This window comes from Mizuhopecten yessoensis, unplaced genomic scaffold (assembly GCF_002113885.1).
Source record: "Mizuhopecten yessoensis strain PY_sf001 unplaced genomic scaffold, ASM211388v2 scaffold11181, whole genome shotgun sequence".
NCBI lineage: Eukaryota > Metazoa > Mollusca > Bivalvia > Pectinida > Pectinidae > Mizuhopecten > Mizuhopecten yessoensis.
In genome coordinates, this window is record NW_018408920.1 from 727,498 (window position 1) to 849,466 (window position 121,969).

The window sequence follows — 121,969 nt, forward strand, 5'->3', positions numbered from 1 at the left end:
CGGGTATATGCTCATGGGGATCGGGTTTATGCTCATACAACTTATATGTTTGGATAAATAACAACTATATGTACGAACAATGGAACGCTAAATACAAGGGGGGTAACAGACAAAATAGGAACTTTAAAGATAAAGCTTGTAGGAATCAAAATTCAAAATCAGATTAATTGTGTAAGGAACTTACATTATAGCCATCTTGGACTATTACGTTAGAAACGTGTTAGAATATTTACAAAGGGAAGAGAGGGAACCCTTCTAGGGTACTAAAACTAAAACCAAAATCTTTAATATACACAAATCAAGTAACTGATAACGACGAATGGAGGCTCGTGGCAATTGCATTTGCACATGGAAAGTAAACAAAAAACAACACGAGGTACACAAAAGGGGCGCATAGCCCGAATGTGGTCTGAAAACGCCCGTCACCGTCGATGTGTCGGCCCAGCGACGCCGACTCCGACTACGTGATTTTCACGTGACCGAAGGCCTCAAGTTCAGGTTTCCGTCGGATCAGGTGAATTTTAGACGTTTTGTCTTTAATCATCATTTTCCCATTAGTGGTCAGCGTTTGAGATATATGATTCGACTTTACTAAGTTCCTCGCATGAAAAGCCTATTTGCCGCGAAGTTTGGTATGATGTTCGTTCAGAGAGATTCCCTTCAAGCTCTCGTTATTCCTGAGGCCACGACCAAGCTGGATTTTAGTAATTTAAACTTGGCATCAGAAGAACACAACCTGACGATGATTTGGCGGGGTTTCCCTATCCTTGGATCAGGCTTACAGACTCGATGTGATCGTTCCACCGCCTGGGGAGGAAGATCAACACCGCTATCTTAGGCTGCTTGAAATACAATTCATGAGTGTATGTACGGAAAAGGTCGTGAATCGTGTCTTTCCTGCTAGCCAGGGTTGTCACGTGAACACTGACGTATAATATACTGTCCCTGGTTCACGATACATTTCCTATGCGACTACATTATTTCACATTCAAAATTCTGTCGTTTAAAACTTCCAATCTCTTTTACAAATATACAACATCCAAAACTCAGCACCAACGATTGCTTGCTCTGAGAAATTAAAACGTTCTCGAGACTGGTTCAATAATTTCACGTTTTAATATCTTTAACGGTTCCCCGTAGATAACTCCTGGCAACTGGAACACACGGCTTTTGTTAATTCGTGCGCACGGATTGGTAACTCGTGCGCACGGATTAACCATGGGCTCCGTACCTCATAGATAATCATATAGTAAAATATATTTAAATGTGTGTCGTTTAAAGGTACTGCCTATTTCTTATCTGCATATATGTGAACTATATGAGACAGCATGGTTGTTTAATGCACAATGGCTTTCCGTGTTTAATTGTATACTTACGAGATGTCTGTTTTATTTTATTTTGTTTCATTTTAATTTTTGACAAAAAATATAAGCTTGATAATTAATATTTATTTGAAACATGCATAACTTACTTTCTTTTCATGATTAAAAAAAGAGAGTCCGGCAGGGATCGAACTAACGACGACGAGGACATTGACACGTGTTAATAGGTATGTTTCGGTTTACACCACTGCGTTAGATCTTGTATTACGGTAGAATCGTTTTGTCTTATTCAAACTTTTTAATTACAAAATCATGACTGTATTGATTTCTTCATGCCTACCAAATGTACATATAGTTATGGGATAGGGTTCTAAACGGTTTAAAACTTATGACCCAGAAATTAAGTCCCTAGGCTAGGGGTCGGGCCAGACCCAAGGGTCAGTACTATTATCATGATTGTGTTCAATGAAAGTTATGGCTCAGAAATCAAGTCCACAGGGGTGGGGCCAGACCTCAGAGCTATTTATTTTATCATTTTTTTGGAGGGGTCCTTGATATATACAAAATTGAGTCCTCTTTGCCAAAGGATGCTCTACACCAAATCCCTTCATTCATACAGAAGGAGAAGAATTTTAAATATTTTTCCATTCTCCCTAATGGACCCGTCCCTCTGCCCCCAGGGATGCCACACCTTCTGTTAATACAAAACTGAGTTCCCTTTGGCCAAGGATGCTCAGGACCAAATGTGGTTGAAATCGCTTCAATCATACGTAGAATAAGAAGAATTTAAAGGTTTATCTCAATTTCCCCTGTTTGACCCTGTCTCTCTGCCCCCAGGGAGTCACACCCTCCTATGTCTAAACATTTACTTCAGGTTGGTAAGTATGGATTATGAAAAGTTCTTGTTACGCAACCAATAAGTGTTTTTAAGTCAAAAATAAGTTAACTTGAATATGTGCTTCTTGAATTTTCATGTTCAGTATTTATTTAAAACCTAGGTGGTTGAGTCTGTTGGTGGAACATTAGCGGGAATAAGTTCTAACATGCCTAGACAACATCCTAGATACCCCGTGATAGGGGATGAGAATTAATTCTAACAGGCCTAGACAACATCCTCGATACCCCGTGCTAGGGGATGAGAATTAATTCTAACAGGCCTAGACAACATCCCCGATACCCCGTGCTAGGGGATGAGACACGAAGATCAATCCAATAGCTAGCTGCATGCTTTCAATTTTGGTACATTTTTACTGCATGACATATATTTCAGTGGTGCAGAGAGCGTAAGTAAGCATAACCCCTGGAGTATTGACGATCGGTTTACAAGAAATACTAGATAAAATGATGTGAATTTGTAACATTATAAGTGATTGTATATGTATCTATCGCCATACTCTGTATTTCAAAGTGTTTTGGAACACTTTAGACTTGGATCTTGATTCTATTGAACAGTCTCTTTAAGACCACTGACAAGTCCTAAATGGGCGAAGTAACCATTATGGCTTTATGGTGCAGTAATGTCTTTACTTTGTTTGGCTTTCTGCATCCAGAAACAATTTTGTAGCAGTTGCACTTACCCTTCACCAAAGAGTCACCATTAATAATCTAGCACTTACCCTTCACCAAAGGGTTACCATTAATAATCTAGCACTTACCCTTCACTAAAGAGTCACCATTAATAATCTAGCACTTATACCCTTCACCAAAATGTCACCATTAATAATCTAGCACTTACCCTTCACAAAAGGGTCACCATTAATAATCTAGCACTTACCCTTCACTAAAGAGTCACCATTAATAATCTAGCACTTACCCTTCACAAAACGGTCACCATTAATTATCTAGCACTTACCCTTCACCAAAGGGTCACCATTAATAATCTAGCACTTACCCTTCACCAAAGAGTCACCATTAATAATCTAGCACTTACCCTTCATTAAGGGTCACCATTAATAATCTAGTACTTACCCTTCACAAAAGGGTCACTATTAATAATCTAGCACTTCTACCCTTCACCAAAGGGTCACCATTAAGTAGTAATCTAACACTTACCCTTCACCAAAGGGTCACCATTAAATAATAATCTAACACTTACCCTTCACCAAAGGGTTACCATTAATAATCGAGCACTTACCCTTCACCAAAGGGTCACCATTAATTATCTAGCACTTACCCTTCACAAAAGGGTCACCATTAATAATCTAGCACTTACCCTTCACTAAGGGTCACCATTAATAATCTAGCACTTACCCTTCACCAAAGGGTCACCATTAATAATCTAGCACTTACCCTTCACTAAAGAGTCACTTTTAATAATCTAACACTTACCCTTCACCAAAGGGTTACCATTAATAATCTAGCACTTACCCTTCACCAAAGAGTCACCATAAATAATCTAGCACTTACCCTTCACCAAAGTGTCACCATTAATAATCTAACACTTACCCTTCACAAAAGGGTCACCATTAATAATCTAGCACTTACCCTTCACCAAAGGGTCACCATTAATAATCTAGCCCTTACCCTTCACTAAAGAGTCACCATTAATAATCTAGCACTTACCCTTCACCAAACGGTCACCATTAAGTATCTAGCACTTACCCTTCACCAAAGGGTCACCATTAATAATCTAGCACTTACCCTTCACCAAAGGGTCACCATTAATAATCTAACACTTACCCTTCACAAAAGGGTCACCATTAATAATCTAACACTTGCCCTTCACAAAAGGGTCACCATTAATAATCTAGCACTTACCCTTCACTAAAGGGTCACCATTAAGTAGTAATCTAACACTTACCCTTCACCAAAGGGTCACCATTAAATAATAATCTAACACTTACCCTTTCACCAAAGGGTCACCATTAGTTATCTAGCACTTACCCTTCACCAAAGGGTCACCATTAAATAACTAGAATGTCTCCCCTTATTAGCCAATAGAAAAACTCTGGTACATAAAATTAACAAAGGGCCATATCGCTTTATATAGTGGGGCACGAGACCTGTATTTAGAATGTGACACTCCTACTCCCCAAGATACATTAAAACTTTAACAAGTTTGGTCAACGTAGGTGAAACTAGAACACTGTCAGGTCAGTAAGGGCCCCGCCTTGTGGCAATATATCCCCCATAATCATCAAAAAGCAATCTGCCCATATAGCAGAGCTTGACGTTTGACATTTGGACTTCAAAAGAAATTGCAAGCAAGCAAATTATACATTTTACATGTACTATGATGTGAGTCTTGTTTCCTTCCAGTTCCATATTTGCTGGGCTAACAGAAATGTAAATACCGGTGCAATACTCATTTGTTAGCTTTGATTTGTTTTATTTCACCTTAAATACCTCCCCAATCAAGAGCCAGGGTCAAAGTAAGAGATCCACTTTGTCTTTGACCTTTGGACCCAAATGACATTGACCTTTAACCTAGTGACCCTGATCTTTGGTCAGTTGACTCATTCTTCAATTCCGACCAACTTTGCTTCATAATGTCATAACAAAATGTTCATCAGTTAAAAATACAAAACTTGACCTTGACCTTGAACCTTTCGGAACCCGTATCCATGACCTTTGGTAAGTTGACTCTGTGTTAAGTTCTGAACAACTTTGCTTCATAATAACATACAAAAAATGTTCATCAGTAAAAAGATACAATATCTGACCTTGAAATTGACCCAGTGACCTTGACCTTAAGTCAGTTGACTCCTTTGTAAGTTCTGAACAACTTTGCTTCATAATGTCATAACAAAATGTTAATCAGTGAAAATATACAAAATTTGACCTTGACCTTTGACCAAGTGACCTTGACTTTGGTCAAATGACTCCTTGTTTAATTCTGACCAACATTGCTTCAAAGTGTCATAACAAAATATTCATCAGTGAAAAAATACAAACTTTGACCTTGACCTTTGACCTAGTGACCTAAACCTTGGTCAATTAACTCCTTGTTTAATTCTGACCAACTTTGCTTCAAAGTGTCATAACAAAATGTTCCCCAGTGAAAAGATACTGAATTTGATCTTAACCTTTGACCCAGTGACCTTGACCTTAAGTCAGTTGACTCTTTGTTAAATTCCAACCAACTTTGCTTCATGATGTCATAACAAGATGTTCATCAGGGAAAAGAAACAAAATTTGACCTTGACCTTTGACCCAGACCTCTGGTCAGTTGATACCTTGTTTGATTGAACGGACGGACGGATGAATTAGTATAGGGCACCCGCATCTTCGATGTGGGGCCCCAATAACATCGAAGTTATTCTGTGGACAAACTTCGGTATTAAAATTAGACAAAGGGCTATAACTCTGTATATAGAGATGCACGATACCTAATTCCAGTGCACTGCACACCTTCTGTGAGTGATGCAGGTATACTTCAAGTTTGATTAAGATATCTTTAATGGTTTAGAAGTTTTGCCGTGGACAAGCTTCGGTATTAAAAATAAACAAAGGGCCATAACTCTGTATATAGAGATGCACGAGACCTAATTCCAGTGCACTGCACACCTTCTGTGAGTGATGCAGGTATACTTCAAGTTTTATTAAGATATCTTTAATGGTTTAGAAGTTTTGCCGTGGACAAGCTTCGGTATTAAAAATAAACAAAGGGCCATAACTCTGTATATAGTGGGGGCATGAAATCTGATGTTGGTGTGAGAAATTCGGCCTTCCCAAGATATATCAGTATAGTAAGTATGGTCAACGTAGGTGAAATAACATAGAGCTTATGCTCTGGACAAACTTTGGTATCAAAATTAAACAAAGGGCCATAACTCAGTATATAGTGGGGCACGAGACCTAGTTCCATTGCACTGCACACCTTCTGTGGGTGATGCAGGTATACTTCAAGTTTGATTAAGATATCTTTAACGGTTTGAAATTTACGGGCCGGACAAGAATTTACTGAAAATGTGCACTTATTTGACCTCTGACCTTGAGGTGAAGGTCACAGTGACCTAATTCCAGTGCACTGCACACCTCCTGTGGGTGCACGTGATGCATGCGTACCTAAAGTTTCATCAAGATATCTTTAAAGGTTTAAAAGTTATGGCCCGGACAAGTCCGATAAGAAGAAGAAGAAGAAGAAGAAGAAGAAGAAGAAGAAGAAGAAGAAGAAGAAGAAGAAGAAGAAGAAGAAGAAAAAGAAGAAGAAGAAGAAGAAGAACCAGTACTAATACAATATGTCTCCCTTCATTCGAAGGGGAGACATAATAATCTAACACTAAGTTACCCTTCACCAAAGGGTCACCATTAATAATCTAATTAGGAACAATAAACTATCCCGATTGATCCACATGTACAAAAGCCAAGGTATTGGTTATTTTGGTGAATCATGTTGATCACATCTGCGAGTAACTCATACTATCTTAACACGCAAACAACATGATGCATAGTCTAATTGGTGCTATTTCCAATAATCCGACTGACTTTCTGGACAGTTATATCAAATTACCTTACTGGTTGTTTCATAAAGTTGAAAATGAATATAGGCAAAAATCAAGATTTTCCAACAAATGGTGTTCAAATTAGTACCACCACCTAGGCATTCTGCATAATGAAAGGGAAGCAAAGGAAAAACGTGTGAGTTGAAATGGCAAAACAAATCATCAATGATGTGTTTTATTTACTTCAAATCAAAAAATCTTTTTTTAATTCAATTCAATCATGTTTGTTAGAAAAAAAGCATTTATTTTATAGAAATTGGCTCATTTCTTTTAAGAACTTAAAAAGAAATTACTCAATGTGGAAAAGGTTGAAAAAACACTGCAACAGCACATCAAACGATGCTTTTATACAATTAACGACCGTTCAATTATATGAGATCACAATAAAATCAGAATTACGATTGGTCAGTTTGTTGTAAAAAATATTTTATTTTTTCTCCACAAAACCTGAAGTTCCACAGGTACAAAGTGTTCCCCACTGGTTGCAGGAACACTGCTCGAGGTTAATCTTGCAATTGTCAGTTTAAATTTGACATTAGTCTAGCTGTAGGAAATGATAATGATTATACATGTCCATAATTTAAACTGAAAATTCTCTGACAATGATCTATTACTAGTCTTTGCCTGTGACATTGTTCTAGAATCAAGCCAAAAGGTCTAATGGTCGCCCGTTTACATTCCATTTAGAAGTGAAGCAGCCTGTCAGTCTTTTCACACAGCTCCTCCTCCGTTAAAGGAAACCAGCTAAAGCCCATCCAATGGGAGACCTCTTTAGATAGACAGGGCTCACTGTCCAGAATGCCTCCCCCTTCCCTTATTGTGGAGGGAACAGACAGGCACACCCGGTTGTTATATAGTAACTGTCCTTTCTGTACATGCAGGTTCTGCAATTTGTCAGGCTTCATTGCAAGACACCACACAGCCTCACACGGCAAAGGAATGCCAGCCATGAATGTCCGCAGGTTTCTACACTGGCTGGCGAAGTAGTAGTAATCACATGGTAACGATTCCATGTCATCGTAAGGCGGCAGAGTGGGGTGCAGCATTGACAGGTGGGCAAATGTCTGTAAACTATTGGCGTATAACGCTGCTATGTTTCTCAACACATCCCTTGATAATGCATTTGGCACTTTCCTCAATGTGATAGACACTAAAAATGGGTTTGCAGCAAAGTCGTTTAGTCCTATTCTGATCTCATCAAAGATAAGATGCACTTCAAGGTCCCTCCTTCGTTTGATGTCGTACCAGCGTATGGGCGTCTTACCACTTGTCCATCCCTCTGTGTTTTGGTCTCGGACCAGGTACACATGTTTGAGATTCTGTTGGGACAGGTCCTGTAAGATGGCGGTACTAATGCTACTGTGCTCTGCTTTTAGTGTGTGTAGGCTGTTGAAAGGACTTAAGCCTTTGACAGGTCTGTGACAGTAGCTGTGTAGGGTAAACTCCAGCACATTTACCCTCTCACACATGGACACTTCTTGAATTACCTCGAAAAAAATACAATTTTTAGTTTCAATGTTTCTCGGACAGTCGTCCAAGCTACACAGTTCTACATGCCTTAATGATTTTTTACACAGATTTTTTAATGGTAATAAGTAATCTTCCCACTTCCCTTCGAAAGTGCAGAACATGAACTCGTGATAAATCCTGAGTGATTTGAGACTTGGACAACACTGGGACAGTTTATTGAGCAATTGCACACCATGGCTATTTTCTTGAACATCAAACACGGACAGTGCTATTGTAACATGCTGGAAATATTTCCCAAACTCTTCAATACACTTTTGCTGTTGTTTCCCCTCTTCGATGAAGGCACTGTTGAAACCATCTGGCAGCCCGATTGCCCAGTTGTTGAACTCCACAAAGGCCCATGAAAAGGAGGCGTGGAGCTCGTTGTGCCAGCTGGGGATCACTTGTCCTGCTAAGATCCGGTTCTCCCATTCCAGGAAGGACAGGATCCGACATCTAACAACTGCTGGCAGATTCACCAGCTGTTGGTTCCATGTTGCAGTTTTGTACGTATCTGGTGGATGTTCAACCTACAGAAGAGAAACTCAATAAAGATTTGCATGACCTATCACTCCAAAACATCGTAAACATGATTAAATCATAGACAGAAAGGTCAAATCCCATATCTATGTAACATCATGTAACAGTTAACCAATGTCTTATTATGTACACGCTTACTTATTACGATTATGTCAGAAATGCAATATTAATACATGTAATATGAAGTAACATGTATATCCATACATAAATGTAGCTCTATCCCAGGCATAGCATGTACTAATCTTCACTCAGAGAACTAGTTAATAATTGAAACACTGACAGTTTTCAATACTTTACCTCCAAAAGCAAGGCATTTATAGCTAGTATATAAGTTCAAAAAATTAAAAAGTGTATTAATATTTTTTCCGAGTTTTAGAATCAAATGATTAATATGTTATGCATTCAGTCTATTTGTATAAGTCAGAGCTAGTCACTAAATTAGGCTTCAACTTGGGTTGTTTCTGTCATTATGCATGATGATAACAGGGCAAAACGTATCTATTCTTTTAAGGAGTAGATTCCATATTTTTGGTTATTATGAAGAAATAGCTCCAATAGAGCCCGAGTAACTTTACCACAGACGCCAACATCTCTGTTGTATTTACTTATAATCAACAGAAGTTATCACCCCATAACCTGACCAAAGCAGCCATTCCTTACATTTGTATTTTTCCTGTGAATGGTTCTGACTATTTGATAAATTAGTGTGAGTATATTATATATACCTAGCAGATACAAATTTCATTTTCAAAACATTTTAACATCTAATAAGTTCAATAAAAGTAAAAGCCTGAAATTTGCATAAGCCTTGGTTAACTCCGCCCCCATCTACTGTAGATGAGGTCAAACAATTGTGTTACTACATAAAGGAAAAGCCACAGTGCAGTGTGACTGCAGGGATCCTTAAATGTTATGAGCACACCTTTAATAAAACCTGGATAGAATTGTTTTCAAATGTGAGGTAGCACTTAATTGCATTGCGACGTCACAATAAATATTTGAAGTTAGACTGTTATATTTTATGGATTTCATGTCAGTCTAGATCTTTTTGTAATATTAATATTTACAACAAAATTTGGCTTTGTGATAAACTGATGTTTCATAACTGATTTGAGTTTCATGAGATTTATGACTTGTCATGAATTTTTTGTTCATTTTAGTGCACCAGGGGTTCACTAATACAAAAGATATTGAAGTAAATCTTAATGCAGAAGCTATAGACCATAGATTTAAAACAAACTCCATAGGGTTTCGTTAGTTCGTGTCAACATGTCACATATCCTAGACAAATATATATGGCTCATATTAAGAAGCTGGTTAGAAATATTATGTAATATCTGAATACGTTTTTGAAAATAAATAATGAACGAGAAAGGAGTGCCGGTGTCATAAAAGGAACTTACCCTCGCACATCACAGATGCCATTTTAAATTGTTTATTCTGAAAACATGGTATTTTCAGAAATAAATGATTAAACTTTGCAAGTATTGTAACAACCTCATTTTAAAGACCTGGTTAATAAATTAGAAAGGAGTTTGTGTTTTAATGTGTCATGAAAGAAATAACCCTCATTACCGATCTTACATTTGCGACCTTTCAATGTTTGGTGTTTTCAAAACTTCATTATTCAAGTTTACGTTCAATGGAGCACTCCCAAACCGCAAGGAAATCTCATCTAGCTACGGGTTTAATATTACGTTGATTTTCGATGTTTTCTCACGGCATAATTATGTTTTGAAAAGGACAGGATTATTGAATGCAGCGAACCGTATATCCAATATGGCGCAGGTGAAGCGTAACTCGCGATATGACATCCGGTTACCGTGACCAATGGTAAGGTAAAGAGCATTAAGTTAATGCCAATCTCTGTAATATATACTTTTCTGATTCTACATTTCAAACCAACTTTTATCATTTTTGTTCTTCATCTTGGAATATTTGAAATAGCTGGCATTCATGCTGATATCTCAATATGTTAAGGGGTAAGAACAGTATTTTTGCTTCTCAACTGATGAAGCCCTGACAAACATATACGGCGCAGGGTCACTCAGGACATGTATCGCGTCGGGGGACATGAACTCAATTGGCACATTATTCGGCATATCTTTTACTTTTTGCAAATTAACATGCAAACTGACAACTCATCAAAACAATTAACATTTAAAAAAAACATTACATGAACATAAAACAAATATCAATGTCAAAAAATAAGTCAATCAAGTCTAGAGGACAGAGGTTATGTGTTCCTAATCATTAATATTTAAGTGAAATTGGCAATAATTACCACCAAGTTTCACAAGATCAGATATCGTCCATATATAGTTCAATTTCGTATCGGTTGGGGCGATAAAGACTTTTTGGGCGATATAGCTTTGGAAGTGAAACGGATTTTGATGCGAAAACAAAAATGAGCTGAAAATTAGGGCGATGTGGAAAAAAGTTGGGTCGAAATGGTCTGGGACGTAACGGTTTTAGGGCGAAACGTCTCTAATTCACTACGATGTCACCAAATGTAACGATTGTGCTGTCACCCATCCACCGCATCGCTGGAAAAGGTAGCTTTTTAGTAAGGTAGTCTTCCCTTAAATTTTTAGCTGTTGCACTAAAAGTTATAACGAGTTAAGTAACGCCAAAGCACACATTTCTTCATTTTAGTTTGTATCTTCATTTCAAATGAAAAATAACTTCTGGCTGACAAGTACATTGTACTAATATGTGCTATTTACACTTACACGATCACAGTTTTCTTGCATTTTTGTTTCAAAACGCAGCTTTTTCTATAAGGCGGAAACGTCTTTCTGTTGTCTAAAATTAAAAATGGACGCGTATTCCTGATATATTCTGTATTTAGCTAATAACTACAATAATAATACAATAGACGTATCACACATTCCATCGTTTCTATTTTAAAGTTTAATAAATGTTTAGTCCATTAGGTAGGTCTGTATTTTTTTAACAAAAAATAAGTATATATTCCGGAGTATATAGGACCTGTTCGGTTTCTTCTTACATATTGGAGTTGTTTTCGTATTTGAAGGCATCACTGTGAAAAGCATCATGTATCTTACAATCAAAGACAATATTTATCAAATTAAAATGATATCGATTGCAATAAATTATTTTTTTTTTTTTCAGATTGCAAATATCATATTCATTGTCTCAATCCGAAACTAAGAAAATAGCTTAGAATCCAAAATGGCAGCGGTGTTGCAAGGGCAGGTACGTGAAAAAAGTGTTTCATTGATATTGTATATTTGTTTCATAGCTGGTTTACGAATTTCGGTGTTTGATTTAACGTGAAATATATGTTGATTTGGTTTTGAAGACCAACTATATGTTATGACTCCGGAACTGCTGTAGATCATGCATAACACCATAGGAGCCTGAAGTTCTTTCAATAATGAATAATAATAATAATACAAAAAAATACCCCGAATATGCTTAAAAAATCATATTAGGGGAATTTTTTTTGTATTACTATTTTTATTCATTATTGACAGAACTTCAGCCTCCTATGTTGATACTGACCTATCTCAGTATCTGAAATGGCTAAGGCTATATTCGCCCGGCAGCCGGGTACCTAAAAGCATAAAGACTATATTTGCCCGGTAGCCGGGTACACATGTCAAATGACTATTCGCCCGGCAGCCGGGTACACAAAAGCAGAGAGACTATTCGCCCGGAAGCCGTGTAATATAATCTTGTCGGGTCGTACCCAAATTAAATCATTTGTTAAATAAACGTGGCAAGTAGACCCCAAGTAAGCTTTAGTTTGAAAGACGAGTCCGAATCACACAGAATATTTAAAAATCAGATAACCGACTGTGTAGCTATAGACTTGGGCGAGTTGACCAACATTTCCCCGAAGAAAGCAAAACGTACAATGCAAATGTCATACTTTTATTTAACGTTAGGGAATTTTATTGTCGGTGTGCATCATTTACCAGGTCTATCTAATTGTCTTTTAAAGTTCCAGTTGCTTAATTTTAATGTTTTCCAGTTATTTTTCCAGTGTCATAGCTGCGGGGTGAATAGTCTTTCGCGCTCTCGGTACCCGGCAGCCAGGTAAATAGTCTTTCGCGTTTTCGGTACCCGGTAGCCAGGTAAATAGCCACTCCCATCTACAGAAACTGGCATACCTCACAAAAAAATTGTGGAAATCGAAAATGAATTGCAATTGCAATACTTCATAGTGTACTGATTAAGTTTCATAAAAATAGGTAAAAAGTAGGAGTGCTTCGGACAAACTCTTGTGTACACAAGTCGAAGGGGCGTAACAAGCGAAAAATGGTCGAAATTGAAAACAAATGAAACACAAATGAAACACAACTACCTAGTTGTGTATCAGGTCGGTGAAAAGGATAAGTAGGAGTGCTTTTGACAAACTCTTGTCTACAAATAGATACCCATGTGACCCTGACTCTAGTAAAACAACTTTGTTGCAGGGGGTATAATGATGGTAGCATGGGAGTATTCATCTCTTCATGTACAGAAAGTGTATACCGGGTATATATTAATGAGGTGGGGATTGTTGTTTATCATTCTGAAGTTATAATCTAGCACCAAGTCACGAAAGGAAAGGCATGGGTGTATTTGTCTATTTATGACCAATAAGTGTATAGTATATTGGTATGGGATGGGTTTGGGGATCTCAACTGTTATTAGTTATGGTCCAACCCCCCTCAAGACAGGGTCAGATCCTGGACCAATCAATTTGTATGTTCTTTTCTCATGTCTAGCAAGAATTCAGTATTTGTGGTATAGGGTATATGTGGTGGGAATCTCTACCCTTCCTGCGTTATCATCAAGGACAAACTCACCAGGGGAAGTGCCGAACTCCAGGGACATTTGTGGTATCACGGATGTGTTCATCTTCTCATGCAAAACTAGTTTATATATGGTTATGGGGTGGTGATCTCCACTGTTTCCAAGTTATAACCTAGAACAAAGTCTCCAGTGCCACAGCAGGACCCCTAATGCGTTCATGATACCACGGATGTCCCCAACCTAAAGGGCATTTTTAAATGGTACAATGATCAATGTGTGGGTCTCTAGAAGCCAAGCAAGTTTGTATCTTAAGTTGTACTCTTGGACAAAGTCACCAGCGGCAGGGCCCCATAGCAAGAACATTCATATATAAGGTACCATTAAGTTAAGTTAGCTGATAGATGCAGCAATAAGTTTGCCTTTTTTGTCCATATCCAAGATATGATGTTGAAACTGATCTATATTTTACTCGTCGAACAGTTTCTATTTGTTCAACATATCAATTATCCTGCATGATGCAGTTGTACTAGTTTCGTATCAATCCATTGATGTGCACCATGGATGTATACGTCTCGTCATGCCCAGCAAGTGAATATGATTATGGGGTGGGGATCTCAACCAGACTAAATTAATATCAATGCAAAGACCAAGTCACCATGTGTGCGCCAGGCCCCTGAGGCACTGTCTCTTTATGCCCAGTTATATATAGTTTTGTATATAAACCGGTACATGTACATATTATTCAAACGATACTTAGTCTGATTTTAAATTGGACCGATTTCACTTGCGTAAAATAATTAAGGCCGTTTTCATGTCGGGCGCTGTAATTGATGCTTTCTTCGCAGGGTAACCTATTTTGACGGGTAACAGGTTACACGTGGTTGTACTATAGCTATATGAATAACATCAGACAAACCAACCCATGTTCTGACACCATGCCATTGCTTATAGCCCTAATCATAACTTCATTCGGCCTTTTTCTGGGGTGTACTTTCTGAAAGAATTGGTGTCGGAATAGACACTGAACGACTTCTGCCTTCGTTGTTCATATCCATTCACAATAAAGAGAAGCGTATATTGATGTATGTGTAGTAACAGAACACTATAATGATAATGTTATCATTTTCTTTTACGATTTTATTGCAGTACAACAGTCTAAACCAAGTTTTACGGGATCGGAAATGTGACCAGTATGTTATATGGTGACTGCGTAATTCGTAACACTCGACGACTCTTGTTTAGTCTCATTAAATAAAAGGATATAGGTATTCAGACAGCTTATGAATACTCATTTTAAACATATGAAAGTGTTTGTAAAAAATAAAATGTGTGTAAAAAAAATATTCTGAAACTGCGGTGTACGAGGAAGAACTGGATGTCGGTCGAGGCATTTTACCAAATAACACTCAAAAGAAACAAGCGGAATGAAGCGAAAATTTAATCAGGCAGAATTCAAGTACCTGGTAGGTAGTGGTATAAACATGATGCATATAAACATGTACCATCATTAATAACAAAGAGACCTCTCGAATGCACGCTGAAAGTATTTGAGAAAATAACTAAACCAAATATGTAAGACAACTCGTCCCACAAAATCATATATGATATTATGTTGCATAACAGGACGAGTTGTCTTATTTCCTAATTTGTGCATTTTCGATTTCTGATGGACCCGAAAAATTAACAACACTTTGTCATGACCATTGGTCGTTCATTCCTAAAAGGTTGAAGTTAAATCGGCCCCTTAGAACTTGACTTTAAGTTTGAAATAGTATTTTCAAAATGCTGGCATTGGCGGCTATATTGGATTTCTGATGGACCCGAAAAATAACAACACTTGGTCAGGGAGATGTCATTAACATTCCAAAGAAATATAAATGGAATCCCTTCAACAGTATTTGACTTTAAGTTTGAAATAGTTTTTCAAAATGGCGGCATTGGCGGCCATATTGGATTTCTGATGGACCCGAAAAATAACAACACTTGGTCGGGGAGATTTCAGTAACATTCCCAGGAAATTTAAATGAAATCCCTTCGACAGTATTTCAGCTTAAGTTGAAAATGTAAAATGTTAACGGACGACGGACGACGGACGACGGACGACGGCGGACGAAGACGGATAGCAATAGGTCACTTGAGCTAAAGCTCAGGTGACCTAAAAAAACATCAGCACTAAAATTGGCATATACATGATGAAGTGGACTATGTGGGCGTCATAATTTTTCAAAAAAGTAATCGAATTTGGTTTGAGACTACAGTTTTGGGCATTTACAAATCTGTGTCTACACAACAAAAGCTAGCTTTTCATGTAGTTTATTTATGTACTCAGCACATGTGTAAATATTGTGAAAAATCCACCGAAATGACCTATGCTAAAACGTGAGTATTTTTGTTACAGAGTAGGCGATATTCAATTTCAGACAGGTTTTAAGAAAAAAAATGTACTTGCGGGGGTCAAATTTTGGGTTAAAAATCATAAGTTTTTGCATATTTTGGTGGGTTTTTTTATGTGGTAATCATGGTTTTCACAAGTCCGAAATCTGGGGAAAACAGTTTTTGAAAAAAAAAACAGTCTTCTAAACAAAATGAAATCAAAATGTAGTTTATAAATATGTATATATATGTAGGTGTGTTGTGCAGGTTAAATTCACTATCCATGTTTATGTGAGACATGCCCTTTATATTTAGGGTCAAGCCATTTCTACTGTACACTGATACCTAGTTTGTTACATACTCGAACTGTGCCGTTCAAATACATGTTTTAAACACTCCATTAACATGTCAAAATAAAACTATGGAATTGTGCCGTGTTGGTAATTTACATCGGCCTGATGTTTTTTTTTTCCTTACACGATTTATATTTCAAAATAAAACTATGGAATTGTGCCGTGTTAGTAATTTACATCGGCCTGGTGTTTTGAAATACATGTTTGTTATGTACATACTATAAAACGGCCGTGTTTGTAAGTAACTTCGACCAGTTGTTTTGAAATACTTGTTTGTTACATACTCGAACTGTGCCGTGTTCGTAATTTACTTCGACCTGGTGTTTTGAAATACGTGTTTGTTTTATAATCGATTAAAGGGGCTGGTCGAGGAAAAATGTCATATTTGCTAAAATGGCATACACATGTTTAAAATACCTTATGAAATATACCGATTCAAATTTTGCTGAAATTCACTCCCTAAGAGTAAAAATTATAATTATATTAAAGAAATCCTAATTCGTCACCTGACAGTCTATAACTCTCGAGTGGCCCAAATCAGTGATGTAATTTTACCGCACGCGCGTCATCAACAAGGCCAAATGTAAACATCGCGGCGAAAGAAAAAGATGCATGCACAAGTCACGACAGGTACGAGGTATCAATACCGTTATAAATAACAACAACATATAGGTAGGAATACTACACTTGCATCATACATGACCTTTTAAAACTATTATTTACATATAGTATTGCTGTCTTGTCCGCTAGTTGAGTCCGACATGGCACATGACGGGGTGCTATTGTTGTTATTTTCACTGCCTTACTTTCGAAACAACCACGTGACATATAATAAATAGATCTGCGCTAAATGAACGCGGGGCTTCCCCTAGATTTCAGTGGTCAAAACTGGACATTGCAAGCAGAACTCGACCATCATAATGCCGAGGTATTGCTTTTGGAAGGCCAGAGAACGCATTTAGACCCATTTATTTTGTAATTTTTTCCCCGACCAGCCCCTTTAATATATCAAAGTAAACTATAAAACTGTGCCGTGTTTGTAATTTAATTCGACCTAGTGTTTTTAAATACATGTTTCAAACACTTGATTAATATATCAAAATAAAACTGTGCCGTGTGTGTAGTTTACTTAATGTGTCATGAAAGAAATAACCCTCGTACATCAAAGCCGCCATTCTAACTTGTTTATTCTTAAAAACCGGTATTTTCAGAGCTTAATTATCAAACTTTGCAAGTTTTGTAACAACCTAATTTTGAAAACCTGGTTAGAAATATTATCAAATAATGGATTTCTGAAGACTTTTTTTAAAATTGTCTAAAGAACAAAAACGGAGTTTTTGGATTATTTCGTTTCAGTTCTTCATCAGTGTTTGCTGTAATGTCTCTGATAGCATTCTATATATACAAATCATTGTCAAACAAAAACATCAGATAAAACAAATTTATTCTGAATATAAAAGTGAAATTCTTAAAAAAAGTATCCGCCACCTAATGTCCATGATGATAATATGATTGACTTCAAGTTAGTGTCAAGGTTAAAGATAAAACAAGGTAAATAGACAAAATTAGTATGGCACTTAAAATCTCATTCAATAGAACTCGATCAATCAAACATTCAATACTTTCTTGATCACTGCAAATCAATTTAATTTCGTCACGAAAACTTTACAAACAGGGTTCTTTATAATTGAATAATTAATAATTTATGCTTTAAGGCGTGACAAGTGTCTATGTCGTTTACAAGAATACACGTAAGGGGAGATATGCAAATTCTCTAAATCAGTAGGTGTGGGCGGAGTTAACCAAGGCATACTGTATGCAAATTTAAGGCTTTCACTTTTAATGAACTGATCAGACGTATATGAATTATTTTTGATCAATCTATGATTACTCGCGCTCACCCAAAATAACAACACCTTGTAAGGATCATGAGTCGATCATTCCTACCAAGTTTCAGTTAAATAGGCCCAGTTGGACTTGACTTTAAGTTTGAAGTAGTTTTTCAGAATAGATGCCGTGGTGGCCATATTGGATTTCTGATTGACCCGAAAAATAACAACACTTTATCAGGACCACGAGTTGATCATTCCTACCAAGTTTTAGTTAAATCATCCCAATAGAACTTGACATTAAGTTTGAAATAGTTTACAAAATGGCCGGCCGTGGTAGCCATCTTGGATTTCTGATTGACCCGAAAAATTTAACACTTTATCAGGATCATGAGTCGATCATTCCTACCAAGTTTCAGTTAAATCGGCCCAGTAGAACTTGACTTTAAGTTTGAAATAGTTTTTCAGAACAGATGCCGTGGTGGCCATATTGGATTTCTGATTGACCCGAAAAATAACAACACTTTATCCGGAACACGAGTTGATCATTCCTACCTAGTTTCAGTTAAATCAGCCCAATAAAACTTGACTTTAAGTTTGAAAGTTCAGGTGACCTAAAAAGTAGTCTGCATGGTTTCTTATTACTGTAAAATAATGTTTCACGTGCATTGTTATAGTTATCAAATACAAACATTACCCAAACCTATCACGTGAACATTCACAATATGAGCAACAAGAATAATTAAATAGAAACTGATTTCTGATTGACCCGAAAGATAACAAGACTTTATAAGGACCACGAGTTGATCATTCCTACCAGGTTTTAGTTAAATCAGCCTAATAGAACTTGACATTAAGTTTGAAATAGTTTTTCAAAATGGCCGGCCATGGTAGCCATCTTGGATTTCTGATTGACCTAAAAAAATGACATTACTTTGTCAGGATCACGAGTCGATCATTCCTACCAAATTTCAGTTAAATCGGCCCAGTAGAACTTGACTTTAAGTTTGAAATAGTTTTTTTCAGAATGGATGCCGTGGTGGCCATATTGGATTTCTGATTGACCCGAAAAATAACAACACTTTATCAGGACCACGAGTTGATTCAGCCCAATAGAACTTGACATTACGTTTGAAATAGTTTTTCAAAATGGCCGGCCGTGGTAGCCATCTCGGATTTCTGAGTGACCCGAAAAATAACAACACCTTGTCAGGATCATGAGTCGATCATTCCTACCAAGTTTCAGTTAAATCGGCCAAGTAGAATTGACTTTAAGTTTGAAATAGTTTTTCAGAATGGATGCCGTGGTGGCCATATTGGATTTCTGATTGACCCGAAAAATAACAACACTTTATCAGGACCACAAGTTGAACATTCCTACCAAGTTTTAGTTAAATCAGCCCAATAGAACTTGACATTACGTTTGAAATAGTTTTTCAAAATGGCCGGCCGTGGTAGCCATCTTGGATTTCTGAGTGACCCCAAAAATAACAACACCTTGTCAGGATCATGAGTCGATCATTCCTACCAAATTTCAGTTAAATCACCCCTGTTGAACTTGACTTTAATTTTGAAATAGATTTTTCAAAATGGATGCCGTGGTGGCCATATTGGATTTCTTATTGACCCGAAAAATAACAACACTTTATCAGGACCACGAGTTGATCATTCCTACCTAGTTTCAGTTAAATCAGCCGAATAGAACTTGACTTTAAGTTTGAAAGCTCAGGTGACCTAAAACGTAGTCTGAATGCTTTCTTATTACTGTAAAATAATGTTTCACGTGCATTGTTATAGTTATCAAATACCAACATTACCCAAACCTATCACGTGAACATTCAACAATATGAGCAACAAGAATAATTAAATAGAAACTTTAAATAACTGATTATTACAGCGAAAGAAGCTTTCAAATTGACTAAAGAATCTGAATAATTAAAACATGAATTTAATGAAGTGCTAAAAGTAATAGTAACTGAAATAAATGAATATTGTTGAAAAATAAAAATGCTATTTTATCATCATAAATGAAGGAAAGACATCTCTTTATGTTTAAGTCAATCAATCTATAATATCGATCTGATTGTCAGTATCACAGGTGAGAGGAGTAAGTTTATCCATTAGGTCGTAGAGGTATTAAAACATCAAACAAACGTAAAACAGCTATTGTTATTCTGAACTACTCTTAGACGTTATGAAAGACAAATATATAAATAAGCCATATCATCACTGCAAAATAAAATGAGGAACGGTAAATCAACGAGTAAGTGTGCATGTCATTATACATATACATATAAATACATATGGGGCAAAGAAGTAATTCCAACAGTGTGGACAAGTCTAGGTTGTCAAATTTTCGCTCCTTTTTCAAGACACAGTGAAACAGAACAGTTACATGTACATATACATCATATTACAAGAAGATAGAATTGATATATTATAATTGAAAATATAGCTATTATATAATAATGCACACGTATAAATACATATATATATAAAAAATATATATATATTTCTGTTGAGTATTATACTGCCGATATCATAATCACAGTAAAATACCCTTATGATGTGTTGCTGTGTAACTGCCGTTTGACATATCTTTGAAAAAGTGAAACTTTGTATTTTTCCTTTACTCTGATAATATTACTGTACATGCTTGGCTTAAAGCATATTACATGAAAAAAGAGAAAGAAGAAAAATCTCTCTTGGCCTTTACTGGTCACGTGACACGTACTGAAGTGGAAATTGAAAATGTCAATTCGTAATAAATCCAGCATCGCTCGTATTTGATCTACAAGTCTACCGAACGATACTCTGTGACAAATCAAAACTAAACATAACATTTTCGTAATTGTGACTTGTAATTTAATTTCTTAATGGATTTCGGCTCAGTTAAATGGCAAAGTTATATTTAAGTTGAAATTAAAATATGTGAACTCCATTGTTCGGTAAACAATAGCGGCTTTCACGAACAGTTTGAGGGCAAAATGGTAGTTGATGTTTTAAACTTAAGTTTACACGCTCGTAATAACTCGCGTCCGCGTAAAAAGTGTGAGAAAGCGCGGAAACATCACCAATATGGATTTACCACATTTGAAGTACATAACCTTTCTGAAAATGGTTATTAAAAAATTTGAGCAAATAAGGCAAAAATACAAAAATACCAACACAAACAAATCGAGATACAAAATCGTTACGAAAGATGGGCCTAAGTAACACTATACCAAACAGAAAAAAACCCCATCATGAGCCCAATAAAACCTAGAACGTAAACCTACACTCCCGTGCTCATTTAAGGGTCACAACGTTCCCCTCTCTATTTCTACTCTTAATGCATTTTGACATTTTTGTAAGGAATTTTAACAAAGACAATAGTAAACAAAAATACCATCAATGTTATAGTAAACAAAAGTACCATCAATGTTTTCTCTATATATTTCCAAATTCCGCGACAACGAACTTGAACCTTCAAATCCAAGATAACTGATACGCGTGTTTTTTTTTTCTTGATCAGTCTCAAAATGCACACGTATAGACCTAAGTTACCTTCCATATGAAATTGGAGAAAGATCCATTAGTCCGTTTTGAGAATTAGCGATGACAAGAGTTGTAGAAGGACGAACGGATGGATGCACCACGAACGAAAGATGATATTTTGAGAGACAAATGAGCTATGTTTTTCTTATATGATTCAAATATTCGTTTGAAAAGCATCACTGAAAACACGCTCCCAACTTTTTAATTATTCACAGGAAAGTAGGTTCTCGTCTCAGATTCAAGCTCATAGAAGTGAGGTGAAATATCATTTCCTAATTTACTAACACAAACAACAATAGGTTTTGACATCATTGGAATATTTATGTAAATATTGTATAAAAATATATATTTCTGTATCACAATCAATGACTGAACTGGTAACACTACCGGCCCCCCACTAGTGGCATATACGTACTGGCACAAGAGGTAAACTTGGACAGTAACAACACTTCTGGTGGAAGATATCATGTGAAATCACAGGGAATGTAAACATGTAACGTACATAGTATGGCGGTATTCTAATGTTAGGTCTTTTCGCGCTATGAATATTGTGCTAAATTGTAATTATGCTAATTGAAGTTGCTGTATCAGTTTTCTATTGCGAATATTGGGAGTGTCCCAATATATCAATTCGCTAATCTGTTAAATAAGCTTCAATAATATGCTAAATTTGATCCCACTAAAAATAAGTACTGTTACAGTATTGAAATCAACTTATGTTTTCGACAGCACTTATTTGCTTCATATTAGGCTTCAACAAGTAATCGTTTTCGTTACAACACTGCAAAAAGAAAATCAAGTTTGATTTTGATAAACCCTGTAAATAAAAAATATATAAATTCACTTTCTAATAAAGAATACCTGGCAATCATTATGTGAAAAAGATTTCTTAATTAGCATGATGTGAAAATACAATTATACAACTGCATACACGGTATAAATAGAAATTGAAAAGCACTTTCATACAGCATTAATATATTTGAATACTTTTTTCACAGCATAATTTTTATATTTAGATGAGCAATCAACCACATTAATTCATTTGATACATACTAGAATTATATTCAAATATGAACATGTATCTTAAAGAAATTTATACATTTAATATATATACATATATATATACATCTTATAATATGCATGTTTGTCTGTTTTACGTCCCATTTACAGCGACAGTTGACATGCGGCTGGTACCTGGTGACTGTCCCAGGTAGGCCTCAAACACGCGACCCAGTGGTGGAGGGCTTGTGATCCAAACAGTCAGAGACCTTTACCACTCGGCCACCGCGTCAATTCCCACCTTATTGACTATATACAAACTGTGTTCTAACGTTTTGTCATCAGCTGGCCCTTTTGACTCTAAAAATATTGAGTAACGTCGAACTTTGCTATTTTTGAAATATAAAAGACAAACTTCTTTTTTTAAATAGTCAACTAAATGATAAAGGAATTTCAAAAAACCAGCTTCTGTTCATGGAAAAAAACATACATCTTACATCCTTGGTAATTTGGTTGGTATTACCGGGTATAAGACACTATTTCTGATAAACGAACAACAGATTTGAAACTAGTTGAAATGATATGCATACATATGTTCCATTTTTAAAATCAACATTTATACAAACCAAAGCCCTCTTAATTAGTTCGCATTCACTCCGAAAGACATTGTTTTAGATTTTACATACACAAAAAAAACACAAAAAAACAGACAAGCAAAATATAAAAACAAAAGGTACCGTAAAAACCCATGTAATTTGCGCACCTGTGTAATTTGCGCAGGTACTTTTTGAGGCTGAAAAACGTGAAAAAAGCTTCTACTCGAATATTTTGCGCACCCAAAAATCTGAACAAAAAAAACGATGTTCATGCTCCGAAAAATCGATCTCTGAATAAAAAAAATTAAATATGTTTCTTATGATTTTTTTTTCATTGATGAAAAATGATATAAATAACCAAGAAGAAACTACGTAAAATGTGTATTTTGTTGTTCGTTTTCTTTGAATTATCTGATCACACATGACACACACGTGTGCGCATATCGGCATACATCAATTCATTTTAGCAATATATAAAACATTTACTTGCTTACAAAAACATATCAATTAATAAGTAATTCGATGTTAGTAACCGCTGGTGCATATCTCCTGGTGAAAGACATAATTAGATACCTTTTATTGATCATAATTACGATCAGTGAGAAGGGCTCATCATGGCGCCTTGGGTATCGTCACTTCAAACCAGGTCATGTCACAGTTCAGTTTGGCCACGGAATTCGATTACCTAAGTCCATGGTTTGCCGATATTTTTTGGCCACACAATTTTTACATACTGTAAAATTAACACTATATCTGTGATTACCCGTTAACAATAGGTATACTTATTGAAATGATTTGCAGTTGCGATCGACGGACCGTGTTGTTGTATTTTTCACTCACCAACACGTGGCGTGAATTACGAAGCCCTACTGCCTTGTCATAACTACAGACTGATTTGATTACATGGGTTTTTACGGTAACCGTTTATATGTCTTTGCCTCTCATTAATGACATCATTGAATTGCTCCTTGTTGTAATATTTGGTGACAAAACCAATGTTAGGAAATAATCAACATAATATCATTGAAATGATGAAGGGAATGCTAAACCAAGAATTAATATAGAACTACTGGAAATCTGGTTTATTAATTGATTAAAGCTGATAAATAACCAAGACGAAACTACGTAAAATGTGTATTTTGTTGTTCGTTTTCTTTGAATTATCTGTTCACACATGACACACACGTGTGCGCATATCGGCATACATCAATTCAGTTTAGCAATATATAAAACATTTACTTGCTTACAAAAACATATATTTCCGAATATTATTTGGTGACAAAACCAATGTTAGGAAATAATCAACATAATATCATTGAAATGATGAAGGGAATGCTAAACCAAGAATTAATATAGAACTACTGGAATTAATATAGAACTACTGGAAATCTGGTTTATTAATTGATTAAAGCTGATGGGTGAAAGATGAGGAGAATGATATTGCTGCTTTTCAATGAAGATATGACACTAACTGGAATTTGAGATCAACACGAAATGCATATTATATACTGCAGAGCTGCCATATCCTTCTTTGTAGTATATAATCTAAATATATTTCTGTTTTTAATCGTTAATGAAGTATATTTGATTTTTTTAAAAAACTCGCCATAGATCTGAATTTAAAAGTATTTAACAGTCTGTATGATAAAATGTATGGACATGTATCATGTTATATATCAAACTTTATCTTAAAACTGTAGAACAACTGGGCAAGGACAGTTCCATCAACCAAATCGTTCAATCGGTTTGAGCAATGGTTCAGCAATCTGAAGTTTAATGTTTGATTTCAGGTTGACAACAAGATTAATAAAACAAAAATATTCTTAAAAAAATTGGGAAAACATCATTGTGTCAAAAGTTTCTTTCTTTAATAAATTGGGACCAGCCTATTTCCCTGCAATACAGACAGACATCAGCACCTTTGTCTTATCATATACAAAACTACTGTATGGTCTTTATAATTATAACATGCCTACACAAACAAATGTAAGTCATAATAAACCTTCACAATCGTATAAACAATGCTAATACACTTAATACACACCATACAATGTTGTGAAACTGTTATATTGCATAATGTATATACAATGTACTCAAGCATTATTACAATGTAGTATACTGTGCATTGATCATAAGGTAACTCAGGTTATATATATACAATGTGGTAAAATATACATACAATCAATGTACACAACATATCTGCACATCAGATATTCTACATACTTACACAATCACATATACACCATTAAATACTTAATGAATGTCATTACGAACATATTGGCAAATATTTAATGTTGGTAGAAATACAGGTAACTATGTTAATTTGTAACATATGTAACAGGAGTGGAAAAAGTACGACCCGACCAGGATTGGAACCTGGGACACTCCAAACTCTAGACGAATACTTAACCAATTGAGCTACCTGGTCACCAGTAATCGACCCAGTCCAGTTCAGTTACAATAACAAATTCTTCAACCCCGAAGATACAAGAGACACTATAACAACTTCTGCTGGTATGTTGTGTCGGTTGCCATAGGTAACAAGAGTGGGAAAATACATAGACAGACCAGATTAGAACCAGGGACCATCCAAACTCTAGACGGATGCTTTAACCAACTAAACCGTCTGGTCGCTGGCGATCGACCCACTCCAGTCCTGCTATAGATGTATACAAAATCATTTATAACATCTTAATTCATCAAGTACCTGTAGTCATATATACAATTCTGAACATTGTACTAACACAGTATACAAAATTGTATACTATAAACATCATATCTATCCAATCATACATAAAGACAATGACATCACTGTTTATAAATCTATGTGTTGAGTGACTCACCTTATTGTTAATTTATTCACCTTTTATCAACATAAAATTAAATGGCACTTGGGATTGTGTCCCATAGCTTTGATATATTTCCTCTAACAGAGATATACATCCTTGATCAACATGTGGGTGAGGCAAGCTGCTGACTTGTAGCCCTTATCTGTCTCATTTTCAATGGCAATTTTACCAATAACTTTGGTAAGAACCTGTTGGAAAGTCAGAAAAGTCATATTTGATCTATTTTCATTTTTTCAATATATTTTCCATATTTCTGCTATAAATGCTAACCAGCAAATAGAAATGTGATAACAAACCAAACGAATTGGAAGTGAAAAATATAAACAGATGAATTATGGAAATCAATGCAGCAGTTACGAGTCATAAGAGTGAACTGTTAATGGTAACGCACAACAACAGATGAAGATTGATGGTGAAAAGTCACTGATCTTCACTCAGGTCATTGACAAACAAGGCAAAGTAATAAGTTTACTAATTGATATCAACTATCAACAGCATAAAGACATGCGAACAATCACTAATCCGCACTTGTAGTCATACTTTGCTATAAAAAACAAGGCAATCCATAGGCCCCAACCGATAATGATTTCTATATTTAACAAACAGTACACTTATGTCAGGAACCATAGGTCACAGTGAGGTCATATTGACCTACTTCTTGCACCCATCCCAAGATGTCCTTGTACACCAAAACTGGTTACTCAAGGTGAAATAGTATAGATTTGCCATGGACAAAAAAATCAAAAGTGAAGGTCAAAGGTCAAGTAATCGGTCACAGTGACCTATACTCATTCTTGCGCTTTGCACTCCGTCATCCCAACATGTCCTTGTACACCAAATCTAATAACTCCAGGTGAAATAGTATAACATTTATGCCCGGACAAACATTTTCAAAAGTAAAAGTCAAAGGTCAAATCATAGGTCACAGTGACCTTAATTCTTGCACTCTGCACTCCAATCATTCCAAGTTTTTCTTGTACACTCCCATCATTCCAAGTTTTTCTTGTACACCAAATCTGGTTACTCCAGGTGAAATAGTATAGAAGATATGTCCCAGACAAACTTCTCTGACAGAAGCACGGACGGACAGACACACTGACTGACGCACTGATCGACAGACAGCAAACCCAAAACCCCATCCGGTTGTACTGTAAGTGGTGTAACCCCAAGTGAACAATGTTCACTGGTTAGTGAGGTTAATTTATTTCTTAAGTCTCCTAATTGGTGAAGATAAGACAGCTGAACCTATTCAGGTCGGGAAATAAATATAGCCGAACTATTTTCACATTCTAATTAAATATCGTTTCATGGACTTTTCTAAAATATACATATACCAGAAAATAAAACTAAATCCAGGTCAACCTGTGGATATTTATGGATGCTGGTGATTTCTACTTTATATTTTAGATGAATCGGTGGTTTCCTACCAGTAATACTTTAGATGGATCGGTCGTTTCCTACCGGTAATACTTTAGATGGATCGGTCGTTTCCTACCAGTAATACTTTAGATGGATCGGTGGTTTCCTACCGGTAATACTTTAGATGGATCGGTGGTTTCCTACCAGTAATAGTTTAGATGGATCGGTGGTTTCCTACCAGTAATAATTAAGATGAATCGGTGGTTTCCTTCCAGTAATAGTTAAGATGGATCGGTGGTTTCCTACCAGTAAAAGTTTAGATGGATCGGTGGTTTCCTACCAGTAATAGTTGTGTTTAAAGGATTCCTACCAGTTATAGATAGACGGATCGGTGGTTTCCTACCAGTAATTCTTTAGATGGATCGGTGGTATCCTACCAGTAATAATTAAGATGAATCGGTGGTTTCCTTCCAGTAATACTTTAGATGGATCGGTCGTTTCCTACCAGTAATAGTTTAGATAGATCGGTCGTTACCTACCAGTAATACTTTAGATGGATCGGTGGTATCCTACCAGTAATAATTAAGATGAATCGGTGGTTTCCTTCCAGTAATAGTTTAGATGGATCGGTGGTTTCCTTCCAGTAATACTTTAGATGGATCGGTGGTTTCCTACCAGTAATAGTTTAGATGGATCAGTGGTTTTCTACCAGTAATACTTTAGATGGATCTGTGGTTTCCTACCAGTAATACTTTAGACGGATCGGTGGTTTCCTATCAGTAATAGTTTAGATGGATCGGTGGTTTCCTATCAGTAATAGTTTGGATCGGTGGTTTCCTACCAGTAATAGTTTATATGGATCAGTGGTTTCCTACCAGTAATACTTTAGATGGATCGGTGGTTTCCTACCAGTAATAGTTTAGATGGATCGGAGGTTTCCTATCAGTAATGCTATAGATGGATCGGTGGTTTTCTACCAGTAATACTTTAGACGGATCGGTGGTTTCCTATCAGGAATACTTTAGATGGATCGATGGTTTCCTATCAGTAATTCTATAGATGGATCGGTTGTTTCCTACCTGTATTTGTTTTATATGGATCGGTGGTTTCGTACCAGTAATACTTTAGACGGATCGGTGGTTTCCTATCGGTATTAGTTTTAGATGGGTAGGTGGTTTCCTATCAGTATAGTTTTAGATGGATCGGTTGTTTCCTACCAGTATTAGTTTTAGATGGATCGGTGGTTTCCTATCAGTATTAGTTTTAGATGGATCGGTGGTTTCCTACCAGTAATAGTTTAGATGGATTGGTGGTTTCCTACCAGTAATAGTTTAGATGGATGGGTGGTTTCCTACCAGTAATACTTTAGATGGATCGGTGGTTTTCTACCAGTAATAGTTTAGATGGTAACTGTAGTACAGTTCCTTCATCACATCAAATCAAGGTGAACAGTGAAAAAATTGTACGAACACAATTACCATTGTTGGAATCTAAATGGTTTAGTGTATTTTACAGTTTCGTGAATACAGGGCCTGGTCTAGATAAAGCTTGATTGCTGTGTAATAGTTACCTGTAACAAGTCTTGGTCTAGATAAAGTTTGATTGTCGTGTATTAGTTACCTGTAACAAGTCCTGGTCTAGATAAAGCTTGATTGTGGTGTATTATAGTTACCTGTAACAAGTCCTGGTCTGGATGTGATGGCCAGCTTTCCAGTTCCTTAATAACTGATTGCATCATCCATCCACCTTCGCTTGATCGCCTGTATGCCTCTTTTCCTGGAAATGAGAACATTATAAAATTTTATCATTAGATATTGGATTCCCAAATTTAATCAATAGCCTTTTTTTTTATGAACACATTTCTTCCCAATTTTTTTCCTATGAATTTTACTACACAAGTTTATAGTTCAAATTTTCTAACTCCATTAAAGTGCTCTACCTACTTCTAACTAAATGATTAACATTAACAATTCTTTTAGGTAAAACATGAAAATCTGAGTTCAATTTTATCATTTTAGCTTGATAATGACAATATTATACATGTTTTTTATCTAAACTTTTATAATGGATATAATTTTTAAAAAAAATTGTTGTTATATCAAGTCATCTGTGGTTTAGGACAAATACTGTTTGAATGTTATTATCAGAGTAAACAGGGAATTACGTCACATACTGTATATATGTATCCATACAGCCAGGGACAATATTTCCTACTGTATCAATACAGCCGGGGGCAATATTTACTACTGTATCCATACAGCCGGGGACAATATTTACTACTGTATCCATACAGCCGGGAACAATATTTACTACTGTATCCATACAGACGGGGACAATATTTACTACTGTATCCTATTTACTACTATATTCATACAGCCTGGGACAATATTTACTACTGTATCCTATTTACTACTATATTCATACAGACCGGGACAATATTTACTACTGTATCCTTTTTACTACTATATCCATACAGCCAGGGACAACATTTACTACTGTATCCATGCAGCCGGGGAAAATATTTACTACTGTATCCATACAGCCGGGGAAAACAATTACTACTGTATCCATACAGCAGTGGGACAATATTTACTACTGTATCCTATTTACTACTATATTCATACAGACCGGGTCAATATTTACTACTGTATCCTTTTTACTACTATATCCATACAGCCAGGGACAACATTTACTCCTGTATCCATGCAGCCGGGGACAATATTTACTACTGTATCCATACAGCCGGGGACAACAATTACTACTGTATCCATACAGCCGTGGGACAATATTTACTACTGTATCCATACAGACGGGAACAATATTTCCTACTGTATCCATACAGCCGGGGACATTATTTACTACTGTATCCATACAGCCTGGGACAATATTTACTGCTGTATCCTATTTTCTACTATATTCGTATAGACCGGGACAATATTTACTACTGTATCCTACTTACTACTATATTCATACAGCCTGGGATAATATTTACTACTGTATCCTATTTATTACTATATTCATACAGCCTGGGACAATATTTACTACTGTATCCTATTTTCTACTATATTCGTACAGACCGGGACAATATTTACTACTGTATCCATACAGCCGGGGACAATATTTACTACTGTATCCTATTTACTCCTATATTCATACAGCCTGGGACAATTTTTACTACTGTATCCTTTTTACTACTATATTCATACAGCCCGGGACAATATTTACTACTGTACCCTATTTTCTACTATATTCGTACAGCCCGGGACAATATTTACTACTCTATCCTATTTTCTACTATATTCGTACAGAACGGGACAATATTTACTACTATATCCATACAGCCATACAACAATTAACAGGGTATAGAAATTATGACATAAATACATAACACACCTGAATCAATGGATAACAAAAATATAAGTAGTGGCAGGCTAGAAACTACTGACCTGGTGCTGAAGCAAACATAACCAAACTGTCTTCGATACACGTTATGGACGGGATTTCCTGCTGGGGAACAACCTGAAGTGTCGTATCAACATCAGGTTTTGGTTGTCTGACATCAGCTAAATCTGATGTCTTTTTGGCAACTGAGTTGTCTTTTACTTCAGGGGTATCCATGGATTGTTTTTCCTCAGATTCTGTAGCGATGTCTATAAGCGGTTTAGCCCCTCCTGCATTTTGTATGGGTTCCAGTGTAGATGATTGTGGATTGGTCAAACCTGATGTTTGCTGTGATTAAAATAGGTAGCATGGTTAAAATGGTAAGGACATACAGAACTCTTAGTTTCAATTAACAATTGAGTATCAAATTGTGGCAGTGACCATAATGAATGTTGTAAAGGTCATATTATCTGGGAATAATAACATTGATATGTGTTTGTTTGTCCTTTTTGGATTACTGAAAAACATTTCATCACTTTTTATGAGATAACGTAACACACACACGTGATTGTGTTCTTTAACAAGCCATTGGGATTGATATGTCTCGCCTATGCCCGGCTTTGACCATCAATGCACATATCAGAGAAACTAAGTTAAACGCAAAAACTTAATGTTGATGGAAATGCTGACAAAGTCAATGGACCATTAAAGGTACGCTGCATCTTCTATATTAACTTACATAACTGAAAAATGAATTGATGAGAAATAGTTATGTTGGTCTTTAAAATCAGTTGTTGTTGAACAAAATGGTGCATATTGTTGAACAAAATGGTGCATATTGTTTTGAAAGTGTCATAATTCATCCATTGCTAGAAGTTGTTATTATTCAACAATCATGAATTTATCTTTTTATCTCAAATTATCAACGAGAATTATATATAAAACTGAGTTAATTTTCCTGTGTTGGAAATTTCATTGGTTGAGAATTAATATAACGTTGCTGTTCAATGATTTTAAACATATCTAAATTTGACGGGGAACACTATTTTGCACACTATTGCAGTTGAAAGCATAACCTAGGTAGATATAATTTACTTTTGTTATTCCAAAGTTTCAAACTCACAATTTTTAATTCAAATATTGATCGCTGAGGATGTCATAAGCTTACAGAAAATTATTCTTCCAATTCCCTGAGGCAAGGGGGTTAGGGACAGATTAAGGTCTAAACCGTCTCAACTGCTACTGATTAATTACTGTTATAAAAATTGTCATCGATATATATATATCTTGATAATCATAATTACATACTGGTCCAAAATACTGTTAGTTAAAGCATCCAAGGTCTTGAAACAAGAGTTTCAACGAGAAAACAGATGTAGCTTGATATGGACTCCAAATGAAGCTGGACGCTGTACAAAAATATACTTACATTCCTTGGTCTGGCATCTGATACGTCATTATGGCTTTTAACATCATCACGGCTGTTAACTGTCTTGTCTCCTTCTGGTTTTAACATAATAGATATTGTGGTTATTATGTTAGTTGCCATTTTCTTTTTTGCAACTCTCGGGACATTAGATAATTTGCTACATTTATATCTGGTATACACTTGTCATGTTTATCACTGTCTTCCTGTAGCAGGAATGGCTACATGTGTCATGCATCATAAGCGACATTTAACAACCTTACATGTACTTGTCTGTGTACTTTTTAGGGGGATTCCCTTTTAACGAGTGTATTATGTCATCATATCTGGGCCTTTTCCAGATTTACACATAGTTTGGAACTTTTAGATAGTGACCTTTACATACAGTATTGTAAGTACTATTGTGTGAAATATTGTATTTAAATTTTAATTTCTATGAGTAAAACAACTATTGATATGAAACATAAGGATGGTGAGCCTCCCTCAAAACTACAAATGGGCCACCTTCGAGCCACATTCTTGGGCGAAATTTGCATTTGAAATAAGGCGCAACATGCACACATGTGAACGATAATTCATATTTCATGAAATTTTGTTGTAGGCATATGTTTATGTGTAGTGTACCCGTACCTGTAGCGTTGCTATTATCATGGTTCTATCTTATACCAAGGACATTAGACACACTTGCTATGTTATCATTCTACCCTCATGGACATTTATGTTTACTTCTGTCTCTTTTTATATCAGAGATTGCAAATACACCTCGCTGTGATTATCATTGCATCATCTTGCATCCCGGGATCTTTCGATACATAAAATCAACATTTCATACTATAGAACATAAGTACAATTGTGGTTCCATTTTAAATTATATGTGAAAAACAGCTTTCACCCAGTAAAATAGAAACCAAAACACTGACAGGCCCAAGGGCTCCATCAAGTGTCTGATCATTTTATACCCCCAAAACTGTCAAGTAGAAAACAAGATAACGGTCGTGCACATTTATGTTTGTCTATTGGTTGTGAGGTAACCTTTAGTCCTACTGCATGTAGGTAGGTATGTCAGTATATAAAACTATATCTTATTTTCAATTCAAGGTGTGAAATGTCAGTAATTTTCAAACTCTTCAAATTAAGGACAAAACATCAATATCATTCTGAATTTGAAATTGAGTGGTAGTCTTACGAGAGATTGATTTGTTTGTGAAACATTTACGTGCAACTAGATGGAAGGCTATATTTACAAATATCAGTGACAAAATCATTGCATCCTGATTGCTAGTTCTTTTACATGTAACTGCTTCTCTATTGATACTGTAGGAAACAACGTTTACTACTAAAGTCATAGTGTTCACAGCGCAACTATTGTAGACATGTATACTCTCAGTGCTATTGACAAGGTATGAGTACAATTACATCACCATGCGATATGCCTGATTCATGGACAACGAAACCATAGGCAAGAGAAAGATAGGAAATGCTGACCTGGTGGTGTATCCACGGGTGGCTTCACATGAGGGACGTTTGCTCGTGTATTGGCCTCTTTTGTGTCGTCTGCCACTTCTGTGCCTGGTTGGGGTGCTGTTGTAACTTTTGGTTTTAGCTGTTATTAAGAACAAGTCGGACAGTTAAAATCATAAAGTAGAGAAGTTAAAATTCCAAGGTACTAAAACCACAATTACAATATGAAAACAAATGCTTCAATGCTGCAACAAAGCTTGACTCTGTAAAGAAATACTCACGTTCCTTGGTCTGGCATCAGATATGTCCCTATGTCCATTACTTCGGCTGGCCGCCAAGTCTTTTTCTAATTCAGAATTCCCTTGAACTGTAAGATAAGAGGCCATGATAATAAGAGTACATGTATATATCATGAACATTTGAAATGAATATATTGTTCCAGGCTGTGATAATGCTTATAGGTCTTCATTCCTACCCAGGAACTTTAAATAACTCGCTAAATTAGTATCTGGAATACTCTGCAAGATTTTAACCGTCACTCTTCTACCGCAGAACTTAAATACAAAAGCTACATATTATGTATGTTATATGCTATATTACCATCACATAATATTACATGTGGATCACCAACACTGATACCATATCAACAGCAAAGGCAATGCCTGTTGTGGTTTCAATTGATTTCACATGGTTAAAGAAAAGCATAAAACGCATTCCAATTAGATCCTATTAACTTGCTGAAGCTTAATTCATGACAAGAGGCCTATCGGACATGTATCGTTCACATGTTTGTTTTGATATATGAACAAGACAATATTTTCAAATGTTTACGTTATCCGAGTCAATTGTGACCATTTAAGATTTCATATTAACTCGGACAATGACAGTAACAGTGAGGTTTACTGAGGCTTTATTTCACATTTGTGACCTTTAAAAAGAGTAAAGGTCAAATTAATTCAAAAAATCTTCTCCGGACGAGCCTAAATTTATTTCATTCAAGTGACTTCCCAAACTGAAAATTGATCTCGGTCATTCAGTTTGATCCCACACTTTATAGTCATTCGTGCCAATTAGCTACAGGCGAAATGTCATTACCCTGGAACTGTTGCATTTCTACAAGCTGTTTATTTAAGCTTAACACTTTAATAACATTTTACCCCACATAAGGATATTATTTTGCTGAAAACATGAAAATACTTGGGATATTTTTATATATTTTTCTTTCTACCATTGTTAGTAGCTCCTAGTCTTAATAAACAATTATAATGTTCTTACCTTCGACAGAAATTCCCACACCTTTATCCACAACATCTTCTTCCTTTGCACCAAATCCTGAGCGACATGCCTTTGAAAAGTAAATAACACAATTTATAATAAGATAACATCAGTTTTCTGCATTGTAAGAAGAATAAAATATCATAGTGCCAACATTTTAGAATTAAATCATAAATCAAATAAAAAATATTTCAGGAATTGAGGTGATATGAAATTAAACGGGAAGGCACCATGACCGTCCAAAGATTACCAAGATGAGAGAGCATGGCATTGTGTTTTAATGAGTTTGCGCTTCATGCATATCATTTGGCACTGATAAAAAGGGTTTCTTTCCAAGATTTAAAAAAATGCAATGATAATCCTTTCCCCTGAATACCCACTTGTGAAAACACACGACAACTGAAACAGCTTTAAAGCAGTTCAAAATATGCATATAACATAATTGGTACAGGGTCTTTGACAATTGTCTAGTAACTTTCTACAATATTTTATCCACCATAACACATTGCAAAAAAAGGAGAAACATTATTTTGCGGATTTATCTGGTGGTAAGTATGACAAATGAGGAGTATTGGTTTATTCCGACACATTGGTTGACCTTTATTAGCTTTAGCCTGTGTGTTGACTCCTGGAGTCCATTCCAAATCCTTTCATAGGACACGCTACATAAAATTATATAATAAATCTGGCTTCCATATTTGTGAAGATGAATCAATTCATGTTTAACTTCATAAATAACAAAAAAGAAGATTTATGCAACACATTGTGTAAGTAATGCTTCTCTTCCTCTGCAACTGGTTTCATCTCATTTTTGTACTGTTCCAATAGGTTGAATAAGTGTCTACTTGTTATTTTTATTTCAACTTTAAGGTCTGATTTCCATGTGGACAGTGTGGTACTTTTTCCTTTCAATGTTTTTTGTGCATACATGCAAACCTATCATGTCTCATAACAAAACACAACATTACATGCTGAAAACAGCTATTATAGCCCACTCAAATGTTTGCAAATCATTAAACTGATAAATGCATAAGTGACATCAAATGGCATTATTTAAAGAGAGAAAAAACACTAAATAAGATGACTGCGTAAGTTGTAGTATAAATACAACTGAGCTACAAATCGGCTTACAGATTCCTGCAGACATGAACGTATGATAATTCAAGGTTTCTTTGTATGCAAGGATTTCAAAGAGATAACAAAAAACCTGAACTAACCTCAATGAAGAACAGCTTTGGTATGCCTTTTTCAAATCTGATCTTACCTGGATGAAGAATAGCTTGGGTATGCCTGAAGAATAGCTTTGGTATGCCTTTTACAAATCTGATCTAACCTGGATGAAGAATAGCTTGGGTATGCCTTTTACAAACCTGAACTTACCTGGATGAAGAATAGCTTGGGTATGCCTTTTACAAACCTGAACTTACCTGGATGAAGAATAGCTTGGGTATGCCTGAAGAATAGCTTTGGTATGCCTTTTACAAATCTGATCTTACCTGGATGAAGAATAGCTTGGGTATGCCTTTTACAAACCTGAACTTACTTTGATGAAAAATAGATTGGGTATGCCGTTTACAAACCTGAACTTACCTGGATGAAGAATAGCTTCATGGGTATGCCTCTTACAAACCTGAACTTACCTGGATGAAGAATAGCTTGGGAATGCCTGAAGAATAGCTTTGGTATGCCTTTTACAAACATGATCTAACCTGGATGAAGAATAGCTTGGGAATGCCTGAAGAATAGCTTTGGTATGCCTTTTACAAATCTGATCTTACCTGGAAGAAGAATAGCTTGGGTATGCCTTTTACAAACCTGAACTTATCTGGAGGAAGAATAGCTTGGGTATGTCTTTTACAAATCTGATCTTACCTGGATGAAGAATAGCTTGGGTATGCCTTTTACAAACATGAACTTACCTGGATGAAGAATAGCTTGGGTATGCCTGAAGAATAGCTTGGGTATGCCTTTTACAAAGATGATCTTACCTGGATGAAGAATAGCTTGGGTATGCCTTTTACAAACATGATCTTACCTGGATGAAGAATAGCTTGGGAATGCCTGAAGAATAGCTTTGGTATGCCTTTTACAAACCTGATCTTACCTGGATGAAGAATAGCTTGGGTATGCCTTTTACAAACCTGAACTTACCTGGATGAAGAAAAGCTTGGGTATGCCTTTTACAACCTAATCTTACCTGGATGAAGAATAGCTTGGGTATGCCTTTTACAAACCTGAACTTACCTGGATGAAGAAAAGCTTGGGTATGCCTTTTACAAACCTGAACTTACCTGGATGAAGAATAGCTTGGGTATGCCTTTTACAAACCTGAACTTACCTGGATGAAGAATAGCTTGGGTATGCCTTTTACAAACCTGAACTTACCTGGATGAAGAATAGCTTGGGTATGCCTTTTACAAACCTGAACTTACCTGGATGAAGAATAGCTTGGGTATGCCTTTTACAAACCTGAACTTACCTGGATGAAGAATAGCTTGGGTATGCCTTTTACAAACCTGAACTTACCTGGATGAAGAATAGCTTGGGTATGCCTTTTAATGCACTTGTATTGAATCGTTTCAAAAGTTCGTCCGTGTACAAATACTTGTCTTCCAACAAAATACGATGACGAAGAACATTTTTGTCCTTGCTGTGTTCATCTTGCTCTTTGACTTCCTCTCCGTGTGAGCTGATCAGTACAACAATGATATCCACTTTCTTGTTTTCATCATCTGTCAAAACTGGAATTATATTTATGGATAATTTAAAAAAATTGACACACATGCCCCCATACACGAATACAAATCTCAACATAGGTACTGTGAAAGTGGACAAGTTTACTTGTTATTGTAAACTTATATTAATCACTCTTGTTGGCCCGGATGTTAGCATGTGGTGGGGGAGGGGGGGGGGGGCGCTTAGTGTGGGAGGAAACCGGAGTACCCGGAGAAAACCCACATGGTCAGGGAGGTGACCCCAACCTTTTCACCTCAGATCAGGGAATCGAACCCCGGCTGCCTTGGTGAAAGGCAAGTGTGCTATCCACTGCACCACCCAACCACCCTAATTGTAATTCTTGGGATAGGAACAGTGATAAGATGCACAATTTCTGTTATCCGCTCATAATATTAACCAAGTGGTTAAGTGGTTCTCAGAAAGACAGGAACAGCAACACACAGAGAAAGCAACAGGCAGTGGAACGTAACAGGCAGTGGAACGTAACAGGCAGTGGAACGTAACAGGCAGGGCAGTGGAAAGTAACAGGCAGTGACAGGCAGTGGAACGTAACAGGCAGTGGAACGTAACAGGCAGTGGAACGTAACAGGCAGCGGAACATAACAGGCAGTGGAAAGTGATGGGATTAGTCAATTACCAAGGAAACTTAAAGCTCGGTGTAACCATGCAGCTTGGAGTGTAACATTGTATGCATATGAAATATGAAAATTTGATTTATGTCTTAATACATTACCCTATATAAATAAACACATTATTATGTTCTATTGGCACCAGAAAATGCTTTGACCAGATTATTGGAAGAAGAGGAATATACAGCTCAGGCACAAAAAAGCAACTTCCACTGAAAATCCATTACAAAATTAAAGACATAATGATAGCAAAGGTCAGGCAGTTCATCAAATTGAGTGAGGACCACAAGATGACAAGGTGAAAGAAGTAGGAGTGAAAGTCTAAACAGAAAGGAAGTGAGTGAAGAATGTTAGAGCTGACCAAGTTCACTGGAGGGAGAACCAGAGCTGGTTTACAATGGTATCGTGAGCGTTACATATCACATAAACAACATGTAAAATTGATGGAAATAAACAGCACGGCAAGGAATACTTGTTTCACTAACACACACAAAATTTAATTTACCTGTTTCAATAAATTTATCAACTTTCTCTTTTGTAGTTTCCTTTGTAGGATTGCGTTTAAAGGTAAAGCCTAGGGATTTCAAAGCTAGTCGTGCCTCACTTCTATCCCTCTTTTCTTCACGTTCCCTATTCATTGTATCATCATATACACCTGTCCCATCACTTTCCCCATCACTACCTCTTTTTTCAAATTGTCTAACACCAATATAAACAGCAAGACGTCGTTGCTTTCCTATTGTATATCGAAAATCATCTCTGAAAAAAAACACAAAAAAAAGTCAAAACAGGAATTTTAATTAAAATCATAGCACAGTAAAATCACTCTTTATCACATTAAACTTTGTATACAGCTTAAATAAAAAATAATATTTTGCTTAATAATATATGAATACATGTTACAATAAATTAACATAATCAACATAATCTTAGAATTCTTTATCAGGTGTTAACTGCGTATACAGGTCCTATGCCCTCTGGCTAATACCTCTAAATTTGTACTTAACTGTGTGTGGCCTTGGAGTCTAAGGAACTATATGATGCATCAATTTTTTGTTTAATTCTTTGCATAATTTAAAAGGTTGCAGAAATTTTAAATGAATCATTTCTGATATTAAATTCTTATTAAAGTCTCACTCAGCTGTGCCTCGTGGTTCCTGATCTGTGATTTCTGTGTCCCTATCTGTCTCAGCTGTGCCTCGTGGTTCCTGATCTGTGTTTTCTGTGCCCCTATCTGTCTGGGGTGTGTCTGGGTGTCTTTTTCCTATGTCCTTTGTCCCACTGTCTCTGGGAACACTGTCAGTAACATCTCTACCTTCCTTGTAACTACTCTTTTCTCCATCTACACAACAGAACAAACCAACCTTTAGCTTGAAATTGATGTTGCCAATGTTCTTGGGTTTCTACAGCATGAAAACTCAGTAATATCACGGCTTAAGATTAGAATAAGATAAGTCTATGGTAATACATTGTAAATTTACATTTATGTTTAAGTTAATACATAAATGATCAATTTGCATTATACCGGTAATTAACACAATTTTTCTTATGCCCCGCTATAAAATGGGAGTGGGGGGGCATATAATGTTGCCCATGTCCGTCGCGTCGCGTCCCATCCCGTCTAACATCAAACACTGAAACTAATTTCACATGGTGACGGGGGATTCATGTCTTACAGACATTTTCTAGTTTCTACTATAAATCATATGCAGCAATATAATAAATGAATATTAATTGTTCTTGAGAAACAAAATTTGATTAACAACCTAATTCAAAGATGGTTGCATCTCTTTTAATGTATCACAAATATATATTGGGCTCTCTTGATATTTTTTTACGTCCCACACCCCTGAAAGCAAATTCTACGTCGGAAAGTTGTCAATTCCCAGTTTTGTATTCTGATTCCCTTTTGAAATCTGTTTTGGTTTTTATGATGTTTTTAGGATCTCTTTGTCAGTCTTGACTGTCGAGTACAAAAACAACACAAACAGGTCATTCTGAAAACTGTTTTTATAAACAAAATATCTCATTCCTAACTCATCGTTAGATTATTCATTCATAAGTAAAACCCACGTGGCAGGTAACACGGGACTGCCGCTCCCTTTGAGGTAACGGCAACTGCCCCACATAGGTCTCGAGCACGCAACCAAATGTTCTATGTTCATTTTATTTTCCAAAAGTTCACAACTTATAGGTACAGGATATTACTACAATCCATACATATTCAATACATGCTTACCAGGGCGGCAGTTTGTATGTGTAAACAAATAAGTGGCATGTATTTTGAATGTGAATGAATGTACATCATCAGTGATATACTAGTTAAAGAAAAATTAATAAGAATAATGTATTGAAGGAGAATGCATTCTTGTTGGTTCATACATTTAAATTTGTTTTCAGATTATCTCTCAACATAAATGATTTATGCAGAAACTTTCCAAATTTGCATAATTCAGATGTATTGCTAGAGTTCATAAGACTGATGAATCTAAACATGCTGGGTTTTGACCAATAATATTTTTTCATGTGCATATGTCTAAGTATCTGAAAAGATGGACATTTAAGCACAAAGTGGTATTCATCCTCAATATCTAAATTGCATAATTTACAGATTCTTAAATTCCTCGGTAGATTAATATATATATACCTTGCTCAATTTCTAACTGGTGACTGGACATTCTGAGTTTCGTAATGACTTTTCTGTACTTGCATTGGATAGGTTTCCTGAGATAAATTTTCATATCAAAACTTTGTGCACATATTAGGTGTCTATACATACTACATTTGGTCGATTCAGCTATCTGACTCCTTATTTCTTTTACACAACAATCAAAAAGTCTTTGTTTAATAATATCCAAAGCATTTTTTACATTTATTGTCATCTGGGTGTCCCAGATATAACCCAGTCCCATAGTATACAGTTCATTTTTAATATAGCTCAACCAGTTATATTTATCACTAACATTTAACCTTTCCATAAGATCATTATATTTTACAGTCATAATACAATTCTGACTATGTACTAATTTCAACCAAAATTTGAACACTCTCAGCTTTCTTATTGTAATCAGAGGATATACTCCTAATTCCTTATAGATCATGTTATTAGTTGTACTTCGCTTCACCCCTAACACTTGCTTTAAAAAATGCAATGAAAACAAGAGGCCCAATGGGCCTGCATCGCTCACCTGGTATAAATCTCACACTTGTAACCTTAAAAGTGATCTAAAATAAAGCTACAGGCAAAATATCAGTATTTATGATTAAAATTCATTCAAAAGACCCTGTTATTTTTTTATAAAACATTTCACCCCTGTAATTGAAAGTCGAACAAATTTTATAGCCTTTCATCTCAGGATGCAATTTGCAAAGTATCAACATCCTGGGACCCATGGTTATTCAGAAGAGGTCGTTTAAAGATTTTAAACAAATTTGACCCCTGTGACCTTGAATATAAGTCAAAGTCATTCACTTTAACAAACATAGTAGTCCTTGATCCCAGCATGCTACTGACTAAATATCAACATCCTGAGCCTTTTGATTATTCAGAACAAGTTGTTTAAATATTTTGAACATATTTGCTCCTTGTGACCTTGAATATGATTCAAGGTCATACATTTAAACAAACTTGGTAGCCCTTGATCCTAGTATGCTACTGACTAAATATCATCACCCTGGGCATTTTGGTTATTCAGAAGAAGTTGTTTAAAGTTTTTAACATATTTGACCCCTGTGACCTTGAATATGGGTGAAGGTCATTCATTTGAACAAACTTTGTAGCCCTTCATCTCAGCATGCTACTGGCCAAATATCATCACCCTGGGCATTTTGGTTATTCAGAAGAAGTTGTTTAAAGGTTTTTTAAGACAATTGACCCCTGTGACCTTGAATATAATTGAAGGTCATTCATTTGAACAAACTTGGTAGCCCTTCACCCAAGCATGCTTCTGGCCAAATATCATCTCCTTGGGCAGTTTGGTTATCAAGAAGATGTTTAAAGTTTTTAACATATTTGACCCCTGTGACATGGAAAATGGGTGAAGGTCATTAATTTTGACAAACTTTGTAGCCCTTCATCTCAGTTTGCTTCTGGCCAAATATCGACACCCTAGGCCTTTCAGTTATTAAGAAGAAGTCGTTTAAAGTAAAATATTGACACCGGACGACAGACGGACGGACGGACGGACTGACGGACGACGGACGCCGCGCCACGGCATAAGCTTCGTGCCAGGTGAGCTAAAAACAAATGTTTCAAAATGTTTAATCAATAACAGTTCAGAAGTTGATCAGAAGGTTACAGTTGCATGTTTATTCACCCCTACCCCACCAATCCCCACCCCGGGGTCAGGAAATTATGCCAATTTTTTTTTTAAACACTGGACACAATAAGGTTTGGGGACTCAAGTAGAAACATTTACAGTTTTGTTATAGTCATTACCCAACCAATTTTGGCATATTTTCCTGGCCCCGGGGGTGGGGATTGGTGGGGTAGGGGTGGATAAATATTCCCCTGTGATGTCCTGTTCAAGTTCTGAACTCAATTGTATAAAAAAAAAACAGAAATATGAGATTTTTCATAGGGGGGTACTTTTTGGTCAGGGTATAAAAAGTATCCGGGGGTACATTTTGGTCGGGTGTATAAAAAGTATCCGGGGGGTGGGGAGTTGAATATAGGTTGGGTAATGACTATAACATAACTGTAAATGTTTTTACATGACTCCCCAAACCTTATTGTGTCCAGTGATTAAAAATAATTTTGGCATAATTTCCTGGCCCCGGGGGGTGGGGATTGGTGGGGTAGGGGTGGATAAATATTCCCCTGTAATGTCCTGTTGAAGTCCTGAACTTAATTGGTTTGAAAATAAATAAATATTTTTTTTTTCACAAGGGGGGTACTTTTTATGCAGGGGGGAGATACATTTTATGCAGGTATAAAAAGTATCCGGATACCTTTTGGTAGAGGGGTACTTTTTATGCATGACACCGGTGATCCAGCTGCAGTTAACTAATGTTTAGCTATTTTTCTCGCATCCCAAGGTTTATGTTGTTGGTGGAATAAGGTGATGATATACATATTGAAGGCTGATTTTCGTGACTTGCACTACATTTTGGGTAATATTTTCATTTTTTTTAAACGTTTAAGCAAAATTTACGGATGTTTTTTTCTTTTCTATCCTAGATCAATTCTGACTTTACAGCGATACACATTATTGTGACAGTGTCTCTAGTTTTTTATTCAGTAATCCAAAATGCAAGGGCATTATGCTTCTATATTTTTTGTGTCATTTGTCTGTGTGGGAGGTTATTTACTTAAATACCATAACTGATAAGAAATGGGATCAAGTACAGGATCACCTAAGGGTGTGCTTTGGTAATTTCTGGATAAGTGATCATGGCTAATTTTGAGATATTGTCTTTGAATGTCAGGGGGTTGTATTCATGTAAAAGAAAAAGAGTTGATCTGTTTAATTGGATAAAAGCGAAGAAAAAATCAGTTGTGTTTTTGCAGGAAACGCATAGTTGTGAAGAAATTGAAACCCAGTGGGAAGATGAATGGGATGGTACAGGTATTTTTAGTCATGGAAGTACATCAAGTGCAGGAGTAGCAATTTTTTTTGGATATGAAGCAGATATTGAGATACATAGTAAAATTATAGACTCAGAGGGAAGATACATTATATTAGATGTTTCACTTAATGGAACCAGGGTAACATTAATAAATGTATATGGGCCGAATGATGATAAGCCAAATTTCTTTGAAATTATATATAGAAGAATCAGATTGATTTCAAATACTAAAATAATAATGGGAGGTGACTGGAATTTGGTACAGGATATGGGAAAAGATACACATAATATTATGCATGAGAGTCATAGACTAGCCAGAGAACTTATTGATAAGAGTATGGAAGAATTTGAATTATTTGATGTTTGGAGAATCCAAAATCCTGAAAAAAAAATGTACACATGGCGAAGGAAAAACCCAATTAAACAAAGTCGGTTAGATTACTTCTTAGTTTCACAAGATTTACTTAACATTGTTACAAACTCTAGTATCACACCCGGTTATAAGACTGACCATTCCTGTATATCACTAGCTTGCATTAATAAAGAAAATATGAGAGGAAAGGGGTATTGGAAATTTAACTCAAAATTATTAAATGATCAGAATTGGGTAGATTTAGCAAACCAATGCATTAGGGACACAATAGAAGAGTACCTGATAGAGGGGGATTTAGATGCATTAGAGAACATAAATTTAAGGGTAAATGACCAAATGATGTTTGAAATAATCAAAATGAAGATTAGAAGTCTAACAATAGAATAATCAATTCAAATTTCAAAAGAAAAGAAAAAGAAAGAAAGGATGATCTCTGAAAAAAATACAAAACGTTGAGAAATTAATGAACAGTCAACCTACTAACCAGTTATACGAAGCATAAGAAAAAGAATATAAGGAAGGAAAAGACTGAAGGAATCATTATTGGATCAAAGGTTACATGGTATGAGAAAGGGGAAAAAGGTTCAGATTTTTTTGTAATCTTGAAAAACAAAACTATTTGAATAAAAGTATAACTGAATTGATAAATGAAAATGGAAAACATATTACAGATACAAGAGAAATACTTGAAGAAAAACAGTCTTTTAGAAATCTTTATACAAGTAAAATAGCATGCAATAATGATTAACCTCTATTTAATCATGGGAAATATTTACAACAGGTAGAAAAGGAAAGTTGTGAAGGTCTGATTACAATTGGTGAATGTAGTAAAGCACTAGCTAATATGAAAAATGGAAAAAGTCCGGGATAGGATGGGTTTACCAGTGAGTTTTACACAAAAAATTGGAAAGATTTGAAACATTTTGTATATAAATCTATAAATTATGCATGTACTCATGGCTCATTATCAGAATTTCAAAACCAGGGAATTATAACATGTATTCCAAAAGAATCCAAAGACAGAAGATTTATAAAAAACTGGAGACCTTTAACTTTACTTAATACTGACTATAAAATTGCTTCTTCTGCTATAGCAAACCGGTTTAAAACAGTACTGCCTTCAATTATAAATGATACACAGAAAGGCTTTATGAGGAATAGATTTATTGGAGAAAATACAAAATTAGTATATGATATAATGCATGAATTAGAAGAAAAAAATATGTCTGGTTTATTGCTACTTGTTGATTTTGAAAAAGCCTTTGACTCGATAGAATGGAGTTTTATTCATAGGTCTTTAAAATCTTTCAATTTTGGTGAATCTTTGATTAAATGGATACATATTTTCTATCATAATGCAAAAAGCAGAATAATTAATAATGAGTATTTTTCATCATTTTTGGATGTACAATGTGGATGTAGACAAGGGGATCCCATCTCCCCATATCTATTCCTGATAGGTGTTGAAATTTTGGCTATACAATTGAAAAATATCAAAGTATCAAAGGTGTACAAATAAACAATAGAGAATATTTGCTTGGTCAATATGCAGATAATGCCTTTTTATTCCTACATGGTTCTTCAAAGTCATTGTCAAGTACTATAAATGACTTCAATATATTTTCTACAGTATCTGGACTTAAACTTAACATAGATAAGTGTCGATTGATATGGATCGAAAACAAGAAATACTCAGAAGAGATTTTATGCCCTGAACATAAATTTGATTGGTCTTCAAAAAACTTAAAACTTCTTGGTATACATTTTTCTTTGGCGTTATCTGAAATCATTGAATTAAATTTTAAAGAAAAGCTATCAAAAATAAGAAAATTGCTTGGAATGTGGTCTAAAAGAAATCTTATTCTTTTAGGAAAGATCACAGTTGTTAAAACACTGGCACTACCACTTATAACACATCTACTGTATTCACTGTCAAATCCAGGTATAAAATGGATAAGTGAAATTAACACAGCTTTTTATAGATTTATATGGGGGTACAAACCTGACAAGATCAAACGGGATACGATGATTCTTGAATATGGAGATGGAGGTTTAAAGATGATACACATTGAAAGTTTTAAGTTTTATGAAATACCTGAAAATTAAGTGGGTGAAAAGGCTATATGATGGAAAGGGGGACTGGCAAAGTTTAGCAAAATCTAATTTTAGTAAATTTGGAGGGGAGAGATTATGGAATCTGAAAAAAATCAAAACTGGAGGAAATATCGAAAAATATAACTAATGTTTTCTGGAAAGATGTTATTTTAGCATGGAAAGAATATAAAGATGATAATAATGAAGTATCAAGTTTTCTTGGTGATGATCTTTTGAATTACATACCAGTTCCTAGTTACAAAAAATTTATTGAATATGAACGGAATGGGGTGAAGACAGTTAAGGGCTTGTTGGACAATAATTATCAGTTTTTGTCATTCAATGAAATTAAGACTAAATGTGTGAAAATGAATTTTTTACAATATTTTGCAGTAATAGACCACATTCCAAGAGAAAACTTAAACATAATACGACAACAACCATTGATCAACAATCAATCAGAAAACAGTAATTTTTTAAGAAGACATCTTCAAGCAAAAGATCTTAGATATGTTTATAAAGCGATTGTTGCTAACTACAAACATTATCCAGTTGAAAGGCAGGAAAAATGGAATAGAAAGTTAAAAACAAATTTAAATGATGATATAGGTTGGGAGAAAATTTATTTAACAAGCTTTCTTGTGACAATTGACACAAAACTTCAAAATCTACAATTTAAGATTCTTCATAGAATATTAACAACAAACAGTTTTCTTTACCAAATTAATGTTAAGGATGAGATCTATGTACTTTTTGTAGAGATGCACCAGAATCATTGAACACCTATTTTTTAACTGTGTGAAAATAAATAATATATGGAATGATTTAATAGCTTGGGTGAATGACTTGAATAACAATATTATCATTATTGATCATATGAATATCAAGGATGTGTTATTTTTTTGTGAAAAGGGTCATAAACTATCTCATACTGATTATTAAATATTATATCTATACATGTCGATTCAAAAATATTGAACCGTCTTTCAATGGTGGAAAAAGAACGCATTATTCAACAACAACAAATTGAAAAAAATATGTCTTCTTTGAATAACACAATGAACAAGTTTAACCAAAAGTGGTCTCCCCTTAATATTTAAGAAAAAAGCTTTTAATATCAATTGCATATCCGGGTAAACTTACAAATCGTAAAGAATTAATTAAAACATGAAGGAAGATTTTTGGTATTTTAGTAAATAACAGGCGTACATGTATGTATTATATCTGTCTTGTGTATGTGTTATGTTGATAAGTATGTTTATTGGTTTATGTGTATGTGTAGATGGTAAATATATAATTATTTACTGTAATAGAAAGGATGGATGTATCCATATATTAATGTCTTCATATAAAGAATGTTTGCAATATCTATATGCTGTCAGGCATGCGAGGATGTGTGTGTATGGGTACGAGTGTATGTGTGTACAATTATGTGTGGTATATATGTATGACCCAAGTAATATATTTGTCATTTCGAGTGTGTGTATGATGTATTTATGAATAAATAATTTGCAGTTAAATTTCACACAATTGTACACTGTTTATGTTTTTGTGTTTATGTATATACAATGTAGGTCTAAGTTGCTAGGTACATTAGTATTTGTACTCTTTTTTATTTCCCCAGACATTCCTTCTTAAACTAATCCAAATTACACATGAATAACAACATCATTCAAAGTACATGAATTCGGTTTTATCTTGTCTAAATTTTAGGACAATACGGCAATCCCAAATCAATAAAGCAGAATTTTTGGCATGTAAATGAATTTATAAATATAAAAATAATTTCATTATTTGAATATATGAAGAAGGAATGGTTGATGTAATTTAATATATCAATTTAATCAAAATGAATATTATCGTTATTGTAATGAATGAAATATACGTATGAAAGAATGAATGATTTTGAATTTGAGTATGAAAGAATGAATGAAAAAGAAAGAGAGAATGTAGAGAAAGAGGCCTTTTGCATGAGGCTATATTATGTAAGAGGGATGATTCCGGGGCACCCCAACCCTGGCATCCCTCCCAAAGATGCTGGGGGAATAAAACAATTTGAACCTAAAAAAAAATAAAAAAAAATATCTCGCTTGCATAATTGAGAATTGGGCTCACATAAGTTCTGAATAATGATAACATAGTTTGTACATTAAAATCAAACTTCCGTGTCTTTGAGTTTAGTGCAAACATTGCTTTTTGACCTTGCTCAGACAGCTTATGCTGGGTCTTAGTAAATTTTCCGTTATAGTTTAATAATAATCCTACATAATTAAATTCGTCAACAACTTCTATATTTTCACCATCATATAACCAATGTTCATTATCTCGAGCCTTCCCAGCCTTTCGAAAAACAACCATTTTAGTTTTCTGAGTATTAACAGTTGGTGGAGGGCTAGTGGTAGCAGAGTGTCAGACGCCTTAATTAACCACTTGTCCACCGCCGCCCCTTAATTTATACACATTAATGACAAAAATTATGGGAACTTACCACTTAGTTGTCTGTTATTAAAAACTCAAACTTGAGTTTGTTTAAGGGAACACATAAGTATTTGTCATTATATACAGGAAATCACAATACTGTAACCTGTAATATTTTTGCCCCATCAGCTTTAATTTTCCCTCTTGGCCTTAAATACGATTCCATGCCAGCATATAACCCAAGGTCACACAGAAATAATCCTGGGTCACACAGAAATAACCCTTGGAAACACAGAAATAACCCTGGGGCACACAGATTTAACCCTGGGGCACACAGATTTAACCAAAGGTGTACAAAGTAACAAATCAGGGTCACACAGAAATAACCCTGGGTCACACAGAAATAATTCTGTGCCACACAGAAATAATCCAGGGTCACACAGAAATAACCCTGGATTACACAGAAATAACCCTGGGTCAAACAAAAAATAATCCTGGATCACACAGAAATAACCCTGGGTTGCACAGAAATAACCCTGGGTCACACAGAAATAATCCTGCATCACACAGAAATAACCCTGAGTCAACAAAAAATAATCCTGGATCACACAGAAATAACCCTGGGTCACAAAGAAATAATCTTGCGTCACACAGAAATAACCCTGGGTCACACAGAATTAACCCTGGGTGTACACTGGAGTTTCACACTCTCATTAAACAAAATAATTGCAATATAATTACTTGAGTCTGAAAGAATTGTGGCATTTTTTGTTTTCTAGATCATATACATGTAACCCGATGTTTATATTGTGCGTGTTATATATTTATATAAAGATACATGTAAGAGTTTGTGTGTATACTTTACCTAAAAGTACACATGTTTGTGACGTCATTGATTGTGTTGATACATGTTTGTGACGTCATTGATTGTGTTGGTACATGTTTGTGACGTCATTGATTGTGTTGATACATGTTTGTGACGTCATTGATTGTGTTGGTACATGTTTGTGACGTCATTGATTGTGTTGGTACATGTTTGTGACGTCATTGATTGTGTTGGTACATGTTTGTGACGTCATTGATTGTGTTGGTACATGTTTGTGACGTCATTGATTGTGTTGGTACATGTTTGTGACGTCATTGATTGTGTTGGTACATGTTTGTGACGTCATTGATTGTGTTGGTACATGTTTGTGACGTCATTGATTGTGTTGGTACATGTTTGTGACGTCATTGATTGTGTTGGTACATGTTTGTGACGTCATTGATTGTGTTGGTACATGTTTGTGACGTCATTGATTGTGTTGGTACATGTTTGTGACGTCATTGATTGTGTTGGTACATGTTTGTGACGTCATTGATTGTGTTGGTACATGTTTGTGACGTCATTGATTGTGTTGGTACATGTTTGTGACGTCATTGATTGTGTTGGTACATGTTTGTGACGTCATTGATTGTGTTGGTACAATGTTTGTGACGTCATTGATTGTGTTGGTACATGTTTGTGACGTCATTGATTGTGTTGGTGCGTTGGCGTACTCGTTTTGTGTGTTGCATGTTCGTCACTAATTTGATTGGTCAGAGTTGTTATTTGGTCAACTGACCAATTGCAGCACTTGCTTAACCATTCAACTTGTATTTTATATGGACTTGTATCCAACTCACAACTGGAGACCCCCTTAGGAGTCAGACATACATCAAACACACTGCATACTTCCAACTTACATTGGAAGAAGACCTTTGTGCACAGCATCCTGGTGAGTGTGCATTGTTTAGTACTTTATTCTAAACCAATTAATTTATAATTTATAAATTAATTCAGCAACGCGATGAGTAAATTGAACTTCATTATCGTTAAAACGTATGTGTGATGGTGTGAAAGATATATTTGTTGTTTTATGTGAAATTTATATATGTAAATTTATTATTTATAGGTCCCAAAATCATTCAGATATCAGGGGCTACAATATTATAATAATTATCACGATTCCTAACTAACAAACCTGTACTGTCTTGGTTATCCTGGTCCTCTTCAAACTTATATACATCATCATGGCGTGGTATGTCATCCTCTCCTCGTACCAATTTATTAACTTTTTTTCTAAACTCTTTTTCCTTTGGATCTGAAAATTTAAAATACATAATTGTGTACAAATGACAAATCTACCCTTGTTCTCTCTCAAGATATGCACCATAATCATCTCCAGTTCTCCAACTACAGCATCCTGCCAGAAGTATTTGTGATTTCCCAGCTTTATTCTACATCTCACGTTCCTTTTTATATTGACTGTTTATCAGGCTATTTAATTACCAGTGAGTATAGTGCCACTGAAACAAAATGTCATAAACTGAAAAATACATTTCTAAACAAGAGGTTAAATTGGCCTGTACCACCCACCTGATACACATCTCACATTTGTGAACTTCAAACAGCGTACATTTAAAATTGCTGAATTGTTTTTACTCTATACAATACCTGCCGTAGTTAGAAGATTTTCTTACCTGGTACTCTACACTTTATGAATCTATGATGGAAGATTTTAACTTCTTTTATTAATCTGACTTCAGTTTGTCTAGGTCATTCATTTCAGAAAATAATTTGTGAACCGCATGGAGACAACCTACGAACTAGGTAGTCTTTTATCCCTAATCTTTAGATTAGAATCTTATAAAAAAGGGAATAAGGATTTTAAAGATTTGCCTCAAGTTCCCCTATTGGGCCCTGCCCCTCTGTTCCCAAGGGGGCTACACCCTCTGTTAATACACAAATGAGTCCCCCCTACCCAAAGATGTTCCAGGCCAAATTTTGCTAAAATCCACTGAGCCATTCAGGACAAGTAGTATTTTGTTTTTAAAGATGATTGACAGAGGACGAACACCGAGTTACTTCGGGCAGGTGAGCTAAAAACCGATAGTCAGTCGGGACTAGTAGTTTTCAATTTAATTGTCCTTTTGTAAATTCCATTAACCCAACAGTTTTCAATGTGAAAAGTAATATCAAATTTTGACAAGTCAGTGGGGCATATTTGGTACTCTGACGAATAGATGACAGGGAAAAAACACTGACTTGGTGATGTGTCCTCGTATACATGTACGTTACAACCCAAACACTGGATCAATCTAAATACTCAAACTTGCACCCATTGAACAACATTATTTGTCTTGTTTGCAAAATCATAATTGGTCAAGTCAGTGAGTTTTTTGCCTAGTTTTACAGCCAAATAAAGGCCTCTTTAAATTCCCCTCGCCAAAAATGTGCTTCGATCATTTTTCCAAATTGATGCAAAAATTAGGAATGTCTTCTCAATTTCAACTGGCTGTTGTAAAATTTGGGTAAGAAAAACACAGGTCATTCACATCTTACTTCGGCCATGAAATACTGACCCATTCCCTGGCATATATAATGTAGCATGGCTCTTTTGGCTCTCAGAATATTTTCTGGTTCTTCGTCATAGTTCTCAATTATTCCCACTATATTGTCATGTATTTGCAATGCATCTTCATAGGCTTTCCTCTTCTTTTCTGTAATCAAAATGTGTTTTTTTAATTAACGGTTTATTCATGAAGTGTATATATATATATATCATATACATACATATACTGGCACAAGTTGCATGAATATAATTTTTACACAAACCATGAGCGAGTGAGGAAAATAATAAAGTAAAAACAAATCATGCATGTGAAATTATATATTCATTTGGTAAATTACAGTGTACATTACGAACAGATTTTTTTAAAGTAGATTTATCTTTAAATTTCTATGATGTTGCTTAAGGTGACGATGATTGTGAAATTCTTTTGAAAGTGCATATCATAGTATACTAAGCAAGATATATGGTAATGGGCCTACTGTTTGATCAATTATCATCACAATTCTTGTTGTTTAAACTGCAGAATATTGAGGTTACAACTGTTAAATGCATATTCATGAATCTAATATTTTGTAACTGGAGATGGCAGTCGGGGGCCGCGTTTCTCAAGCAACAGCGACTAAATAAATAATTACGCTCAAAATAAGACGGTCCTGGTATACTTTTAATTTCATTGTTTGAGTTGTTGACATTGTGCAAGTATTTCATTACATCAAACCAAATTATACGAATTTGCTTCATGCAAAACTATTCTCATTAACCAATTTAACTTGTGAATTGATTTTGAGTGTGTCATAACGAAATACTTCATTGTCATTTGTGTTTCTTCCTGTATTGATCAACGATAGAACTGAAAGAGTGACAAAACGTATATATATATATATATATATAGTAGATAATAAATAAATAAGTCCTTGTGAAGGAAAATATAGAATAAAAACAAATTTTTCAGATCGTCCGCTAGGCCTTTCTGCCTTCTAGGGCTTCTTCAGGCGCCTGAATGTATGGAAAGCGACTAGATGAAAATGGTAATAACATCATGCTCCCATCTGTTAATTATAGCCAGTGTCACATTCCCTACACAATGTATAGTACCGACTTTTGACCAATGTTGTAATGACGACAGTATCTGACATAATTTGGACCACCGATGTAATGATGTCAGCCCAACATTACATTTCTGCACCGGATGTGGTACCTGACATTAGACCACAGATTTACTGACATTCGAATGAACGTAAATTTCATATGTTGACAGAGGGCCAACATCAGAATTCAGTGTTGGGCCAGCAAAACTTTTTGCCAAATGTTAGCCGTCGTTAAACCAACACTTAGATCTGAGGTGGAGCCATTTTCACTGCGGTGGACAAACATATGTTGAGCCAACGTTCGTTTCCCTTGTCAGGCCAACGTTTGGTGTCACATTGGCCCTAGTGTATGTTTGACCAATGTCTGACTCACTCAGCTAGCTGTGTTATAATCATGATAGGATATTCTCATGAGAAGACGCCAGGGATAGTGCTGTCCTAACCTGTATTTAACTGGCCCTGGCACCAGACTTAGAAATTTTGACATATAGATCCCACACCTGCAGACATCTATCTCAGTATCTGTCAAAATGTCCAAGTCTGGAGTCAGGGCCAGAGGAAATTCGGACTAGAGCTACCCATCTTTAAGATTTTATCCCGCATTTATTGACTTCAGAAGGAAATAAAAGAGATATCTGTAAGATTTAAGTATTCGTTTACAGTAATATGAAGAAACGGGTTTGCAATAGTTCGTGTCACAGATAGTTGAATAATGTGTGACTTGTGTGCATATTAAAGGTAAAACGAAACCAGTTATTTTATAATATAACCGGCCTAATATAACTATGTTGATCTTACTCTGGTCTTTTAGCGTGACGGTACGAGTTTCAGATGTGTAAAACAGTAACATTTGTCGAGTGAAATACAATCAGTAACATAAATTTAAACAATCCTACCCAAATCATTCCTATCGGCCATCGCGATCGTGAGGCATCTGCCTCAACAAGAAGCGTTTCCTTGTCTTGATCAGTAAACTGTTTGGCTCAGACTCACATAGACGTTTCCAGAAGGTCTCGCACCACAATTTATTTTCACTCCTCAAATCAACGTACTATCCCCAAATTAAGTACCTACACATAATTCAATTTAAATGTGTACACATAATTATTTGTATTGTAAACACATACAACTCATTATATTGCATAAACAAAATTCAATGTAATTTATACACATACTTCATCGTATTGTATACAATACAATTCATTAGTTTAAACACGGAATTAGATTAGACACTGTTATCTAAGTCCGTGGTTTAAACTTTATTTTATTATCGATATAATATTCCAGTAATACAAACATGATATACATATAGGATTCGAATACAAGTACAAAGTAGGCCTACTTATGTTAATCCATCGTCGGATACCCACGGTTGATTTCGCTTCGGTACTCACTATGAGTACCGAAGCGAAATCAACCGTGAGTATCCGACGATGATGTTAATCAGTCTCCTTTGTTTGTAAATAGATATATGTACGTTGATACGGAAGAGAACTTATAGGGGAGGAAGAAGGGAAAGAGGTGCAAAACTGAAAAGGGTTTAAAGAAAGTATTGTTGGGGGCAAAATATAAAGGGGATTTACATTTACTGCATTATGGGAGGAAAAACTGATTGGAGTATATTTTGGATGTCGACACATGTCGAGGACTGTACATGTCACTGAGGTATTCAACACACAATAAAGTATATATATATATATATAAAGAAAACATTGAGAAGTCCTTGTGTTGGAATTAAATATGAAAAATAGAACAAAAGACAGAGATAGCGTCTCTAGGCCTTAACATGTATCTCTAGGCCTGATCATGTATCCATTGGAAATCTGGTACCTGATAAACAAAACAACTGGAGAACTCTAATAATGAACTACCAATCCATAAAAAACAAATCGGGAGAGCTAAAATCTGCAGCGGATTACATCAAACCTGATGCAGTGATAGGCTGTGAATCCTGGTTAAGCAGTAACGTCAAGGACAGTGAGGTCTTCCCAGAGGGGTTTACTGTGTTTGGGAAGGCCTAGAGACGCTATCTCTGTCTTTTGTTCTATTTTTCATATATATATATATATATATATATAAATGAACACTTTCCATTCCAACACCTGAATATTCAGACATCCATTGGTGAACAACAACATGGTGTAATTTAAAATATTAAAAGTATCATCAAACAAGACTATGACGGTTTGTATATATATTTCTACCACAATACGCTGTGTTCACACAGACTGTTAGATAAATATGAGTTATATACCACACGTGGTATATGACCTTCAAGAGTTTTGATTGGTCGAGAAGATGAACTTTGACCGGGAAGACTTTTTCCACGTGCTTTTTGCCACCTGCTGTTTTGTTTACGTCGTCGGCTGTCAACATCCGACAAATGTTGGTGACTCTGTGAGGTTATGCGGAAAGGGGGGTTATTAAGGCAATATTAAAAGATGATACTTAAAGATTTGATCGCTAGTTTCAGGCAAAATTGCCACAGACGCCCGATATCGTTTCGACGTCACACCGTCGCGTGTCCAGGTCGTGAAACCAAAACAAGATCTGTCGCAGTGTCCGGAAATATTTCGTTCTCCCAACGTCCCGTTATCGCTATTTAGACGGTCTGACTATGGCTGAACTTTCACTTTAAACGTCAACCATAGAACAGTCACGAAGAAACGTAGGCCTAGAAACGTAGGCCTATGGTTTTGGATATTGACAGCGGGTCCAAGGGTCTTTAGTAGCCCTAGGCACCAGAGCCATGGAGTGAAACAACGTCATCTATCACCGCACAGTAGTATCCACACTAGTCATGAAACCACACACTCTACAACATCAGTGAGTGCAACAGACAGGATACGTACATCTACCGCGCGAACAACATCAACTTCAAACGCGAATGATCATGTATCCATTGGAAATCTGGTACCTGATAAACAAAACAACTGGAGAACTCTAATAATGAACTACCAATCCATAAAAAACAAATCGGGAGAGCTAAAATCTGCAGCGGATTACATCAAACCTGATGCAGTGATAGGCTGTGAATCCTGGTTAAGCAGTAACGTCAAGGACAGTGAGGTCTTCCCAGAGGGGTTTACTGTGTTTGGGAAGGATAGGAACCATCAGGAGTATTTATTTGTATTAAAGACTGCTTCTCAGTATCAGAAATTCCTGATCCTTACTGTAATAGTGAACTTTTATGGGTGGAGGTGCAACTCAAAGGTGCTAAGAAGGTGAGGATAGGCTCATACTATAGACCACCTGCTACAGGCGAGGACTACATCAGGGGCTTAGAATCATCAATCAGCAAAATTACCAACTCATCCTATAAACATTTGCTGCTAGCAGGGGACTTCAACCTACCACATATAAATTGGAACTCATCTTCAGTCACACCAGGAGCGACACAATCAGCTGTCCATAACATCTTCCTGGACACACTGGACACATTCTCCCTGACCAACGTCCAGAAACAGCCTAGTAGGAACGGAAATGTCCTAGACCTCTGCATCACCAGCAACCCTTCTCTTGTCAAACATGTACAGACAATCCCCTGTATATCAGACCATGATATGGACGAGGACATCAAACATGTGTACCACAAGAAGAAGCCGCGTAAAGTACTGATGTACAAGAATGTTGACTGGAAGGCTGTGAAGGAGGATGCGACCAACCTCAGTGACAAGATCACTAATTCTAGTGACTCGGTTCAGGAAAACTGGACGAATTTCAAAAACGGCTTAAATTCCATCATTGACGAGCGCATTCCATCCTAATTGACCTCAACGAAACCAAATCAGCTACCATGGGTTGGTAGACCAGAACGCCGCCTTATAAAGAGGAAACATCGCCTCTACAACAAAAAGGCTAGGAAAAGTGTAAAGGATGCTGACTGGCGTGCGTACAGAGTCCACAAAAGGGAAACACAAAAGGCGAACTGCAGAATGGTCCCACTTAGAGCGTACATTTCAGGCAGGAATTGAGCAGAAAAACAACAAACCCTTCTGGCGATACATCAAGGGCAGGAAGCAGGACAACATCGGAATTGCCTCACTAAAAGAGGGTAACAAACTACTCACCGACAGTACAGACAAGGCGGAGGCCCTAAATCGACAGTTTCAGTCGGTGTTCACAAAGGAGCCCCCCAATCCGGATCTCCCTACTCTCACCACACCCAAGTATCCCATCATGAGGAACCTCATTATAGATGAGAAGGGAGTTGAGAAGTGTATCCGCGATATCAAAATCAGTAAGGCTAGCGGTCCAGACAACCTTCCAAATCGTGTCCTTCAACAGTGCTCAATCGAACTTGCCCCGGCAATGACCCATATATCCCAACAATCGATTCTGACCGGTGAACTCCCTGATGACTGGAGGAATGCCAACATCACACCAATCTTTAAGAAGGGTAACCGCCATCAACCCATCAACTACAGGCTAGTGTCGCTCACGTGTGTGTGTTGTAAACTGGTTGAGCATATTATCTGCCGCCACCTCAGGAACCATCTCGAGGAATACAACATACTGACACATCTACAACATGGCTTCAGGACAGGACACTCTTGTGAATCTCAGCTACTAATTACCACCAATGACATCACCAGCATGTACGACAGGAAGCTACAAGTGGACACTGCCATCCTGGATTTCAGTAAGGCCTTTGACAAGGTTCCCAATACAAAACTCCTGTACAAATTAGAGAATTTCGGTGTGAACCCCGACATACTATAATGGATCAAGGCCTTCCTGACTTCACGGACCCAACGAGTACTTGTAGACGGCAGCCATTCAACAGGAGTGAAGGTAGATTCAGGGGTCCCCCAGGGGACGGTCCTGGGACCTATACTCTTCCTCTGCCACATCAATGACTTGCCCGACTGCGTAACATCTACTGTACGTCTATTCGCTGATGATTGTCTGCTATACCGTCCAATTCGATGCCTCCAAGACCACCTGGACTTCCAAAAAGACCTCAAGTCCTTGGAAGAATGGGCAACGGAATGGGGTATGTCGTTCAACGCGTCGAAATGTTATATCCTGAGAACATCAAGATCCAAATCGCCTAGTGCCTACAACTACCAACTGTCGGGCTAATTACTCAAAGAAGTAGAAGAAAATCCATACTTGGGGGTGACCATTCACAACTCCATGACGTGGGACTCTCATCTCCGTATCACAACCAACAAGGCAAATTCCACTCTAGGATTCCTAAGACGAAACCTACGAAAGTGCCCAGCGTCACTGAAACTGACAGCATACAAATCGTTGATGAGATCGTCCTGGAATACAGCTGTACGATATGGGACCCTTACCAACAAAACAACATCCACTCGCTGAAAAAGGTACACCGCCGCGCTGCCCGATTCATTACATCAAACTATAGAAGGGACAGCAGTGTAACAGAAATAATGGGCACTCTAAAACTAGCACCACTAAAGGATCGCAGGAGAGACCATCGGCTTGCCCTCTTTTATAAGATCGTGAAGGGGTTAGTGACCATACCTGTAGATCACATATTGACTCCATCAAACACCCGTACCAGATCAAAAAATAGTGAAAGTTACCGACATTTCCAGTGTAATACGGACATATTAAAAAAATCTTTTTTTCCTCGAACAACAACAGAGTGTAATAACCTACCAGAAGACCTCGTCAAATTGCAAAAACTCAAAAGCTTTAAGGCAGCTCTACAAACTGAAACATTATAAACTAAAAGCGCACTCCTCCAGCCCTGGAATTTATACTCAAATTTGAGGTCTTCCAGTAACATACAGATACAGATACAGCGATAAGTTCGTCTACAACGGTTCATCACTTGGCGGGAGGGAGACTTCGTACGATATGCTTACGCGCATATAGTCCGTGGTCAATTTATATAAATTAATGCAGTACTGCTACTCTCAATATTTAAAGTCGTTCATCTATTTATTTTTTCACGAGGTTGTTGCCGAACCATACATTTTTTTTTAAAGGTAATTTTTGAATATTAATGAGTGACTTTTTACATATGGGTCATATCACTACGCCAGCCTTGTCATCAAACACATATATGTATGTCATTTCCGACTGATCATGAGATTGTGGTAGATGAGTATGGTATTTATTTCACTCTCGTTAGTTAATTTTTCAAAAATTACAGAAAGCCACTCGCTAACGCTCGTGTCTTTTGTAGCTTTTGAAAATTAACTAACTCGAGTGAAATAAATACTATATTCAACAACCACTCGTTGTGTAATCTCTATATATCCATACTGACGTGTCGTGACATACAGGGGCCGAACCAGTTAAGTCCAATTATCTCAAACTTAAAATCGTTTCGAAAATATTCTCATTATATTTAACTGGCATATCATGATTTACGTACAGAAGAAGATTTACATTATAGTCGGGAGGAATTAAGGCTTCTGAAGCATTGTACTCTTAATTGTTGGTATTTCGGACAGAAGAGGAGGAAGTGTTCGATAGTTTCAGCAGACTGATTACAAGTACACGTGGGACTACCAACTAGGTTTAGTCTATATAAATGACTATAGAGAGAACTACAGTTCATTCTTAATAGTGCATGATGGATTTGTCGAATCCACTTCTGCAGTAGTAATAATAAGGCGGAACAAGATGAATTTTAGCATCCAAGAGCTTTTTAAGATTAGTAATCGACGGGTTGGGGATTATGTTATTGGGAAGTGCATTCCATAGGTCAATAGAGAAGGGTAAGAAAGAATCCTTGTGAAGTTGGATTCTTCAGTTTATTTGGCAGTAATTATATATTTGCGTTTCTAGTATTGTACGTGAAAGGGCAAGTCAGAATGACGAGCAGGAAGTATGTTAGTTAGATACTAGGAGGGGCACTGACCATGGACAATCTTATGGAATTGTATGATTTTGTGTTTTCTTCTTCGAACAGAAAGAGGATCCCAGCCGGTCATGACTAGTTAGTTTAGTGGCCCCAGTAACAATTCTGACTGCTTCAAGCTTTATATTTTCTAATAATTGACTTTGTCCTCTCGTTATATTGTCCCATATTCTAAAAGGGGTCGTAGAAAAATAAAATACATTTTTTGTAAAGTCATTCTGTCAATATTGAATTTGAATTTCCTAAGAATACCAAGTTTCTTGGATGCTTTGCTGATTATATATTGCACATGGTCGGTCCACCCTCCGCTAGCTGAGATAAAGACGCCTAGGTGTTTATGTTACAGTGTTATCTTCGTGTATAAAATCCACAAAACACTGTTGGGTTCTTTTATGCGTTTTATTCTGTAGTTTAAAAAAAACCTGCAAGTACAAATACAACACATTACACATTCACTCAATACTCTCACACATGGAAAAGGTCGGGAATCGTGTCTTTCCTGCTAGCCAGGGTTGTCACGTGAACACTGTTCACGCAGGGACGTATAATATACTTGGTTCACGATACATTTACTATGCGACTACATTATTTCTCATTAAAAATTCGGTCGTTTAAAACTTCCAATCTCTTTTACAAATATACAACATCCAAAACTCAGCACCAACGATTGCTTTCTCTGAGAAATTAAAACGTTCTCAAGACTGGTTCAATAATTTCACGTTTCCCCGTAGATAACTCCTGGCATCGGGTACACACGGCTTTTTGTTAATTCATGCGCACGGATTTTTATTCGGTAAAAGCAAGATACAGGTACAAATATCACATATGATCACAGATTTCAATTGCATAATAATCACAGATTTATCACAGTATTTAGCTTATCACATCAAAGTTAATATCACAAATTTTGGAGCACTATAATTACAATGTGTCTGTTTGACTAAGCTTTAACCTAGGATATCCCATGAAAGCTGGGTGGCAGCTTATTTCCAATGGGGTCCTCTAGTATAGATCTTAATTACTTAGATAACAAAAGGTCCTAAGGATTTGACCTTATAATATGAATATAAGATGGTATAATTTCTCGTAATAATATATATATGAATAGAATAAGTTGTAATTGGTCAAATATGATGATGATATATTATTTCATCAAAATAAGATGTTATTTTATTTGACGGTATAAGATGGAGTTGTCATTAGCAAATATGATTTCCTTCTGATAATATATATATGTGGGGCTATGCATGATGTTGTTTCCACTTGTAATATTAAAATATCAGTTATATGTATCACTGTACATATCATAATGCAAGATGATGTCATTCTTGCAGATATTAAGTAACAATATAAGATGGTGTTAGGCCATATACATTTATACTGTGGTACTTGTGTGTAGAACAGACAACAGGTGGTTGGGCAATCCCTACCAACCTATTATCTGTCTAACAAATTATAGCAATTTGGGGTATAATACATATATAAAAATGACTTTTAATAAAATAAAGACTGAGGATGATGGTAATAAAATCTTCCATAACATTTATAAAAAGTACATATTATATTGGTACTTTAGTTAAAATTTTGGTAATACATCATATATTTTTAGAAGAAGTTTAGAGTCACCCACTGGGATAGAATAAAAATTACCTTTAGAAGACAAATTCTTGCTCAAAATCATTTTTTGCCAAAACTTGTAAGTACTTTTTTATCTCGCTTTTGAATTTCATCTTGTGATCGACAGATTTTATTGAATGTGGTAAGTTATTCCAATCTTTGATAGCATTATAGAAAAAAGATGATGATTCAACACCTTTTATATAAGGAATGTTGAAATTCAGATCACTGTTCCTGGTAAAGTGTTTTTTCTCTGTTCTAGTAAAATTTTCTTTCATATAGGATGGACATTTGTTATGTTGAATATTAAAGACATGGTTAAAACGGAGTTGTTTCACCCTGCCCCCAACATCCAACATATTAACTTGTTCCTTGTTCGATTGGTAACTCGTGCGCACGGATTAGTAAATGTTTAACCATGGGCTCCGTACCTCATAGATAATCATATAGTAAAGTATATTTAAATGTGTGTCGTTTAATGGTACTGCCTATTTTTTATCTGCATATATGTGAATTATATGAGACAGCATGGTTGTTTACAATGGCTTTCCGTGTTTAATTGTATACTTACGAGATGTCTGTTTTATTTTATTTTGTATCATTTTAATTTTTGACAAAAAATATAAGCTTGATAATTAATATTTATTTGAAACATACATAATTTCTTTTCATGATTAAAAAAAAGAGAGTCCAGCAAGGATCGCACTAATGACGACGAGGACATTGACACGTGTTAATAGGTATGTTTCGGTTTACACCACTGCGTTAGATCTTGTATTACGGTAGAATCGTTTTGTCTAATTCAAATTTTTTAATTACAACTGTATTGATTTCTTCATGCCTACCAAATGTACATATAGTTATGGGGTAGGGTTCTAAACTGTTTAAAACTTATGTCCCAGAAATTAAGTCCCTAGGCTAGGGGTCGGGCCAGACCCAAGGGTCAGTACTATTATCATGATTGTGTTCATCTTTTTGATGTCCAGCAATGGAATTTAATGGTAAAGAGTATTGGATCTCAACTGTTTCAAAGTTATGGCTCAGAAATCAAGTCCATAGGGGTGGGGCCAGACCTAAGGGCTAATTCTTTTATCATTTTTTTTTTTGGAGGGGTCCTTTATATATACAAAATTGAGTCCTCTTTGCCCAAGGTTGCTCTACAACAAATCCCTTCATTCATACAGAAAGAGAAGGATTTTAAATATTTTTCCGTTCTCCCTAATGGACCCGTCCCTCTGCCCCCAGAGGTGCCACACCTTCTGTTTATACAAAACTGAGTTCCCTTTGCCCAAGGATGCTCAGGACTAAATTTGGTTGAAATCGCTTCAATCGTACAGAATAAGAAGAATTTAAAGGTTTATCTCAATTTCCTCCGTTTGACCCGGTCTCTCTGCCCCTAGTGAGTCACACCCTCCTATGTCTAAACATTTACTTCAGGTTGGTAAGTATGGATTATGAAAAGTTCTTGTTACGCAACTAATAAGTGTTTTTAAGTCAAAAATAAGTTAACCTGAATGTGTACTTCTTGAATTTTCATGTTAAGTATTTATTTAAAACCTAGGTGGTTGAGTCTGTTGGTGGAACATTAGCGGGAATTAATTCTAACATGCCTAGACAACATCCTCGATACCCCGTGATAGGGGATGAGAATTAATTCTAACAGGCCTAGACAACATCCCTCATACCCTGTGATAGGGGATGAGAATTAATTCTAACAGGCCTAGACAACATCCCCGATACCCTGTAATAGGGGATGAAAATTAATTCTAACAGGCCTAGACAACATCCCCGATACCCCGTGCTAGGGGATGAGAATTAAGTCTAACAGGCTTAGACAACATCCCCGATACCCCGTGATAGGGGATGAGAATCAATTCTAACAGGTTTAGACAACATCCTCGATACCCCGTACTAGGGGATGAGAATTAATTCTAACAGGCTTAGACAACATCCTCGATACCCCGTACTAGGGGATGAAAATTAATTCTAACAGGCCTAGACAACATCCCCGATACCCCGTGTCTAACAGGCCTAGACAACATCCTAGATACCCCCTGCTAGGGGATGAGAATTAATTCTAACAGGCTTAGACAACATCCTGGATACCCCGTACTAGGGGATGAGAATTAATTCTAACAGGCGTAGACAACATCCCCGATACCCCGTGGTAGGGGATGAGACACGAAGATCAATCCAATAGCTAGCTGCATGCTTTCAATTTCGGTACATTTTTACTGCATGACATATATTTCAGTGGTGCAGAGAGCGTAAGTAAGCGTAACCCCTGGAGTATTGACAATCGGTTTACAAGAAATACTAGATAAAATGATGTGAATTTGTAACATTATAAGGGATTTTATATGTATCTTTCGCCATACACTGTATTTCAAAGTGTTTTGGAACACTTTAGACTTGGATCGTGATTCTATTGAACAGTCTCTTTAAGACCACTGACAAGTCCTAAATGGGCGAAGTAACCATTATGGCTTTATGGTGCAGTAATGTCTTTAGTTTGTTTGGCTTTCTGCATCCAGAAACAATTTTGTAGCAGTTTGCACTTACCCTTCACCAAAGAGTCACCATAAATAATCTAGCATTTACCCTTCACCAAAGGGTCACCATTAATAATCAGCACCTACCCTTCACTAAAGGGTCACCATTAATTATCTAGCACTTACCCTTCACCAAAGGGTCACCATTAAATAACTAGAATGTCTCCCCTTATTAGCCAATAGAAAAACTCCGGTTTATAAAATTAACAAAGGGCCATATCGCTTTATATAGTTGGGCACGAGACCTGAATTTAGAATTCAACACTCCTACTTCCCAAGATACATTAAAACTTTAGCAAGTTTGGTCACCGTAGGTGAAACTAGAACACTGACAGGTCAGTAAGGGCCCCGCCTTGTGGCAATATATCCCTCATAATCAGCAAGAAGTAATCTGCCCATATAGCAGAGCTTGACGTTTGACATATGGACTTCAAAAAAAATGGCAAGCAAGCAAAATATACATTTTACATGTACTATGATGTGAGTCTTGTTTTTCCTTCCACTTCCATATTTGCTGGGCTAACAGAAATGTAAATACCGGTGCAATACCCATTTTTTAGCTTTGATTTGTTTTATTTCACCTTAAATACCTCCCCCATCAAAAGCCAGGGTCAAAGTAAGAGATCCACTTTGTCTTTGACCTTTGGACCCTAATGACCTTGACCTTTAATCTAGTGACCCTGATCTTTGGTCAGTTGACTCATTCTTCAATTCTGACCAACTTTGCTTCATAATGTCATAACAAAATGTTCATCAGTTAAAAACACAAAACTTGACCTTGACCTTGAAACTTTAGAACCCTGACCATGACCTTTGGTCAGTTGACTCCGTGTTAAGTTCTAAACAACTTTGCTTCATAATAACATACAAAAAATGTTCATCAGTAAAAAGATACAATATCTGACCTTGAAATTGACCCAGTGACCTTGACCTTAAGTCAGTTGACTCCTTGTTAAGTTCTGAACAACTTTGCTTCATAATGTCATAACAAAATGTTAATCAGTGAAAATATACAAAATTTGACCTTGACCTTTGACCCAGTGACCTTGACCTTTGGTCAGTTGATACCTTGTTTGATTGTGATGGACGGACGGATGAATTAGTATAGGGCACCCGCATCTTCGATGTTGGGCCGCAATAACATCGAAGTTATTCTGTGGACAAACTTTGGTATTAAAATTAAACAAAGGGCCATAACTCCGTATATAGTGATGCACAAGACCTTATTCCAGTGCTTTGCACACCTTCTGTGAGTGATGCAGGTATACTTCAAGTTTGATTTAGATTTCTTTAATGGTTTAAAAGTTATGCCGTGGACAAGCTTCGGTATTAAAAATAAACAAAGGGCCATAACTCTGTATATAGTGGGGCATGAAATCTGATGTTGGTGTGAGAAATTCCGCCTTCTCAAGATATATCATTATGGTAAGTATGGTCAACGTAGGTGAAATAACATAGAACTTATGCTCTGGATAAACTTTGGTATCAAAATCAAAGGGCCATAACTCTGTATATAGCGGGGCACGAGACCTAATTTCAGTGTTCTGCACACCTTCTGTGGGTGATGCAGGTATACTTCAAGTTTGATTAAGATATCTTTAACGGTTTGAAATTTACGGTCCGGACAAGAATTTACTGAAAATGTGCACTTATTTTACCTCTGACCTTGAGGTGAAGGTCACAGTGACCTAATTCCAGTGCACTGCACACCTCCTGTGGGTGCACGTTATGCATGCATACCTAAAGTTTCATCAAGATATCTTTAAAGGTTTAAAAGTTATGGCCCGGACAAGTCTGATTAGAAAAAGAAGAAGAAGAAAAAGAAGAAGAAGAAGAAGAAGAAGAACCAGTACTGATACAATATGTCTCCCTTCATTCGAAGGGGAGACATAATAATCTAACACTAAGTTACAATCTAATTAGGAACAATAAACTATCCCGATTGATCCACATGTACAAAAACCAAGGTATTGGTGTATTTTGGTGAATCATGTTGATCACATCTGCGAGTAACTCATACTACCTTAACACGCAAACAACATGATGCATAGTCTAATTGGTGCTGTTTCCAATAATCCGACTGACTTTCTGGACAGTTATATCAAATTACCTCAGGTTGTTTCATAAAGTTGAAAATGAATATAGGCAAAAATCAAAACTTTCCAACAAATGGTGTTCAAATTAGAACCACCAACTAGGCCTTCTGCCTAATGAAAGGGAAGCAAAGGAAAAACGTGTGAGTTGAAATGGCAAAACAAATCATCAATGATGTGTTTTATTTACTTCAAATCAAAAATTCTTTTTTTAATTCAATTCAATCATGTTTGTTAGAAAAAAAACATTTATTTTATAGAAATTGGCTCATTTCTTTTAAGAACTTAAAAAGAAATGACTCAATGTGGAAAAGGTTGAAAAAAACACTGCAACAGCACATCAAATGATGCTTTTATACAATTAACGGCCTGTCAATTATATGAGATCACAATAAAATCAGAATTACGATTGGTCAGTTTGTTGTAAAAAATATTTTATTTTTTCTCCACAAAACCTGAAGTTCCACGGGTGCAAAGTGTTCCCCACTGGTTGCAGGAACACTGCTCGAGGTTAATCTTGCAATTAATCAGTTTAATTTTGACATTAATCTAGCTGTAGGAAATGATAATGATTATATATATACATGTACATAATTTAAACTGAAAATTCTCTGACAATGATCTATTACTAGGCTATGCCTGTGACATTGTTCTAGAATCAAGCCAAGAGGTCTAATGGTCGCCCGTTTACATTCCATTTAGAAGTGAAGCAGCCTGTCAGTCTTTTCACACAGCTCCTCCTCCGTTAAAGGTACCCAGCTAAAGCCCATCCAATGGGAGACCTCTTTAGATAGACAGGGCTCACTGTCCAGAATGCCTCCCCCTTCCCTTATTGTGGAGGGAACAGGCAGGCACACCCGGTAGTTATATAGTAACTGTCCTTTCTGTACATGCAGGTTCTGCAATTTGTCAGCCTTCATTGCAAGACACCACACAGCCTCACACGGCAAAGGAATGCCAGCCACGAATGTCCGCAGGTTTCTACACTGGCTGGCAAAGTAGTAGTAATCACATGGTAACGATTCCATGTCATCGTAAGGCGGCAGAGTGGGGTGCAGCATTGACAGGTGGGCAAATGTCTGTAAACTATTGGCGTATAACGCTGCTATGTTTCTCAACACATCCCTTGATAATGCATTTGGCACTTTCCTCAATGTGATAGACACTAAAAATGGGTTTGCAGCAAAGTCGTTTAGTCCTACTCTGATCTCATCAAAGATAAGATGCACTTCAAGGTCCCTCCTTGGTTTGATGTCGTACCAGCGTATGGGCGTCTTACCACTTGTCCATCCCTCTGTGTTTTGGTCTCGGACCAGGTACACATGTTTGAGATTCTGTTGGGACAGGTCCTGTAAGATGGCGGTACTAATGCTACTGTGCTCTGCTTTTAGTGTGTGTAGGCTGTTGAAAGGACTTAAGCCTTTGACAGGTCTGTGACAGTAGCTGTGTAGGGTAAACTCCAGCACATTTACCCTCTCACACATGGACACTTCTTGCATTACCTCGAAAAATTTACAATTTTTAGTTTCAATGTTTCTCGGACAGTCGTCCAAGCTACACAGTTCTACATGCCTTAATGATTTTTTACACAGATTTTTTAATGGTAATAAGTAATCTTCCCACTTCCCTTCGAAAGTGCAGAACATGAACTCGTGATAAATCCTGAGTGATTTGAGACTTGGACAACACTGGGACAGTTTATTGAGCAATTGCACACCATGGCTATTTTCTTGAACATCAAACACGGACAGTGCTATTGTAACATGCTGGAAATATTTCCCAAACTCTTCAATACACTTTTGCTGTTGTTTCCCCTCTTCGATGAAGGCACTGTTGAAACCATCTGGCAGCCCGATTGCCCAGTTGTTGAACTCCACAAAGGCCCATGAAAAGGAGGCGTGGAGCTCGTTGTGCCAGCTGGGGATCACTTGTCCTGCTAAGATCCGGTTCTCCCATTCCAGGAAGGACAGGATCCGACATCTAACAACTGCTGGCAGATTCACCAGCTGTTGGTTCCATGTTGCAGTTTTGTACGTATCTGGTGGATGTTCAACCTACAGAAGAGAAACTCAATAAAGATTTGCATGACCTATCACTCCAAAACATCGTAAACATGATTAAATCATAGACAGAAAGGTCAAATCCCATATCTATGTAACATCATGTAACAGTTAACCAATGTCTTATTATGTACACGCTTACTTATTACGATTATGTCAGAAATGCAATATTAATACATGTAATATGAAGTAACATGTATATCCATACATAAATGTAGCTCTATCCCAGGCATAGCATGTACTAATCTTCACTCAGAGAGCTAGTTAATAATTGAAACACTGACAGTTTTCAATAGTTTACCTCCAAAAGCAAGGCATTTATAGCTAGTTTATAAGTTCAAAAAATTTAAAAGTACATTAATAATTTTTCCCAAGTTTTAAAATCAAATGATTAATGTTATGCATTCAGTCTATTTGTATAAGTCAGAGCTAGTCACTAAATTAGGCTTCAACTTGGGTTGTTTCTGTCATTATGCATGATGATAACAGGGCAAAACGTTACTATTCTTTTAAGGAGTAGATTTCCATATTTTTGGTTATTATGAAGAAATAGCTCCAATTGAGCCTGAGTAACTTTACCACAGACACTGCCATCTCTGTTGTATTTACTTATAATCAACAGAAGTTATCACCCCATAACCTGACCAAAGCAGCCATTCCTCACATTTGTATTTTCCTGTGAATGGTTCTGACTATTTGATAAATTAGTGTGAGTATATTATATATACCTAGCAGATACAAATTTCATTTTCAAAACATTTTAACATCTAATAAGTTCAATGAAGGTAAAAGCCTGAAATTTGCATAAGCCTTGGTTAACTCCGCCCCATTCTACTGCAGATGAGGTCAAACAATTGTGTTACTACATAAAGGAAAAGCCACAGTGCAGTGTTATGAGCACACCTTTAATAAAACCTGGATAGAACTCTGACTTGCTGCAAATTCCAATTGTTTTCAAATGTGAGGTAGCACTTAGACTGTTATATTTTATGGATTTCATGTCAGTCTAGATCTTTTTGTAATATTAATATTTACAACAAAATTCGGCTTTGTGATAAACTGATGTTACATAACTGATTTGAGTTTCATGAGATTTATGACTTGTCATGAATTTTTTGTTCATTTTAGTGCACCAGGGGTTCACTAATACAAAAGATATTGAAGTAAATCTTAATGCAGAAGCTATAGACCATAGATTTAAAACAAACTCTAAATTGTTTATTCTGAAAACATGGTATTTTCAGAAATAAATGATTAAACTTTGCAAGTATTGTAACAACCTCATCTTAAAGACCTGGTTAGAAATATTATCCAATAATCAATATCTGAAGATGTTTTTGAAATTGAATAATAAATTAGAAAGGAGTTTGTGTTTTAATGTGTCATGCAAGAAATAACCCTCATAACTGATCTTACATTTGCGACCTTTCAATGTTTGGTGTTATCAAAACTTCATTATTCAAGTTTACGTTCAATGGAGCACTCCCAAACCGCAAGGAAATCTCATCTAGCTATGGGTTTAATATTACGTTGATTTTCGATGTTTTCTCACGGCATAATATGTTTTGAAAAGGACAGGATTTTTAAATGCAGCGAACTGTATATCCAATATTGCGCAGGTGAAGCGTAACTCGCGATATGACATCCGGTTACCGTGACCAATGGTAAGGTAAAGAGCATTAAGTTAATGCCAATCTCTGTAATATATACTTTTCTGATTCTACATTTCAAACCAACTTTTATCATTTTTGTTCTTTATCTTGGAAAATTTGAAATAGCTGGCATTCATGCTGATATCTCAATATGTTAAGGGGTAAGAACAGTATTTTTGCTTCTCAACTGATGAAGCCCTGACAAACAAATACGGCGCACGGTCCCTCAGGACATGAACTCAATTGGCACATTATTCGGCATATCTTTTACTTTTTGCAAATTGACTGACGATCTCTTTCGTTAACATGCAAACTGACAACTCATCAAAACAATTAACATTAAAAAAACATTACATGAACATAAAACAAATATCAATGTCAAAAAATAAGTCAATCAAGTCTAGAGGACAGAGGTTATGTACATGTGTTCCTAATCATTAATATTTAAGTGAAATTGGCAATAATTACCGCCAACTTTCACAAGTTCAGATATCGTCCATATATAGTTCAATTTCGTATCGGTTGGGGCGATAAAAACTTTTTGGGCGATATAGCTTTGGAAATTGAAACAGATTTTGATGCGAAAACAAAAATGAGTTGAAAATATTAGGGCGATGTGGAAAAAAAAGTTGGGTCGAAATGGTCTGGGACGTAACGGTTTTAGGGCGAAACGTCTCTAATTCATTACGATGTCACCAAATGTAACGATCGTGCTGTCACCCATCCACCGCATCGCTGGAAAAGGTAGCTGTTCAGTAAGGCAGTATTCTTCCCGTAAATTTTTAGCTGTTGCAGTAAAAGTTATAACGAGTTAAGTAACACCAAAGCACACATATCTTCATTTTAGTTTGTATCTTCATTTCAAATGAAAAAGAACTTCTGGCTGGCAAGTACATTGTACTAATATGTGCTATTTACACTTACACGATCACAGTTTTCTTGCATTTTTGTTTCAAAACGCAGCTTTTTCTATAAGGCGGAAACGTCTTTCTGTTGTCTAAAATTAAAAATGGACGCGGATTCCTGATATATTCTGTATCTAGCTAATAACTCCAATAATAATACAATAGACGTATCACACATTCCATCGTTTTTATTTTAAAGTTTAATAAATGTTTAGTCCATTAGGTAGGTCTGTTTTTTTAACAAAAAATAAGTATATATTCCGGATTATATAGGACCTGTTCGTTTTCTTATTACATATATATATTGGAGTTGTTTTCGTATTTGGATGGCATAACTGTGAAAAGCATCATGTATTTTATAATCAAGGACAATATTTATCAAAATAAAATTATATCGATTGCAATAACTTATCTAATTTAATTGTTTTTAGATTGTAAATATCATATTCATTGTCTCAAGCCGAAACTAAGAAAATTGCTTAGAATCCAAAATGGCTGCGGTGTTGCAAGGACAGGTGCGTGAAAATTTGTTTCATAGCTTGTTTACGAATTTCGATGTTTGACTTAACGTGAAATATATGTTGGTTTGGTTTTGAAGACCAACTATATGTTATGACTCCGGAACTGTTGTAGATCATACATAATAGGTCCAGTACACTCTGTCGATTGATACTGACCTATCTGAAATGGCTTAGGCTATTCGCCCGGCAGCCGGGTAACTGAGAGCATAAAGACTAAGTGCCCGGTAGCCGGGTACACGTGTCAAATGACTATTCGCCCGGCAGCCGGGAACACGAAAGCAAAGAGACTATTCGCCCGGAAGCCGTGAAATATCATCTTGTCGGGTCGTACCCAAATCATTTGTTAAATAACGTCGCAAGTAGACTCCAACTTGTCGGTGTGCATCATTTACCAGGTCTATCTAATTGTCTTTTAAAGTTCCAGTTGCTTAATTTCAATGTTTTCCAGTGTCATAGTCGCGGGGTGGATAGTCTTTCACGTCCTCGGTACCCGGCAGCCGGGTAAATACCACGTTTTTGGTACCGGTAGCCGTGTAAACAGCCACCCCCGTCTTTTGAGCTATCACGGATTAATCTAATTCCGTGGTCCTATTTTCATGTGATTTTCTTTTTTACGAAAAACGAAACAAATTCGCTTTCAAAAGAAGATTTTATAATTAGGTTGATAACAAAAGACATTCAAATATAAGTATTCTTTAAAAAAAAATGTAAAAAATCGGAAATTTTACATTAATTTATGAATAATGAAATAAACATCTAAATGCATACCTTTTGTAGTCAAAATTACCATAAACCTTATTGTTATATTCGACTTTGCTTTAATTTAATGAAAATTGAAATCTGAGAAAATATAGCTCAATACATGTACAGCTATAATGTACAGGTGAATATAGCTATATAGGTCTTTAGAGCTATATGTATAGCTCAATCCGCAGAGTGTACTGTGCCGGCATAACCTCCACAAAAAAACGTAGCTATAAACCCAACATATGTACTCACACACCCGGTCTGTAGACCCTCAAACCAGACATGCACACCCTTACACATACTAACACATATCTGCTACAAAGGACACCTACAAATATTCATTCTTTCCACACACAATAACACAATGGAGTCTCCTTCCCATAGCAGCAGTACAATGCACAACACTAGAGGACTTCAAGGCACACATACCCTAAGCATCCCTCATCACACGCTGGCATCACATTTTTGAACCGCTTTGATACGACTTACGAACAGTCAACTAGGTTGGGATAAAGCGGTATATAAGAACTTCAAATTATTTTTATTATTACTTTACTTATTAGAATATAATAATGTTTCATAACAGTGTTATAACTTTGACTGTAGAAAGGCATTAAGGCTGATTTTTGTACATGCTTGTACGACTGTCCGGTTAAATATTTGCATCTAGGTCAGTTAAAAACAGCTTTTAACATAACTGTTATTGACTAATTATATATAAATAATTACTCCAGTTAGTTCTGGACACGTAAGTGTTCCTCTGTGAGTAAAAGAGTGTTGCATGACTTCCTGTAACCTTGACCTTAGCTTGGCCTCTGCGAGACTCTGCTTTACTTTTTAAGTTAAGAGCATACGTAGGGCATCCATGTCTGACAGACACATTTCTAGTTGATTAAATAATGGTTCGGTATTTTTTTGACAGACATGGTGCCTGCTGAGGAAGATAACTCAAACAAGTGTTGCATCTCTACGGTGTAAATCTACTGTCAGCAAGACCTTATGGCTGCAGCGAGAGCAGGACACAACATGGGCTGAGCCTCTGCTGGATTGGCCAAGGGAACAACGTGAAATACGGAAACAAAAAGTGTCCCCTTTGCACATGGTGGTCAGAATCCATGACCTCAAAGGCCTACCAAAAAAGGAAAAACAAATGGCCAAGAATCTTGGATTTGGGGAAGGTACAAAGGTCAGTACAATGAATTTCTTACACTAAAATAAATGAGTAAGTTTACACTTAACAATGTTTAATTCTTTTGCTTTCCAATTCTAAAAGAAATTTTTTGAGTTTTTTCATTTTGAACATATTTCTCCATTGATAAAATAAAAATCCATTACAAATGGAGTTTCATGGTGCCCCACAGTAACTTAGCAGTCTGATATACTGAACTTCCTAAATCAGTTGAAGCATACAACCTCATTATGATCAAGGAGGCAAAATATTACACTTTGTATTGATTCGTTTGATCCCTGTCCCAAATAAAATAATATCTAACACTTATGAGTCTCTCAAGCTGTAATGTAAAGGAAGTGAAGTCTGATTTCACCTTGAGACAGACTCAAGTATCTTGATATTGGAGCAGCATCCATGGTAGATTGGTTGCATTTGACCAATTAGTAAGTCTAGTCTAGAGTTTTATGTATTTCGATCACAGGACACAGATTTTCTCTTCCATGGACAATCCATTTTCCTTCAGACCCATGAATTAAAAATGCAGATGTAAATGGTCATTCCCCTTACGCCCTTTATTGTAATCTTGTAAATATGTTAATAGAACCTGATTTATGAAGAATTTGTAAAACACAAAATATTATTTAGAACATGAAAAAGGCCACTACTACTAATTATATACATTAGTGATCAGTGTACATTATTTTTAAGATTTGACTTTTTCTTGGGTATTATAATACATGAATTATTACATAGATTTTTTTGTTATGATGTTATTTTTGTACAAGGGTTGATTATATTGTTTTCCTTGAGACACTTGGACAAGCTGAGAAAATGAGTTTCAGTATCGAAAAATTTTGAAAATTAGAATATGGTTAGATGAAGAATAAAAAGTATAACATTTGTGCACATTTACCGGTAGTTCTATATTTCACTAACTCCCATTTACATTCTTAGTTGATTGTCAAAATTTTTAGGCATTAGGTCAGTATAATTGAGGCAAGACTTTTTATTTAACAAATACATATATACAGGCTATGGCAGAAAATCTTTTGTGAATTCAAAGAGAAAAATGATTGATTAAATTCTGTCGCATGAAGAGAATCGGTTAAACCATTGTGCTGTATAGTTGGTAAAATTTGTGATGTGATATTTTCTCAGTAGAAACAGGTGTTTTATGCATTGTAAATCAAGTGCTCTTGATTAGTCAGAAGAAGCAAGAAAATAATAGTACTGCAAAAAATGTCCACTCTACAGTATACTTTACCTCTACATTATGAATATTTCAGAAGCTGAAGAAAGTCCTGTTGAAGAATACCCCTAGTATCAATGAACAGCTGAAATTCGTACAGCATCTGCTGAGAATTGTACCCGTAACATTTCCCTATGGTCTTCCGGAGAACGAAGAAGACTGGGAACACTGCTATATCCGAGACAACGGAGAGTTTATTGTGCGACGGAAGATCCCAAGTGCGGAGGAAAGCATTCCGGAAGACATAGGGACAACAACAGACAGAGAAAACTCAGTGTGGGATATGGACATAGAAACGGTTAAAAAACAAAATCAAAAGAAATTAGTACAGTATGATATAAATTCAGAATTTTTCAAGCCTCAGTATGCATATAAAAACAATAGTGACGGTAAAGAACACAGATATTTTGGAGATAAAAGATTCGGTGGAAAAGGAAGAACCTGGTACTGAGCCGTTGGACATCACCTTATGTTTCCATAATTTATGTAATGCAGCTGCCTGCCGTTCATTAAATCTTAATAGTATTTTATCATCAGCGACTTTGTTATATTTTAAATCATTTAGTATGTATATATACTAATTTTCCTGAACTTTCCTTTACCATAGCGATAGTCTGACTTACATAATTGTACATGTAACTCATTGTTGTCTGGTAATCAGATGGGACTTTGAAACTTCTAATTCAACTGTTTTGAAATCTGCTTTGGGAAATTATCTGTAATCAGGGAAAGAAAGAGTGGATACTGTAAATTGTGTGTTGACACTAAAACACACATGTCTATAAATACTGTTGGTCTTTATAGACTGGTTCAAAATTTGCATAAACCAACAATATTTGATTTTGGTATATTTGTTACTTTTGGAAAAATGAAAAGAATTATTATTGATTTACTACAAATAACTGATAGATAAATAAAAACTGATAGCAAGTATAGGAATCTGATCACTAAGAATTAAAACAACACATCTATCTTCTTTTATTAGTCCCCCATTGGTTCCTGGGAGGGACTATAGGTTTGCACTCCATCCGTCCGTCCTTCTGTCCTTCCGTCCAAGAAGTTTATCCGGGGCATATCATCTATACTATTTCACCTGGAGTAAACAGATTTGGTGAACAAGGACATCTTAGGATGGCAGAGTGCAAGAATTAGGTCACTGTGACATATGACTTGACCTTTGACCTTTACTTTCGAAAAAAGCTTGTCCAGGGCATATCTTAGCTTCTATACTATTTCACCTGGAGTAACCATATTTGGTGTGCAAGTACATTTTGGGATGGCGAGTGCAAGAGGTAGGTCATTATGACCTCACTGTGACCTACAAATGTATGCTTTGAACGGTAGTTACATCCTGACATATTGTAAGTGTACTGTTTGTTAAATATAGAAATAATTACCGGTGGGGGATTATGGATTGCCTTACAATACTTTGCCTTCAGTCAGCTGGAATAGGCGGATAGTTCACCCACACTATTTTAACAATAAAAATAATAATTTTCTGTCTAGTGATAGTTCAAACCCTGCTTACACCCGTTTCTAATTGTCCGATCACACAATTTGAGTACTGAAATTGCGTAATTATTGATCGAGGTTTGCTAGCAATGATGCAATAATAGCCATGCGAAACTCGCTTAAACTTATCTATTTTCGCATTGACAGCGTTAAACTACTGAATAACGGGTAGTACTCATGTGCGACCATTGTTGTTATCGATGTCAAACAATTTGAACATTAATAAGCCACATGACACCGATGATTGTGTTTCTTTCTTGTAACCATGTGCATGCGCCAGTCAAACATCTTTAGGCCCCGACCATGTATAATATCCTAATTACAGTACACAGAGCGCGGAATATTACCATCACATCGCTGACAGATGTGTGTATTGTCATGATATTACTGTGATTATAATTTGATTATATAATTGCAACCTGGCCACCACTCTTTATTACTAAATTAATATATTTCTGATGCATGTGCCAAAACAAACATACTTGACCATGTGGTCAATCGAACTATTAATCTGTAATTGTAGTTTCAATCCACCCTCCTCATTCTGATACATTACAATCGAACATCTGTCAATACTCGAGAAATACATCTACTGCTTTGCGGCCTACATACTTGTCTCTGCTTTGTGATTGAACTTAATAATAGATAATTAATATGTAAGTAAATATAGGAAAGATATATATACCATTATCTCATCTCCATATTTTCATATATATATCGCAATATGCCGTCATTGTTCGGTATCAACCACTTGACTGTTTGCTGTGATTTTAACCGATGTCGACTCGGATGGTTCAAACTACATTTTTAGCGGCTATAATTTTGTGTAATTCGAACAGGACTGACAATATTTATTTATTTTTGTTCGATCTGACCGGAGGTTTACTGTTCTGGTATTTAACTCTTTTTGAAAAGCCATAAAGTGATGCCTCAACTACTGTAGAGAGGTCATATTTCATGACAGTTTGATTTTTACTTTATTCCTGGTCAGAACACAATGCACACATTTCAAACTCCCACAAAATATTTCGTGTGTGAATGTATTACAATTCACATTTGCTCTCCATTACCACGAAGTAAACCTGACAATTCAGCAGTGAGTTTTGAGACCACAATGATGGCCGCGTTGGCCAAGTGGTTTTAAAGGCATCTGACATTCTGCCTCCACTAGGCCTCCACCACTGGGTCGCAGGTTCGAGACCTACCTGGGGCAGTTGCCAGGTACTGGCCGTTGGTCAGTGGCTTTTCTCCCAGTACTCCGTCTTTCCTCCACCACCATAACCTGGCACGTCCTTATATGTCTGAAAAATTTTTTGATATGACATTATCAAGTAAAGTTGGTGAGAATTTAACAAAGAGTCAACGGACTTGAGGTCAAGGTCACTGGGGCAAAGTTCAAGGTCAAATTTTGCATATTTTCCCTAATAAACTTTTTGTTATGACATTATGAAGCAAAGTTGGTGAGAATTTAACAAAGAGACAACTGACTTAAGGTTGTCGGTATTTACATATCTGTTAGCCCAGCAAATATGGAGGTGGAAGGAAACAAGAATCGCATCATAGTACATTTAAAATGTATATTTTGCTTACTTGCAATTTTTTTGAAGTCTAAATGTCAAATGTCAAGCTCAGCTATATGGGCAGATTTCTTCTTGATGATTATGGGGAATATATTGCCACAAGACGGGCCCTTACTGACCTGTCAGTGTTTTAGTTTTGTTTAACGTCCTATTTATCAGCTTAGGTCATTTAAGGACATGCCTCCATGTGTGTAGTGTAGGCGTGTTTGCGTGTGTGTATGCAGGAGGCAGGGTATGTTGGTGTACTTGACTCCTTGTGATAACGCGGATCTGATGTTGACTTTATAGTGCTATCTCACTGAAATGCCATGCCGAAGGCACTCAGCACAGCATTACGCCCGGTCACATTATACTGACAACGGGTGAACCAGTTGTTGCCATTCCCCTAAATGCTGAACGTTAAGCAGGGAATAACAACTACCATTTTTAAGGACTTAAGTATGTCCCAGCCTTCCTCACCTGGGCGAATGCTCAACATTCAAGCCAAAAGTGAGGTGTTGCCAAGCAAGGCACTAGGAAATAAAAGGTAGAAGGGCGCAGCAGATTTATTTTGGTCGCTTTTGTGTCCCCAAATAGAGGAAAACAAAGCAAATCCCCAATAAAAAGTAGGTCTTCTATCTATTTTAATACTGTCATTATACCAGATAGGTTGGGAAACAATTTGTTGTGGGGTTGTGGGTGGTTTATTTTTCTACAATGGATGAACATATACATAAAATTTCTTTCCAAAAAGTGTCAAAAACAATTGAACTTCTAACTAATCCTTCTTTAGTCATTCTGAAATTTTTATCCCCATCAAATAATTCTATCTTATCTAATACTAAAGTTTCCAAGGCGAGCAATGAATGGGATTTAAAAGCTTTTTTATCCAGGAGAACTTCAGTGCATGACAAAAAGATTTAACATGACGAACTTGTAATCCACCTTCATTGTGATCGCCATACATAACATTTCGTTTAATTTTATCAATCTTCCCTTTCCATATAAAATTAAAGATAGTCGACTGAATATTTATTTTTTTAAATCAGGTGGATCTGGAAGTACAGTTAAAGTTTGTATTAAAATTGGTAAAGCTAAAGATTTTAAACTGTAACTCTTCCTGTGTATGAAAGATTCCTAAAGGACCAATTACCAAGCAGAATTTTTATTGACTTTATTTTTTCTATGAAATTATCATCATATATATTTTCCTTTTGAAAGTTATATGTGATGCCAGTAATTTAAACTTCCCCTGATAATTCCAAAGTAGTTTTCTATGGGGAAGAATTTCCAAACCACAACCCCGCCTGGATCAAATCCCTATGGCTTGCGTTTTCTCCATATTTATTTTAAGTCAGGAAACTACTGCAACATTTTCTGAAGTAACTAGAACTGTTTACAATACGTTAGGATCATCTGAGAGAGTGAATGATGTATCGTCTGCAAATTGATTTACTAAATACTCAGAATTACTTATATTTATACCAGTTATGTCAGGGTTATATTTAATTGCTGCACTTAGCAATTCAACACATAAAACAAAGATATAAGGACTAATGGGATCTCTTTGTCTGACACCCCGTTGTATTTCAAAAAATTCTGAACAATTTCCATTATTTGCAACACAACAATTATAGTAATTATAAAATGTTTCAATCCACTCAATGATTGATGGACCAAAATTATAGAATCGTAGTGTTTCAAATATAAAATTTGTTTCTTAGAATCAAAAGCTTTCTCAAAATCTATTAGTAGAAGCATACCCGGAATATTTTCTTTTTCAGTACAATTCAATAAGTCACCTTTGGTTTAAATTCATTCATTTGTACAGAAGGAGGACCGACCCTATGTCCCAAGGGAGCCACACCCTCCGTTTATACAAAATTGAATCGCCTTTGGTCTACAACCCAAATCTCTTTAAAAACCACTAAGTCATTCAAGACTAGTATCGTTTTAAAGGAAAAGTTGACGGTCGGACGACAGACGTCGCGCCACGGTATGATATTGGTGTGATCATTCGCGGCATGTGACAAGGCTGTAGTTTATCTCGTACTTTGTCCGCGATAACCACATAAAAACTTGTGAAGTTGGCGGTAAAATCTGACGTCGCATGCTTTATGACGTCATTTACTATGCTTGGCTGCCATTGTTGCCGCTTCAAGGGTAACATTTCGGAACATTTCCGCCAAAAAAAAATGCTTTTAAAGCCGGTATTTAACTGAACTTCCCACTAAATTCACGTAAGGCAGAATGTTCTCTAGACGCGATAAAATACTTCAGGTTTTACTTCAACACCTCCATTGATATCAGTAGCATGACATAACACATTTGTACAGTCATGTATATATACATTGTAGCTCCATGTTGATGTATTCAAACAAACACAATAAAAATGGAAAATGGTGACGGTCACACGAAGAATGTAACGGTTACACAATTATTCGGCTGGTCGTTTCGTCAGTACGCTGCACATACTTTTGAATAGTTAAACGGTTTTAAGTTTCATTTTTTCTTGTATAGAAAATAGGGAAACTTGGCCGTTGTTGCCTTTCATAACAGTTCTGATAAGTACGGTTAATTTTTAGCCATAGAAAGAGTATCCCTTGTTAGTCTTCATTGTTGTCTTGCAAATACTAGTATTTATCTAATATTGTATATTACTATCTAATACTTATTATAATATATACGCACTACACAAATTATTTGATTTGCAACAAACCAGTGGACTACACCTCTTAAAACTATAATGTGTAAATTAGAGGGTTTTACGCACGTTCCCTTCTGTTTCAGCAGTAGTTTAGTTGGATTTCCAACTTTTTGGCCCCAGCATCACCGATGAGTCATGACGACATATAATAGCAGTATGATGCAATGTAATTCATTATTTTTAACGTGCAATGTAACATTCATTATTGTAGCGAGGATGCCACCACTATTTGGTAACCATAGTGGTAAGATATTGATACATGTTCAACATGATCCATTATTGTAACCCGTCTATAGTAAATATTGACTTTTCCTTAAAATATATTTTATCATGATAACATGGCGGTCGGGATTCCAATCCCTGATCGGACGTGAAAAGTTGAAAAAAATTCTCCGGATACTCCGGTTTCTTCCCACACTACAACTAACATCCGGGCCACCAACAGTGATTAATATAGGTTTTCATACCTTGTTTCATACCATTTACATTATTAGACAAGATTGCAAGGGAAGGAGGTGTTACTTATTGTTTTTATTAACTCTCTGATGGCGGCAATGTTGGCAAAGTATTAAACTTTCTGATGTGAAGGTCTTGAGTTCGAGCCCTGCAGATATAATTCAATTCCGTTAAAATTCTACTTTCAAACATCTAAATTATAGACAACTATAATTCTCAGTTGTCTAGGTTTTTCATCGCAACATTATTATAACATACATGTATAGACTCGACGCCTGTATCTTATGAAAGGCCGTTCATGTCAAAAACGCGATAAACTAACGCGTCTGCGATTTCAGCCATTTTACTCTACAGTGCATCAACTAAATGAAATTTATCATAATGTATGTATAAATCTAGAAAACCGTCATCATACCTGTCTTGTTTTTTGCGACATTTCCAAAGCTTTTGATCGGGTTTGGCATGCAGGGCTTGTACACAAATTAAAAAGCTATGGAATTAATGGAAATCTTTTAGACTGGCTATCCGATTATGTACATAATCGCCATCAATAAGTCTTCATCCACAATGTAACCTCTCACAACTAATGCTGGTGTACCCCAGGGTTCTGTTTTAGGTCCACTTCTTTTCTCTTGTATATCAACGATATAACTGATAACCTTGTCAGCCCTTCCCGTCTTTTTGCTGATGATACTTCCCTATCCGTCTCTTCTCCTTCCGCAATTGAACTTGAAACTTTTATTAACCGAGATCTTGAAAAAAATCATAACTGGGCAGAACATTGGCTTGTTAAATTTAACCCTAATAAAACTGAAGCACTACCTATTTCAAATACCAATGCTGAGCTTGATGTCAATCTTATTTTTAATAATGTTAATATTGATTTTATTGAACATCATAAACATCTAGGCATTTTCCTAGGTGCTAACTGTAAATGGACTCACCATATTGATAACCTTTTGTAAAACTGTAACGAAACAAATAGGAATTCTCCGCAAGTTAAAATATACTTTAAATCGCAAGACATTAAACAGAATTTATCTTACTTTTATACTCCCTCTGCTTGAATACTGTTGCGAAGTTTAGAACGGTTGTACAACTGCCGATGCAAATAAACTTGAAAAAATCCAGTTAGAAGCGGCGCGTATTGTCACCGGCCTGCCATCTTTTGCTAGTAGAGCGTCTCTTTACTTCGAAACTGGTTGGGAAGTCTTGTCTCAACGTCGCACCCGCCGCAAACTTCAACTTTTCTACAAAATTCACAGCAATATGACTCCCTCTTACCTAACTGACCTTCTCCCGCCACTATAGTAGCTACTTTAACTTCTTATAATTTGAGAAACTCTGAGAACTATTCCATTCCTAATTTCCGTTTTGATCTTCACTTAACTCGTTCATACCTTCTACTTTAAGATTATGGAATGAGCTTGAAACTAATGTTAAAACTGCATATTCTTTTAAGAGCTTCACAAACTGCCTCAAAAAACAAAATGAATGATTTAAAGTGCCTGTTTGGAAACGAATTTTCGAGAAAGGATGGAATGAAAAGGAGAAAGCCACAAAGCACGGGACGTGACAAACTGTTGAATAGCTGAAAGTATGGAATAGTGCCAGGATATCACTGCGCTGGCTGTGCTGGATGGTTCCATTTTCATGACAAAATTTAAAATCTACTATAATTTGTACATAAAAGTAAGAATGAATGTGTGCATTATATGTTGAATATTGAGATGTACATTATATAAACTGCAATGAATAAGTAATAATCTCTGTTTCTCTCTTATGTAGTGATTTAAACTATGAAAGCCATCTAATGATGTGTATATACAATTATTTATCTTATAAGGAAAGGGCGTTAATAATGTTCATGTAACTTGTGCCCAATCCTTTTGCATTTTTTGGCAATAACATATGTTTAAACTAAAAAAAAACTAACGCGTTCGCATTTAACGCGGCGTTAAACAAGAATTTAACGCGTTAAAATAGTTTTAACGCGTTAGATGCTATCACGTTAAATATATACTTTTATCGCGTTAAACAATCAAAACTGTTTTAACGCGATAAAATGCTTCCCAAGTTTAACGCGTTAAATGTTGAACTTATTTTTGTAATGCGTTAAAGTGTCATAAATGAATGGACCAATCAAATGTGCAGTTACATACAGTACTTAACCATGGCTGACGACGCCAGGACCTGTGTTTTTCCCCAATAAATTACTGTTATCGTGTTGGCATTGACGGGGATGCTGACACAAGGGACACACTTATACAAAGGTGCTTGTTTTATAGAATATTGTACTAATACTCTCATCGTAAATGAAGGAATATTTTGACAACGAACCATAACCATAATCATTACTTAGGCCTAACGTTTATGCAGGACAATTCTTCACTTTAGTAAATATACATCTATCAAAATGCCGATGAACACCAGTCAGTACAGAAGAACATTTGACTGAAATACCTATAAGTAAACATTGTTGTAAACACGCCTGAATGACGTCACGCAGCAACATTTGTGACGTCATCAGGCCTTCATGCTTTTGCTCAAAGATGCAGGCATTTTCGCCATTTTCAAACATTTCACTTGTAAGTGTTCAAATGTAACATTTTGTATGTATGTGTTTCACAAGTCGTACTGATACGAACAGCTCCGAATGTGTGTGTGTGTAACAATGATTAGCATTCAAATAAATGGTTTTTCTTAGTTGTGATAGTTCATTTTCGATAACTTGAAGAAACTGATGAATGCTGTTGCTGTTCGATTAAGATGGCTGGGATCGGCTGAGATGGGGTCAATTTACATGCGTCGTAATAAAGATTCAGTCCTGAACAATATAAACTTCTAAATCGGTGCCCAAATTGTAGACAATGTAATTGGTTCATATATTGTCCAAAGTCATGAGGTTGAAGCTCACGGTCACTAGATACAAATGAAACATGAAACATGGCAAGAACCTGAATTTGCGAATTTCCATAAAAACGGTACACTTTTTGTATAAACAAATATATTAGAAAGCTATAGGAACTAAGGCAAGGAATATTTCCGCAAAGTTTCCATGCCACAGGGTCAAAGGTCAAGGTCGTGGACATCGGGAGACTGAAATTGCAAAGTTCCTGAAAAAACAGTACACTTTTAATATAACATACACCGACACTTTGGAAGGTTAAAATGGTACACTTTCCTAAAAATGGTACACTTTCTGTATAAACATAAACTAGTTGCAGGAAGTAATACGAAAAATGTTTTGGCAAAGTTTCGAGGACATAGGGGTTAAATGTCACCGACACTTCAGAAGACAAAAACGATACACCTTTTGTATACACATCTACATTTGCAAAATTGTAGAAAATAATAGTTTAGCAAAGTTGTAAGGTCATGTGGTTAAAGTTCATAGTCACAGACACATCAGTCGACTGAACATGCTCATTTTCTCCAAAAGAACGTAGACTTTTTGTTTACACATATACATAAGAAAGTTGTAGGTAACTGTGCCAAGATTATTTTGACGAAATTTCAAACCTAGGACCCATTAAATTTAGTTGCAGACAGCTGGGAATTAAATAGCTTCAAAAAATTAACTAGTTCTGAAATGTAATGTGATATATACTATTTTGTTGATAGGTCATATTATTCACATTAATGTAATTGTTTAGACTACAAAACTTGAGGAGAGATGTGGCACTAGGGAAGGTAGTCCGAATTATTCTGACGTTTTATCGCCTTTTTTCATATCGGTCTGTCGTTCGGTTAATCGACGACAGCCCTATATGAAAAAAGTCGATAAAACGTCAGAATAATTCGGACTATAGGGAAGGCAGAGTTTCTGACCGATGACCAATTTGAGAACATAGCAGCGGCTATAAAGTCCATGGAACAGGAACTATTGTCTTCTTGTCGCGATTCAGGTATTGTACACATACTAACTCCGATATCTCTTAGCAGATGGTTGCGTAGGAGGTGGTGGGTGCCGGAATGGACCACTCCAACCAGGTTTCTAACTGTTCAATCATGTATGCACCCTCCACAAAATGGGCAGAGGTAGATATATATAGTGTTAACCCTATATCTGTCACCTTGGGTACACTTTGCGTTTAGCTCCATTTATCATGGTAATCGAACTTCATGTGTATTCATCTTCATAGTACTAGGTTGATGCTTCCCACTTTTTAAAGAAAAATATTAAAAATTCATATTAAGTTTCTGAAAGACTGTTTTTTTTTACTCTCATGAAACAATACATGCCTTAAGAATTCATCTTATGTATTTCTTGGGTATCAACAGCATGTGTGTTTATTTATAGAGGTCATTAAAGTGCGTCAGGTTCACTTAGATTGTTTTTGCTGGTCGAGTACCCAAAATAGAACACTTCATGATATACTATTAGTAAGTCAGTTTATGAAAATGACTTGACAGCATTTTAATAATTTTCTTCATTAAACAAACTTCTGACAAAAAAATTTGCTCATTTATTCTCTAAAAATTCATTTGATCATATAGTTTTCCATAATTAGAAATATGATCGATAATTTGTATTCGCATCGTACTGTTTCCCTGGATTAGTAGGTGATCTTCTTTCATCGCAAGGGTGTAGGGTGAGGGTACCCAAAATGGAACTGTACCCAAAATGGAATACTTTGATAAAAGTGACACAGCAATTGTTATTTTGCAATAAAAAATAATGGTATGTATTCTCAATCAAAATTTAAATAGTTTTATGCATTTTGAACAAATAGCATCTGCCTACTTCTTAAACATTGCTCATAAACTCAATTAGAATGATAAAAAAAAATGAAATAAAAAAAAAACCAAGGAAACAGTACGATGCGAAAACAACTTATAACTATAAATTGTATTTTGGTTTCACAATGCTGATATGCAAGGACGCATTTGATTGGTTGTCAAGTTTAACGCGTTAACATTTAACGCGATAAAGTAATTTTTGACGCAATAAACATGTATTTAACGCGTTAAATGCTAACGCGTTAGGGCTTAACGCGATGAAAGTGTATATTGAACGTTACAGCATTTAACGCTTTAAATCCTTGTTAAACGCGTTAAAGCCTTGTTTAACGCGTTAGATGATGTTTTAATGCGTTAAATGCGAACGCGTTAGTTTATCTCGTTTTTGACATGAACGGCCTTTCATAGTATCTGAACTTGCTGGTACGCTTTACTATAGGTATTTGAATAAAGGATTTTGACAAGTCAAATTTGTATTATTGATGGGAAAGTTTGTTTATCAATTCTGCATTTGGTTTTCTTTGTATAAATACTATATTGTGATTTTAACTGTATTCATACAACTAACAGTTATCGTTCCTGTTATTTTTTTCCTGGTTGATAGACGTCGCCTCAATCGTGACATTTCCAACATGGCGTCCATCCATCATGCCGGCCACGTTACCAACCTATCGGTAATGTTTTTATTCCACTGACAACTGTTAACGGCGTTTTAAAACGTTATTCTTATTGTAATTAGACTTGTGTGAATATATTTATCTTCTTATTGATGTTTTCGAGCTCGCTTTGTTGCGAAAAAGAGTGACCAGCACAAACTAAGATCTGTCAGATCTTGCTGATGATGCTGGATGCAGCTGACGATGGCAACCGCTCGAAGCGGTCAGCGGTTGGAAGATAGTAACCCGATCATGTACTCGCTCTGATCAGATGAACAAAATTATGATTAATCCGATGACATCTGTTACTTTCGGTTCACAAACGAATGATACATTATAACAGCATCTAACTTTTGTCTAACTCACAGGGTCACGTTACACATGCTATACGGATATGGGTCACAACACACATAAACATACACAAGACTTGTGTATGTTTATGTGTGTTGTGACCCATATCAGTATAGCATATATGTGATTGTAACGTGACCCTGTGTCCAACTCGTATGCAGCCTTTGACGCATTTTTGGTATTTAGCGATGACGAAGTCAAGTTGACAGTATTTAATTAATATCTCATCAGTTTTGCAGAGCAGTAGTCTGAGCTGATGTAACAGTCAAAGAAGGATATTGGTTTATTTTTGCATTGATTCAACTTACTAATTGAGAATTGTGAAAATTGTTTGTGTTAAAATATATTTAGACCATTCATGCATCAGCAATCTATCGAAAACAAACATTTAGCCCAGACTTAAGTTTTCAACGAGTTTTCCCCTTTCCTGAAAAGGGAATGGTTTAATTTAATTCAATTAAAGCTTATATTGTATATGAATCGTTGTTTTTTCATGGAAAAATTTAGCATTCTCTTTTGAACTTCTTGTTCAGAGCTGCAAGAAGTATTTCTACAAATGTAATCTGCATATAAGAGCACAATGCAGGGCTCACCCTGGACCTAAAAAATCAGTAGCCAAAAAAGTAGCAAATCAGTAGCCATAAAAGTAGCCATGTTTGAATTTCAGTAGCCAATTTTTTTTAAACTGAAAACTGCCTACAGAAAGGTTTGCTTCATCAAAACAATTCACAATGTACACACCATACACTGGCTGTTCAATATGACCCATTAACACATAATTTGATAGAATATTTGTATTTTTGATACTGTGAACTACAGTATAATGATAAGAATTGATATGTGAAATATTTCTACATATAAATAAGTTGTAATAAATTATTCTAAATCCTTTCATACCATGTGATAACTAAAGATTACTATTCAAAACCACAGAAAACTACCAAATATTGTATATATTGGTGTACATTTGTTGATAAGTGCAAAGCAGGAAGTTGTCACCTCCACTGCTTTCTTCTTTTTACTCTTGATTGAAAAAGATAAATTTAAGTTCAGATGAAAACTAAAATTTAATTTATTGTATTGTAGTAAATTGCATTAAGTCCTAGCTGAAACTGGGACAGTCACTGGTTCACTTACATTGAATCAAATGCCTCAGTTTTCACAGATGTAGATCTGAAACAGCTATATAAAGTTAGGTTGAAGGTTGTTCTGTGAAACAAATTTTTATTTAAAAATGACCAATTGGTCTTGTATGTGTCTTTCTACCATGTCTAAGCCTTTAGTTTAACATAAAATTTTAATTTATGGCATTATTTTTATCATAACTAGATAAACGCTTTGTGAGATGGTGATCCTGCTAAGTCGCAAACACTAAGTTGTCCAAAAAATTTGTTTATCTCGGAGGAAGCATGGTTTTTAAGAGTAAATTCCCTAAATACTCAAAGGAGCATTACTACTTTGCTGATCTAGAGGTAACCGTTTCTATGTGGTTCTGGGGTTGTGGATATATTGTGCAAGGTGTTAGAGTAGAAGTCACTCAAGTCAGTGGTTGGTTTCACATGGTTTCTCCCACCTTCCTTGTACAACTTGTGTAAATCACTTATATTTCGCAGGAAATACATTTTCTTGTTCCTTTGTAAAGGAATGTTTATTGGAGATATAAATACTGTATCTTCCTAAACAAGTCTGGGGTTTACAATTTCACGTTTAGAATACTACTAGCCTGCAGGTTCATTTTAAAAAGTTCTACTGGCCTGACCTATATTTTCATAATGAATATTGAAAATATCTACGTACTAGCCATAACTTAAAATATAGTAGCCCCAAAATTGTATACATTCATTCGTGTATACATAACTACTCAGTATTTCATGAAACAACTTGTTATTCTTAGCCCACGATATGCAGATGGTGGACTGTTTATAACAATTTTTTGTCTGGTCTGTCATGATGTCCATCTGTCATTTAGTCAGTCTATCTGTCAATTTTTGTTTCAGCTATTTCTGAGAAATTACTTCAGGGATGATGATGATGATGAAACTAGTATGCATAGGTTCCTTGTTCAATCACTGAAAGTGGATTTGAAAAGCAAAATGAATGCCAGGCAGCTGGGTTTTGCTTTTTGTTACCACTTTGGTGCACAAACTACAATGTATTAACAAGATTATGAAAATAGTATATATGATCCCGTTACTCCCTTGTGCCTGCTTCAATATTTTTGGCACTTCAAAAAAAGAAAAAGCAGTCTTTTAGGATTTTATATGAATATTGCAAGTAAAAATAGAGTTTGTTATGTCTATTTTTTGGAAAGCACTAAATAAATAAATTAAGGAATCACAAGGATATTTGGTATACTTGATTCCCCTTGGTCCATATAGTTGTTCATGCTCCAGTTTGAGATTGGTCAGAAAATGTAGCTTAGAACAATCAACAAGCTCCCCAATGATCATGTCACAACTTGATTTGCATGGACCCCTTGGCACCTTACATGTGCTTGTTCCAGAAGAGAAACGTGAAATGAAATAAATACATAGGTACCAGCAACATTCACTGATTTTTTATGTTTGGCTGTAACCAAGGTCCTGCTTGGATGTCTTCTTGTGAAATACAATTCACACAAATGAGTCTTTAAAAGCAAAGTAGCAAAAATGACATAAAATTTAAGTGAATTAAAGTTAAAGTGTCCATTGGTTCTGAGGCTTGTGCATGTAGTGTATACCAAGCTTTCAGCATATATACCACTTTTATGTAAGATAATAGTTATGGTACAATACTATAATATAGTTGATCATTTATGATTGTATTAAACCTCAAATTGCTTTAATTCTCTAAACTAATGTAGAAGGGATTTTTCTGTAAACAGAAGTGTCATGTTTTGCTGATTTGGGAAGGATGTCCAAATGGTACAGAGTGGTTTAGTTTTACTATATAGTAAAAATGTATCATATTTCATTTGCTTGGTTTTGGCTGAAGGAAAGGTAGACAGGGATAGCTTTCTTGCATGCTTCCTTGTAGTAAGTTTTTATTGGTATATTTGTTATGGGAACTATATATATATTATCTATGATGTTTGATAGTATTTTAATTTTTCACAGGCTACTTTGATAAGAAATTAAGAATGCAACACCATGCAAGAATTAATCTACTTGTGTATCAATTATCCATTATACCATAATCTGTACATATGTCTCAACCCATGTAAGAAACATAGCTGCATTCATAAAACAATTTTGCTTAACACAACCTTTTAGTAAGTTAAATTACCGAGGCATTAAATTTGACCTGACCACTTGTAATAAAATGTATCACTCCTAAGTGTGTAAATGCATTGCTTACCTGATATACATAAACAATGTAATTTGTATGTTACATTTGGCTATATCATGAAAGTCAAACTTAACATTTTAGTTGATTTTTTTTTAGTTTTGAAATAAATGGTCTTATTGATGTGTAATTTTTTCTTCACAGAATATTGATTTGTCAAAGCTATCAGAAAAGGAAAGATGGAGGTAAGTGTAACGCAGGACAAGCTTCAGTGGTAGTCAGGAAATAGGAACAGAAAATTTGAGAACATGAGAAAATATATGTTCACAAATCTATATATAATAATCAAAATTGAATAAAGAGCCTACTAGTATTCACACTCACTCTGTCTCTCTCTCCCTTTCTTACATTTATCCATACAAATATCAACAGTCTCTTTACAACCCGGGCCCGGAAGCACAACGCCCAATCTTCCAAATGATGATGTCCAAGCGTATACAGCATCTCTATATCTGTCACAAAATACGGTTCCATGAACCTGAGAACTGACCAAATCCTGTCCACAGTGACTTTGCTGCCGAGTAAAGTAAACATTCACTTGCAAATGTCTTGTACAAAGTACAAATTTCCTCCAAATGATTTGATCAAGCAATCATTTACATTTTTGAACACATTCAAGAATCAAAACAAAGAATTGAAATTTTATGATATTTTATCTTTTAATTTATACAGGATAGAACACCAGCGGTTACATGAAAAACACAAGGGTCATGAGGCCATGCACGCCGAGATGGTACTCATCCTGATCGCCACGTTGGTGGTCGCCCAGATACTTCTAGTGCAGTGGAAACAACGCCACTTTCGGTCCTATGAGGTAAGAATCATGCACAGTATATGCCCTTTTGTTGTTGAAAAATATTAGTTAGGTGGGGGACTGGGGGTATTTGTGAATCCATAATGGCATTTATGAACTGTTATGGGTGGTAAATTCATGAGTAATATACAATTTACAAGTTTATAAAATCTTGCTAGAAGTTAAAAAGAACGTGAATCATGATTTTGATGTAATAAATGAAAGTAAAAGAAGTTCTGTAGGAGCAATAGATAAGTTTATGAATATAAATCTAGCTTAGCAGGTTGCTTAGAAGTTCTACATGTTATAGCAATATCTCAGTTTAATGACTTGATATCTCCTGTACCAATTTCATGACATACATGTACAGCATAAACCTATAATTGTACTCTCCTTCCTTTTCAGAGAGCTACTCTTATAGGGATGTGGATTATACCTATAGGATTCTGTATCAAGTTTTCCTGGTTAAGATTTGTTATTATATGGGGGATATTCTCCTTAATAACAGGATATGTAACATTTAGAGCTACGAGGAAGCCTATTCCAGGCAATACTCCAAGGTATACACGCAACCAGAAATCTACTTTTATATATTGTATATTAATGATCATTTCAGCTCACCTGACCTGATCATAGAAGCGAAGTCAGATGAGCTGTAATACATAGCCAGTACTCTCTGTCATATTATTTTTATTAACTAGGCTCATGTTTTATCCTTGAAGCGTGTCAGCTAGGCGGACATCATGAGCAAATTGATGATATGCAGATCTGTTAAAAATAGTAGAACAAATTCTTAAGTATGGGCCATATAGAACAAAATGGCATAAGATAATGATTCCATGAAATAATGTCCAGAAGTCTACGTGTACTACTGTTTATCAGGAGATTGTCAACACAGTTTAACTCTTGCCTTTTTGGCGACAAATTTATCATGATATTAAACACTAGTACAACATAGCATACCATATATAGAAATGACATGTGCAGGTTGAAATTAGCACTGCACGAATATGGATTTTACCGTGGACAGTTAAATATTTGAATGGACAACTGTCCACGGTAAAATCCATATTCGTGCAGTGCTAATTTCACCCTGCACATGTAATTTCTATTGAATGGACAAAAGAATCCTAGTTTACCTATTAATATATTTTTAAATGATTTTTATTATTAATTTAGGTCTGGCTTAATTACTGTGAATGTACTTATTTTAGTGCACTCAAATGCTACCATATTATCAATTTTTTTCATAAATTAGCGCTTTTATGAATTGGCGCATCTCAAAAATAAAAATAATGTTCTTTGCTATGCCATTGAAGTGTTCTGTAAGAGCTCTTGTTCCTTTTTGAGCTATTATTTATTACATCTGTTGTCACACCATTACAGTATATGCTGAATCTGTTTCAGACTAGTTTACAAATGGTTCATCATGATTCACAAAGTCAGTTACTTTGCCGGAGTGACGGGTTATATGATCATTATGCTGACATTGTTGGGACTTAACCTTTTACTCCTCATCAAACCTAATGTGTCCATGGACTTTGGACTGTTACTACTCTTCTATGGATTGTACTTTGGTGTGGTGTCCCGTGACTTTGCCGAGGTCTGCTCCGACACCATGGCAGCACATATAGGGGTAAGCTCTCTGTACACCTTGTACATTTACTGGTCATTATACACAGATTCTTCCATAATTTCCATTTCATATAAGATATATGAAACAAATCTAAGAAGTTTATCGCTCTTGATTTGCTTGTATGAGCTATTGCCATCAGAGAGACGTAAACATTCATGCTACCAGGAGTGGCCTGGGGTTTGGACCCATACCTGGGGACTACCTCCCTGGGTAAGAATATGGAAACAGTTAAGATCCTCATGCCATTGTCATAAACAAAATTGCGTGGCATGAACAATACAATCATGTTCTTGGTGTCTTACCCACCCAAACAGATTTAGTCCTTCTTGCAGCTTATATTTCTTGTACTCCTTTAATTTGATAAACTGGAATGGTACATAGCAGGTTTTAAATTGAAAACAAAATACCAGGAGAGCTATCATATTAAGGGCCCTTTGGCCACTTATCACAGTCTGCGACATTAGGCACTAGTCCAATGCCCACGACTAGTAAATTTAAGTCTGGACTAGTAGCGATTTTTTTCTTTTCCCACTATCAAGGGGAAATATTGCCATTTATACGCATTTTGCACAATGACACAAGTGATCTTATCCTTTTCATCGAAGCTACATATCGGCTACCTTGTCTTTATATACTAGGTATTTAATGTATTATTCAATTTATAACTACAAACGCCTGTTTTTAATACTGATTTTTTTTGTATTTATATTTTGTGAATTTTGAAATTTCCATCTCAGTAGACACTAGAAAAAAGGGAGTCTATAATTTGGACTAGCAAATTAAAATTCGGACTACTGAAATTCTGGGTTGTCTAGTCCAAATGACTAGTGAGGAAAAAAGTTAACGTCACAGACTTATTATAGCTGAAATTTTGTTGGGTTTCACTCTCTATTTGAAAAAAAAAAAAGCCCTTTCCTGCAAATATGAAATATTTATTATGCAAAATTTCTATCTGGACAATCTTACTACATGAACCTAGACTAGCATATCGACCAACTAAAGCCACATATATACTTAAAGTGTGTTATCATATATGACTGCGAGACTAACAAAGGCATTGAGAAAAAAGGGCCATAACTCACCTTCAATTGTCAAATTTTGTATGTATGTATGTATCTCTTGTGATTGTTTAGTGAAGCATTCTGAAGTCAGGGCTCTTTTGTTTATCACATTAAAAACGGTAGAATTGGTTGGTTCAGCGATGTTTGGTCTTGAAATAGGGACAGACCTAGTGATTTGATGTTGTTTTCTGTTGAGCCTGGGGTATATCTCATACTATATTAGTCAAATTTGTATGTAAGTATCTTCTTGTGATGATGGAGTGTTGCATTAGTTTATCTATATTTGCCAAATTTTCTGTGTGAATTCAATACATTGTGGGATGGAGGAGTGTTTTGTTCTGAACATGGGATATGGAGCTTTCTTCATTTGTGACACAAAATGTCCCAGAATTTGTCTGAAGGTGGGGGACTACAGTACTAGTTACTCCCATAACATGAGAGGCCGCTGGTCGGCCTTTTTTCAATCGAATATGATTTTGCCGACTGCGACCTCTCGTTTCCGAAGCACTAATTCTTTGATGCAGTTTCCGCCCGAAATCCGGGCGGAACAAAATCGGCTTGAAAAACTCACATAAGTGGTTAACAGTTCATGGCAATGATGTCTACTCACGGTTTATATAATATAGATCTCATATATATGTCACAGACACAAATATATAGTATATTACGGAATAGAACACTCAAAATACATGTCCATGTCGATGTAGCACATCTCTGACCTACATTTAAACACGGCTTCTGGATTAATACAAAATATCAGGGGGGATTTCAAACGGAACGAAATGATACGGAGTTTGTTTGTATTCCGCTTGTGAAACATTACATGTAATCCATTTTTGTATTAACCGGAAAAATCATGGCAAATGCTGTCTGCTTCGCTTCGAATGAGGAAAAACTCATTATTTATGTCTTTGACATGAAATTTTTCTCATATAATCATGGATTTATGGAAAGGAATATTTATTGGACCCTTTTGACCATTTAAATGTATGTAAACATGATATACTCTTTCTTAATCCGAACTTTGAAAATGTGGTAGTCAGCATCGGGAAAATCAGCTATGGGCAGTTAGAGGTTACGCGGCGCCTGTCAAAAGTTTTTCACCCTGTAAAACCTCTAACATTGTTGGAGTACAGTACTAGTATGCTATATGAATAAGCCACAATATTTTGTTGTGCTTTTATTATGTACCCTGTTTCAAATGAAATAATCATCATATTATCTTTGATTTCTTGTCTGTTTTGTCTGGTTTCAGTATTACTCAGAAACAGGTCTACCAGGAAAGCGACTAGACCCCAACGTATGTGGGGTGTGTGGAAATTCCATCTTGGTGCTTAATAATGAAGACGCCATTATTGAAGAAACTTGCAAACTAGGATGTAACCATATGTATCCTTTATGATCATTGTACATGTTAGGAACTTACCCCTCTTGATTAGTTCCAATTATCAATATAAAGACTTGGTTATGTGACTAGTTTGTCGATATATGCACTCATGCAAGTTTCCTCCCTTTGTCTAGTTTTTAGCTCATCTGGCCCTAAGGGCCAAGTGAGCTTATGCTATGGTGCGGCGTCCAGCCATCCGTCCGGCATCCGGCATTAACATTTTACTTTAAACAACATCTTCTTAATAACCACAAGGCCTAGGGTGATAATATTTTGCCAGAAGCAAACTGGGATGAAGGGCTACCAAGTCTATTAAATAAATGACCTTCAACCATATTCAAGGTCACAGGGGTCAAATATGTTAAAAACTTCAAACAACTTCTTCTGAATAACCAAAATGCCCAGGATGATGATATCTGGCCAGTAGCATGCTAGTATGAGGGGTACCAAGTTTGTTGAAATGATTGGCCATCAATCATATGCAAAGGTCATAGGGATTAAATATGTTTAAAACTTTAAATTACTTCTGAATAACCATAAGGCCTAGAATGTTGATATTTAATTAGAAGCGTGCTTTGATGAAGGGCTATGAAGCTTTTTTTCTTTTGTGTGACCTTGACCCACTTTCAAGGTCACATTTAGTCAAGTATGTATCAACATTTAAATTACCTGATCTAAATAAACAAAAGGTCTAGGGTGGTGATATTTTGCAAGTTGCATGCTGAGATGAAGGGCTATAAAATGTGTTCCACGTAATGACCTTGTTCGACTTTCAAGGTCACAGGGGTCAAATGTTTTAAAAAAATTTAACAGCTTCTTTTGAATGACTTAAAGTCATAAATACTGATAGTTTGCCTGTAGCTTTATTTTAGATCACGATCACTTTTAAGGTTAAAAGTGTGAGTTAAATACCAGGTGAGCGATGCAGGTCCATTGGGCCTCTTGTTATAGTCAAGACCCTCAAATCATGTTTAAAAGTAATCTAGAGTTGGGTAATACTCGAACCAGAGCTCGAGGTTGTCTTTTGCTCAATACATTAATCTGGCTAATCTGGCTAAAATTCATACTTTTCAAAACATAATTGATAAAAGTCATAATTGGTTTGCTCCCTTTCGTATATTTGCTTTTCTATATAGCTCGATTTAAATTTGGCGAATATTGTGAACACATATATTTCTTTTTTAGATAGGTCCGTGGAAGAAAATCATTTTGCTTCTTGCATTAATGACAATACATGTACATGATTGTATACTCAAACATTTTCAATTCTTGTTAGAAAGACTTTGGGCGAATATTCACAGTTACATTATGTAAATAGTAATTATTTTTAGGTATTCTCATGTTTTTCACACAAACTCTCAGATGCTGCAATGTCATTACACATTAGAACCACAAGTAATCATCAATTGCATACCTAGTTACAATAGAAAGTCAGCGTTCAAACGTAAGCAGAACAGACAAATAAGTTGTAAAAAGATGAGAATATTAGTATCGTGATGATGTAATGTATTTTGTAGGATGTTGCCTGGCAAAGTTTTAAATACTGTTCAGATGAAAAACACTACTGTAAAGTTGATCTTTTCCTTGACTGTTTATTTCAGATTTCATGAATTCTGTTTAAGAGGCTGGTGTATTGTAGGTAAAAAACAGACATGTCCATACTGCAAAGAGAAGGTGGACCTGAAGAGGATGTTTCCTAGTCCGTATCCTTTTACACACACTATTGGCAGTCACCAATCACACCTCGGCCTTTCTCAAGAAACCTGATCACACAAGCATCTTATAACCACTTTCTATGTTAACATGGTATTGTTTTGCCCCATACATGGCTGTCATTAATTCCTAGTGTGCAAAAAGTGTTAAGTTTCTTGTCAATGTCGAGGTGACTCCAAACAGAATGTTTCTGATAAATATGACCTTTTAATTATTAACATATGTCACAGTAAAGAGAACCCACTGTTCTGAAATCATGATCTACTTTAAAATGAAGTGATTTGTTTGACCTTGACCTCTCCATTAGATGGGACCGTCCACATATGATGTATGGCAACCTTCTAGACTGGATCCGTTACCTTGTTGCCTGGCAACCAATCATTATAATGGTTGTCCAGGGTATTAACTGGGCACTTGGACTGGAGTAGACTATTTATTCCGAAAGAGTGTGTGTGTATGTGATCTCAGTGACCAATCATATATAAGAATGATGTTTTGTAAAAAAGAAATCACACTTATTAATATAAAAACATGCAAGAAATTCTCCCATATTACTATTAGATTATTGTAATCATTACCAAGGAATTAAAAGGCCGTGCTATACAGAATGCATGTATATCTAAAATTGATACTTTGCAGAAATTGTTCAAATTCAAAAAGGACCGTTTAATGATATGGAGTTCAGAGTATAGATCTTTGTTATATCATTAAAAACTGATACAGAAGTCAATTATTCATTGCATTGTCACAATGACAAGAAAACAACTTTGGATTAAATGAGTACATTTTAATATTGTAAACGACATGACAAAATGAGTAAAAGTATATGCTTCTACATTGAAATAGCTGCTGACCATTTTATACTTTCATTAACTGTCTATGGCATGGATATGAAAACGATTCCTGTTTCATTAGTACTGCATTTGTTCTGCAGTCGAAATATTGATTCGGATTTGTACAGGCTGCAGTAAAACCTTTTGATTATTCAGAACACACTAATTGGGATATATATATATATCCCAATGCTCATATTAAGGAGCAGCTTGTCCTTTAGGTTGAAGGTTGTTCTTGTGAAGGGAGTATACATATGGACCTATTAAGGTTGAGAAAGAAGACAGAGACTGTCTGTATGCATAAGTTGGAGTGTTATAATTTAGTGTATACTTGTGATATACTGATATCTAAGGAAGTGGAAGTTTGTGTTTGAGAGATATTTGACACAGATGTACAGTAAACCCTTTATATAGTGCCCCTCATTTCATTTGCCCCCTTGTTTACCGCTAGCATATTTCAATGTCCTTTTCCTCGTTTTCTTCAGAATTCTTTTTATATATTTCCCTCAATTTAGCGCCAAACCCATTTATAACGCCAAATTTTCTCTTGACAAATAGTGGCAGTATAACAAGGTTTTACTGTACATGGTATTTAACTATTTATTTATGTATGTTCTAACCACAGATGATTGAATCAGTTGTTTCCTTCCAACCCACTCTAGTTCCAGTTTTAAATCTCAGTCTGAAGCAAGACAATGTTTCTTGCATCAACATCAAAAACCTTGCTAAGTACCAATATTTTTCAAATGGGAAAGGGGCAATGGTTCAAGCACCTGCTGTTGAAACAGATGTTATTGTAAATGTGGGAGACATTTGATCCGTGTGTGTATTGTAAATATTAATGTTTATCTGATAAGTATGATATTCCCGATAAATAAGTATAGGCTGTGTATTATTTGGATTATAGTGTTGTAAGCGTAACAGAGAAGGAATTATACAAAGGAGCATTATGTTTTCTGAAGTCATCTTATCTGGAAAACTTCCAGATTCTAATATTTGTTAATTGGTTTTAGATATTGATGTCTTATCAAACTGGAATTTGTTTTCTTGACAGAAACCACAAGGGTCCAGTAATTAATGAATATGTAAAATATACAGGCACATTTGTACAATATATTTGTACATGTGCATATCTTGAAATGAACCAGAAAATCTGCACATTTTCTCTACATTCAAATCATTAAGCACCTTATGAGATCATGTACAGTCTATGTGTTTACATGTGAATTATAAAGTTACAAATGTGCAGAATGAAGATTTATATGTCATAGATGTATATGTATCATATTCATACATGTGTTTAACAAGTGAGAACGTTCACGTATACATGTGTGTATTGTAAGATATTCATGTATTTGTATAATTGAGATGTCTACATATGTGATAATATGTGTGTATGTAATGGTAGTATGTATGTGTCATTTCATTATCATAAATGTGAATATCCTGTACAAGGAAATTTGATTGATCTACAGAAGCAAGTTTAAATTTTGCTTAGAATTAAGTCACTCTACTATGAAGTAAGAACAAATTCTTATGCATATGTTGATTTAAGTTGATATTTATACTCGCACTTCTAAAATTCTGACAAGTCTCCTTACAAGTGAGTGAGTAGCTATTATTTGACTATTTTACCATTCACAGTGACATGTAGACCTCCACTGTGTACAGAATGGTTATGTTTCAACATCAGATAGGTTTATTTTTAAACATGTAAATGACAATGAGGATAACTATGGCACTATGATAGAGATACAGGTGCCCTATAGTAATTGTTGTGTCTAGTGTTCATCTCTGTCAGTCACTCCCCATTTCATTTCTGGGGATAATCTTGGAATCCAAAATCCAAAATTTCTGATATTTCTCTTGGGGATATACTGTGATATGTAGATGTGTTATGAACATGTGGATTATTCCTAAATCAATGTCAAGGTCACTCCCTAAACATGGCTTCTGTTTGACGGAGACCTTTGGGCTATACATTCTGTTCTGTTCTGTTGGTCTGACTTTTTTCATACTTGGTATTAAATGGCACTTGTCTGATAGCATATGTGTGTAATAAATTAAAATCCAAGATGATTGCTTTGGCTTCTGTTTGGGGATATGTGTACAGTCAGCACACGACAGCACCATTCCTGATTGGTCAGTCCTCTGATTTTCCTTAATAGATCATGCTCAATAATTGTATGATAATAAGTGTATGATCAATGCCCTTGTTCTAATATGTTGCCTTATGATCAATAAATTTGTAGGCATGAAAATAAGAATAATTGATTTTTTTGTCCCTTTTGGGAATGTGAACATATTTGTACATGTTCTTTACATCAGCATCAATTATTAGATTAACTTTATCGGAGATGTAGGAATTATTTGGTCCCATGTTTGTGCAACTCCTGAACGGTGTGGCTTGTTCAACATTAAGGTCACAAGAATGGCTGGCTTGTGCTCTATTACAACACTTGACCCGTAGGACTGATTCGACATGAAGTGGCAGAAAACATTTGGTTCAATTTTAATACATGTGCCACACTTGAACTATATGGTTAAGTCAGTATGAGGTAAAAGGAATTATTTGGCACCATTGTATTGCCGCGCCCTTTAACTTCGGGGTGAATTTAACATGAGGTATATCCAATCATATGTAAGTGAGCTTATCATGGGACCAAAGAAAAAACAAAATTATTCTGAAAGGCTCCCATGCAGTGTGGCAGTGGAAATATTAGTTTAATTTGTACATTTGTATTTTGAATTTATTGCAATTTCTAATTAACTTCAAAGATGGAATCCTCCTGTCTTTAGAAGCACAAACAAAGTTATCAATTATGCATCAGTTATATTTATAAAACTTTCATTTTTGTCCAGCTAGTATTAGTCATCATAATGAATTTTTGGAACTCGGGTGAGATGTTTTTTATTGAGCAGCAATTGTTCATTTGTTTCAGTATTTATAATTTTGTTAGATATTTTATGTATTTACTGAAGCCAAAGGAAACAAAAATGATGAATCCATTATACATTGGTTGTTGTTGATAGTTTTTACTATTTTATCTGAGGATCGACTCATATGCTGCAAATCGTTTCTGTTTTGTGGGATATTAAGGTTTGCACTAACCCACATGGTCTATTGTAAATTTGATACATAGTATCTCTTAGTTCTCATTTTGAAATATGATAAAACAAGAAATATGCATTGTTGTTTCTTTTGTTAATACCTTCCTCGCAACTGGGCCTTAAAAAGAAATAAAAAATAAATGTTCATGAAAATAGAGTGATTATAGTGATCTATAATCTTGTACAGTTGTCATATGGTTGTCCCAATAAAACATCTATATTTTGGATGGTCCTAATTTTAAATGTTTTTCCACCATTCTGGCCCTCTCTGGTTAACAATATATAGGCATGTAGCTATATATATAGTACAATATATACACTTTATATCTGAACTATTTCGAAGTTCTCTCCAAGAATATTTCTTACAGTTTATGTCCCCTTTACAGCAACTTATACAACTTGAAATCTTAAAAAGCAACCCCTTCAACCAAATTTTCAAGGCACTACGTACGGTACATACACATTGTCAGTGAATATACAGCCTGTATCCTAGCTAATTAGGCTGGTGATCCCTCTACCTTTCATGTGTGGTTCAGGTCTTGCCAGTTGAAACAAGGCAGCTCTCATTCAGTTAGACCAAATATTTGAGCAGCTGAAAATGGTAATTATATCAGATGAGTTGATATTTTGAAAAGAGAATTAATTAAAATACCATTTTCAGACACTGAAATTATTGTTTTTTCATTTATAAACATGTAGTTGTTGATAGGAATTTATTTAATTTATATTTCTGTCATAAGTAAGTCCCTGTCCATATATAAGGGACCTATATATATAATATATTGTAGAAGGTTTAAGATATTTACATCTGTGGACTCGTATTCTGTCATGACTCCTCTACAGATAATTTAAATTGACATCATGTATCGTCAAGTCTAAATGAAGCCAGATGGATAATTAAAGTGTCCCTAATGCTTTCTTTGTTTACTGCCTTGTGTGTTAAGTAGAAACGGAGTAAGATCATGTTGTCTGAAGCATGTTTCTATAAACGAGACAATGATATACAAGTGAACCATCAATGAGAGTTGACTTAAGGTAAACAGTACCACTGCATCAGTTATACATTTGTCATCGCAAAAGAGAGTTCCACTCGGAGGATTTTTTTACTTGAAGTACAATGTACTCCCTTCTTGGTAGAAGATGAAGCAACCAAAATTATTTTTTCTGGTGCTTAGAGTATCTTCCCTTGTCAAGATTTTCATCCCCTTTGTGGCCTATGAGTTGGACACTCACTTTAGTGCTGTGCTACAGCTTGTATAATTCCCATACCACAACATTGATTAAGGGTAAACTGTAATGTCAACAACCACAATGCTGTCATATGCATGGAAACATGTGATATCTTTGAAAAGGTGTCAAATGAATATTTCACAATATTAACAGTGGTTATAATATATTTGAATGTGTTGGTACCCTTGAATTGAAAAGTTAAAAGCACCAAATTAAGTCAATGTTCAGATCAAGTCACCACCAAGTCTTGTTGATAAAGCCACCACCAAGTCTTGTTGATCTAGTCATCACCAGGTCTTGTTGATCCAGTCATCATCAAGTCTTGTTGATCCAGTCATCACCAAGTCTTGTTGATCCAGTCATCACAAGGTCTTGTTGATCAAGCCACTACCAAGTCTTGTTGATCCAGTCATCACCAAGTCTTGTTGATCAAGCCACCACCAAGTCTTGTTGATCCAGTCATCACCAAATCTTGTTGATCCAGTCATCACCAAGTCTTGTTGACCCAGTCATCACCAAGTCTTGTTGATCCAGTCATCATCAAGTCTTGTTGATCCAGTCATCCCCAAGTCTTGTTGATCCAGTCATCACAAGGTCTTGTTGATCAAGCCACCACCAAGACTTGTTGATCCAGTCATCACCAAGTCTGGTTGATCCAGTCATCACCAAATCTTGTTGATCCAGTCATCACCAAATCTTGTTGATCCAGTCATCACCAAGTCTTGTTGATCCAGTCACCACCAAGTCTTGTTGATCAAGCCACCACAAGGTCTTGTTGATCAAGTCATCACCAAGTCTTGTTGATCAAGCCAACATCAAGTCTTGTTGATCCCATCATCATCAAGTCTTGTTGATCAAGCCAACACCAAGTCTTGTTGATCCAGTCATCACAAGGTCTTGTTGATCAAGCCACCACCAAGTCTTGTTGATCCCATCATCACCAAGTCTTGTTGATCAAGCCAACACCAAGTCTTGTTGATCCCATCATCATCAAGTCTTTTTGATCAAGCCAACACCAAGTCTTGTTGATCCAGTCATCACAAGGTCTTGTTGATCAAGCCACCACCAAGACTTGTTGATCCAGTCATCACCAAGTCTTGTTGATCCAGTCATCACCAAATCCTGTTGATCCAGTCATCACCAGGTCTTGTTGATCAAGCCACCACCAAGACTTGTTGATCCAGTCATCACCAAGTCTTGTTGATAAAGCCACCACAAAATCTTGTTGATCAAGTCATCACCAAATCTTGTTGATCAAGCCAACACCAAGTCTTGTTGATCCAGGCATCACCAAATCTTGTTGATCCAGTCATCACCAAGTCTTGTTGATCAAGCCACCACCAAGTCTTGTTGATAAAGCCACCACCAAGTCTTGTTGATCAAGCCAACACCAAACCAAGTGTTGTTGATCCAGTCATCACCAAGTCTTGTTGATCAAGCCACCACCAAGACTTGTTGATCCAGTCATCACCAAGTCTTGTTAATCAAGCCACCACCAAGTCTTGTTGATAAAGCCACCACCAAGTCTTGTTGATCAAGCCGACACCAAACCAAGTGTTGTTGATCCAGTCATCACCAAGTCTTGTTGATCCAGGCATCACCACATCTTGTTGATCCAGTCATCACCAAGTCTTGTTGATCAAGCCACAACCAAGTCTTGTTGATCCAGTCATCACCAAATCCTGTTGATCAAGCCACCACCAAGTCTTGTTAATCCAGTCATCACCAAATCTTGTTGATCCAGTCATCACCAGGTCTTGTTGATCAAGCCACCACCAAATATTGTTGATCCAGTCATCACCCAGTCTTATTGATCTAGCCACCACCAAATCTTGTTGATCCAGTCATCACCAAGTCTTGTTGATCAAGTCATCACCAAGTCTTGTTGATCAAGCCACCACCAAGTCTTTTTGATCCAGTCATCACCAAGTCTTGTTGATCAAGCCACCACCAAGTCTTGTTGATCCAGTCATCACCAAGTCTTGTTGATCAAGCCACCACCGAGTCTTGTTGATCCAGTCATCACCAAGTCTTGTTGATCCAGTCATCACCAAGTCTTGTTGATCCAGTCACCACCAAATCTTGTTGATCAAGGCACCACCAAGTCTTGTTGATCCAGTCATCACCAAGTCTTGTTGATCAAGCCACCACCAAGTCTTGTTGATCCAGTCATCACCATGTGTTGTTGATCCAGCCACCACCAAGTATTGTTGATCCAGCCACATTTTTCTTTTTTCTCTCTTAAAAATGGCCAAGCATTGCTTCAGTTCATTGTTATAGCTTTGAATGAAGGAGTTGGCTCCACTGCAATTGTATATTAACCACCACCAGGTGGTGTGCCAGAAGTCAGTTTCTGGACATTCATTTGTTAGAGTCAATAGATTTTACTTGATAGCTGAAAGACATTATAATTCCTGCTTCAGGTAGCAGTGTACATTAGCAAACGGTGGCCATGGGTGATATTTTTGTACAATAAATAACCCCTGCAATATTACATGTATCAAAATAAAAATAAAACAGCAATACAATTGTTGGATTCACATATTAAAAAAATCGAATTTGGTTTGAGACTACATTTTTGGCCATCTACAAATCTGTGTCTACACAACAAAGACAGGTTTTATGTGGTTCACAAGTCCCAAATCTGGAGAAATCACTTCTTGAAGAAAAAAATCAATCTTCTAAAAAACCAGTATTCAAAATGTAGTTTATATATATATATGTGAAGGTGTGTTGTGCAGGATGAATCTGCTATGCATGTTTATCTGAGACATGCCCTTTATTTTAAGGATCAAGCCGTTGCTACTGTACTGTGCTATCTCAACCAAGTTTGATTATATATTATATATACAAAATAAGTAATTGCCTTGTGTTTCAATCTGTTTGAATGCATAGTTCCAATAACATTTCTCTTATACATTGTACTATATAATGAATTGTCATCAAAATGTTTTTTATGTATTGACCTTATAGACTTCAAGGGAAAAACATGCTTCTGGAGAACTATTTCATGTACTTTTTCAAGCAACATCATCAAACGAACTGGTTACTAATAGGGAAATGGAGTGTCAGGTACCAAACTATTGATTTTGACCTTTATCAAGATGAAATATTTCTGAAGCAGTTCTATATCATTTCTTGCAGGATCTTTAAATCACTGCAGCCTTTAGTTCAACTTTGAGACGATACAATTTAGGGAGAAAAAAACACGTTTTCTTTGCCAAACTGTTTGAGTGGGGACATTAACAAAGGAAGATTGACCTTGATAATACAAGGGCATATATTAGTTTCTAAGACCTCCAACTTCTAAAGAAAAATATCCACGAATTATTCCTTTATAACTATTTTGTTTATGTACCACATAATCAAAAGCAGATCACCGCACAATTTTTACATATTGTATTTTGGATTAAATCGAGGAAAAGCTGTTTCTGGAGTAATCCTCATTTCACACTGTTACACAACTTCATTATAAAGTTAATTAATTGAAGGTTAGAGATTCAAGTATGTTAACAAGTCTGACTTGAAGGTTAGAGATTCAAGTATGTTAACAAGTCTGACTTGAAGGTTAGAGATTCAAGTATGTTAACAAGTCTGACTGACTCGGTTATCATACACTCCACCCTCTTCTCCAATGGTGGCACACAAGTAGGGCATCACCGCTCTAGATCTGTCTTAAGTTTAACAAAACCTCTGATGTACTATAATTCACCAGGCAGTATGTTTGACATGCAATATTTTTAACACATTCCTAAATTCTCCAACAACAAAGTGATGATTTAAAAATTATAATGTATATGCGACATCTAGTCTTGGCACATTAAACTTATCTCTTCAAAGTCACAGATGAGGTCAAAGGTAATTAAAATTTGAAAAATCGGTGTTGAAGCATATATAGGTATTTGCAACTTCATGTACATATGCAACTACATAATTCCATTTGACATCACATAGTGGCATTTACGACTTGGATTCTCCCCAAAGAAATCTCATAGACAAAACTGAACTTAAACATGTGTAGCTTATAATTAGAGTATGTTGTATTTTTTGTTTGAGGACCTCGTGTTACCAACCAAATTCATGATTTGTCCACCAATAATGCTGAGCAAATTCATTATAGTTATGTGGCAGATTTTAATTGTATATAGGATTACGATCGCCTTCTAGCTTCGAGCTAGAGGGAATTTCCCTTTAGCTCAGTGGTAGAGCGTCCGACTAGGAACCTGGATATTGAGGGTTCGATCCCTGTTGGAAGCACACTAAATCATCACAGTTAGGGTCATACCAGGGCCCCTATTCACGAAACCGTCCTCATGCTCAAGCATGGATTCTGTGCTCAAACCAACTTTCTTGTAAGTCGCTTAGATCATGTCAAACGATCAAAAAGTCAATTTTAAACATTGACAACAGTATTTGGCTTTAATTTAAGTCTCTTCAAAATGTTTTCAAATCATTGACAAAATAAGATTTATTTATTAACCTTTTCACCACTGTAGACCACAGTGGACTCATCCAGATCAATGTATGGTAGAGTCTACTAAAGTTACCTAGGGGTGAAAGGGTCAAGTTACAACCAGAACAAGAAATAGGGTTTGAGCACAAAGTCCAAACGTGAGCATGAGAAAGGTTTCATGAAAACGAGCCCAGGAATCGGTGACTATGACATTATACAGGTAAATTTGTACATCAAACCAAAGATCTACATACAACCATCACGTAAAATAACACTCTAGAAACTTGCAGACTGGGAGGGACTAAAGGAACATTCGGAACATTCGTACAAACCTACATCAGAATGACACCACAACAATGTGGACAAACATTACTGAGGAACTAGAAAAAAGCCATCCACAAATGTATACCCCATAAAACTGCTAAATCTAAAAATAGAATTCCATAGGTGAAACTTCACATCAATCGGCTCATGAGGAAAAGAGACAAACTGTACATTAGATACAAGGAAAAGCCATCGGAGGAAATTGGACGGCGGCTAAAGTAGTCCAAACACGTCACACAATGATTGTGTACGGAATCGTGCTGGAGCTACGTGGAGGGCCTCGCAGTGAGAACATGGAAATCACTAAGAGATTCTGGACATCATCATGCATATGACGAAAGACACATCTAAACCCCAAACATTAAAGGACCGAGGAATAGACATCAGCGATGACCTAGGTAAGGCTAACCTCCTCAATAAACAGTTTAACTCTGTCTTCTCGGCCCAGTCACCAATGTCTTTGAAAGACATGCGTGACCAGAGGATCCTGCAAGAAAAGAAGGGTGAGGATGACATGGCAGATATTAACATTACAGTCAATGGAGTGTTTGAACTACTGAAGAGACTTAATCGTTCAAAGGCAACCGGACCAGACGATCGAGTCCTCATGGAACTTGCGTTTGAACTCGGACCTATTGTCATCACTCTCTTCAATCAGTCCTTGCAGCAGCAACACCTACCCACCATCTGGAGGAAGAAAAATGTCACTCCAATATTTAAGAAGAGGAAAAGAACAGAACCAGCTAATTATAGACCAGTGTCGCTTAGCTGCGTTCTGTGTAAACTGATGGAGCACATCATTTGTAGCCAACTAATGAAACACCTGAAAGACAAGTTTTTCACCCACTCCAGCACGGATTCAGAGAGAAGAGGAGTTGTGACTCACAACTTTTTGAGTACACATCGGAAATTGTCAACAACAGGGAAAAAGGAATTCAGACCGATGTAATTGTAATGGATTTCTCAAAGGCTTTTGACAAAGTGGCTCACACTAAACTCCTATTCAAACTGACGAAGTATGGTGTGAAGGGTTACACACTAGATACGATCTTTCCTCAGTGGCAGACAACAGAAAGTCGTCCTTAATGGAAAAGCCTCTGAAAAAAACCCAGTTCTATTCGGCGTGCCACAGGGCTCGGTCCTCGGACCTGCTTTGTTCCTAGTGTACATCAACGATCTACAAGAGTATGTAAGTAAAGCATAGTACCATCAGACTCTTTCCGGACGATACACTGATGTATCTTACCATAAAAACGAATGAACGACAGACTAGCAAACTGGGCAGATAGATGGCAAATGGAGTTTCTTCCGGAAAAATGCGAATTCATTAAGTCATGACAATCTCCAGAACAACTAACACCATCCGCCATACCTATTTCTTGTACGGTCGACAGCTAAACACAGTAAACGTCTTCAAGTATCTTGGAATTACAATCACCAAAGACTTAACATGGAGCAGTTACATCAGTTCCATAACCAGTAAGGCTAACCAGGCGCTTGGGTTCCTGAAGAGAAACCTCAAGTTCCGATCCAAGAATTTAAAGCAAAGGGACTGGTTCGACCGAAAATGGAGTACTGTGCTACCTACCGTATGGGACCCTAAAGCAGTGAGAGACTTCCATCCAGACTCCAACAAAAAACATGCCCAAGTGGATAAGATCGAAATGGTACAGCGACGTGCAGCCCGGTGGGTCCTCAACAGACATAATTACACCTCTAGTGTCACGGACATGCTATCAGATATTGGTTGGAGGACACTGGAACGCCGACGTGCTGACGTCAGACTGATAATATTTTATAAAATCCGGAATAACCTGGTCTATAGCCATCAATCCGAATGATCAGCTCATCTCATCTCGGAGCAGAGGCCGTGAACACCAGTACCGGCAGATCCAGACCACCAAAGATTATACCAGATTCTCTTTCTACCCTCGGACTGTAATCCAGTGGAACAGCTTGCCAAGAGATGTGTGCAATGCCCAATCCCTGAAGATCTTCAAGACAGAAGTCTCGAAGATCGACCACAGTCGCCTCATCTACACTTTCTCCCTTCTTACTTTCATCTTTTCTTCTCTCCTTCTTGTCTTCCTTCCCTATATATTCACACTTCTCTATGCTTTCGATTAATCTTTGCTTTATTTTTCCCTTTTGCCCACCTTGATAATATTCGAATGAAGGACTACCAGTCAACCGGTAAAAGCAAAGCAAAAGCACTATTCTCTTTCCTGTTACAAATATATAGATCATATACATAAAGGCATTCTTAAGGCCTCGTAAAATTTCTTTAATAATTAAATGTCACGTGGTAGAAAATGCATGGTGTAAGCATTTATATAGAGCTTGATTAGCTCATTAGAATCAGAACCAGGCGTCCGATTTTTTTATATTTTTTTTTTTTATATTCAAACTCTGAAACCTAGAAACTAAATCAAAATCAGTGGATTTTTTGTCATATGTTTTCATTGGTCTGTTGTCACCTTGCAAATACCAAACAGTTCAAGACCATTTATTTTAACCTGATTTGGTTGGTATTACAGGTATCGAAACGACATGTACACGATGTCTTTGACTTGAGCAAGTCTGCAATTTATGTGACAAGTAAGACAAAATTCTTTTTAATATGATGTGTTTGTTAGTTTTGCTATGCATGCTTTCTTTATGTAAAAGGAAAAACATACGCTTAATTTAAACCTTTTTTTTATCTTTTCTTTTAAATAAAACCTTTTTTTTATTCATTTTTTTTTTATATAAACTACACATTTACACACAAAGCAACAAGCATACATAACATTGAATACAATTCCCTTCACAACGGACACCTCTTTATAANGGGGTTGCAAACCATTTTTAAAAATAGTATTATGATAATTGTTCTCGTTAATTTTTAAGAGAAGACATTTTTCCACTTTATTATATTATTTTTGCAGTTTTTATGCTTATTTATCAAGATCTTATGATCTTTAAACTCGTTATATTAAGTTCCATTTCTAGACATTTCATTTTAAAAAATGTATTGTTTAATCAATAATAGGATAAGATTATCCACTATCAAATCAGCATCCTTAGAACTGAATTGTCCAAATATAAATTCCTGTTTGTCAAAATTCAAATCAATATCACTGGTTGCAAGCAATTGTTTTAGTTGTCTCAAAATTTCACATACTTTACCACAATCCAAAAATAGATGTTCAATTGTTTCTGGATTTCTTTTACAAAAAGTACAAGTTGAATTTTGTTTTATTCCCATTTTATGTAGGAGTGTGTTTGTAGTTAGATTTCTATGGTTAATTCAGTATTGAAACCATCTTAATTTAATACTATCAGTAGTTTTAAAAGGACATACATAAATCTTTTTCCATAATTTGTCCTGAATGTTAAAAACCGTAGACCATTTCCTTTGTGACGTGGGTTTTGTATCATTTTGGCATAAAACAGCATAAATATCCTGTGCCCCTTTAGTCTACCCACGGAATTAGATTCTAAGTCCGTGGTCTACCTTAATATAATATTAAGATTTAAAGGTATATTAGTTAAACAAATACTCTTTTCTAAAGCAAAGATTTCTTGTTTACTATTTATAAAACAAATAATAGACGGGTTTAAATTACCCCCTAACGTGCCCCGCTACCGTAGGTCAGAGTTGTCGTTCTTCAGTCATCACTCCACGAGATTTCAACGTGATTTCCTGGTAAATCATATGAGCAAAGATGGCAGACATAGACTATCAGCCTTCGAGGCCTTCCTCCAAGCTCTCGGGTGTTTCACTGTACCCCGTGTATGCGGTTATTTATGTTTTAGCATTTTCGGCAATCCTTGTAATAGGTGAGTTTCTTATCCATGGGAGTACATTTGCCGGAGACTGTAAATGACTGGATGACATGGCAGTGCCCTTGGGGGTCTCGAGTTGTTGACAAATCCTCGGAGCCGGGTGACGAAGGAATTCATACGATCTGACGGGAACATCACTTCTATTTATCAATCTATGTCTTTCCTCAACATTGATATTATTGAATAGCGTGTTATATTGAAAACTTATCGATAAATATTACTGTTAACTTATTCACATATGCTTGTAACTTGGCTGCGAATCTAATCGACGGATCAATCAAAATCTTGTTTTTTTTTGTTCACTTCGAATTCATGATGATGCTGTTACAGTAGCAAACCTATCATTACGTACACTATGGCTCGCCGATACCAGGTGTCGTCCTGTGTAATCAATTTGAAGTGAAGGGCCTGACAGTTTAAAATGTTCTAACCATGAAAAATGTATTATTGAATTTACTAGTCCTTATTGTATGTATAGTAAGCTGAGTAGGCTATTATGAAAACCTCTTTTGAGATGTCCACGTAGCGGTATCATGTTTTTTTTGATTTGGCAGGCCAATGGATCACTTTATGATTACAGGAATATAACCTTTGTGTTAAGGAGAAAATAGAGTTTCATAAGACAGAATTCGTAGGACTTTTCGTGATGGGTCTAAACTTTGGCTCACAGGCCTAGGTACAAGCCTCGTCTGTCAATACACCTACAATATATTATAGTTGTATTGACAGAAGAGGCTAGTACCTGTGCTTTGGATCTATAGCTCGGCTTACAGGGCCTATATTAAAAGAGAAAAATATACCATTGAGCAAGGGACCTGATTAGGGACGGCCGACAGTGTTTCCAAGGAAGCAAAGTCATTCATATTACATAAATGTGCAAAGCATATATAATTTCAGTTTTTGAGGGGGCATTAATTTTTGTTGATGATCACATTGATGCATAATAATCCGAGTTTGCACAAAATAATGAATAGAGGATGATAAATAAAGTCAACTTGAAAGTTTTACCATGATAATTCATTATATTTATTCAAGATACTATAATGATTATATACAATTTTCGTAGATTTTCTTGTACATTCATAGGATATTGGATGTCAGTACTGAAATAGGCTGCACTGTAGCTTTAGTTCATGTTAACTTTGTTTACTTTTTCAGCTTTCTATTATATACTGACAGGGAAGGGCTCAAGATTTGATTTTGGATGGTAAGACTGCAAGCCATGCATATAGGCATATAAATACCATTAACAGAAATAAAATGTTTCTGATTTAACTAGTAATTTATTTATTATTTTGCAGTCTGACATGACATTTTCATTGCAAATAACAGTTTGCTTGGTGAAATTCTTAATGACATTGACTCAGTTACATCACAGAATTAGATTTGTAAGTCCGTGGTTACATGTTGGTTTCTTGCATAAAAACTGTCACTAGTGTAAAACAAATTATAATACTGATTTGCAATATATATGTACCATTTCTTGATCATGCTAAATTGCTTATGTCATAATTGGTTCCTCTAGGTTCCTGGAAAGCACCTCTCCATTTATGTGGGCAAGTATAGGAGTTGGCCTGTCTATCTCCTTGTCGGTGGTCGGAGCTGCCTGGTAAGTGATTAACAAAACCATCTGCCACACCTCATGATAAACAATTAATGGGTATATATAATTAATGGTCAGCTAGGCACCAGTGTTATATGTTAAGACTTCCCACAGATATTTGTTTTGTCACTTAAACATTTATCCTAACCTTACCTTCTATCTGTTATCAATGGTTCATTTAAGAGGACAGTTGTCAAGAATTGCTGAATTGATTTTGACAAAATTTGGTGAAGAGCATTCAGATAAATATCTAAGACTACTCATTTAGAGCACGATCTATAAGGGTTTTTAACCAAATTTTGTATTATAATTCCTAAGCCAAGAAAATGGATTAAATACTGTCTATTGTGTGTTTGTAAGCCTTAAATTTGATTTACATTATATTAACTGCTTCACAATTAGGGGGAAAATAAAATGAGAATACTGAGCTAAATATGTACATAGTGCTTTTATGATTTATGTAAAATGCAAAATGAAAAGTTGAGTATTCAACATTTTACAGGGGAATTTTCACCACTGGAGTCAGCATTCTTGGAGGTGGAGTGAAGGCCCCTCGTATCAAAACAAAGAACCTGATCAGTATCATCTTCTGTGAGGCTGTAGCCATCTATGGTATCATCATGGCCATTGTTATCGGGGGCCAACTCGGTGTAAGTATACACTTACAAGTCTGTTTGTCTTTCCTCTAGGTATTTTATAGCTTTTTAGCCAAATGGTTCTCTCACTGGAGTCTACATGTAGCAGCTCTTTAGCATGAAAAACAACAAGTGACAATAGTATCGTATGTATATTATTTATTTATTTATTTCATTATCCATCGGACTTCAGGATCCCGGAGCTACGCTGGTGAAAGCTCACCGATACCTGACTTTATAATAATGAATGAAACATATCTTTGTCTACAACTCTTACCAGCTTACACACTGTCTAAACTGACCAAATGATTTATAATGATGTCAGTATAGACAGGAATCACTGTAAAAAACATAGTTAAAGTTAGATCAGTGTCAATTGATGAAACCATTTCAGTTTTTTAGACAGCATTGTCTTACTGATGTGCTTAACTCTTTAAGGTTAAATGTTTCTAACTTCTGTTTTTTTTACATTTCAGTCCTATGACCCTCTCACTGCATCTGAAACTGTAATCAGGGATTCCCATTATGCAGGTAATAGGATGGAGTATCTACACGTTAAACCCTACAATCTGTTACATAATTAATCACTACTTATTACAATTTTAAAAATGAAAAAACAACATAATTTCTTGTTTGAAGCTGATAGCGACCATTTTTAGCTTTGGTATGGTCAATAACAAATTCAACGTTTTAAACAAGAACCCTTTGTCTGCAATTATGTAGTCTCAGGGTACTGAGTTTAGCTGGACAAACCGTTCTGTTGTTGTTAACAGTTGTTGATAGTCCATGTGTAAATTCGACTCATTTAGTCATTTCAGTGGAACCCCTATCTCTTCTGTAACCCTGAACACCATATTGGATGCTTTAATATTAAAAAAAAAATACCATCATGTATTATATGATGTTGAAATTGCTGCTATTTTTGACACGAAACATTTAAGCCATTTCCTGTAGATTTATTCTTCATATATACAATACATATATGATGCATCTTACATACTTACATATGACAATTTGAAATTTGAGTTTTTGGAAACAAAATATAAACACAAAAGACTGAAACCATGCCAAGGGAAGTAACTCAAAGCCAGGAAAAGACTTTACTATGGTAGATTGCTTTGTCTTCGATAGGGAAAATGATCCTAACTGCAAATAGGCTCCGAGGTAGAACTCTTCTTTGCAAATATAAATTGTGCAGTGGTACCAATTTACCTAATACATTTAAAGTTCCGTGTTATAGCACCTGAGCAGTGCTAGACAATAAGGGTAACCATCTAGTCTCACTCAGACTAGTGAAATATCCTGCTGGACTAGTGTTTCTAAAAACGGTTAGCCTGATTGACTAGTCAAAATTTGATATTGCTTATCTTGTTGAATAATGTTGGGTTAGTGAAATTTGCACATGGACTATTAAAAGTTGGAAACTACTTCTACTCCATCCAATTGACTGGTGATATTGAAAATTAATTACTAGCCCTGCCAGAGTCTGTCCTTCCCTTTACATATGTATTGTGTATAACTACCTCCTTATATGTTGATGTAGGCTTCCAGATGTTTGCTGCTGGCCTCACCGTCGGGTTATCTAACATTGCCTGTGGAATCAGTGTTGGAATTGTTGGATCTGGTGCTGCTTTAGCCGACGCCCAAAATGCCTCTCTTTTTGTAAAACTCCTCATCATAGAAATCTTCGCCACAGCTATTGGTCTCTTTGGAATCATTGTTGCTATCCTGCAGGTAAATAAACAATGTGATTTGTCTGTTTCCTTACCAATGTCATCTTCATTGTATTCATTTGAAAAGAAAATGTTTACTTTTAATTAAATTTGTAACTATGCAAATATCTGCATCTTAATTAAGTAATATATTACTCATTAGTTTTGAATTCAGAGAAAAAACTTTGGTCAAACCTGGTCAAAGGAATCATTTGTAATAAAAAAATAAAAAAATAAAAATGCCCGATTCATTTTATTTTTTTATCCATTACAAACTTCCAAATTGACTAATCATTTTAAAATTGTTTGAACCTATGCATATTCTGGTGTGTGCATTTATATTTCATTTCAGAATGTATTGAATTATGCAATGGTTTTTGAATTTAAAAAATACATTGTTTTGAGTCATTGTAGATATTTTTATTTCTGAAATATATAAAAGTATCAATCATATGCTTGTCACCACAAGCAATATATTGAATTAATAAATGTTTTCAAGCCAAATAATATGCATTCTTCTAACCCCCACCACAGATCACTGGAGTGAAGATGGGATCAGATTAGCTGCTGTCTCCGACCATTGTTACTGTTGTGAATGTGAATAGCTGAGAACACTGTCACCTCTAGGGCTAACAGAGAACCATTTATTGCTGCTTGGCTCAATCTGAAGTTTTGTCTAGAGATGAAAGAGTGATATGTTTTTTCCATTTACTGTATAAATGACACTACCAGTACTCCCTGTACAAGAAGAGTTGCTATTCAGTCTATATCAGAAATCAGTAGAATCTAAAGACAAAGACCAGTAGGGACCAAATTGTTCAGATTTTCAGCCATTTTTCTTCTTTTGTTTCTCCCAAAAAAAAATCGTCAAAAGATTAGTTTGAAATTCTGTATCCAACACTAGCTTCCTTTATTACAAGACACGTAAGTTTCTGCAATAAAAATAAATCAATCATTAACAAAGATCAATTTGTTTTTATAAAGTGAAAATGTAAAATTTGACCTATCAACATTTATTTGGCATAACATGAAATAAACATATTGTTTTGTTTGGCCTAAATATTGTACTTGTAAGCTGAACAGGCTACAATTGTGAAGTCTCGTTGACTGAATATAATGTCTTGTAAGGGCAGTATTAACAGGGGATGAAGGCACCAACATTTCAAATGAGGGTCTCTGAAAAGTAGCTTTCCTATGGGTTATTTAGGACTCATCTTAAAAGAAGCATAGTTGATGTTTGTTATGGTAAATATCAACACTAACTGTATTTTGATCCATGTCAAAACTAAGAAATCCTGGAGGACATTTTTGTTTTTGTTGTAGATTCGTATTCAGAATAATATTTATACATATAATACTATTAATATATTGTATATATTTGACATATGTTATGCTTCAATTCGGATGTCTCTAAATGAAAAAAATATTTATCAATATTACAGGCAGACCAGTTCATGCTTTTTGTTCTTTTGTTAATGTGGTATTTGTTTAAGGGTGAAAGAATTCTTGTTCATACAAAGCTTTTCTTTCATAGTCACTTAAACAGTAACTGAATAGATTTACACCCTAGTCAAGACAAAAATGTATTTACTTTAGCTGTTAATAGAGAAAAGACAATGTTACATTGTGTCAAGTGTTTCAGGTAACACTAGATACACTTACCATTGACTTCTGGCTGAGAAAGCTGTTGTTATATGAACTAGAATTTTGTTCATGTTTTAAAATGGTCATAGCTTCATCAGTAACCAAGAGCTGTAAATGTTGAGCACTGTACTAATTTTGTTGTTTACATATTAGTGATTAATGTGGTGTCAAATATATTGTTAATTACATTGGAAGTATGGATTTGGAACATTCATAGGTTGTTTTTCTGACATTCCATTAGAGCTCCACATTTCTTCCAGCCTTTAAAAAAAAATTAAAAAAAATGGGATCAATTTGAATGTTAAGTGGTATTTTTGTTCGATAAAATATCATGCATGTAAATCTAGGATATTAAAAATAGAAAAATTGGATAGTTCTGTGTTTACCACCGAATAGTGCAGTAAATTCAAACATCAATTATTTTCCTTTCCAAAGTTGGTTGAAATATTTTATCTGATATTGTATTCATTGTGTTCCATTCCAACTGTATTAGTTAACAAGTATGTTAGTTGAGTTGGGTTGTGTGAAAGAGGAGTAATGTAAATATGAAAGAAGAATAAAAGAAAATTGTGAAGTGTTTATTATATAAAATGTGATTATATTTGTTTTATATTATGATTATGGTGCATGGTAAGAAAACAAGCCTCTTGTCCATATCATTGGGAGACAGTTTTTGGCACAATTAAAAGCAAACCAATATTCTCAACATTGTCTTTATTGTGTTCAGGTTTTCTAATCTGTTGTCAACCATACGTCTTTAGAGTTACTTCCCTTCTTATCTTCAGAAGTGGACATACTTTTAAAATATCAACAAAAAGTACCTACATTTTGTTGTTACTACAATATCGTATTGTATGACGGGGAAAGGAGAACAATCAACAAACCAGCAGGTTGTAAAAGACATTATATTTCATTGTCAAAATACTGATTTGCCAAATGTAATGGACATGAGCTGATATTAAAAAGTGGCTAAAGGTGGGTTTAATTCATGATTATGTTTTATGAAATGTGATATTGAGTTTCATCTGACACAAGATGGCGGTTTTATAAATGTAACCAAGAACAAAGTGATATTCATCTGATATATATAACAATAAAGAAAAGTTAACTGAATATTCGTTGAGATTGAGAAATTGTTTTGTGGATTCTAAATGAACAAGGTTTAACTGCTAATATTATTGCTTATTACAGTTTCAAAATGATTTTCTGTTTGAACATATTCAATTGCAAAGAACAAATTTGTTATGTAGAATTGATGTTGCTAATTTTGGTTCTTGAATTCATTTTAATAAAGATATGATTGCATAAGGTATAGATATGTGTGACATGAAACAAATGTTGATTTCAAATTTTCTAGTCAAATCAGTAGTTATTAAATATGGATCGTGATAAAATTAGAGGATGTAACGTTTTGTCTTATTACCTATCTACTATGGCCACAATGACTGAATGAAAAGTGGGAAGAGAAATGTAATTGTAGATATGTAGTTGTTAGTATTTAGTGCATATGATCAGTGTCGATCAATAAACATGGTATGAATATAAGGTTTTTGTTTTATTTTGTTTCCCAATATTTGTATAAGCCTGTCGAAGACGGGTTGTATTATGTTATTATGGGAGCAGGCGGGCGTGTGCGCACAATGTCCACTCTATATCAAAGAAATTTCAACAGATTAGCTTCAAACTTCATAGGAAGATTAACTTCCATGAGAGCTAAGACAAGTTCGATAACCTCCATTGTCCAACTGTAATTGAATGAATTATGTCCCTTTAATCAATTGCTTCATCAAGTAATTTCCAATGGCTGAACACCAAGCTTCATTGGAAGGTTAATTACCATGAAAGGTTGGATGAGTTTGATGACCACCAGGGTCTGACCGTAATTTACGGAGTTACGCCCCTTTATTCAGTTGATGAATGGGTGCCTCGGTAGCCGTGATCGCTGACGCGCGCAGTCATTGTACTACTGTGTACAATCAAGCGTGAGCTTCAGACCACTCGCTCTCCAAGAATTTCGGTTCGATCCCCAGCGGTGGTGGAAAAAATGAGAGTGATGTCTGATAGGGTTAGTTGTTATCCCTCCGATGGCACGGTGGGTTTTCCTCCACCACGAAAACACAATTTGTTCCCTTAGCAGCGTCGTAATAAAAGCTCAAAGGAAGAGTAATGGAACGGATGTTTTTGATAACTACCATTATCTAACTAATTTTTTGCTAACCAGGTCCTAAAAACCAAGGTGAGCTTATGCCAAACTTTGAAATTGGAATTGAACTAAATTTGCCTGGGAGCTTCCCTAGGAGGTGGGGATTCAAAATTGTACAAATGGTGGGGGCTGACCCCCGCTCCCCGAGGGTGCTGAGCGGAGGGGCCAAACGTGGACAATTTGGCTATATTGCTATAAACGACTTCTATTCTAGACCTAAGCACTGATTATCAATCATATTTGGTTAGAAGAATTCATGGGAGGTGGGGATTCAAACTAAGTGATGAATATCAACTATATGTTGTTAGAAGCATCACCCCCTGGGCTAAAGGGTGGGGCCAAAACTAGTTTATAACTATAAAATGGTTGGGATATCCACCCTATATCTATATATAAAATGGCAGAGTATAAAGAGATGAATGAAAATATGCTTCCATGATGGCCTCGGGGTCTGCCCCACCCTTGGATACTTAGTCCCTTGGTCATAACTTTGAAACGGTTGAGATCCCCACCCCAAAACTAAACATACAATTGGTGGGCAAAAAGCGATGAATGCAGTCATGCTATTAGAATTGACCCCGGGTCTGCCCCATCCTTGGAGACTTAACCCTTGTGTCATAACTGAAACGGTTGAGATCCCCACCTGCAAACTATATATATATACATACAATTGCTGGGCATAAAGAGATGATCATAATCATGATATAAGCATTAACCCTTGGGTCTGGCCACACCCATTGGGACCTAGTTTCTGAGTCACAACTTAGAAACATTTGAGATCCTCACCCTATAACCATATATGCAATTGCTGAGTACAAAGAGACGAATGCAAATAGGCTTCCAGGATTGTCCCGGGGTCTGCCCTACCCTTAGAGACTTAACCATTGGGTCATAACTTTAAAACGGTTGAGATCCCAAACCCAAAACTAATGTATACATTTGCTGGGCAGAAAGAGACGAATGCAGTCATGCTATTAGATTTGACCCTATGTGCCTGGCCCTATCCATTGGATCTTGTTCAGAGAATATTGTGCCATGATTGCTGAGCGATACAGGCCCTCTGGACCTCTTGTTTAAGTTATGCAATTTAATTTATACATCTTATCATGAGCATATCAACCCAAAACGTCCACACGGTATACATAGTATCATCATACCCTACCTCTTATACTTCTATACTAGCATCAGCCATGATTCATATAACCGACATATGTACCATCACGAAAAGGTCAATCTCAAAGCAAAGGTCAGGAGCAACCCCTCCCTAACCATCGTACAACAACTCAAGCTCACATCAGGAACAGGGGATGAAAGGGTCCATGGGAGTTCTTCCGCCTTGACGACATCAGAGTACTAGTAGTCAAAGTCAGAATTTCTTTATGATAGTAGCACGCACTTGTAAGAACATATGGCCAGTAACACTAGTCAAGGGTAACATCAGTAGGAGGAAGAAGTACGTGGTAAAAGAAATCCAAGAATGTAAGCTATAAGGCATTTATCTCAAGGAACTATATAATGAACAAGAGGAGCACACTGTTATAGGGAATGGCTATTGGCAGTGACAACTTACTTGGTGCTACACAATTCGCACGAGGTTTTATAAACAAGTTATGGAGAAAGATGACGATCACGATGTAAAAATGATAGAATAAAGATGTTGATGGAAACAACTAGAATCCAGTAAACCAAGATTACAACGGAAAAGGGAGTATAATTGATTGTCCACTTATCTTAATGAGTTATTTTTGTCCAGTCGGTCATTTTCTCATTTACACAACAATTAAAACATAATTTTATAACCTATTTCGGTCTTTTTTATTGGCACAGGAAAGCGCACAGTAGGACTTAAGCTGGGAGGAAACCGAAGTACCCGGATAAAATGCAGGTGATCCAATACTTTTCCAAGTCCAATCGGGAAATCAAACCCAGGCCAATATTGGTGAAAGGCGAGTGGGCTATCAACTCCACCACACAGAAGACTTCTACTTCGTAGGAGTAAGCAGTAAAAACGGATCAAGATATTTTCCAACGACATCTTCTTTTTAAACATACCTCCGTTATGTAAAGTATACATAAGTTTCTCTTATAGTGAAACAAATATTAGACTGAATACTCATAATCAAATCATGACAGTAAACTTTGTAAACTACAAATATGTGTTTACTCAGTATTGTCCCAGATAGTCAGCAGTTAGAGAGTTTACCATTAAGGTAGAAAGGTCCTCGCTTAAATATCATATTTTTTCTATTAGATGGCAGCTCGCATATTATCATCAGCTGTAACTTTTAAAGCCATTGAGTCATTTTATGGATACAGGAGTTTTATTGTCAAATCAATTACGCAGACAAGGATTTCGACCGGAGAAGGTTAAATCTGCGCCAGATAGGTAACTATGATGTCATTATGATTTCATTGTATGGAATTAGGTTTGACGTGCTCACCAAGCCTTCGATCTGTTTTATTTTACTGAAACATTTTTTTTTCGATTTGCAGTAGAAATTTTAACGAGTGTATGAAATGAAAATGTTCAAATATAATTCCACTTTCATCTTTAAATGACTTGAACATGACGCATTTGAATCTGCATTCTGTGGAAGTGAAAATTAGAGATGGCCATTTTTTTTTATAATTCAGTGTTGACGTCATTCTGCTTTCGGTTTACATCCATTGCAAATATATGCACCATGATTAAGCAGGAATGTCTTTTTTTTACTAAGGGTTCCAAAATCGAAATTGTGCCAAAACTGTTCCGTCCCCGTAGTCGATTAAATTACAGGGACACAATGCATTTAGATAATAAAACATAAAATTAACCGCGACAGTATATATCTTATTTTTATATTGTGTTAGGTTGTACTGAAATTAGTAAGGCCCTAAATTAATAATACTAAACAATAAGTATTATCGCAATATATACATTTTTCTGACCTGTACATTGCCATTGATCCAACTTTCATGTAGATATATATAGATAGTATATACAAAGAAAGCATATTCTTGTGGTGGTGTCATAACCTTATCAATTGCTGAACTGAAATAAAGTCTTCCCCGGTGAACCGAAGTACTAAGAAACTCGTATGTCGTTTCCTTTATCATATCTAACCATCTCAAAGAATTAACATTTCTTCAAAACTTTTGAAATTTTTGGTAAAATTTCCTTCAAAACTCCTGACACTCGTTCAAATGACGACAGCAGAGCCCGGGTTATTTATATACATTACTTTTTGTACAACACAAAATCTGCAGGCCAGAGACCAGAATCTGGCATCATAAATAAGGAAGTATCATGAAATAGTATATCCTTATTAATTTGATTTTAATAGGATCCATTACATGCATAATTTTTTTGGTACATTTTATGAACATTTGTTAAGATTCGGGGTACGGATATAAAGGAGTGTACGTATTTATCATATCCAACTGACCTCCCGTGTTGCACCACATATATGACATGTCGCCCCGTACACAATGGCGGACATATAGAGATAACGTCTAAGTAACCTTCTACCAAACTTCTCAAACTCCAAAAGGAATTTGACGCGCCTTTGTTGCTTCAATACATCATGTTCAATAGAGGTTTATATAAACGGCCGAATAATTAAAGCCGGACAGCCAGAGTACAATACTGGAATTTGACATAAAGTCATCCCATATTTGGCTGTCTATGGAACCAGGTAAGCTCCAAATAGCGTTCTTTTCATCACTGCCCGCCGCTCCATGTTAATCTTAATTGCTCCGGCCATGTTAGCTGAGCTTCCCTTGTACATTGACATTGATTAAAGTC

General features: G+C 35.9%; 7 protein-coding genes across 9 annotated transcripts; 4 read left to right on the forward strand and 3 right to left on the reverse strand.

Moving 5' to 3' along the window:
• Positions 1–7,171: 7,171 nt before the first annotated feature.
• Positions 7,172–11,628, reverse strand: LOC110440411. The gene is made up of 2 exons (XM_021483472.1): positions 11,548–11,628; positions 7,172–8,805 (listed from the first exon to the last, which is right to left on the reverse strand). Exons 1-2 carry the CDS (start codon positions 11,566–11,568, stop codon positions 7,450–7,452), a joined length of 1,377 nt encoding a protein of 458 aa, XP_021339147.1. The 5' UTR covers positions 11,569–11,628; the 3' UTR covers positions 7,172–7,449.
• Positions 11,629–11,962: 334 nt separating this feature from the next.
• Positions 11,963–75,241, forward strand: LOC110440412. Of its 2 annotated transcripts, none has more exons than XM_021483474.1 (3): positions 11,963–12,034; positions 73,214–73,477; positions 74,749–75,241. In XM_021483474.1, the coding sequence occupies exons 1-3, from the start codon at positions 12,011–12,013 to the stop codon at positions 75,160–75,162; spliced, it is 702 nt and encodes a 233-aa protein (XP_021339149.1). In that variant the 5' UTR covers positions 11,963–12,010; the 3' UTR covers positions 75,163–75,241. The 2 variants fall into 2 exon arrangements, with proteins under 2 accessions (XP_021339149.1, XP_021339148.1); XM_021483473.1 differs by lacking the exon at positions 11,963–12,034 and adding an exon at positions 71,436–71,538.
• LOC110440408 lies at positions 24,457–54,280 on the reverse strand. 2 transcript variants are annotated; one of them, XM_021483470.1, is made up of 13 exons: positions 54,197–54,280; positions 52,223–52,360; positions 50,842–50,961; positions 39,523–39,727; positions 38,891–39,144; positions 37,547–37,761; positions 35,021–35,090; positions 34,027–34,112; positions 33,770–33,887; positions 32,288–32,358; positions 30,924–31,206; positions 29,150–29,253; positions 24,457–26,306 (listed from the first exon to the last, which is right to left on the reverse strand). In XM_021483470.1, exons 1-13 carry the CDS (start codon positions 54,216–54,218, stop codon positions 26,196–26,198), a joined length of 1,797 nt encoding a protein of 598 aa, XP_021339145.1. In that variant the 5' UTR covers positions 54,219–54,280; the 3' UTR covers positions 24,457–26,195. The 2 variants fall into 2 exon arrangements, with proteins under 2 accessions (XP_021339145.1, XP_021339144.1); XM_021483469.1 differs by having other exon boundaries at positions 32,288–32,361.
• LOC110440409 lies at positions 66,820–71,123 on the reverse strand. The gene is made up of 2 exons (XM_021483471.1): positions 71,043–71,123; positions 66,820–68,460 (listed from the first exon to the last, which is right to left on the reverse strand). Exons 1-2 carry the CDS (start codon positions 71,061–71,063, stop codon positions 67,105–67,107), a joined length of 1,377 nt encoding a protein of 458 aa, XP_021339146.1. The 5' UTR covers positions 71,064–71,123; the 3' UTR covers positions 66,820–67,104.
• Positions 75,242–86,304: 11,063 nt separating the features above from the next.
• On the forward strand, positions 86,305–101,460 carry LOC110440419 (RING finger protein 121-like). The gene is made up of 8 exons (XM_021483485.1): positions 86,305–86,362; positions 90,164–90,204; positions 90,692–90,833; positions 91,218–91,372; positions 92,220–92,448; positions 94,765–94,898; positions 96,498–96,599; positions 96,917–101,460. The coding sequence occupies exons 1-8, from the start codon at positions 86,321–86,323 to the stop codon at positions 97,035–97,037; spliced, it is 966 nt and encodes a 321-aa protein (XP_021339160.1). The 5' UTR covers positions 86,305–86,320; the 3' UTR covers positions 97,038–101,460.
• Positions 101,461–106,891: 5,431 nt separating this feature from the next.
• On the forward strand, positions 106,892–107,509 carry LOC110440436. Its single transcript, XM_021483513.1, has one exon. The coding sequence runs from the start codon at positions 106,892–106,894 to the stop codon at positions 107,507–107,509; it is 618 nt and encodes a 205-aa protein (XP_021339188.1).
• A 2,719-nt stretch (positions 107,510–110,228) lies between these two features.
• Positions 110,229–117,524, forward strand: LOC110440415 (V-type proton ATPase 21 kDa proteolipid subunit-like). Its single transcript, XM_021483479.1, has 7 exons — positions 110,229–110,382; positions 111,547–111,595; positions 111,914–111,997; positions 112,494–112,641; positions 113,103–113,157; positions 114,170–114,360; positions 114,873–117,524. The coding sequence occupies exons 1-7, from the start codon at positions 110,268–110,270 to the stop codon at positions 114,900–114,902; spliced, it is 672 nt and encodes a 223-aa protein (XP_021339154.1). The 5' UTR covers positions 110,229–110,267; the 3' UTR covers positions 114,903–117,524.
• Positions 117,525–121,969: the final 4,445 nt, after the last annotated feature.

Excerpts from the sequence above, each read along its gene's own strand:
- LOC110440408 (XM_021483469.1), bottom strand. The coding sequence starts at position 54,218 with ATGGCCGATAGGAATGATTTGG. Across the intron at positions 33,888-34,026 it reads CTGATGCCAGACCAAGGAAC|CTAAAACCAAAAGTTACAAC; the intron begins GTGAGTATTTCT and ends TCTTAATAACAG. Across the intron at positions 26,307-29,149 it reads CAGACCAGGACTTGTTACAG|GTTCTTACCAAAGTTATTGG; the intron begins GTAACTATAATA and ends ACTTTCCAACAG.
- LOC110440412 (XM_021483474.1), top strand. The coding sequence starts at position 12,011 with ATGGCAGCGGTGTTGCAAGGGCAG. Across the intron at positions 12,035-73,213 it reads CAGCGGTGTTGCAAGGGCAG|ACATGGTGCCTGCTGAGGAA; the intron begins GTACGTGAAAAA and ends TTTTTTTGACAG. Across the intron at positions 73,478-74,748 it reads GATTTGGGGAAGGTACAAAG|AAGCTGAAGAAAGTCCTGTT; the intron begins GTCAGTACAATG and ends TGAATATTTCAG.
- LOC110440419 (XM_021483485.1), top strand. The coding sequence starts at position 86,321 with ATGGCGTCCATCCATCATGCCGGCCACGTTACCAACCTATCG. Across the intron at positions 90,205-90,691 it reads TCAGAAAAGGAAAGATGGAG|GATAGAACACCAGCGGTTAC; the intron begins GTAAGTGTAACG and ends TAATTTATACAG. Across the intron at positions 90,834-91,217 it reads GCCACTTTCGGTCCTATGAG|AGAGCTACTCTTATAGGGAT; the intron begins GTAAGAATCATG and ends CTTCCTTTTCAG.
- LOC110440411 (XM_021483472.1), bottom strand. The coding sequence starts at position 11,568 with ATGCAAGAAAACTGTGATCGT. Across the intron at positions 8,806-11,547 it reads TGCAAGAAAACTGTGATCGT|GTTGAACATCCACCAGATAC; the intron begins GTAAGTGTAAAT and ends TCTCTTCTGTAG.
- LOC110440436 (XM_021483513.1), top strand. The coding sequence starts at position 106,892 with ATGACGAAAGACACATCTAAACCCCAAACATTAAAGGACCGAGGAATA.
- LOC110440415 (XM_021483479.1), top strand. The coding sequence starts at position 110,268 with ATGGCAGACATAGACTATCAGCCTTCGAGGCCTTCCTCCAAGCTCTCG. Across the intron at positions 111,998-112,493 it reads TCGGTGGTCGGAGCTGCCTG|GGGAATTTTCACCACTGGAG; the intron begins GTAAGTGATTAA and ends AACATTTTACAG. Across the intron at positions 113,158-114,169 it reads CAGGGATTCCCATTATGCAG|GCTTCCAGATGTTTGCTGCT; the intron begins GTAATAGGATGG and ends ATGTTGATGTAG.
- LOC110440409 (XM_021483471.1), bottom strand. The coding sequence starts at position 71,063 with ATGCAAGAAAACTGTGATCGT. Across the intron at positions 68,461-71,042 it reads TGCAAGAAAACTGTGATCGT|GTTGAACATCCACCAGATAC; the intron begins GTAAGTGTAAAT and ends TCTCTTCTGTAG.